The sequence below is a fragment of the Gymnoscopelus microlampas genome (assembly GCF_963454915.1).
Source record: "Gymnoscopelus microlampas genome assembly, chromosome: 2".
In the NCBI taxonomy this organism is placed as follows: Eukaryota; Metazoa; Chordata; class Actinopteri; order Myctophiformes; family Myctophidae; genus Gymnoscopelus; species Gymnoscopelus microlampas.
In genome coordinates this window covers 51,768,616-51,888,158 of record NC_139939.1, presented here as the reverse complement: position 1 = coordinate 51,888,158, position 119,543 = coordinate 51,768,616, and the positions used below count along the sequence as shown (strand labels likewise).

At 41.0% G+C, this 119,543-nt stretch overlaps 1 protein-coding gene across 4 annotated transcripts; it reads right to left on the bottom strand.

Moving 5' to 3' along the window:
• Positions 1-31,330: 31,330 nt before the first annotated feature.
• On the bottom strand, positions 31,331-116,039 carry usp34 (ubiquitin specific peptidase 34). 4 transcript variants are annotated; one of them, XM_084072764.1, is made up of 79 exons: positions 115,661-116,039; positions 107,455-107,545; positions 99,276-99,861; positions 97,533-97,583; positions 93,359-93,508; positions 92,388-92,455; positions 88,813-89,005; positions 87,535-87,596; positions 86,928-87,009; positions 86,724-86,816; positions 85,801-85,926; positions 85,041-85,170; positions 84,226-84,347; positions 82,990-83,316; positions 81,906-82,366; positions 80,327-80,541; positions 78,949-79,067; positions 77,766-77,893; positions 77,182-77,271; positions 76,293-76,388; positions 75,640-75,722; positions 74,642-74,796; positions 73,866-73,979; positions 73,386-73,485; positions 71,306-71,468; positions 70,557-70,683; positions 68,871-69,021; positions 67,215-67,333; positions 66,258-66,473; positions 64,789-64,914; positions 63,285-63,407; positions 62,563-62,646; positions 62,261-62,347; positions 61,454-61,654; positions 61,120-61,202; positions 60,914-60,954; positions 60,627-60,751; positions 60,308-60,460; positions 59,380-59,484; positions 59,207-59,262; positions 58,360-58,664; positions 57,977-58,140; positions 57,326-57,391; positions 56,926-57,072; positions 56,122-56,178; positions 55,368-55,445; positions 54,841-54,935; positions 53,883-54,055; positions 52,614-52,764; positions 52,324-52,402; positions 52,139-52,192; positions 51,934-52,029; positions 51,370-51,434; positions 51,201-51,276; positions 50,947-50,994; positions 50,772-50,837; positions 50,542-50,622; positions 49,529-49,614; positions 48,016-48,184; positions 47,642-47,716; positions 46,890-47,041; positions 46,221-46,374; positions 45,421-45,465; positions 45,142-45,246; positions 44,147-44,294; positions 43,410-43,714; positions 42,178-42,507; positions 41,106-41,263; positions 40,649-40,727; positions 40,329-40,455; positions 39,960-40,067; positions 39,569-39,673; positions 38,831-38,955; positions 38,020-38,143; positions 37,371-37,450; positions 36,723-36,863; positions 35,752-35,898; positions 34,763-34,919; positions 31,331-33,240 (listed from the first exon to the last, which is right to left on the bottom strand). In XM_084072764.1, exons 1-79 carry the CDS (start codon positions 115,701-115,703, stop codon positions 32,315-32,317), a joined length of 11,292 nt encoding a protein of 3,763 aa, XP_083928890.1. In that variant the 5' UTR covers positions 115,704-116,039; the 3' UTR covers positions 31,331-32,314. The 4 variants fall into 4 exon arrangements, with proteins under 4 accessions (XP_083928890.1, XP_083928892.1, XP_083928891.1 ...); XM_084072766.1 differs by having other exon boundaries at positions 67,215-67,318; XM_084072765.1 differs by having other exon boundaries at positions 82,996-83,316.
• Between the last annotated feature and the right edge of the window lie 3,504 nt (positions 116,040-119,543).

Here is a 119,543-nt window from a genome sequence, read left to right as displayed (position 1 = left end):
TCTATGGACTAGTCACCCCATGGAGACTTGACTTGGATATATTTTTGTTTTTGTCTCATTCCTAAGACAATAATTTGATGACCAGCGGACCGGTAGGCAGCGGTTCCGGTAGGAGACACAAAGGAGACTATTTGTGTCTCCTACCGGAACCGCTGCCGGTCATCAAATTATTGGCTTAGAGAATGAGACAAAAACTAAACAAATATCCATGAATGAAAGTCTCTATGGGGTGAACTGATCGATAGAAATCCCTGGGGGTGAACTATCCCTTTAAAGCCTCAATCTGTGATTTCTTCAACCGGTCGGCTGTAGAACAGCAGCAACGCGATCATGATAATTCATTACAGTTTCAGTCATGAGATTTTATTTATCTTTATTCCATGTTTGCGCTGCCTTTTGAGCTTGTAGATCTGCTACTTTTGATGCTTTTATGCAGTGGCGTGCACAGACATTTTGAGGGGCAGGTGCTCAAGTAAATTATCCTTTTTTTTTGTTGACTTGGTCTGCTCTTTTTCCCCTCTACACCTATACCTCTTTGCCAAAAATAGCCGATCTACAAGCTCACAACGCCTCGCAGCGCGAGGCGTTGTGGGCTTGTAGATCTGCTATTTTTGGCTAAAGTTCTCCTCAGAAAAGGGATGCTAGGTTTCGAGTGGTTATGGTAAAAAGAAAAATCATATCACATAAAGAATTGGCGGACCCCCTGTAGTAACTCTGAGGACCCCCTAGGGGCCCCGGACCCCTTGTTGAAGACCCCTGCTGTAAACTGGGGGAAAAAAACTTATTTTTTCTTCAAAAGGGCACTTCTGGTCAAGAGGGCAAAGGGCAGGTGCTCTAGCACCACCTAGAGTCTATCTGTGCACGTCCCTGCTTTTATGTGACGCTGTAGTATGATCAAGTAGGGAGTTAATTTATGAAGAAAACACAAGGTTAGAATATGGCGATTACCCTGACGGCACCGAACGTAACATGTTTGTAGCTATTGTGTGTATCATACTTACATTATACAATGTAGATTATTTTATTATTATTGTCAGTTGTGTTGCAGTATTAAAGGAGTAGTTCACCCAAAAAATGACTTGGTTTCTATCAATTGCACACCCCATGAAGCCTTGAATTCATGGATTTTATTTTGTTTTTTTTCGTATTTCTAAGCCAATAATTTGATTACCGGTGGAAAGATGCTAAAGTATCCGGTAGGAGACACAAAGTAGACTCTTTGTGTCTCCTACCGGAAATACACCCGGTCATCAAATTATTAGGAATGCGACAAAAAACAAAACAAATCCATGAATTCAAGGCTTCATGGGGTGTGTAATTGATGGAAAATACGATTTTTTTTTCGGGGTGAACTACTCCTTAAGTCTCTATCTCTATCATCACATACATGAAAAATAGTGAGTTTAAAAACAAATTAATATAGCAACACAAACTAACATATAACCCCAACAAAACTGGGAAAAAAAGAAATGTCGTTTTTGTAGATTCCTTTTTTTAAACAATCTTATTGATATTATGAATTCTACAATATATAAAATGTGGGGGAAAGAGTGTAATGTTGGTATATATATGTGTGTCTTACAGGTTAATCATGTGACCTCCTGCAGAGTGGACTAAATCTACTTCATACAGCGAGTTTAAAACCCTGAGTCATGACTCCTAGCTATGACTCAGGGTTTGACTCGGTGTATGAGTTCTACAGTGAAGGTCCTGGACGGATGGAGTCATCAGGAGATAGCTGGTAATAGAGTGTCTGTAACTCGGACAAAGGGTTCAGGAAGATGGAACCTCGACGGAGTCTACGCAGCAACGAGCCCTGAGAGCTGAAACGTATAACGGTGCCAACGAACGCTCTCCATTGAGATACAAGGCGTACGGTGCTCGGGACGTGGTGCCATACAACCTACGCGGCTCTATTAATACCAGCTATCTTCAACCGAGCGGTGGAAGGCCCCACACGGTACGTACCTGGATCACACCTGGCCAGTATAAACTAGGGCTGTGTCACCATTAGAAAAGTTGATGATTAATTGTCACATTGCGATTTAACGATTTAATTGTGTTTGACGTTGAACATTGGTACATTATAAATACAAATTTGATCTATTTTTGGCTTCTAGGGCTTCGTAAACAACATTTGCACCAGACAGATATGACAAATAATATACATAATTTAATTACTTTTATACTTTCAAAAAATAAATTAATAGTGGAATTAGCCGAGTGGAAATGGCCGATCTACAAGCTCAAAACGTGTGGCGATGGGACACATTTTGAGCTCGTAGATCCACTATTTTTGGAAAATGTTTGAAAATATATGAACATTTTTAACATGGTAATAATCATGACGATTATGCAAAATAATTTTTTAATTCTGATATCGAAAAATAATTGCAATTAGGCATTTACGTAATAATTGTGACGGGTCTAGTATAAACCCTAGGGTTTATACTCATGGTAACTGATGACTGATAAGCTGTGGGGGTTATCAGACCACACTTTGAGAATCACTGGTCAAACGGCTGAGAGGTGAACCAAGACTGTCTGTGGTTGTTTTCAAGCCAAATTCCAAACCTCGAAATTCTGCCTCCAGTGTTATGGAGAAATTGGTGACCTGACAAAAGATGTGTCCATCTTGTGGACTTCACATAATGTCAAACACACACAGTAAATCACTGCTGTTTATGAACAGTTGCTCGGTTAATAAACAAAACCGTGGTTATTTAGATTTGGACATTGATCTTTATGTGAAGTCCAACGAGATGGTCGCATGTTTTCTGAAGGTCACCAATTTCACTAACACCACCATTGTAGGAGGGGGGGGGGGCACAAACTGGGAGTTTGCCATATTGGAAATAAATTGGGCTCGCTTCCCTTCACAGGTGTTACCAATGATGCTAATGAAGGCTCTGTTCCAAACGGCCCACGGGTGTTTAAAGGGATATTTCACTTTCAAAAAAACCTTTGGTCATTTTATTGTCTACTCAGGCTTTTGTGAGCCCCCAGACCGTTTTTAAGTTGCTTGATTCAGTATTTAGACATTTGATATTCATTTTATCAGACACGCCCCCTTCCTATCTAACATGCTAAAAATGGAGTTTGAAGTTAATATGGGTTTGTATAGGAAGGGGGCGTGTCTGATAAAATGAATATCAAATGTCTAAATACTGAATCAAGCAACTTAAAAACGGTCTGGGGGCTCACACAAGCCTGAGTAGACGATAAAATGACCCAAAGTTTTTTTGAAAATGAAATATCCCTTTAACTCAGAGTGTACAAATGGAAACAAATTACGGGTCCATTTGGTTCCATCTGTACACTCTTAATTAGTATCATTTGTAACACCTGTGAAGGAAAGTACGGAAGAGGCCCAATCCTTGGTCAAATGCATTTTCATTTGGGGTCCTTGATATGAAAACATTTGAGAGCCACTGTTTAGTTGTTTCTAAAACTGGATTAAATGGTAAGCATTGTGCATTTACTTGAAAATGGTGTTTGATACAGTAATAGTGGGCACGTATTTGTTAAATTGGCTATTTTTGTTTCTCAAATGTTAAACAAATTAAGAATTTGCTAAATGGTCTTAAGTGATGTAAAGTATACATGATGTGAACATGTGTACTGTACATCATTATCAGACCTAAACGTACCCTTCAACGTATTGTTTTATGCCCACAGTGGCTGTAGGCGACAGGTTTTGTGGCAATTGTAGATATATTATTATCTATATATACAATTTGAATCCTGCGCCATGTCGGTTGTCAGTATGTATGTACGTTGTATGTGGCCAGTGTGACGTAATCTGACATCACGCCAGTGTGACGTAATCTGACATCACGATGAGACGGTCGTCCCTCTATATATATACAATTTGAATCCTGCGCCATGTCTGTTGTCAGTATGTACGTTGTAACGTTGTATGTAGCCAGTGTGACGTAATCTGACATCACGATGAGACGGTCGTCCCGAATATGGACACAACGCCAGTGTGACGTAATCTCACGACAGCATGACATCACGCATGACATCACATCCTACCTATAAATTCTAGGATGCCGTCAGATCGCACCAGTTCGACAGCTTCCATAGTGGGTTTTGGTCATTGGAGAGGTGATGCACGTCACCTCTTTCTGAAGTGGGTACTTTCAAAGCCTGCCGTGGATTTAGGAGAGCACAAAACTCTCTCTCACACTGTGAGGTGCCTGTAAGGTGGCACTGCAAAGTGAACGACGCGTCACGCTAGACGTTCGGGCCGCGTAGCGGCCCGAACTTCTAGTGTCTCTATAAGCCTAACCCACATCGGGTCACGTGACGTCTATTTACGTCCTGGTTTCCATTAGGAGGGGATCAGTCTATTTTCTCCATTGACTTACATGCATTCTGCTCATCAGACACAAGCCAACTAACGTCTTATTTCGAAAGGTAAAGTTATTCTAATACTGTGTGCTGTATTATTATCTTGTTTTCTTGATGATGTTGTTGTTCTTTTACATCTTACCATTTGGAAATTGACTTTAATAGATAGATTGAGAATGCTAGCAATGTTACCTGCCTGTGTAGAACACATAGGCTTATTTTAGCATTTCCTTTTTATACCAATATATATACTCACCATACAGTGGTGTAAAGTAACCAAGTACATTTACTCAAGTACTGTACTTATGTACGATTTCTTAGGTATTTTTTTACTTTACTGGAGTATTTCCAGTACTTTTACTTCTACTCCACTGCATCTCAGAGGCAAATATTGTACTTTTCACTCAACTATTGCATTGTGAGCTTGTAGATCTGCTATTTTCTTAAGTTTTTTTTATACATTTGAAAACTGGGACATTCTACATAGGCTATGTACATAATGGAAATTGTAAATACTCCAGTAAAGTAAAACTTGAGTAAATGTACTTGGTTACTTTACACCACTGTATGGTGATGTGTTATACACAGGCAGGTAACATTGCTAGCATTCGCAATCTATCTATTAAAGTCAATTTCCAAATGGTAAGATGTAAAAGAACAATAACATCATCAAGAAAACTAGATAATACAGCACACAGTATTAGAATAACTTTACCTTTCGAAACAAGACGTTAGTTGGCTTGTGTCTGATGAGCAGAATGCATGTAAGTCAATGGAGAAAATGGACTGATCCCCTCCTAATGGAAACCGGGACGTAAACAGACGTCACGTGACCCGAATGTGAGGAAAATAAATGCCCAATTACACATTGAAGTGCCCACTTTTCCCAGGTGCCCACTCTTCCGGTTACATAATCGCAAATTATTTGAGGTAATTGCAATTATTTTGCATAAAATCGTCATAGTTTCCAGTTCATAAAATGGAGGAAATGGCCGATCTACAAGCTCACACCGTGCCGTGATCGCGACACGTTGTGAGCTTGTAGATCGCTTTTTTTTTACATTAGAAAGTCAAGTCAGGTAATATGGCATTCATTTAAGTTATTTGTCATATCTGCCCTGTTTACGAAGTTTAAAAGCCAGCCATAAATATATTTTTTATGTTCAATGCCAAAGAAACACAATTAAATCATTAATTGCAATTATTTGTGACAATTAATGAAGTAAAATGTCATAATGGTGACACAGCCTGTCAGTGACTAGGTTATGACATGTCACTATGGCTTCCAAAATGTCACCCTGTAGGGCCGGCACAACTCAACCTTTTGTTTTCTTTTTCTTGTGTCTTTACAGAACATGAAGTTGACAAGAAGAAGACGTCTGTAGATGGCAGGAAGGTAGGAACCTTCTGATTTCTGCTGCTGCTTGTTAAGGGGGCTACATGCTACATGCTACCATACCATGTATGTCGTCATTCGCGTCGTCTATTGTATAGTTTCACGTAATTTGCGTTGCCACAAATGACAAATGTCTGTCCACATCACATTTATGTGATTTATTTATCGTTTCACGTAATTGTTCGGCTAAAGCTTTGGTCACGTCGGTCCACATCACATACGACCATATGTGGTCGTAACTTCTCCTCTTTTCCTCTATTCTTTGCTTTAATAAAGCAATAACAAAATGATTTGTTTTTATTCACTTTTGTGTCTGAGTTATTTGATCGATTTTTTATTTTTGTCTTTCTTTCTTTTCACAAACACATTTCTTTCTTCTTGCCTGTCTATTGCACTAGTTCTTCACTAGTAGTTTGTGTGTACAAATGTATGTTATGTGGAGGTATGTGATTTATGTCTGGTATCATTATGGTAGCATGTAGCCCCATTAACACTGTGTTTACATCCATCTGTGCTGTAGGTCTGTGCAAACTAATAGAGAAAGCAAATGATGGCCGATGTGTCATTTGCATCTTTCTTAGTGTTTTTTTTTTTTCATTTGCTGCTGTGTGAGTCGTGGCTGCTGTTGAAGGTAAGTGCTAGTAGTGACACGGTCTATCATTGGTTGTCGGGCAGAAACCTTGTATCTCCATATTTAAACATTATTTTTTGTAAATACATTTCTTTACTTGGTCATACTACAGTGTCACACACTAAAGCAGTACAAACAGCCGATCTACAAGCTCACAAAGCAAAGATCATGATAATTACATTGGATCCATTGGAACACAGTTTATTTTTTGTGTCCATTTTAAAAAGTAACAGTTTTGGACATGAAAGGTTTCTACCTGACCTCCATACTTTAACTTTCCCTCTTTTCTCTTCTCTATTATTTGCTTTAATAAAGTTATTACTTTTTTTCCCCCTAGTGTGTCTTTGTGTGGTTTTTGTGTGTACAAATGGAACCAAATGGACCCGTCACTGGTCCATTTGGCTCCATTTGTAGTACTGACAGTATACGTATACTAGGCTGGTTATGTAATGACAGGGTACAGTATATGTAGGCTCACGCTAAGCTGTATAATATAGTGACAGGGTACAGTATATGTATACTAGGTTGTATAATATAGTGACAGGGTATAGTATATGTGGCTCTTGGTCACATAGCAAACTCACATAGTTAAACCTATTTGCGCTTTATCTATTTTTGATAAAGTTAAAAATATAGCTTTTTTTTTTGCCCTGTCATAGTATCAAGTAAACCTTTTTTAGTTTTAACCGTAAAATGTGCACTATCAGCGTCGTTTGCATAGCGCCGCTTGTGTTGCGTCATTTAACGGGTGGCGGGCCAGTGGTTTGCGTCATTTGCGTTCAATGCCCGTCATTCGTGAAGAATAAGTAAGAAGGGACTGGACCAGTGTCTTTTTATTATTGGGTCACGGCCAGCGTTTTGATTTGATTTGCGTCGCGTCTCAGGATTTCACGTCACATCCGTGCAGGTAAGTCATCACGTCAGCCCACATCACATAAGTCCGTAGTGTAGTGTAGTATGTGATGTGGATTGATGTGATGTATGTGTTGTCATTTCACAACACATGCGGGTAAAAATTACATTTGATTTCACGTCGCTTCCGTCATATGCAGGTAAGTCTTCATCACGTCAGCCCACATCACATATGACCGTACAGGGGGGCCGTATGTGATGTGCATTGATCTGATGTATGTGTTGTGTTGTGTCATTTCACAACATATGCGGGTAAAACATCATCACGTTAGTCCACGTCACATATGAACATATGTGGAGGTATGTGATGCATGTCGTCCTTTACGTCGTGTGTCGTTTCGTGTAATTTGATTGGCGTTGTACCGTTTCAGGTTATTTGCGAGTAAAGCTTCATCACGTCAATCCACATCACATAATAATAATAATAATAATAATTATAACATCACATTACTGGTCGTATGTGATGTGGATTTATGTGATTTTGTGAATATTTCACGACATTTGCGGATAGCTCGTCATTCACATCGGTCGGCAATTTTTTCTATTAGGCGAGGTACACACCGTTGTTTACAGTAGGTCAGAACAGGAAGAGATGTAGGGCCATCATTCATATCATATGCATTTAATGACTTTGGTTATTCCTGTTGCTTGTGTTATATGTTGTGTATTAATGTTGTTCATAGTGTTGTATGTTGTCTACTAATGTTATTCATAGTGTTGTATGTTGTGTACTAATGTCATTCATGCTGTTGCTGTATTGCTGACAAATATTGGCACAATTGATTTTGCGTTGCGTCATTTGCGTTAAAGCTTAATCACGCCAATCCACATCACATATGACCAGTATGTGATGTGATGGTGTTTGACGGATGTCGGCATGTGCATCACGTATAGTTACTCGTTATTTGTGCCGTCATTTGCGAGTAAAGCTTCATCACGTCAATCCACATCACATAATAATAATAATAATAATATAAACGATACATACAACCATATGACTAGTATGTGATGTGGACTTCGTTTCACGTTGTTTGCGTACAATGCTCGTCATTTGGCAGGAGAATAATGAAGAAAATGGACTGATGCTGGACTGAGATGCAGAGAACATGAAGCAAAGAATGCTGCTGCCATTGCGTCATATGCGCCTCGTATAATTTATGTCAATCGTGCACAAATTATGTAAATTATACGAGTATATCTATCTCTGTCTCTCTCTCTATCCCTCATCTCTCTATCTCTCCCCCTGGTAAGTATGTTGGTGAATGTAATGCACATTACAAAGTGCTTTGGTTAAAGGTACTATAGATAAATGCACTATTTAAATTGTAAACTTTGAATTGAACTCATAGGCATCAGCTAGCAGCCACTGTGACACTGTGTAAGAGGCAGTTCAGTCACTGTAGACTGTATTACTTATGGAAAATAAAATAAACATTAGTCATAACTGTGTGATTGCATTCTAAACATTACAGTCATAACTGATGTCATTCAAAATGTGTAAGCTCTATATTTAACAGCTACCAGGCATTGTGCCACTGCAGAGGTTCCCAAACCTTTTAGCTCAGGACCCAAACTAGTGAAGATAATAGATTTGCAAGCTCACAACGAGCATGTAAATCTATTTTCACAACCTCTTTTTTTTTTGTTTCTAATTTATTGCTTAGTTTTGTTGTTTTCACGAAATAGCACATGTTCTATTTTGCTTGCTTCTTATATGTGCTTTTAATTCATTTAAATTTTACTATTTGACCCCAGGAAAAATAGTCACTGTTTGAATCTGGATCTGAAATTATCAATAAACAAGCAATGGCAAAAACACACTGGAATGTAAACATTTCAGTGTAAAGATTTTCATAACGTTTTAGCTTGAGACCCAAAAGAAAAATGTGATGTCTCCCTGGGACCTAGTGAGAATAGCAGATCTACAAGCTTGGCTTGTAGATCTGCTATTTTCATTACTCTTATTTTAAATGGAATTTCTTTGATTTTTGTTTTTAAATGTATCGGGTTCTTTTGAAACATAAGAACGTTTTACTACTCTAAATATTTTATTTCATTCATGTAAAACAAATGTAGGATACTAAAAGGAAAGAGGAATATTTACTGACTGATCTCAAAAACAAATTAAAACTGGCAGAAATAAAGACTCACTCCATAAAAACCTTAAGGAAAACTCCTTAGACAGAGACTAAGAACATATATATATATATATATTTTTTTTTCTATGTTCATAAAGTGCTCCAAGTGCTCAAAGTGAAAAGTGCAGCAACACACATGTAGGTCGTAGGGCCATCGTCAGTGCTATATCATCAGATGTAATCATTTGCAATTAAAGCTTCATCACGTCAGTCCACATCACATAATGACCGTAATGTAGTGTAGTGTAGTATGTGATGTGGATTTCTGTGTTGTCATTTGTGGGTAAAGCTTCATTATTCATGCCGGTCAATAGGCGAGGCACTGACGATGGTCCTTTGACCCAAACGTTTGCTGCTGCACTTTTCACTTTTAGCACTTGGAGCTCTTTATGAGCATGAACAAATAAAACACTAATATATTTTTTTAGTCTCTGTCTAAGGTGTTTTTCTTAAGGTTTTTGTGGAGTGAGTCTTTTCTTCAACCGGTTTTCCTTTTGTATAAACATGGCTTCACATTTATGGTCTGTAAATGATTAAATTATTACAAATTTCTAAATGTTTTTGTTTGGAAGAGTCAATATTGTATTTCACACTTGTAAGTTCTGTGGATATTTTTGCTTTGTTTTTTTTGATAAAAATATGATCTATTGTTTACCCGATAATTAAATGCATTATCAGGTTGTCATTTAAAAAAAAAAGTAAAACAAAAAATCCACAGAGCTTTAAAAAGTGTTGAATAAAATAACCCTTTAAACCCTTTAAAAACAATCTTAATTGTGAAACTTAACTACATTTTGCTCATGTACAGAGCGTTAATCGATAGGGTTATGTTTTGATGTTGTAGATCTTTGAAATGTGTAAATCAGTGCTTCTCAACCTTATTCTGGAAGTGGACAGATGGGTGGGCCTTTTCAGAGCATGCTTTAATGACCAATCAATCCATTGGAACCAACTTATTTAATTAGTATCACTTTTTTATATTAAATCTTTGTTTTTGACAATGACTTGGGTGGAGAATCACTGGTTTAAATTTCAATTAAATGTAAGTTTTAGTTTTTTTTGCTTTTTTTATTATTTACTTTATGAAATTTGTTTGCGCTTGTGAGCTTGTAGATCTTCACTCTTGGAGATTTTCACTCTATTTTCTTTTCTTTATGGAATTTCTTATTTAGCATTTTCTTAAAATACATTCTTTTGAATGTTTTTGATTATTTTCGTGACATTGATCTTGTAGATCGGCTATTTTCACTTTTCATGTTTTTGGGACAGCAACAATATTCCAATATGTCGTATCTGCTCCGTGCAGAACCAACGGATATCATTTTCAAATGTATTTAATAAATTACAATGTTCAATGAACTGTAATCCACGGCCAATTACCTTATGGAAGCTTTGATTGATTGAATACTTTATTAACAGGTTCGGGGGGGGGTTTATTTACTCATGACCCAAGAAAATGTGTCCACAATTGAGTCCCGACCCATAACTTGGGAAACAGCGGACCAGGGTCCATTTGTTGCCTTAGATCAAATTAAAACTGGCAGAAATAAAGACTCACTCCATAAAAACCTTAAGGAAAACTCCTTAGACAGAGACTAAGAACATATATTTTTATTTTATTTTTTCTATGTTCATAAAGTGCTCCAAGTGCTCAAAGTGAAAAGTGCAGCAACACACATTTAGGTCATAGGACCATCGTCAGTGCTATATCATCAGATCTAATCATTTGCGGTTAAAGCTTCATTAAGTCAGTCCACATCACATATGACCATAGTGTATGTCTGGTGTAGTGTAGTGTAGTATGTGATGTGGATTTATGTCTTGTATCATTTTGCGTAATTTGATTTGCGTCTCGTCTTATCATTTCACGTCACTTATAATTCATTTGCAGGTAAGTCTTCATCACGTCAGTCCACATCACATATGACCATAGGCGCTGTATGTGATGTGGATTTATGTGTTGTCATTTGCGGGTAAAGCTTCATTATTCGCAGCGGTCAGTAGGCGATGCACTGACGATGGTCCTTTGACCCAAACATTTGCTGCTGCGCTTTCACTTTTAGCACTTGGAGCTCTTTATGAGCATGAAAAATTAAAACACTAATATATTTACTTAGTCTTTGTCTAAGGAGTTTTCCATAAGGTTTTTGTGGAGTGAGTCTTTTCTTCAACCGGTTTTTATTTTTTATAAAGATGTTAACATGGCTACCCATTTATGGTCTGTAAATGATTACATTATTACAATTTTCAAAAATATAAAATTGGTTGGAGGAGTCAAGATTTTATTTCACACAGTTTTGTGGACATTTTTGTTTTTTGATAACAAATATGATCTATATGTCGTTTACCCGATTAAAAGCATTATCAGGTTTTTATTAAAACAATGTCCACAGAGCTTTAAAAAAGTGTTAAATAAAATAAAGTTCCTCTAAAAATGACAATCTTAATTGTGAAACTTAATTACATGTTGCTCATGTACTTAATCCATAGGGTTAGGTTTTCATCTGCCGTAGTTGTAGATCTTTAATTAAATGTTCATTTACAGAGTGTTAATCCATAGGGTTTTGTTTTCATCTGCTGTAGTTGTAGATCTTTGAAATGTGTAAATCAGTGGTTCTCAACCTTATTCTGGATCTGACCACTTAACATGGCAGCCGTGTTAAGTGGACAGATGGGTGGGCCTTTTCAGAGCATGCTTTAAAGACCAATCAATCCATTGGTACTAACTTAGTATAAATGATTTGTTTAGTATAACTTTTTTATATTACATCTTAATGTGTTTGCCAAATATTTAGGAGGAGAACCACTGGTTTAAATTTCAACTAAATGTATGTTAAACTAATTATTCCCCTACTTTATGGAATTGCTTTTCTTTTTTTAATTTACTTCATGAAATTAGTTTGAGCTTGTAAGATCTACAAGCTCAAACTAATTTCATAAAGTAAATTAAAAAAACGTGATTTATTTTCTTTTCTTTATGGAATTTCTTATTTAGCATTTTCTTAAATTACATTATTTTGAATGTTTTTCTTTATTTTGTGACATTGATCTTGTAGATCGGCTATTTTCACTTTTTATAATGTTTTTTTGGACATCAACAATATTCCAATATGTCATATCTGCTCCATTCAGAACAAACCAATGTCATTTTCAAATGTATTTAATACATTACAATGTTCAATGAACCGTAATCCACAGGCCAATCACCTGCTGGAAGCTTTGATTGAATACTTAATTTAACAGGTTGGGGGGGGGGGGGGGTTATTTACTCATGACCCAAGAAAATGTGTCCACGACCCATTATTGAGTCCCGACCCATAACTTGGGAGACAGTGGACAAGGGTCCATTTGGTTCCATGTGTTTCCTTAAATATATGAGGTTCCTTTGAAAAATAATGTTTTATTTCTGTACATTTCTTTATTTTTTTTTATTTTAGGAAACTAAAAGGAAAAAGAGGAATATTTACTGACTGTAGCTGGTCTCAAAAACAAAGCAAAACTGGCAGAAAAAAAGACTCCCTCCACAAACTCCTTAGACGGAGACAAAGCTATTTTTATTTTATTCGTTTCATGATCATAAAGTGCTCCAAGGGATCAAAGTGAAAAGTGCAGCAGCAAACATTTAGGTCATAGGACCATCGTCAGTGCTATATCATCAGATCTAATCATTTGCGGTTAAAGCTTCATTACGTCAGTCCACATCACATATGACCATAGTGTATGTCTGGTGTAGTGTAGTGTAGTATGTGATGTGGATTTATTTTGTTTAATTTTGCGTAATTTGATTTGCGTCTCGTCTTATCATTTCACGTCACTTCAGTCATGTGCAGGTAAGTCTTCATCATGTCAGTCCACATCACATATGACCATAGGCGCTGTATGTGATGTGGATTTATGTGTTGTCATTTGCGGGTAAAGCTTCATTATTCACGGCGGTCAGTAGGCGATGCACTGACGATGGTCCTTTGACCCAAAAGTTTGCTGCTGCACTTTTCACTTAGCTCTTGAAGCACTTTATGAGCATGAACAAATAAAATGCAAATATATTTTCTTAGTCTCTGTCTAAGGAGTTTTCCTAAAAGTTTGTGTGGAGTGAAAACATGGCTACCTATTTATGGCCTGTTCATGAATTTTCCATGGCCAGTCATTTGGGATCAATAAAAGTAGGAAAAAAGGCTGTTATTCTAGTCCGGACTTGTCCTTTAACATGGCAGTATTGTTAAGTGGATAAACTAAATTGGTAAATGGATGAACTGTGACGGGATAGATGAGGGAGGTTTTTTTGTGCAAATATTAATTTGAATATCTGTTAGTTTATTGTATCTTATCTGTATTTTGTTTTAGTTTTTCTCCTTTTTTTATTGTTGTAATGTTAATTATTGACATGTATTTTGGATTATTGTTTTCCTGTTTTCTTCTTGGTCGTCATGACTTCATAGGCTTGTCAAAATTACATAATAGCATTAGTCTTTGATGGATAATATCATTGGAAATTATGTAATATTTGCACAAAAAATATTTCAGTTGTAATGTATGTTTTGTTTTAACTTCCATTTACTGTATTTAAATGTGATGTTTTTTTTTTTTGTATTTATTTGTTTATGTATTGCTTTCTTCTTCTTTTTTTTATAAAGGCGCTATATCACTAAACATTACCGTATCTGATCTCAATAGGCTCATTATCTGTAACTGTACAGCTGTGCTGCTTCAGGAATTCTGTGACCAACAGCGTAGCTCATCATTGTTGTAATGAAGAGACTCATCTTCAGACTCCACCTCATCCTGTAGCACTTAGATGCATTTTGAGCTTGTAGATCTGCTATTTTCAAATGGCCAAAGTTTAAATAGGGTTAATGTTTGTATGTTTTGTAGTAATAATCAAAATCTACAAAGTAACTAAAGGTTTCAAATAATTGTAGTGGAGTAAAAGTACAATATTTGCCTCTGAGGTGTGGTGGAGTATAAGTAAAAGTACTGAACATTGGAAATACTCCAGTAAAGTAAAAAATACCTTAGATGCTGGGTTCATTTGTTGACCCGGCATCCTATAGTTTCTATGTACAGATTATTAATTTATTATACCGTTTAGACTGATGCTAGGTTCTTGGTTTACCTGTGATCCTAGTTTACTGAGACACTACACGGTCTCTGTTTTCTATGTATGTGTTTACCTTGTTTATTGTGAGTCACTCTGGACAAAGAGTATAGATGAATATCTACATTGAAAATTGTGAAGTGACTTTACTGTTGAAATGTAAATGAGTGAATGTTACCATGTGATTTTTAAATAACAACATAAAAACAAAGGCTCTGGTGTGGTTCTCCTGGTTTACCGGGATGGGGTTCAATTCCCCGCAGTGCCCTACTCATAGTGTTGTATTTACCATTTTATATGGTTTGTTTTATTTATGTTCATAGTGTTGTATTTACCCTTTATGGTTTTATGTTTTATTTTTTATGTTCATTGTGTTGTATTTACCCTTACATGGTTTGTTTAATTCTTTGTTCATAGTGTTGTATTTCCCCTTATGTGGTTTATTTTATCTTTATGTTCATAATGTTGTATTTACCCTTACATGGTTTGTTTTATTCTTTATGTTCATTGTGTAGGGTTGGGATCCTTCATTATCATTATAATTGTTGATGACCATATGGACCATTACAGGTCTAACTCTTTAGTGTACAAATGGAACCAAATGGACCCGTTATGGTGGTCCTTGAAATGTAAAAGTTTGAGGACCACTGGTATTGTAATGGTTTATCAGACGTGAAGTCCACACACCAGCTCTGACAGTGTGATGGATACGGTTCCAAACACAGCTACAAGCTCTTAGCCTGTCTCAAAGTGGGGTCCTTGGGGGGATTTCAGGGGGTTCCCAGCTAAAGTAGTTAAGGTAGCATCATAAACATTTTAACCACTCTATCCATTTATATGTTTATCGTGCCGCGCTGTGAGCTTTGACATCTGCTATTTTTTGAACATTTTCGAAGGCCCGCTCTTGTCCCCAGACGGCCAGGACGCGCTCGCCTCTTTCGCCGTTTCCACGCTATGATCCCTGCCGAGACAAAGGGAAGATCTCCCACCTCCCAGCTGGGTGGAGGGTGTTCTGCAAAAAAGTCCGGAATTCTGTGTACGATCGCTGTGCTGATGTCCAGAAGTGCTTGTCTGTCATAACTCCTTAGACACCCGACGGTGTAGGAAAAAAAGGAAAGGCTTAAAAATACTAAAAAGGAAAAACGCTGCCACGCTGAGGAGTGTGTACGGAAGCAGCCTTCCCCCTCCATTGGCGCTCCCATATAATGATGTCACATGTGTACTTTTTATAGAATGTCATATCAGAAGACAGAGCCTTCCAGTCAGAGCTCCTATGTCTTGAAGGACCCATGTCCGTGTTGATATGATTTATAATAACCACTAGATTGCATCATTACTACCATCTATGCCTTTTACCCTGCCAGCATACCATGCTATATATAGGCCACGCCTACAAACATTTTCAGAACTAGTATATACAAGAGACATGATGAGTGCTGCCAACTGCCAGTCTTAAATAAATGAACTTGAATGAATCAATGTTAAATCATTGATAGATAAAAACATTACATGGTACCAGGAGTGGTCACGAGTCGTCAAGATGGAAAGTGTGAAGCCGCCAGACGCTGTGAATTGGACTGGTAATGTTGACTACGAGTGGCACACCTTCAAACAGCGTTTCATGCTGTACCTGATGGCTTTAGGACTGGATACAAAGGCGGATACACGGAGGATTGCACTGCTTCTGACCGTCGCGGGACAACAAGCCGTGGAAGTATACAACACATTTGTGTTCGCCGACGCGGAAGACAAAGACAAGTTTGACGAGGTTGTCAAGAAGTTTGATGAACACTGTTCACCAAAGAAGAATGAAACCTTTGAATGGTATGTTTTGCTCGAGAATGCAACAGCCAGCTGAAAGTTTTGATGTGTTTCTAACGGACTTAAAGCTAAAAGCTAGAACATGCAACTTTGGAGTTGTGCAGGATTCTATGATCCGTGATCAGCTTGTGTTTGGCATACAAGATTCAAAACTGAGAGAGAGGTTGCTAAGAGAGACAGAGCCAACCCTTGTATCGGCTGTGAAAATAAGCCACGCCAGTGAAATAGCCATGCAGCATGCGAAAACATTCGCTGGAGACGCTAAAGATGGCGCAGCAATCGCCATGGTGTCACAGAAGACGTACAAAGTTCCGAGGCAGTTCAATCAGCGAATTAAATCAGAGACTTTTAATTGCAAAAGATATGGTGGGCGTCATGCACCAGAACAATGCCCAGCATTCGGAAAAATGTGTCACAAATGCCAATGACAGAATCACTTTTCCAAACAGTGCTTTTCCAAGGGAAAACCAGGCAGAGGGGAACGTGTACACACAGTGGAGGAAAATGACCTGTGTGATTCCTTCTTTGTGGGCATGGTGATACAGGATGTGGACAACATGTCTGAAGAGACCAAACAGACAAGTGTGAATCGAGTGGAGCAGGACAAGTGGACCGTGCCATTGCACATAAATGGAGCTGTTATTGCTTTCAAACTGGATACAGGAGCAAAGGCTAACATGATAAATGAACTTCACATCAGGGACATGAAAGTGAAGCCACATATTCGTCCAAATCCAATTCCACTCGAGGCCTACAATGGACAACCCATCTCCACAAGAGGAATGTGCAGACTGAAGGTGAGAGTTAAAGGCAAAGAGCATCACCTCATGTTTGTAATATTGTAGTTCCAGATGGACATGACTCACTGTTGGGAGATGAAGCATGTGATGTGAACTATTGGGTCTAGTGAAGAGGATGTATAGCATCAAAACAAATGCACAGAAAAACGTAGAGACAATAGTGGATCAATATACAGATGTATTCCGAGGGTTTGGTGTCTTACCATACACCTACAAGATCCAACTAAAAGATGATGCACAGCCAGTCATTCATGCTCCCAGGCGGGTTCCAGCACCGCTCAGAGAAAGGTCAGACATTAAAAGAGAACATTATCAGATTCCAACAAGAGAAGAAATAACAAGTGAAATGGCCGGTGCAAAGTACTTCAGTAAATTGGATGCTGCACAGGGCTTTTGGCAGATCAAACTGCATGACGACAGCACAAAGTACTGTACATTCAATACACCTTTCGATCGCTACTCATTCCAGAGAATGCCTTTTGGAATATGCTCTGCACCTGAAGTGTTCCACAGAACAATGGAGCACATATTGGAAGGTGTAGAAGGAGCACAGGTGTACGTGGATGATGTAGTGGTGTGGGGATCCACACTGGAACAGCACAATGAGAGACTCATCAAAGTGTTGCAAAACATCAAAAGGCATGGACTAAAACTGAACAGAGCAAAATGTCAGTTTGGTGAGGGAGAAATCACCTTTCTGGGAGACAAGCTTTCGAGTGCAGGTATCGAGCCTGATATCCGCAAGGTGAAAGCTATACTGGAGATGCCGAGGCCTGAAGATAAGCAAGGTGTGTTGAGAGTGCTGGGAATTATCAATTTCATTGGAAAACTCATACCAACTTTATCAACAAAAACAGTGCACCTCAGACAGCTGTTATAACACAAGTGTGACTTTAAGTGGACTGACAGTCATGAAGAGGAGTGGAAAACACTGAAAACCATTCTCACAACAGAACCAGTGCTGACGTTTTTCGACCCATCCAAGAGGATAAAGATTTCCACTGACTCGTCCAAAAATGGAATAGGAGCAGTGCTACTACAAGCTGATGGAGAAGATTGGAGACCTGTTGCCTACGCGTCAAGAACAATGACAATAACTGAATGTCGCTATGCACAAATCGAAAAAGAGTGCTTAGGACTAGTGTATGGATTTGAAAAGTTCCACAGTTATGTTTATGGCCTACCAAAGTTTGTGGCAGAGACAGACCACAAGCCATTAATATCCATCATAAAGAAAAACCTCAGTGAGATGTCACCACGCATTCAAAGACTAATGATGAAGCTCGAGCTGATATACACACCAGGTACACACATAGTTATGGCTGATGCTCTGTCCAGGGCAACGACACTGAGTGACACACCAGTGAGCTCTACAGAGATTGATGTCCAAATACATGTGAACATGATTGCAAAAGCATTACCTGTGTCAGACAGAAAATCTAAGAAGATTGCAGCAGAAACTGAAAAGGACCCAGTACTACAGAGGGTCATGAGAAATCTGGAAGAGAACTGGCCAAAAGGTGAATGTCAACAAGACTACAACATCAGAGCAGAGCTGAGTGTGATAAATGGACTTTTACTCAGAAAGAACAGAATTGTCATTCCTCAGACACTGAGACAAGAAATGTTGAAGAGACTTCATGAGGGGCACCTCGGAATGGAAAAATGCAAAAGAAGAGCCAGAACAGCAGTTTATTGGCCAGGAATCAACACAGACATTGACAAGATGGTCTCGAGCTGTGAAACGTGTCTGAAACACCAGAAAAAGCAGCAAAAAGAGCCCATGATAACAGACCTACCTAATGTGCCTTGGCAGAAAGTGGGAACTGACTTGTTCCACTTGGATGGAAAAAATGATCTACTAGTCAAAGATTATTTTTCAAATTATCCAGAGATTGCACTGCTTTCCAGCATGACAGCTACTTGTGTAGCTGTCATGCGCTATGGGCAGCAAGATGGCCCCCCAACTGTCAAATATATACATGGGCTTATTCGAAAACAGCTTCATACTGAACCCACTGAATCCATTCCATCAGCAAATAAGGTTTTTAAAACGCTTTCTGGACCATCTGTTCCTAATCTTTACAGGGACCAGAGATGAACTCTCAAGCTTCCATGACTACCTAAATAGCTGCAATGAAAACCTCCGATTCACTATGGATGCAGACCCGAATGAGATTAACTTCTTGGATATTAAGGTAACCAAAGTGGATAATATAATCACCACAAACCTATACCGTAAACCTACCGATCGTAACACCATCCTTCGCTGTGACTCCTATCACCCTACAGCTCTAAAAAGGAGCCTGCCCATCAGCCAATATAATAGAGTCCGTAGGATCTGCAGCACGGAGGAGTCGTTTCAACAACAAAGTCAACTGATGGAGGAGAAGTTCAAGCAGAGAGGATATCCTGACTAATGGATACAAGATGCCAGACAAAAGGTGGTTAAAAACTAAGGCCCGGACTAAATCAATTCAAAAAAGACCCAGATGCTTTATGACCTATTCACCGGTGGGTAAAGAAATAGAAAAGATATTAAAAACACACTGGCACATTATGCAGACTGACAATGCTTTTAAGTCAGCGTATGAAGGACCACCACAAATAGTGTACAAAAGAGCCCCCAATATTCGATCTTGGTTGGTAAAATCTGAACACAGCCCCCCGGGACAACGTACATTTCTTGACAACCTTCCCAAAGGAAATTTGAAATGTGGGTCCTGTGCACAGTGCAGTTTTACTACAAGGTGTAAGTCTTTTAAGCATCCACATACGGGCAAGGAGATCAAAATCAGGGGAACTATAACCTGTTCTACCAATAATGTCATCTATCTATTAACCTGCCCCTGCGGCCTCGCATATGTTGGCCAAACCAGCAGAGCATTAAAAACACACATCAGTGAACACAGATCCAATATCCGACTAAAAAAACCCAAAAGTCTGGTAGCCCAACATTTCAGTAAGATGGGACATAATGTAGCACAACTCTGATATATCGGTATAGAGCATGTTCTTCTACCACGCAGAGGAGGTGATATGCATAACCTCCTGGACAGAAGAGAAGCATATTGGATCTACCAGTTAAGGACCCTACAGCCAGACGGCTTGAATGAAGATTACGAGCTGTCAGCCTTCCTCTGATTTCCCATTTTAACACCCTGCATGTCCTTCCTTTTAGTACCCACCAGGCTGTACCCTCGTAACCCCCCATGGACTCCAAATCACCATGTGGAATGGTTGATTCACCACTCACTCCCTTCTACATCTAAAGTACTTATGGTCTAATGTATGTATTCTCCTTGTAACAGTCCTTTGAGTCTTTTTGATGTTATTACTATTACTATTATTGTTGAAAAACATAGTCAAGAATTCAGCGGTGCTATTAAATTTGAAAACATGATTTCAGCTCTCTCCAGCACCCCTACATGTTTTAATTACAAGATCTAAAATATTAAATTAAAATTTGTAAAACACTTTAAAAAACATTGCAAAAAAATGTAAAACTTTAAAAAAAAAAACGATCAAAAAAATAGATATTGAAAGGTGATGGCTCCCTATTTCTCTGAAATATGTATTTTTCTATATTTTTCCTGTTTCTAGTAATGTGATTCACTGCTGGTGTATGTAATGTTCTACCTTGTCACATGACATAGCTCCACTGACTTAAAAGGAAGCTGATGACTAATTGTTACCACCTGATGATGGCCAAATGATGGCCGAAACGTTGTGTCGTGGATCCATGTGCTTGTTTTAATTAATAAATAAGTGCACTGATGGAGCAAATGGCTGTGTGCGGTCCCCCTTATTCTCTACAGTAAATTTACTTGAACCAGGGAAGGATGTGCGCAACACTACAGCATTTTTAGCTACTTGTGTGATTACACATATGAAATCTATCTTCGCGAGACATGGAATTTGTCAGACTTTGCAAAGTGACAACGGGCCATGTTACAACTGTAAGGAGTTCCAGAACTTTGCAGAAGAATACGATTTCCAGCATGTAACCTAAAGTCCCCTGAATGCCCAGTCCAATGGTAAAGCAGAAAAAGGTGTGCACATAGTAAAAAAAAACTGCTCAAGAAAGCACAAGAGAGTGGTTCTGATCCATATCTAGCTCTACTGAGTTACAGAGCATCACCACTAGAACATGGAATGTCTCCTGCTGAGCTTCTGATGGGACGCAGGCTACGAACCACGCTTCCTTACACTGCAAAACAAAAGAAGTATAACATCATGAGACAGAAACAGAAGTGTCTGCAAAACAGATAGAAAGCAAACTATGACAAAGTGTCAAAAAGTTTAGTGCCACTGTCACAAAATGACACAGTGAGACTTGAAGATTCAAACTACTGGAACAAGAAAGCCACAGTTCTTGAGGAAGTGGGTCCGAGATCCTACACCGTCAGAACAGAAGATGGTCAAGTCCTGAGAAGGAATAGGCGGAGTTTGTTAAAAACAACAGAGACACTTAAAGAACAGTCAAATGATGATGATGAAGTTTGTACAACAGCAGCACCATCGCCAGCTGAGGATACAAGCTTGCCACTTCCAGCTGCACCTCCACCTTCATCACCGATACTAAGAAGGTCTACACACCAGTCTAAACCACCGGATAGACTGGTCCTCTAAAAGAACAGCACATAGCTGTATCCTTTTGCACTAAAAAAAAAAAAAAAAAAAAAAAAAAAAAAAACATTTATCACATTTGAGCACGCATTTAAAAAGAAAAAAGAAAATGTAAAAGAAAAAGAAAAATATGATGGACATTGATGTGTTATGCATGTTTATTTAAAAAAAAAGAAGAAAAAGGAAAAGATGGTATTGTAACAGTTAAAAAAAAAAAAGTAACAAGTTAAATCCACAGATTTGATATGTGATATTTTGTGTAAGTACGATATTATTTCACAGAGTCAAGTAGAGATGTGTAGATTTATTGTTGTGGTTTTTGCATGTCAAGGAAGGGGGATGTGTTGATATGATTTATAATAACCACTAGATGGCATCATTACTACCATCTATGCCTGCCAGCATACCATGCTATATATAGGCCAAGCCTACAAACATTTGCAGAACTAGTATATACAAGAGACATGGGTAGCACTTTACAATAATGACCCGTTATAAAGCATTTATAAACGTTTATAAGTAGTTTGTAGACTATTAACAAATCATTAACAACCTGTTTGTTGACATTTGTAAATGATTACTAAAACCTTTATAACTACGGATACATATCATTTGTAAAGTATTAGTAAGTAGTGAACTATTCATGAATAAGCCATTTATATACATCTGTAAAAGATTATTAAATCATTTGTAACGACCCATTCTAAAGCATTTATAAACGTTTATAAGCAGTTTGTAGACTATTAACAAATCATTAACAACCTGTTTATTGACATTCGTAAATGATTACTAAAACCTTTATAACTACGGTTACAAATCATCTATAAAGGTATTAGTAACTATTCATGAATAAGCCATGTATAATACATCTGTAAATGATTATTAAATCATTTGTAACTGATGTTACATAATATATACAAGCTATTGGTAGCTTGTTCATGTTTAACATATGCTTTGTTAAACATTCCTAAAGTATCTATAAATCCTTAGTACATGTTATTATGTGCCCTATAGTAAAGTGAAGACAGTTCATCATTTACAACTGTCTGTTAATGTGTTTGTTCATGTTTAACATGCTTTGTAAAACATTCCTAAAATATCTATAAATCCTTTGTACATGTTATTATGTGCCCTACAGTAAAGTGAAGACAGTTCATCATTTATGACTGTCTGTTAATGTGGACTTTCTCCTTACCTGTTGCAAACTACCTGGCTTTCATGAATGCAAACACCAAACAATAACTAGAATTATCATTCATGTTAAGCAAATGATGCGTAAGACATTCGTAAAGAGTATGTAAACCATTTGCAGTCGTTATCATGAGCCTGAGCCTAGTTGCTTCTTTTGGGCTTGTTTTCATAGACCTGTCCGCTTGTTTCTTTTGCAAAATCTGGCAACACACTGATTACCTGCATTACACCTGCAGTAGCCTACTAGGGAGGAAGTGAACAGTGATGCAGTTGCAGACTGGACAGAAATATGTCTAATTCATGTTTTATGTGTTTTAACTGTCTTGTTGCAGGTGATCGAGGTAACATAAAATGGCTAATCTTACACACATGAAGTAGCATTATGACTAGGGGGTATTTTGATGGTGGCTGTTTGTATCCACAATGTTTGTTTTGATGTGTAGGCTAGTAATGTCCTCCATGCTTAGCAGTTTAGCTTAGCAGCTAAAGCTAACTTGCACTGGGAGGTGGTGACTGCAGAGGCTCCAAGCTGCTACTCTGTGATTCTGTTGTGATTAATTTCTTTGTTTAAATGTCAGTGTGTGTGCTGTGGCCAAGAGTTGCTACATTTTATATCTTAATAAATTGTTGTATACTTGTATACTATATAACGTTACTTTTGCCACTTTTTGATGTCACATGTTTTACTAATCACTGTTAAACATGAAATAATAATGCATAGTCTTCACTTTACAACAAGGCCCATGATAACGTTAGCAAATGGTCAACACACTCTTTACGAATGTCTTACGAATCATATATTAAACATGAAAGATAATTTTAGTAATTGTTTGGCATCTGCATTCATGAAAGCCGGGTAGTTTGCAACAGGTAAGGAGAAAGTCACATTAACAGACAGTTGTAAATGATGAACTGTCTTCACGTTACTATAGGGCACATAATAACATGTACTAAGGATTTATAGATATTTTACTCTACTCAGAGTCATAAGTTTACAAAATGTACTAAAGTACAGTGAACGTCTGTGCGGTTTGTCTTCATCACTGAAAATAACGTACATGTAAACTGATATAAAACTGCTGTCATGTGCAGTTGGGGTGAAGAAACACAACCATTTCACTCCTAATAATACCTATTTGATTTGACATCCTGACTTGCTGCTGTAGCTGAGGCTTGAACCTGTTACCTGCGGCTCACTAGTCAGTGACTCTATCCATTCACCTACAGCTGTTTCCTTAGAATCTGTGGTTCTGAAACGTTTTGTTGTCAACCCCCCAAATTGACATGTATTTGGGCAGTGGACCCCAATGTGAAAAGATGTAGTGTCAGGGCCCCCCATGAAAAAGATTTATATTTATGCTGTAACAAAAAAAATTTAAGTTATTTGTCTTGTTTGTTGTTCAAGTCAAAGCACCAGGAAGGCTGTACTTGTCAGCCATCTGTTAGCTCAATGGGTTGAGACGCAGTATTCATGATCCAGAGGCCATGAGTTCAAATCCCATTGATGTCTTTCCTATGATTCTTTCCTTTGCAGACTGGCTTCCAGAAGATCAACTGAAAACTACCAGGAAGGCTATATTTGTCATCCAACTGTTAGCTCAATGGGTTGAGACGCAGTATACATGATCCAGAGGCCATGAGTTCAAATCCCATTGATGTCTTTCCTATGATTCTTTCCTTTGCAGACTGGCTTCCAGAAGATCAACTGAAAACTACCAGGAAGGCTGTACTTGTCAGCCATCTGTTAGCTCAATGGGTTGAGATGCAGTATTCATGATCCAGAGGCCATGAGTTCAAATCCCATTGATGTCTTTCCTATGATTCTTTCCTTTGCAGACTGGCTTCCAGAAGATCAACTGAAAGCTACCAGGAAGGCTGTACTTGTCAGCCATCTGTTAACTCAATGGGTTGAGACGCAGTATACATGATCCAGAGGCCATGAGTTCAAGTCCCATTGATGTCTTTCCTATGATTCTTTCCTTTGCAGACTGGCTTCCAGAAGATCAACTGAAAACTACCAGGAAGGCTGTACTTGTCAGCCATCTGTTAGCTCAATGGGTTGAGACGCAGTATTCATGATCCAGAGGCCATGAGTTCAAATCCCATTGATGTCTTTCCTATGATTATTTCCTTTGCAGACTGGCTTCCAGAAGATCAACTGAAAACTACCAGGAAGGCTATACTTGTCAGCCATCTGTTAACTCAATGGGTTGAGACGCAGTATACATGATCCAGAGGCCATGAGTTCAAATCCCACTGGTGTCTTTACTGTGATGCTTCCCTTTGCAGACTAACTTCTAGAAAAACAAGTTAAAACCACCAGAAAACCTGTAACTCTCAGCCAACATTATAGCTCAACTGGTAGAGCGTCTGTCCAATAACATGACTTGACTTGACTTGAGTGGGTTCGATTCCCACTTGAGTCAAGTGTCCCCGGTAACTTGGGGCAACGGATAAATTGACTGATATCCTTAGTGATGCTTCCCTTTGCAGACTAACTTCTAGAAAAACAAGTTAAAACCACCAGGAAACCTGTAACTCTCAGCCTACAGCATAGCTCAACTGGTAGAGCGTCTGTCCAATAACATGACTTGACTTGAGTGGGTTCGATTCCCACTCGAGTCAAGTGTCCCCGGTAACTTGGGGCAGGGTTAGGGTTACTCCTACAAGTTATTCTACGGATATCAGTCAATTTATCCGTTGCCCCAAGTTACCTGGGACACTTGACTCGAGTGGGAATCGAACCCACTCAAGTCAAGTCATGTTATTGGACAGACGCTCTACCAGTCGAGCTATGCTGTTGGCTGAGAGTTACAGGTTTCCTGGTGGTTTTAACTTGTTTTCTAGAAGTTAGTCTGCAAAGGGAAGCATCACTAAGGATATCAGTCAATTTATCCGTTGCCCCAAGATACCGGGGACACTTGACTCGAGTGGGAATCGAACCCACTCAACTCAAGTCAAGTCAAGTCATGTTATTGGACAGACGCTCTACCAGTTGAGCTATGCTGTAGGCTGAGAGTTACAGGTTTCCTGGTGGTTTTAACTTGTTTTTCTAGAAGTTAGTCTGCAAAGGGAAGCATCACAGTAAAGACACCAGTGGGATTTGAACTCATGGCCTCTGGATCATGTATACTGCGTCTCAACCCATTGAGCTAACAGATAGCTGACAAGTACAGCCTTCCTGGTAGTTTTCAGTTGATCTTCTGGAAGCCAGTCTGCAAAGGAAAGAATCGTAGGAAAGACATCAATGGGATTTGAACTCATGGCCTCTGGATCATGAATACTGCGTCTCAACCCATTGAGCTAACAGATGGCTGACAAGTACAGCCTTCCTGGTAGTTTTCAGTTGATCTTCTGGAAGCCAGTCTGCAAAGGAAAGAATCATAGGAAAGACATCAATGGGATTTGAACTCATGGTCTCTGGATCATGTATACTGCGTCTCAACCCATTGAGCTAACAGTTGGATGACAAATATAGCCTTCCTGGTAGTTTTCAGTTGATCTTCTGGAAGCCAGTCTGCAAAGGAAAGAATCATAGGAAAGACATCAATGGGATTTGAACTCATGGTCTCTGGATCATGTATACTGCGTCTCAACCCATTGAGCTAACAGTTGGATGACAAATATAGCCTTCCTGGTAGTTTTCAGTTGATCTTCTGGAAGCCAGTCTGCAAAGGAAAGAATCATAGGAAAGACATCAATGGGATTTGAACTCATGGCCTCTGGATCATGAATACTGCGTCTCAACCCATTGAGCTAACAGATGGCTGACAAGTACAGCCTTCCTGGTGCTTTGACTTGAACAACAAACAAGACAAATAACTTTAAAAAAATGTGTTACAGCATAAATATAAATCTTTTTCATGGGGGGGCTGACACTACATCTTTTCACATTGGGGTCCACAGTAAGGTGTCAACAGTAAGGTGGAATTTTTGAACTGTGAATGGAGTTTCTAGGTGAAAGTGTTTTTTTGAGGTCCCAAATTCTTCCATTGACCTCCATTATAAATCTCTGAACTTTTAAAGGAGTACAATTCTAAAACTATTAAACATTTCAAAGATTCCTTTTCAGGCAAACATGTCCACAGTAAGATGAACATTTTAAAGTATGAATGGGGTTCCTGGCAGTAAGTAAGTAGGATTAGTAGCCTGTACTCGTTTCCCTTTGCCGCATCCACAATGTATGGGGCGCTTAAAGTTGATTGGTAGTGACTTTTTTGTGACTTTTTTTTTGGTCCCTAACATTCATCGAGCTCTGGACTTAGAATTTTTTTTTCCGTTTCGGTAGTGACACTACCGAAACGAAAAAAAAAATGTTCCCCCAAAAACCTGTTAGGAGTATGTTTCAGGCAATTTAAAGTTGATTGGTAGTGACTTTTTTGTGACTTTTTTTTGGTCCCTAACATTCATCGAGCTCTGGACTTAGATTTCTTTTTTCCGTTTCGGTAGTGACACTACCGAAACGAAAAAAAAAATGTTCCCCCTAAAAACCTGTTAGGAGTACGTTTCAGGCAATTTAAAGTTGATTGGTAGTGACTTTTTTTTTTGTCCCTAACATTCATCGAGCTCTGGACTTAGACATTTTTTTTCCGTTTCGGTAGTGACACTACCGAAACGAAAAAAAAAAATGTTCCCCCAAAAACCTGTTAGGAGTACGTTTCAGGCAATTTAAAGTTGATTGGTAGTGACTTTTTTGTGATTTTTTTTTTGGTCCCTAACATTCATCGAGCTCTGGACTTAGAAAATTGTTTTCCGTTTCGGTAGTGACACTACCGAAACGAAAAAAAAATTGTTCCCCCAAAAACCTGTTAGGAGTACGTTTCAGGCAATTTAAAGTTGATTGGTAGTGACTTTTTTGTGACTTTTTTTTTGGTCCCTAACATTCATCGAGCTTTGGACTTAGACATTTTTTTTCCGTTTCGGTAGTGACACTACCGAAACGAAAAAAAAATTGTTCCCCCAAAAACCTGTTAGGAGTACGTTTCAGGCAATTTAAAGTTGATTGGTAGTGACTTTTTTGTGACTTTTTTTTTGGTCCCTAACATTCATCGAGCTTTGGACTTAGACATTTTTTTTCCGTTTCGGTAGTGACACTACCGAAACGAAAAAAAAATGGTTCCCCCAAAAACCTGTTAGGAGTACGTTTCAGGCAATTTAAAGTTGATTGGTAGTGACTTTTTTGTGACTTTTTTTTTGGTCCCTAACATTCATCGAGCTAACGTACTCCTAACAGGTTTTTGGGGGAACTTTTTTTTTTCTCGTTTCGGTAGTGACACCATTGTGTCACTACCGAAACGGAAAACAAATTACTAAGTCCAGAGCTCGATGAATGTTAGGGACCAAAAAAAAAGTCACTACCAATCAACTTTAAATTGCCTGAAACGTACTCCTAACAGGTTTTTGGGGGAACTTTTTTTTTTCTCGTTTCGGTAGTGACACCATTGTGTCACTACCGAAACGGAAAACAAATTACTAAGTCCAGAGCTCGATGAATGTTAGGGACCAAAAAAAAAGTCACTACCAATCAACTTTAAATTGCCTGAAACGTACTCCTAACAGGTTTTTGGGGGAACTTTTTTTTTTCTCGTTTCGGTAGTGACACCATTGTGTCACTACCGAAACGGAAAACAAATTACTAAGTCCAGAGCTCGATGAATGTTAGGGACCAAAAAAAGTCACTACCAATCAACTTTAAATTGCCTGAAACGTACTCCTAACAGGTTTTTGGGGGAACAATTTTTTTTTCGTTTCGGTAGTGACACCATTGTGTCACTACCGAAACGGAAAAAAAATGACTAAGTCCAGAGCTCGATGAATGTTAGGGAAAAAAAAAAAGTCACTACCAATCAACTGTAAATTGCTTGAAACGTACTCCTAACAGGTTTTCGGGGGGACGATTTTGGCCTCCACACTTAGTGATTTTTTCGGATTTAACTTTCGTTTCGGTTTCGTTTCGGTAGTGACCCAATGGTGAAAAAATAAATTTACTAGGTCCAGAGCTCGATGAATGTTAGGGACCAAAAAAAGTGTCACTACAAAGTACTACCAATCAACTCTAAATTGCCTGAAACGTACTCCTAACAGGTTTTCGGGGGGACGATTTTGGCCTCCACACTTCGTGATTTTTTCGGATTTAACTTTCGTTTCGGTTTCGTTTCGGTAGTGACCCAATGGTGAAAAAATAAATTTACTAGGTCCAGAGCTCGATGAATGTTAGGGACCAAAAAAAGTGTCACTACAAAGTACTACCAATCAACTCTAAATTGCCTGAAACGTACTCCTAACAGGTTTTTGGGGGGACGATTTTACAAATCATTTCAAAGTAAAACATCTCAAGGATGCATGCCCACTGTAAGGTGGAATTTTTGAACTGTGAATGGAGTTTCTAGGTGAAAGTATTTTTTTGAGGTCCCAAAATCTTCCATTGACCTCCATTATAAATCTCTGAACTTTTAAAGGAGTACAATTCTAAAACTATTAAACATTTCAAAGATTTCTTTTCAGGCAAACATGTCCACAGTAAGATGAACATTTTAAAGTATGATTGAGGTTACTAGGCGTAAGTATGTAGTTGTAAGCCTGCCTTTAAATGTCCATTGGCCGCATTGACAATGCATTGGGCACTTAAAGTTAAATATCTCCAAAACCACAAATGATTTCAAAGAAAAGAATCTCAAGCATGCATGTCCACAGTAAGGTGGAATTTTTGAACTGTGAATGGAGTTTCTAGGTGAAAGTGTTTTTTTGAGGGCCCAAAATCGCCCATCGACCTCCATTATAAATCTCTGAACTTTTAAAGGAGTACAATTCTAAAACTATTAAACATTTCAAAGATTCCTTTTCAGGCAAACATGTCCACAGTAAGATGAACCTTTTAAAGTATGATTGAGGTTACTAGGCGTAAGTATGTAGTTGTAAGCCTGCATTTAAATGTCCATTGGCCGCATTGACAATGCATTGGGCGCTTAAAGTTAAATATCTCCAAAACTACAAATGATTTCAAAGAAAAAAATCTCAAGCATGCATGTCCACAGTAAGGTGGATTGTTTTAACTGTGAATGGAGTTTCTGGCTGGTGTTTGCACTTTCTCCATTTTTTACCTGTTCATTCATCTACATAAATGTTCGGATTTCAAATATAAAGTTTTTGACCATGGCGAGGGTGGGAGTTGAAAGTGTGACTTTTGTTTGTAAGGCAGCTAATTCATTGTCCCCCAGCTTTAGCTCATTCAGAAGAGCTCTTGACTTCAGACTACAAGATCATGGGATCAAATCACAGCACAGACACATCAACATCTGAGCAATCTGCCTCCCACAGGCCTGCTATCTTTTTTTGACTTTATCATAAAGGTTGCTGGACAATATATAGAGGATGAAATGCATAATGTATTAAATAATATAAAGGTCATATTTATTTAATTCTCCTTTCGTGTAATAGGCCCCCGATCTCTATAAACAGGTATAATGGTGGGATTGAAGTCGGTTGGTCACATGGACACAGAGTGACAGAGATTTTGTGCATTCATACTTATATAAGATATTGGACTGTGCTATGGGCAGCAACATACAAACCAATGTTTTGACAGCTTACTGTTAGAACTGTTATTTGGTCATTAGAGGACTATAGTGAGTGTGCCATATTTATCCTGGTTTGCAAACAAGACCTCAGAAATTCTAAATTGTGAAATGGTACATGTACAACTGTCAATTCTGAATTCTTCAAATGTTGAGAGACACAAGGTCCTAACAAATGTTATTCTCACACATTTCAGAAATAATACTTTAAAGCTCTGACACAAAATCACTCAAAGTACAGTACCAATTAAAAGCGATGAAGGCACTAACAATAATGGAGCTGATTTGGGAATAGACAGTAAGGAATCCCTGGAATATAGGTTAGACCCAAGTGGCAAAAATATTTGTGTTTTGGTCATTGTGAAGATAACAATAAAATCCAATTACCACATTGAGGTCTCTAACATGACTCAATTAACAGCCAGAATTTGTGTATTCATTATAGTCATATTCAACACGCCTGTGTACACAGTATGTCCAATCCAATCATTTCAGGAAGTGCAACATTTCGGATCACATAGTGCTTTTCCCTGATTATGAAATGTGTTTATAAAATAATTCCTGCTTAGTTTCACAAGAATGTCTCATTTTGCAGAATAATAATGTTTAAGTCCATTTTTGGATCAACTCCTATATTTTAAGCTGTACTGGTGTTAACACCAGGGTAAAGATCATTACTTCATCATAGTACAGTATGCTCTTTAGGAACTATGACAGCTGTATAAATGTGTTGGGTGAGAAAGAAAGAAAACAAATCTCATGTCTCAAAATAGATTTCTGTTCATAATTATTCATATTAAAGTTTTTATTAATTTATCCTCTATTAAAATAAAATCAGGAAAAAACCAAACAAACAGCAAAAGAAGCAAGAATGACAATAGATTATGGAATGTATTTCAGTAAATAAAATAAAGCTCCAACTGTTACATCAAGTGTGCTTTATTTCAGCCACAGTCAAATAAAGCACCATTTTTATATATTCATATATATATATAAAGTTATTTATATATATATATAATTTTTCATATACACCTTCAGGCAATGACTAGAGAGGATTCTTTACAGAATCAAGTTTCTTGTGGTTCTTTTAATGTACAGGTAAACTTAGTTTGGATATTTAACCACAGAAAAAAGCCAAGGCAACTTTCGCCTCTTTTTCATTAAAGTACAAAACTGGCACAGGGGACACAATTTTATACACAGTAAAAATGCAATAAAATTAAATTACATAAACAGACTAAAATTTCTGTAAACCTTTCCCCGTTACAGCAAACCTCAAACGAATAAAATCACTTTCTAAAGAAACTCAGTAAATCAGTAAAAAAAAAGGAAAAACTAAAAAAACAAACAAAAAAAAGATTTTTTTTTTGCCCTTTGAAAGAAATGTGCTATAGCTTGTACAACTTGATATTTTTCTTCTTGTTTTGTCAAACGAATGGCAGGCTGTGCAACTTGTTGTCCAGGGATGTTTCTTTGAGCATAACAACACCGGGGGGGGGAAGGAAGATGGCGGCAATTGAAAGCCACAGGCGGGGGGTTTGAAATCACGGACAGACCGCAGCACAGAGCGAACCAATTTAAATACGTCATGAGCATAAGGCCAGCGCAACACATACAGCAAAAAAGAAGAAACCCAAACAAGAACACAGGGAAAGGAAGTCCTCAACCAAGACCATGATTCAGCTTAAAAAAAGAAAGAAAAAAAAACTGGAAAAAAAAAAGAAAATAAAGATTTTTCTCAAAGATCTGAAAGCGCTGTGAGTTGATGATGTCACGAGGAGGCGGGGCAGGGCCCTTTGCCGGTCAGTTTAGTAACTATGGCGATGGTGGCTTCCACCGTCCTGTACAGCATGTCCAGCATGTCTGGGGGCGGGCCGGCGTGCTGCGCCATGACAACGGCCGGGGGGGAGTGGCCGCCCGCGGTGCTGCAACCCGCGGCCTCTGGCCCCTCCCCCGCCACCAGTCCCAGGGCTGATGACGGGAACATGGCGTCCTCCCCCACTAGGGGCGTAGCGGCGGCGGCGGAGCTGCTCCCGCCGGCATTAGAAGAAGAAGAACCCATCATCTCCTTCTGCTCCTTGGCCTCCTCCGAGGCAGCGGACGAGGCCTCGCCGCCGCCGCACCTCCTCTTCCTCCTGTCCTCCTCCTCGTCCTCGTTGCCGCCCCCCGACATGATGTGCCGAGGAGGCGGCGGCTCGGGGTCCTCCCCGCGGACGTACGTCTCCCCGACTTCCTGCATGGAGGAGGAGGAGGAGGAGGACGAGGAGGACGAGGTGGAGGACGAAGACGACGCCTCCATCTTCTCCTCCTTGGCGGCGGCGGTGGTGGGGGAGGAAGACCCCGCCTCCATGTTGGGGGGAGCGGGGCCTGCGGAGGTGGTGGGGGCGGGGTCGGGAGGAGAGGGCGGGTCCTGCTCGGTGCCGGGGTCGATCAGGGACGAGGAGTCGCGCGTCTCCGTGTCCGAGGTGCTGGCGGGCGTGAGCGCCTCCTGGTTGTGGTCCGCCGGCCCCGCCTTCAGCTCCCCCCCCCCGCATGGCGGGAGGAGGGCAGAGGAGGAGGAGGCGGAGGTGGAGGGCATGGAGGCCACGCAGGCCGACCCCCCGCCGCCCATCATGGCGGAGCTGGTGCCCTCGCCGGCTCGGTCGTCGTCGCTGCTCACCCGCCGACGCTTCACCGGGGTCGCTCCCTCCTCCTCGGCTGAGGAACAAAGACAATGAAACGGCGATTAACGGGGGTCCTAACGCATGATGTCAACAGGGCAGGGGTGGTGGGCAACCCTTTTCATATCAAGGACCGTTTTTTATTCGGCATTTGAGCCACGGAACCACAGTTTGATGAGATTTAGACTCTTTTGTTATCATTTGATAAGATTTTGTCAAAATAACAATTCTTCTACATTCTCTAATTGTGTAGACTTCTGAGGCCTGAGGCAGATTCTAAAAACGGCTTCTAAATCCTGACTTAAGGTTTCTGAAAAACTTAAAATATTTATTCAAAAGTTACAACAAATGTATGTTGCTATATTCTGTACACAGCAACAGGAACCCCAAAAGGGGTTCCCGTCCTGAAAGGTATAGTTACAAATACTGTAGGGGTTCCCGCCCAAAATCGGTTAAATTAAGGCATCAAAAATAAATCAGTAAATTATAATTTAACTTTTAAGAGCGTAAAATGAAACCAAATGGACCCTTACGAGTCCATTTGGTTTCATTTTACACACCGAGTGCCGCGCTATGAGCTTGTAGATCTGCTATTTTTGAAAAATCTTGAAAATTTGAAACAAACAATTGTAACTCATTTTTTTTGCATTTCCCCAAAAAAATATATGATTTTGATAACATTTTTAGAATCGGCCTCAGGTCTTAATAGTCCATGAGCCAGAGTCCCACAATTGACAAATGATTACCGAAAGAGTGGGCAAAACCAAACCTATATCAAATTGTTCATAGGGTCAGTACGAGTAAATAAATATATGATAACCTCTCCACAGGAGCAGCTTTTTCATGGTTATCACACATTTTGTGATTTTCCCCATACGTACATGACAGGTGAAAAAATGACAACATTTAAAAAAGAGTTATCATAATGAAACTTCCTGAGTTGATCACTTACATGAAGACAATGATTTTTCGTATTACAAGTTTTCTGAAATTGTATATTTGAATATGCAAATTAGGCATTAGGAAAATATGCCCACATTTGCATAACTTTCCAGAGTCAACATTGGAACATTGGACAAAGCCAGAGTCAACATACTTATTTCATTTTGTTAAGATGTCGGAGTCAAAGGTTTTTAACGAGGGAATATTCAATATCTGGCTCAATTTTGGGGCTCTGGCTCATGGACTAAATGCATAATTTGCATATTTAAATATACAGTTTCAGAAAACGTGTAATACGAAAAATCATTGTCTTCATGTAAGTAATCAACTCAGGAAGTTTCATTATGATAACTCTTTTATAAATGTTGTCATTTTTTTTCACCTGTCATGTACGTATGGGGAAAATCACAAAATGTGTGATAACCATGAAAAAGCTGCTCCTGTGGAGAGGTTATCATATATTTATTTACTCATACTGACCCTATGAACAATTTTATATAGGTTTGGTTTTGCCCACTCTTTCGGTAATGAAATCTTGTCTGGCTCACGGACTATAAGGCTTACGTTGATTTACTGATTGACGGAATAGTTCAAAATCCCATTTCAGCTGGCCTTACCTTTGGCCTTGTTGTCTTTGGCCTCCAGCTCCAAGGCGGTGCGCTGCTGGACGCAGGCGCGACACCGGACCAGCAGCTCGTGGAGGGTGGGGCCGAGGGCGGGGTCTAAAGCCTGCGGAGGATGCACCGAGAGCAGCAGCACCAACGCACGCAGGTCCTGAGGAAGAGGAGGTAGTTGGGGGACAAATAGGAAAAAAGGTGGAGGATGGAAAGAACAGAGAGATATGATGATCACGAAAATCTAAACACTTCCTCTGGAAAAGGCATCTAATTGTGTTTCACTGTTTTCACAAGTTTGTTATATGTAGTAAAGTTTAAGATTAAAGTTTATTGGATATGTGGAGGTTGTTTGGCAATAAAAAAGAACTTGAGTTGGCTTGAGATCATCTAAACTGTGACCTTGTTTAACACATGACACCCGTCAGCTTCTTCAGGTGAGGAATTCACAGTTTGGAAGAAATAATTAAAAAAACTTGAGAGATAGTGTTTAAACAAGGTTGTCTGTGTGTGTGTGTGTGTGTGGGTTGGGCCTGTCACAATTAATACATAATCATCTAATCGCAATTATTTAAGATAATAGAAATTCTTTTTGCATAATCGTCATAATCGTTTCCATGTTGAAATGAAATTTCATGCATGTTGAAATTTTGTCACACATTTTCAAATATAAAAAAAGCTGAAAAAGCAGATCTACAAGCTTACAACGCGTCACGTTGTAAGCTTGTAGATCTGCTATTTCTGTTTTTTTACATGCATGAAATTATGAAATATGTCAATAATTTCTTATGCATATTCTTATGCATATTTCAGTTATTTGTCACATCTGCCTTGTGCAATTTTTGATTACAAAGCCTAAAAGGCTCCATATGTTCCAATGTTCAATGCCAAACACTGATTAAATCAATTAAATCCTTAATCGCAATTATTTGAGTGACAATTAATCGTCAACTTAAATTTGTAATGGTGACAGTCCTAGTGTAGGTACGTACAGCATTGAGCAGGCTACTGGTTTTGCTGAGCTCCAGGCGGTGGGCTGCCAGCTCAGGCTGCAGACTGTGTTGTTCACTCAGCAGGTTGGTCACCAGCACGTTGACCAGGCTGCTGCAGCTGGGCCCCGACAGGACCTGACCCTGGACCTGGGTGGACAAAAACACACACATCAAATTATGCACATTTCATGGATACGTTCTCTTTCCAGCATCTCAATGCATCCCATTTGATGAATCAAATTGAACTATTCACAGTCTTCCACTCTTACACCCACTTGCACATACTGTACACTAGGGCTGCAGGGAAAAAAAACTATTAGAATACGAATCGCGATTCTCATGTTGGACGATTCAGAATCGATTAAAAAAAATCAAATAATAATAATATATTATTTTTTTCCCAGTATTTTTGTATAATGACATTTTTGAGAAGTGGCGAGTTCTGGGCTGAATCGGGGAAAAAAAATGACTTTTAATCTGAAAAAAACATTTTTTTAATCGAGAATCGTTTTGAATCGGGGAAAAAAAAATCGATTTCGAAATCTGAAAAAAATGTTTTTGAATCGATAATCGTGACACCAAGAATCGGAATCGAATCCTGAGATAGCAGACGATTCACAGCCCTACTGTACACCCTCATCTACTAATATTATTTTTTTCATTCATACTGGGTATCCTTTGTTGTATTCATGTTGCTTAATAATTTATGTTTGCTTTTAATTTTTCTGATTACTTTCCCATTTGTATTATAATTGTGTTGTTAAATGAGGTGAGATTAACTTACTTTATAAACCCCACAGGGTTTTCTAAATCTCACCTGCACAACCCAATATCATGCTGTTGTTTTTAAATGTGCAAATACAAAATCTGTGACAATTATTTTTGAAGATTCAGCGCCGGTTACAAGCTGTTCATGCTAAGATAGTTGAGCATGTTGTTATATTGCTATTTGAAGTTCTACTGTATGTCACCTTGTGCAGGAAGCAGGTGAGGAAGGAGTAGGCCATGTTGTTGTTGAGAAAGGTCCTTTCGTCCATCAGAATGCACTTGATGTACTCTCCAAACGCCGGGTCTTCACACAGCAGCTTCACACAGGTCTTGGCCAGAGCAGACTAAAAGAACAACAACGAGGATGTCAGCAAGCTCTCTATGAGGCTCGCTGTCTATCTATAAAAGGGTCTGTCCGTGTGTGTGTGTGTGTGTGTGTTTGCTAATCTCCCAAACCCTGTGGCAGATCAGCGCCAAATTGAATTTCAACACTGCCTGTAGGCTAAAGAAATACAAATATGTTTTATATCTTGAGTTCCACATGATCGCAATTTTAACCTGAATCCCATTGTTTCATTGGGAGGAACATGTGATGCCATGTTTTCATAGGCTGGTGGAGTTTGTCCAGTGCCTAGAGAGGATTCAGGTTAAAACATACTTTAAAAAAGGCAAATCTAAGTATGTCGTATTCTGTATTCAGTCAGTAATGGTATGCAATCAGAGCAAGAACACCAACACTGCTGGCCTGAAGAAGAATTTCAACTGTATTTTTCTTTAGAACACAAATATTGTCCTCACAGTACTTAAAAAAATCTGGGAAAGAGAGAAGAGAGAAAGAGAGAGCGACTTACCTGTGATTGACAGAGTTCAGTCCAAAGTTTGGGGAACAGGGCCAAGTGAAGAGGCAGTCCTTCATATGCTATCAAGACACCTGGAAAACAAAGTGCAATGATTTAACAACAGAGCTGGGAAGGGTACACAAATGCTTAGACTGACAGTGAACCACATGTGACTTGATTTATTTTTTGTCTCTTACGATGTCAGTCGTGTCAACTTTTTTACAATCGCACACCTTCGTTGTCAGCCCGTATTGTAGCCTAGTAAGTTTAACCCATGAAGACCTGAGGCCAATTATAAATTCTACTAAATTCTATAACAGTTTACTGGAAACCTTGTGTTGCTCAAACGTTTTCATGTCAAGGACCCTCAAAAATGATATGCATTTGGCCGCAGACCCCCCTATTTTTGAAAAATAGCGGATCTAAAGCTCATAGCGTGGCACTACTACACACACTATGAGCTTGTATATCTGCTATTTTTGAATAGCCAAATTATAAAATGGTTAAAGTGGTTACATAGATGCTTTCCCTGTCTTAACGGGTTTTTTCATGCTAGAAGTGAAATATGCAGCATCCAGTTAGCTGAACTGGCATTGACAGGGTGTCTTCAACAACATTTAGCATCAAGCAATCATTCTCTCTCATATTCAAACACACATACTTAGTTTGACCAGGGTCTCTGTGAACTTCTCACAGTTGATGGCAACTCGACACAGCAGGTGGATGAACTGGTGGTAAGACAGGAAGTAATCCAGCAGCATCCGGTCGTACACCTCATCTTTCCCCTGACATACACACATTATAATAAGATCAAGATACAGGATCATTATAAGATCATGCCGATGTCACGCTCCAAAAACAGCACAACGCTTGTGAGCTTGCAGATTGTCTACTTTTGGTGCGACACACGACACACAACAAAGAATAAATCATGCATAACATACACATCACTGGGAGGCAGGGAATGCAAGTTGTTCTATTCACTTTTGTTTGATCCCGGCTAATGTCTAATGTTCATTCGATGCTTGAATTTCCTTCTGGGGAACAATAAATGTTCCTTAATAAAACAATATTCAACATAAGAAAATAGCGCAAACAAATGTATAGAATAAAATCATTAAATATAATGTATTAAGAAAATAAACTGCCCTCTCCTGATAAAATATACTGTTTGTAACCAAATGATACATACATTCAATAAATCATGCAATATGCACAGAAGATCATATTTTTAGTAGTCGTCCAGTTCATTCTGGTCCGTTTCATGCTCTCAATTGCCATCTGCTGGTAAAACAAGATATCGCCAATGTGACATATCTTGTTCCACAGGGTGACTGTCCAATATGGGACTGCCTCTTTCTTTGGTGTTTCGCCTTGATTGCGTCTGTACGTTTTTGAACACCAACCTCAGCGGTGGGGTCTCTGTGCCAGCGGGAACACTCAGTAATGAATAAAGTAAAAACCACTCTGACCTTGCTGGTCTCCACCATGGAAGGCAGGAGACACATGTTGAGCTCCGGGCGGGGGGGTCGGATGTTGTTTTTGCCTCCCATCAGCTTGATGTTTTCTCTGCATGGCAGGTAGGGACCAAACGACACTGGGAAGAGCACATACACACACACGTAAGTATTACTATACTTATGAGGACATCAACATTTTAGAACAGCGATATTATGAATGCCATTACATTTTGTTTTTGTTGCCAATTCTAACCCAAAGCAGAAAATAGTCAATCTACAAGCTCACAACTCGACGTGTTGCAATCTTGTAGATTGACCAATTTCGGTGTATGACACATTCCCAAAACAGAGGCAAATTTTATACCATAAAATATATATATATATATTTAACCTCTTTCAACCTGGCATCCCTATTTTGGATCGATTACACACCCCATGGAGACTTGAATTCATGGAGATTGTTTTCTTTTGCCGCATTCCTAAGCCAATAATTTGATGACCAGCGGCGGCTTAGTACACTCAAAGTTGACACTTTGAGTCTTCTACTACCGGAGACGTTAGCATGTTTCCGCCGGTCATCGGTGAACTATCCGCTTAAGTTTCAAAAATATAATACAGGTGTGCCTTATAATTGTGACTTGCCCAGTGGTGTGCCCTGGGCACCAACAGTTTGTAAAGCACTGGGGCAGAGAGTAGAGGAGACTCACAGGGGATGTTAACAATTTGTAAAGCACTGGGTAGGAGACTCACTGGGGATGTTGCTGTGGTGGTAGGTGCAGTGGTTGTGTTGCAGGAAGGGCACCAGCGTGTGCAGGAAGTCATGAGGACTCAGCAGCACCAACTCCTTCAGAACATCTAGGAGGAGGAAAAACAATGAAGCTGTCCGTTTCAATATTTTCATTAGACACGTGACAGAGGCTGTCACGTGTCAATTGGCTTTCCGAAAAGAATAGACCTACTAAGCATTGTATCACGACATATTGTTAGCGTGTAGATCTGTTCTTTTTGGCAAGCAAGACGCTTGCGCAATGAGTATAATCAGATTTTTTGTTTAGCTGTGTGTGATCCTTCTACCTTATTACTGAAAATAATAATAAGGACCACACACTACAAGAAACCTGGTGAAGTTTGTGTATGTTACCTAAGCAGGCATTGCGGAGTTCAGGGGGGCTGTAGGAGTTGAGGAGGGTCAGCAGCTTGTGGGCAAAGTCGATTCTCTCCTGCCACTGTATGAGAGCCTGTTTCACATCTGGAGGACAGGAGACAACACAGGTTAACTAGGGGTGAAAAATAGCATAGCATTGGCTATTTTCGGCAAAGAGATTTGGTGCAGAGGGAAAAAGGAGGGGGGCCACGTACAGACCCATATGTGTTTTGTCAGTAACAATTGTCACATATCTGATCCCATGCAAGAGGCCAATGCGTGTCAATGAATCGCCCACGAGTCCTTTAGCGGGACATTGAACGTCAGATTAAGTTAATGTCAGCTAAAATGTCAAAGAACAGTGACCTTTGCGCTGCAGGTACGGCCGCGTGGCTTTGAGGACAGACAGGAAGATGGACAGCAGCTCCACCAGGTCCCCTGTGACGTGACAGGCTGTGGCCTCGTGGTACATCATGTGTAGTGTGTTGAAAGACTGGAGGGAGGGAGGGGGGGAGGACGGCCAGTTTGGGAGAGAGAAAAATACAGAGAGAGAGGAGATGGAGACATTCAATTTCAGTATAATACTTTGGTAGGTAAGTTTATTACTACTTTCTTCATGTTGTCCATATTTTCACATAGGACATCAGTTGATAAATGTATTGAGGTGAGGCAGTGTTGTACAATACCTCAGTCATGAGGATGAGACCTCTGTTGAAGACCACCAGAAGTCTGTCCTCATCATTCTCCAACAGGACACGGAAGGCACTACAGAGACAACACAACTGTTAGTGTGTGTGTGTGTGTGTGTGTGTGTGTGTGTGTGTGTGCAACTTAAAATAACAGTTAAGATCGTTATAACTCTCAATTATTAGAATAATAGACCCCTTAACAAACGACGTCACACTGATAAGAACCAGTATGCGCGCAACCAGTATGCACGCAATGAAACCCATTCTGTCAGGTCTCGCTAGGACGCGCCTCACTAGCCAACACATAAGAGGGGGTCAAACAACAGGTTGAGAATTGATTGCATGAAACAATCACCTGTGCATCCAGTCTCAATGTTGGTAAACAAATAATTGGTCTATAAAGATGATAGAAATAGTAGTGGAAATTAGGGGCGTGTGGGTGCATGTCCGGTACCTGATAAGTGTGGTCCAACAGGAGCGCCCGTCCAGACAGCGGAGGTAACAGCTGATGGTTGTCTTCTTGAACTGCTTCACATCCTCCAGTTCCTCCTCTCTCATGTCGGCCCTCTGGGCCACGAACAGCTGCATCAGGTTGAACAGCTCCTCCACCGCCTGAACACACACACGCATCTTTGAATATATTTTTTAAAGCAAACCCTTTTTACTCAAATCGTTGCTTCTGGGGGTCCCTGGAACGAAACATTTTGAATTACTTGACACATATCTTCTCTTCTTGGGGGGGGTCCCTGGCACAAAACCTTTTCAGATGGGCGTGCACGGGCCAAATGCATATCAGATTGGGGGGTCCTTGGCACGAAAAAATTGAGAACTACTGATTTACAAGGCATTTGTAGAATTGGCCTCAGGTCTTAACTCGTTCATTGCCGTTGTGGTGTTTTCAGTGTTTATCCATAATCCAACAGATGGCGCTGTTCACAAACCAGCGATGACCATCTTAGTCCAGAGGCAACGAGGCAGCAAAACCATGTGATCACAAAAAAAAACAGCACGTGATCGACGGGTCGATCGCTGTCAAGAAAAATATTCTATGATTTTTCAAAGGTGAGTGAAAACACATTGTCTAGTTGCACTGTGGCAACTAGACAAAGTTTTTTAATGGCACTGAATGAGTTAACGCAGGGGTTCCCAAAGTAGGGGTCGCGACCCCACTTGGGGTCGCGGGAGACTGACGTGGGGTCGCGAAATTATTTTGGGTCATTAAAAAAAAAAAAAAAAATTTTTTTTTTTTTTTTTACTTTTTATTCAACAGAATGGATGAAATACCATCTAAAATGATCACAAATGGTACATTTTACCATTTTAACACATTACAAATGCGCACCGAACGTGAAAGTTTATGTGCATAAATGACCTCCAGGTTTAGGTGGGGTCGCGAGTCAATTGCCGCCTTATTTTTGGGTCGCGGGCTGAAAAGTTTGGGAACCCATGAGTTAACGGGTAAAAAAGAAAAAAAAGAAACAGAAAAAACTGCCATAAAGTGCCAGCTTTAACGTGGTGGAACTCACCCCGGGGTACTGGCTGGCGTGCGGCGTCAGGTTCTTGAAGGCCCACTGGATGTTCTGGTGCTGGGCCAGCTGGCGGGTGAAGGCGGGCGACTGCTCGCAGCACATGCGCAGGATGCCGTAGTAGGCGGGCAGCATGCCGCGGTTGAACAGCACCACCTCCTGGTCGTCGTGGTCGGCCAGGATGTAGTTGAAGGCGATGTTCTTGGTGACCACGGGGTTCTGCACCACCAGACGCACGTTCTCCGGACACTCCACGCACACGTTGTACCAGAAGGACAGCAGCGCCTGCTTGTTGTGGTTGGTGGCGATGGCCGGCTCCGACAGCTTGGGCTGTGTGTGTGTGTGTGTGTGTGTGTGTGTGTGTGTGTGTGTGGGGGGGGGAACAGAGAGAGAAAATGTTTACATTTGAAAACTTGTGAAACGGGACATTCTGCATAAGGAGTGCTTTCTTTCTACTTTTGGTACTTTAAAAAGGGATAGTTCACCCAAAACATTCCTTTTTTTCTATCGATTACTCACCCCATAGAGACTTGAATTCATGGATATTGTTTTGTTTTTGTCGCATTCCTAAGCCAATCATTTGATGACCAGCCAACTGGATGACCGGCAGCGGTTCCGGTCATCAAATTATTGGCTTAGGAATGCGACAAAAACTAAAAAGTATCCATGAATTCAAGTCTCCATGGGGTGACTAATCGAGAAAAAATGACAAAAGTACATTTTGATACCAACTTTTTACTCAACTTTTTGAATTGAATATTGAATTCTGGACTTTTACTTGCAATGGAGTATTTCTACATTGCAGTATTGATACTTTTACTTAAGTAAAACATTTGAGTACTTTTTCCACCACTGCTTCTTACCCTGTGGTTTTAAACACGGTGTTGTAAACTTTATTTTTTTCCTGATCTGTAAATGTTCAGCTGTGCACTGCTGTGATTGTTTGACCATACGTGCTGGACTGGTGCATTTTACTGTGTATTCTTTGCTATTGTGTTTTGTTGTATGACTTGATGACAGAGACCCCTTGGGGTGATTTTATAAATGGATAAAAACCAAACTGAAACTAACTGACAGATAATTAGAAACATTTATCGGAACTTCAGAGAGGCCAGCCAGTGATGAAAAAGTGTCGAGAGGTGTCAAGAAGTGGCGACTACGTACAGGTCTGTTTGTAGACAGGCTGGCTTTTCAAGCCATCCTGTAAAAAAAAAGAGAGACTAGATCCTCACCTGGAAGAGGTTCCAGAGGTCCATGAAGTATCCAGAGAACATGAGCTTCTCCGTCTTGGAGATGAGACAGTAGGTCATGAAGCTGAAGTACTGCACCAGCTTGGTGGTGCCGTGCACGCTGGCGTCCACGTAGAGCTTGGCGCGCGCCAGCAGGCCCAGCAGCAGGTTGTACACCTGGTGGAGGACCACCGTGGTGTCCGGGGACAGCGGCAGCTCCCGCGTGGGGATGTGGAGCGAGCGCGTGGAGCGGAACATCTGGCGGAAGGAGTTGCTGGGGATGAGGGAGACCAGGAGGTACGCCGCCGCTGGAGAGAGGAGGGAGGAGAGAGACAAGGGGATTCAACGCACGCACCACCACACACTGTGATGGTTAGCTGTAGCCCTGACCTTGATTATTCGAATAGTCGACTAATCGATCGAGGGAGTCTGATTCGACTGCCGCTCTCTTAGTCGATATACAAGCTCATAGCGCGCTGAGCTTGTAGATCTACTATTTTTGAAAAATCGTGAAAATGTGTGCAAATCTTTGAATATACAGACTTTTAAAGCAAACATTTGTAACTCAAATCTTTGCTTTTGGTGGGGTCGGTCCCTTGAACAAAATATTTTCAGATGGGGGTCCGCGGCCAAATACAAACACAATTTTGGGTGCCCTTGACATGAAAAAGATTGAGCACCACTGATATTATAGCGACATGTATTTATTTTTTTTAAACGTAGGATTTAGAATTTCTTACATGTGCGGACGCGGGGGTAATTGTGTGCCAGCAGGAAGCGTTCCACCCAGTTCTCCATGTTCTGCAGCACCCAGCTGTGTGCCAGCTTGTTCCTGGGCGTCTGCACCGCCAGCCAGTCCAGACACTGGGATGGGTTGTACTCAATCACCTGGTATGAAGAAGAAAAACAACATCGTTTGCTGTCGGCCAGAAACCTCTTATCTCCCATATTCTAACTTTTTGTGTTTTTTTCCCCTGTAAATTAACGCCCTACCTGATCATACTACAGCGTCATACAAAAGGCATTTTCTTTTGCCGTTTTAAATCCTGAAAAGTTTCATTTTTGGACATATGAGGTTTCCAACTGACTGAGACTAAATAAACATATACCGGTACATTTGCATTCATGACCATTAACTCATTCACTGAAAAAGCGACTTTTTTCCAAAGGCCCAGACTGGACTTTTACGACTTTTCCCGGTGTTTCCACTAGATGGCGCTCTTCGCTAACACATGAGTGACCATTTCATCCCCAGACGCACACAGAACCAGGAGATCACGTGATCCCAAGGTTTACTGCTTCATTCAAGTGTTTTACTATGTATTTTTGGCGAGTCATGCCATTTTCAACGGCCTATAAATGGTAAATAAATGGTAAATGGTGCATTTATATAGCGCTTTTCATTCACCCATTCACACACACATTCATACACCAATGGCGGAGGAAACCATGGAAGGCACCAACCTGCTCATCAGGAGCAATTAGGGGTTCAGCGTCTCGCTCAAGGACACTTCGACACTAACTCTGGGGGAGCCCCAGAGTACCATCTACTCCCGATTGTGAACCAGGCCACTTCAGGCCATTCAGTCTCTGAACATAGAATAGTAAGCCTACAATACATACATGTTTTGTGGCAAAAAAAAGAAAAGAAAAAAAAAGGTCTATTTGCAAATTTACTGACCTTCGCATCGTGACCTTGATGCAAAATAAATGCTTAATGTGTTAAGTGCCATACCTCCCAGATCCTCTGCAGGATGTAGGAGGCGAAGGAAGGCATGCCTGGAGGTCCACCGGCAAACTCCATCAGCATGGTCAGCAGCTTGAAGAACGGATTGGCAGCCTGGCGGCAAAACAACACAACACACAACGATGAAGAACAAGTAGATCATAAAGCAGGTCATTAATTGTCAGTACAGTACTTGAGTAAATGTACTTAGTTACTTTACACCACTGGTGTTTGATCACTAAAAGGCTCACTGGTTTCCTGAAGCTTGTTTTTATAACCATGGCTTACCTCAGGAGTGAGCTTTGCAATTGAAGTGAAGAGCATGGACACAATCTGGAATGGAAAGAAGTACATGAGTTAACCGCAAATATCACCATCCAAGCCAAGCGTCCCAATTCTGGGCAGGTCATAACAGGTGTAAACATTCTGCAAAATTAGCTAATCTACAAGCTCACTACACAGCTTCTAGATCGACTCATATTCGACGAAGAGATTTGATGTACAGAGACAAAAAGGAGAGGACCAAGGAGAGGACCAAGTACAGGTCCCCCCCACCACGGGGGGATGTGTGTGTGTGTGTGTGTGTGTGTGTGTGTGTGTGTGTGTGTGTGTGTGTGTGTGCGCGCGCACACACACACACACACACACAGTTAAAAATATGTAATTTTTTACAAGAAATTGCCTTTGATGTCGTTGATAGTAACACAAGTGTGTGTGAGTGTGAGTGTGAGCGTGTGTGTGCGTGTGCGTGCGTGTGTGTGCGTGCGTGTGTGTGCGCGCTTGTAACACCATCCACGTGGAGGCAAAACTCAAGAATAGTAAAACAAGACAAATGTGACTCATGGGGGCATTTTTCAGGCCCTCTTGAGGGTAATGGTCATTTTAATGGCTACGGCAATTTCTTTGAGCTATGGTTACAATTAGCACAAGCTTCAGTTTGGGGATAGGATTAGGCCTTTGAGTTGAAAATAAAATAAAACAAATTACGATAAATTGCTTTTGATGTCGTGGATAGTAAGACGTGTGTGTGTGTGTGTGTGTGTGTGTGTGTGTGTGTGTGTGTGTGTGTGTAGACACAGTAAACCTACATGCTCGGCCAGGCGGTTGTTGTAGCGGCAGAGGCTGAAGATGAGGTTGCAGGTCTGTCTGATGTTGATGCCGTCCCTGATGTGTTGGAAGAGGAAGGGGAAGCCTTTACCTCCGGTCAGAGCCGCCATGTCACTCTGAGACAGAGTCAAATGTCTGGGGAAGACGGTGAGAGAAAAGAGTGGAGGTTGGGTGACCCGGACAAACAGATGATGGGAGAGAAAGACGAGAAGACTGTATGGTGTAGCTATATTTCTTCATAGGAGCAAAGGTAAAAGACAATTCACAAAGTTTAAAACTTAGAGAAGATAAGCTATTTTCACTATTTCACCAGAGCCTTCTATTGGAGAGTTGCGTCAATGAGGGGGCAGAAACAGCACCAGTCACATGGTTCTAAGTAAACTAAGTAAACTAAGTAATCAAAATAGTGACAAAAGCTCATAGACTCCAGTGCATTCCGTAAACTTCCGGTTCAGGGCTTTGTCGCTATTTGGCTCCTCGGCTCCTTCATTGGCCCGATGAAGGGAACGAAATTAATTTGTAGAATCGGCCTCAGGTCTTACTGGGTTAAATAAGTAAATCATATTTCTATCCGGTTGCCAGAGACATATTTTTCTTAACAGGTGTAAATGTAACAGTAGGTTATCCATGCAGATTGCAGAGACTTGTACCTCTCTGAGCGGGACTGCTCCACCAGCAGGGCGATGAGGGCGATCATCTTCTCCAGAGCAGCGGGACGATACTTCTCCTCTGCAAGGGACAGGATGTCCTCTTCCTCGTCCTCCTCCTCTCCTTCCTCCTCAGATAGAACCTCCACCTGCGGCTGAAGGGGAGGAGGACACGCTTACGGTCACATGGAATAAAAACTGTGACAATTCAACCCATATACTTGTGTCGTTGTTATTTGTTAGAAATCTTTCACTAGATTTTAGGGCCGGGTTCACACCCTGGGTGTGACGTGACAAAAACGCATCTGAATAATTTCTTTCTGGCAGAGCAGCTGTAGATGAGACCGTACAGCGAGTTGCTCATATAATCACAATGTCCTCATTCCGCCTGGACACCAGTGTTGAGATCTTTCAGAGAGGATGGGTTTGCCCTCACTCAATAAATAAACAATCTAATGGAATCTAATGATATTCCTGAAATTCCATGACTGGTGGGAACGCACAGGCTTAAGGTCAATACATGCTCCTTCCGACGTTGGACAAAACTGCCTTTTCCGACGGGCTTTCCGAACTAGTTCGGCGGGCCAGGACATCTGGGGGTGAAGGAGTTCTGAGAGAAAGTTCTGAGGCCGGCCATCAGAGGGAGCATGTAATAAGAGACCAAGGCATAACAACTTCCAGCATATTTTGTGTGCAAAGCCATATTTATGCTTGCGTGTTTTTCAAAAATGTCATACATTAGGCTTGGAACTTACATTTTCTGGACCCTTTGTTCCCATGTAGAAGTGCACCATGATTGAGATGGCTTGTAGAGACAGTAGGAACTGACTCTGTGGAACATTAAAAAAAACACATTTAGACATAAAGTGAGTTAAAGTCTAATATGTTTATAATAATTTATCACCAATGGTGTCTTTGTAGAAACATCTACACATTGAATTGAATCATGGCATAGTTAATGAACCTTTTAACCTCTGAGAATGTGAACTTTCAACTCCAAATTAAGACTAGTAAGAAAGACTTAATTTTCACGCAATACCAAAGTACATCATATCTTCATCATATGATGTATTTATTTGTCCATTTTAACATTTTTTAATTTTGTCGCACTTGAGGAGCACCAACCCACCTCCTCTTCCCCCATCTTGGCGAACTCGTAAAGGAAGGCAAAGTACTCGGTGAGGTGTTTGCTGTGGGGCTTGACTCCATGCTCCATGATGGACAGCAGAGTTTTGACAAAGCGTGTCACACAGGAGCGGCTGCCAATGTCCTCCACCGGTCCGTCCATGTCATCAGAGCTGGAAAAACACAGGGACAGGAAGGAGAGAGAGAGAGTGACTAGGAAGAATAGTCAGGACCGGAAAAATTTAAATACCGTAACCCTGTAGGCCTTTTTGAGGAAAAGTCGACATATAGAAAGTTCAATGTGTTCCAAATAATAATTCACTGTATTCCGGTGGAATAAGGGTCTCCGTTTCTTTATAATTCCTCTCATAATTCGGTTTGAACTGTCAGTATGTGTCCTAACAAAGAGGATAAATTGAAGTGTCTGCTGAGGTGACTAAATCCCAGTAATATTTGATTATTTCACCCTTTCTCCCTTGTGACCCCGAAGCAGTGGTGGTAAAAGTACTCACATGTTTTACTTAAGGAAAAGTACCAATACTGCAATGTAGAAATACTCAGTTAACAAGTAAAAGTCTAGAATTCAAAATTGACTTGAGTAAAAGTACAAATGTATTGGCATCAAAATATATGTGGTTGGTGGGGTGGGTGGGAGAGGGTGAGCAAGGTATCAGTTTATGAGTACTTTGTTAGGTCGTATCTCGCGTCATCGCTGCATATGAAGCAGGACGCCCAGTCAACCTGAATAACATCATGACACATGAACTGTTTGTTGTTCCTCTGTCTTTGGCAGAAGTTAACGGGCAGCTTTGTTCAGGTTCAAAGGCAATTTTATGTCCTGTTTGCACCAAGCCAACAAGACTATAGCTGTAGGTGGCTTCGTTGTTGGAGCATGAAACTTTCTCAAGTGTCCAAAATGCTAGGCCACTGGGTGAGACATGGTCCCTCTGACTGTATCACTGTCTGCCAACTATTATCACAGACATGACAACGTTCAGTCATGCTGCACACCTCTAGTGGCATGGTCATTATGTCAGTTAACATTTAACCACTTCAGCTAGCAGATCTACAAGCTCACAATGCATCGCGATGTGATGCTTTTGTTGTTGTTTTTAGCGGCGCTAGCCGCTCTATACCTTTAGGTATAGAGCGGTAGCCCTCTATACCTGGCTTTTGCGTCAACGTTCTGATTGGTCAGACACGTCAACAAAGTGATTGGTCAAGCTTCACGTGACACGTGGCTATAAACACATTATAAACACTTATTGATGACAAAATGTATCAAAGGCGCCGCTACCTTCACACAGGTGTGATTTTTTCTATGTGAGTCAATAATGCATTAACAAAAATGACTCGCTCTTCAGTGGTTAAAATAAGTACTAAGATGTACCACAGGTCTGGTGCATAAAATGTACAGGATTACAAAATGTCATAGTTTCCACTGAAGTAGAAATAGGTAACTAAGCTTAACTTCTATATAAGAATGTATTCTATATAAGCAACACGTCCATCCTTACCCGTCCTCCATGCCGGGCTGCAGGTAGAGGTGAGCATGTACAGGTCTGAGTCTCTGGATGACGTGGATACATAGCCTCTGGAACATCTGCAGGAATACGAGCACAGGGACAGTGGTGTAAAAGATCTGTACTCTTTCTTTATACAGATGTGCCACTTCAAAACTTCACACGTTACTGTTCTTTCCCTGAAAGTGCCCTGAAAATGCATTTTTTCCTCCCTGTTTTGCCCTTAAAAAAGCACTGTTTTGCCCCTGAAAAGAAGTTGTCACTACACACCCCCGTTTTTCCCTTCAACAGACATCCATATACATGAGAACAAAAGAATGTGTGTTGAAGAAGGTGTCAGACTCATTATGAGGCGAAAGGTGATTTGAAGAGGTCCTTGACCAGTTACTCAAATTAATTAGCATCATAAAAGCAGTGATCATCAAAATAATTCAGCATTTTAAATGCCCTTCTTTGTCCCTCTTATTGCCCTGGGAATCCCCTGAAAATGTACTGTCTTGGCGATGGCAGGACATTTGAAGTTTTGAAATGGCACATCTGTATATGTACATTTCTATCATTATATTTTAAAAAAAATGAATAAACCACACACATTACATATTCTGCTATTATTATTAGAAAAGGAAGACACTCCCAGCTCCGTCATTAACATCCATACAGAAAACCAGAAAAAGCATAGGACTAATAGTAACATTACAGTGAAAATATGTAAAGTAAAACTGAAACGCACATTTCAGGAAATGAAACTCAAAATTACAATTGGTCAGTTGTTTGGTTCCATCATTACATTTGTCTCATTTTAAATACCATACACATACAACAGTCTTTGAGAATGACTTGCCTGTCTTTTTTTTTTTTACATTTGTTTATTGGATTTTGACAGAAGCATTTCTTGCATACATATCAACAACATTGCGTTGCCTCATATATAGCCCAATCAAGAAGAAAGTTACATAACAACATGTTTTTCCCCCCCAAATGAAAACACAAAGGACTAGGTGACTTGCCTGTCTGACGATCTGATTTGGACACTTGATCAGAATCTGCATGGGCCACCAATTGTCATCTGCCATACGATCTAAAAACCACTGGAAAAGGCAAAATATCCAAGGATGATGTTTAACAGGACAGTAGTTAATTGTGGACCACCAAACTACTGGACATTTGAAGCATTAAGAACACATTTATTACAAGGATGAACACAGTTACGGATGTTTTTTCTAAGCTGTTGCCTAACCTCGCAAGCCGCTTGGCTGTTATTGAACTGTTTGGTGAGGAGTTCAATCCACTGCAGCATAGTGGGCTGTGGACAAAACAACAACTCATTAGTAGGTCCATGTAATGAATAAAAGCAGTTCTGAAAAAATAAAAAAATAAAACCTATAGCAAATGAAAAACGGTTTGTTCATTACCTTCTCCTTGGAGTGAATGAAAGTCTCAAGGACAAACGATGTGCTGAGCTGTGATCGGAATGAAGACAATAAAAGCAGTGTTATTTTTTTTCCCTCTCAGATTGACGTTTCCTGATGTAAAGTGTGCACAGACAAAATCTGTAAAGCTGCAAAACTCCACATACAACACCCTATATATATATATATTAATTTGGGGGTCCTTGACATGAACGTTTTAGAACCACTGGGCTAGATTAGTGGTCCAGGACACTAACCTTAGCAGTCATAAGTGAGATGGCTTTGGGATCTGGTAAAGTGCTGGGAATGCTGCTGCAAAGCTGCCACATGAACCTGTAACACAACCACATCATAACCATCAAAGAACGAAATAAATATATCTACATATATACAACAGATAGTTATTATATAAGAGTCCTTGCTTACCCAAAGTATGTGTGCTCAAAAATGTTCTTGTCCTGGAGGAATTGCATGTTGTCATGCCAAATCCACTGAAGAGAGAGATAAGGGCAGGTCACAAACAATGAATAATTTCATGTCATAATTCAGCTTGTTTTGACATAAAAATTCTGAGGTATGGAGAACAGAGAAAATAAACATAGTTAGCATAGGTGAGATAATCCCTAGCAGAGCTGATGAAATCATGTCACCTCAGAACAAATAACAATAACCACAAAATCAATTCACGTCATTATTTTAGTTCATAGTGCACGAAGTGAAATGGGTTGAGACAAGCTTTCAAATGCGATCAGTCTCATGCTTCTACGATGATTAGTTCAGATGTACACGTGTTATTGACCTTCTTGACCTCTGACTGACAAATTGCACCATATGTCAGATATTGAGTTAGAGAGCTAATATACAGAATGACGTTTAATGGCCTTGAGTTATGATTTGTTGGCGATACAGTGTCATTGTGGACAGCCAACCTCATTCCAATAGCTTCACGAATGCTCAACTAATAAGAGGGAAAAATGAAGCCAAAGTTACCTCAAGTAGATCAGGAGAAACATCAAAACTAAAGTCTTTGCCATTCTCCTCTTCCAGCTCCACTCTCTTATAGAAGAGCATGTAGGCACTGTGTGTCTGGACAGAATAAGGTCAAGTTCATGTCTATCGTTTAATAAAACAATGTCATGTACAGTATATTTCATTCAGAGAATTTAAAAAAAGACGGTATTAAAACCCTGCTCACCTTCTCAAAAGAGAAATCCATGAACTTATCGGTGACAGAGTCGTACGTTTTAGTCTGAAAGATAAAAAACACACACAAGTGAAATCTGATGCAATCCGATGAAATCCAACCCAATGTCATACTAACAGTATATGTTTAACTGTGCAGTTTTTCTTTTTTTTATTCCCTCTGGTGTTAGCTCTTACCGTCATCTCTCCACCAAAACATTCAGATGCGAGCTGGGCTGAGTCAAAGGGTTTCACTTCAGCGTCATTGAACAGATACCTGCAGTTAGGAGGGGGTTAGGGAAATAAAAATACACTATTACGCTGTCTATTAGTTTCACCATTGATTCAGTACCATAAATAAACTACAATTTAGATATTGCTGCAGTCAACTTGTAGAGAATTAAGTAAGCATTAAGAGTTAAATGAGGTCACTCTCCTAAAGCTGGAGGTTAATGATGTTGATTACTGCAATGCACTCTGGTGCTCACCACTTGTTGTTCTTGTAGGCATGTGGGTTGACAATATTTCTGATAAAGCTGTAGTAGTGGCCGCCATCGGCCGTGCCCGTGTGCACCGTCACTCCAATGAGGTCGTACTCGTAGCTCTCCGTGACCTTGGCCTCCCCCTCCTCCCGGAATCCTGTAAATATAAAAACAATTGTTTTGTTCAAATGCAGGGATTACTATGGAATTTCTATTGCCTGCCTTTATACAAATTAATTAACAACTTGAACTCTAGTTTCCCTATCCTGGACATGACAGTGGACAAACATTCGTGGAAAATAGGCAAACATCCATCCAAAATAGCCGATCTACAAGATCACTATACGTTGGGGTTGGCAAAGAGATTTTGGTGTAAAAGGAGAAAATGAGGGGGCCAAGGATAGATCCCTGGGAGACACCCGTCAATGAAGTACATAGGTTTTAATTGGTTAATAGTCAACCACCAAACCAGGGCACTCTGGAGACACCTGGAATGGACAGTAGCAATACACTGCAGTCGGCAGAAACCAGCTAACTAACCCCCCCCCCCCCCCCCATCTATGTGTTAATTAAAAAAGAAAATCACACCCTGTGTGAAGGAAGCGGTGCCTTTGATGAGCCCCGTATTGATGTTGTCATCAATATTTGTTTATGGGACAGACACACACCCGGACAGACACCCGGACACACAGACAAAGTCAGATATAGAGCGGTTGGCACCGCAAAAAAAAATATTGAACCAATGAAAAGTATTATAAAGCACTTCTGACAAAACCAGCTAACTCCATTGGATCCTCAAACTTTCTGCTAAACCAGCTAACTCCATCAAAGGGGGGTGGAGTTAGCTGGTTTTGCTGACTCCAGGCTCCACCCCCTTTTGACCTCCAACCTCATTGAGAGCTTGGGGGTCCATTTAGCTGTTCTTATCAATGATGAACAGAACCTCCTAACTCCACTTTTTGTTTTGTTTTTGTCATTTCCTGAAAAATGAATATCTTGGAGTTAGATTGTTTCTACCCGACAGCAGAGAATAACCAATTGAAACAATCCCACAGCACGCAAAAAAATGTTGCATTTCATAGCTCTCCAGACTGCAAGAGGTGGTGTGAAACGTAGTAGAAGTATGTTTCACACCAGGCAGTCTGGAACTCTTCATAGAACCATGGTTACATTCACAACCAGCGTTTCACAGGATCACATAGATGAATATGATATTATTGCTTTGTTCTCCCACTAGGTAGGGCTTCGCTGTTGTGTGTAAATGTATGTCCGTACCCTCCTTGCGCTCTCCTTTGCCCATGAGGAAGTCCTCTGTGTAGGGCGTCATGTCGAGGCGCAGGGGAAAGGAGAAGTGCGTGTTGACCTTCTCCTTCATCATGGTCACCATGTTGAAGGTGTAACGCATGGTGTTGAAGCTCAGGATCCGAGGAAGCTTCTTGAAACATGCCCTGAAATTAACACAACATTCAACGTGCGATCAACAAAATCTGATCCATTAAATTTCCAGCCACACAAAAAGTCCAGCAGAACAACTTTAGAACAGTTCTGGACGAAAATGTGGCCTAGCTGCAAGAAAATACTGTAAAATTATAAGGATGAAGTTAACATATGAAAGGATGAAAGGAATTTCATTAATAAACCAGAGGACAGCCCATGTTAATCTGCACTAGGCATGCGTGGGTGGTTGGTACTGTATGACAGTGGTTCTCAAACTTTTTCATGTCAAGGACCCCAAAATTAATGTGTATTTGGCCACAGACGGACCCCCCATCTGAAAAGATGTTATGCCAAGGACCCCATACAAAATGTGTGGTGGTAAAAATGTCAACAAAAAAATATATTTTTAAATAAAATAAAAAAATCAATAAAAAAACATTTTTTAAATAGCTGATGTATATAGGGCCCTGGGGTGGTCCCCGGACCCCACTTTGAGACCCCCTGCATTAGACTACCATAACTCTGAGAGTGTACAAATGGAACCAAATGGACCCGTAAGGGTCCCTAACTATCCATTTATCTGGGGGACCCCCTGGAACTCCCTCAAGGACCCCTGAGGGTCCCTTGACCGCATTTTGAGAACCACCGCTGTAAGAGGATACTAGTGGTTGCTATAGGCCATTACTTGGCTAATACTAGCGCGTTAAAAAGGCTAGTGATAGTCCTACATCTGAGACTTAGCATTAAAATAGGAAAAAGGTGTGTAAGCAAATCTGTAAATATGTGGTCTACTCACCGTTTCTCAGCTCGGACCTTCTTGCCACACTGGGAGCAGGTGTACATATTGTCTCCCTCCAAAGTGTCCTTGATGGTTACCTCGTCCAGAGATTCCTGAGGGGATACAGGTAAGGAATACGATGAAGTCTTTGGAGGGGGGGGATCTCAACAAAGCATCACTTACTTTCTAGAAGCACGTCGCTTATATGTATAAAAATACAAGCTATAAACATTAGGGGTGGAAAATAAAATCAATTCATAGATTAATTGCGATGAGGATATGGACAATTATGAATCGATCCACAAATGTAAAAAAAAAATGATTTTAATAAAATGTTATTTTAAAAAAATAGGCTATTAGAAAATAACCGATCTACGAGCTCACAACGCGCCGCATCGCAACGTGTTATTATGAGCTTGTAGATCTGCTATTCTTGTACTTTTATTCAAGTACATTTTTTTATTCCAGACTTTTACTTTTGTACTTTGTACTTTTGCTTAAGTAAAAATTTCCGAGTACTTTATCCACCACTACAAATCACTCACATAGATGTTCTTCATGTCAGCCACCTGACATCTGACCGTGTAGAACTCCTCAGCTGTCTGACTCACGTGGTCACAGTCCTGGAGGAGAAGCAGAGTTATTATAACAGACCTGGCAACACACACTGACACACAACAACACTGCACTCCTCCAACACTGAGCTGTATCTTACCAGTGGTGTAAAGTAACTACGTACATTTACTCAGGTACTGTAGCACAATTTTGAGGTATTTTTTACTTTACTGGGGTATTTCCTATTTTCCGTACTTTTATTTCTACTCCACTACATCTCAAAGGCAAACATTGTACTTTCACTCCAATACAATTATTTGAAAACTTTAGTTACTAGTTACTTTGTAGATTTTAATTATTATCAAAAAAAACATTAACTACTTCAGCCCTATATACACATTATGTTGTTAATAAATGTTAAAATGGAGAAAGGTCTAATTCCAATGGGCTGTTAACCCTGTTTCCACAGATATACCAGGACTCCAAACACTGCAGAGGTAAGGAGACCAACGATGCCAATGAGGAATTTATCTAGCACCGACTTATGAACATACCAGATGATGAAGCAACTGGCTGCAGATACCATGCAGTGCATTTAAGTACATTTTGATACCAAAACTTTTCTACTTTTATTCAAGTACATTTTGAATTCCAGACTTTTACTTGTAACAGAGTATTTCAGCATTGCAGTATTTATACCTTTAAGAATAAAATGTGAGTACTTTTTCCACCACTGATTCTTACCAGAGAGACAACGTTGTTGGTGATGACGCCTCCAAAGAGAGTCTTCACTGTATTTTTCTAACGGGGGAGAAAAAGCAGAATATTAGGATATATATTTTCCTTTTATATAAAATAAAATAGCTGCTTTCATTGTGCAATTGTGAGGAAGCCCCAAGTGTTGATGTGACAATATCTTATTCTATACCAACACAGAACTTATTTCTATGGAATCTTTCCATCAGGGTTTGGATACATTTAAATAAGAAAACAACCAAAACCTTATGATATTCAAAAGTTTTGTTTAAGATAATCACCACAAATCAACACGTTTTATGATTTTTGAACCACAAACACAACTACATAAAATAAGCCTAAAAGAATTTCACATTCTGTTGTATAACAAATTATACCATTATTTTAACTGCAGACCTCATTTTTCTGCATACATCATAAGCCCTCTGGTGAATAAAGCATTGGAAATCTGGTAAGGGAACCGATAGCTCAAAAAAGCTAACTCACTTCTGGGTTTTAGGGCAATTCATTACAAACGGTAACACTTATTGAGTAATGTTTTACAAATGACTGATGCATTTGAACTCCATTTGAAAAGAGTGTGTGTGTGTGTGTGTGTGTGTGTGTGTGTGTGAGAGTGTGAGAGTGTGAGAGTGTGAGGGTGTGTGTGTGTGTGTGTGTGTGTGTGTGTGTGTGTGTGTGTGTGTGTGTGTGTGTGTGTGTGTGTGTGTGTGTGTGTGTGTGTGTGTGTGTGTGTGTGTGTGTGTGTGTGTGTGTGTGTGTGTGTGTGTGTGTGCGCATGTGTGCGTGTACCAGGTCCTGTGACATCTCTTCTATCTTGGTGATGAGGTCGGTGAAGAACTCGGTCATGTCTTTCTGTTCTCCTGTGTTGAGAGGCTGTTTGTCCATGGTGTAGGTTTTACAGAAGGGACGGGGGTTATAGGCCTTCCTCTCGCTCTCCTAAACATACAAAGGGAGGCATGAATGCTTGGTGGTTGAAGGGTTCAAATACACGTTAATATGTACAGCTCAAATTACTTTTACAAATAAACCAGGAGTTGAATAGTTGCATATTGATAATTCTGTGATGCCATTAATCATAATTCTACGGCAGCCGTTGTGCAATTATAGTCACAGGGTAGAAGACGTTGTGGCAAAATGGCCACCTTGGGATTGAATATGAATATGTACATTTTTGCATTCTTCCACATACCATCAGATAGGTGAACATCTTTTGGAGCTCCAACAGAGTGGTCTTATGTTTGATCTCCTCAGCATACTGCAAATATAAAGACATTACATGAGAATACATGCTGTGTAGTTTTAATAATCTGGTCAAGCTGCTAACATGAACAGATTATTACATTACAGTACAGTTTTCCTCTCCGTCTGATGAGAGTTGAACCCACACAGACTCCTCCTGGTCAGTGTCAATCTACATCTCTCTGTTCCTGAGAGATGACCCAATATGTCATTTTAACTTTCATGAAAACCAGCCCGTTTTTGTTTACAGACGGACAGACACACTGACAGATAGACAGGAGAGGTTACCATGTCTGTCCATTAGCGATGCGCGGGGCGACCCGTGGGTCAACCCACGGAAGAAAAAATAAACAAGAAAACACACCTCTCTCTCTCTCTCCCCGGAAAGCAATTGAATGGACTTGCTTGTGTATTTAGTTTTTTCTTGGGTGGGTTGTGGGACGGGCTGGGTCGATGATTTATATTCATTTTTGTGGGACGGGTTGGGGCGGCTTGGGCTCCCGTGCGGGGCGGGTTACGAAAAAACCTGACCCGCTCATCACTACCGTCCATGCATTTCTGCAGGCAGGGTAAACATAAATACTAGCGGGCAGTGGCTGACCTTTGCTGTGAAGACGGCCTGGCGGGCCTCAGGGATCATGTAAAGCTGTTGGATGGTGGAGGCCAGGTAGCAGGTGGCGCCCAGGTTGGTCAGCCCCACGAAGCGACACTCGGCTCGGACGTCGTCGTGGGGCCAGTAGTCCCACTTGTATGGGGCATGAGAGGCTGATGGACAGCAACACAGAAGGTAACATAGATTCAGTGGTGGAAGAAGTACTCAGTGTGACAAAGTGACGCGTTGTAAGCTTGTAGATCTGCTATTTCTGCATTTTTTTTAATATTTAGAAAATATGTGAAAATTTTTCAACATGGAAACGATTATGACGATTATGCAAAAAAGAATTGTGATGATCTCAAATAATTGCAATGACAGGCCGGCCTAACCTTGCATATGCTGTGACATGACCCAGTTGTGGAGCAGACGATAGTTCTCCACGGAGCCCTTCACGGTCTCCACCAGCAGGTCGTAGGCGGCGGCCCGGGCGGCGTGAGACTTGCACTTGGGCTGCGCGCGGTCGGCGAGGCTCGGCAGCAGGAAGAGCAGGTTGTGCACGTCCCGCAGGAACTCCTGGCCCTCGCGGGAGAACTTGAAGGGGGGCTTGTGTTTGAGGACGCTGGTGGCCAGGCGGAGGAGACCCGTCAGGCCGTCGTCCTCGATCGTTCCGTCCTGCTGGTCCAGGATCTCGCGGCTAGAGGAGAGAGGAGAGGAAAGGTCAAGGGTCCAGTGGTGGAAAAAGTACTCACACTAAAAGTACCAAAAGTAGAAAGTACTCATTATGCAGAAGGCCTCATTTCACAAGTTCTCAAATGTATACAATAATAATAATGTTTATTGTCCCCAAGGGGAAAATTGTCTTCACAAGGTCTGTTCACAAAAAAACAACATGACAACAAAAACAACATATCACAAGACAAAGACATGAGGTCCCCACTGTACACGGAAAACCCTCCTATGGACGGGGCAGTTGGTTTAATGCCGGGATGGCTGAGGGGACAAAACTCCTGCTAAAACAAACCTTTTTCCACTTTAAGGTTCTGTATCTCCGACCCGATGGCATGAGGTCAAAGTAGCGATGCAGGGGATGATCAGTGTCATATGTATGTCAATGTATAAAAGTCCTTTGAAAATAGCAGATCTACAAGCTCACAACGCGTCGCTTTGTGACGCGTTGTGAGCTTGTAGATCGGCTCATTCTGCCGATACCCAGAAGAAAAAAAAAGTTATTCTTACCTCCTTATACAGTCTGCGAGGTGTCTGGCCAAAGCATCTAGGTCCAACAGGGTGGTCTACAGAGAATGAATTAGTGTCAGAGAGAGAGAGAGCAGCTCTGTAATAACATTTGACCATTGTAAATGAATACCCATCACCAGCATTATGCTACTATTAAAATCTGAGGGTCCCACCTGGCTGGCATCTTTAACATGGATGTTGTCTATTAGTTTACACAGCAACCAGAAGTACTCCTTACACCCAGTCCTTAACATCGGCTCCTCTTCAAAATCCTCCACCTGTGTAGGCACACGCACACACACACACACACACACACACAAGCTACTGTATTAACCTAATCAGTTTCCTGGCCGACAGTAAAAAATTAACAGCCACCGACCAAATGTTGGCAGCCTATTTTACCTGTCACTTTGGCCAGTATGCAAACTACTGATACCTGGAGACCCCAATGATGGGATGTTGGGACATTTGTAGAAAGTATGTCTCTCAGCATTAGTCCCAATGTGAATAAATGTGTTCACTGAAGCCATGTTAAAACTTTTTGCCAGATCACTGACCTCAAAAGTCCAACTTGCAGGTAAAAAAATACTTTTCATAAAGATACTGGTCAGTAAAGTTCACATATTGTATCATTAATTGATCAAAATGGCCTGCAAGTGGGACTTTAAACATTACCGGCACAGAGGGTAGCTTGCTGGCCCAGTAAAGTTCACATATTGTATCATTAATTGATCAAAATAGCCTGCAAGTGGGACTTTAAACATTACCGGCACAGAGGGTAGCTTGCTGGCCATTCTCAGAATTGTCGACGTTGAGTTTGTGTTACGAGTTAAAAGTGAAGAATCTTTGGAGAAGTGAGCCCGTTTTTGTCTGGCATTTGTTAAATTGGGACGGCAATGGCTCAAGACATGGAGCAGTAGGACTCAGAAGGTTCCCACTCCTCCTGGCATCACATCGAAATGTCCTTGAGCAAGATGAGTAGGATGGTGTTTGAACGGACCACACATTGTAAATGCATTTAATTGAGCTGCCTGTATAATAAGACCTTGTTAGAGTGTGTGTGTGTGTGTGTGTGAGTGAGTGTAAGTGTGTGTGTCCTACCCGCAGTGGTTTGAGGGCCTGTGCGTCAGGCAGGAACTTGAGTAGTGTGGAGGCAGCCAGGAGCAGGAAGGAACGGTTGATGGACTCTCCTCCCTCCAGGCCCGACAGGGAGAGCTTGTAGAGGCCGTTACAGGCCTCATGTCTCACTGCAGGCTGTCATACACATAGACACACATGGGTGGGACGTTACCAACTGAACTGGGATGGTCTTTTAACTCCTAACCGTTTCTAAACAGCAATGGTAATGTTCTAGTTTGCGATGGCCGACTAAACCAGGTTAAGATGCTACATCTCAAGCCACCTGTCCCCTGGTTCTCACCTCAGGCACCAGCAGGGTGAGTTTTTTCAGCCAGTCGTGGAGGTGGTCGCTGTCAGCCAGACTGGACTTGACCATGGAACAGCAGTGGGCCCAGCTCACCAACAGCCACATGGAGTAGTGGGTCACTGTTATGATAGATTACACTTCATATGAATGGTGACTGGTCACAGAGTGACTGACAACAAAACGATGACGGAGGAGACTTGAAACTTGAGAACAGGCAGATAAAATATTTAGTTTTTTCAAGTCTGTCAAAACCCTTGACAATTGAAACAAATAATTCTTACCTTCATGACGAGATCTGTGGTCTGATTGAGCCTTCAGAACTCTGTAGGACAGACAGACAGAACAGGTTGGCTGTATATAGAAAAGTATCTAACGTCACAGTATAGAATAAATACATAATAAAACGTTGATCATACATAGTGTATAATAAATAGTTGGTCATACATAGTGTAAGTCAACACCACACACAGGATCATGCTTCTCTTACCTGTGTGCTAGGTTATCATAGGTGTAAGCCACGTTGATCAACCGCTGGATCAGGTTGGTGCCTTGGACCAAACTGAGGAAAACCTAGGAATTAAACGACAAGAGGTTTGAAATCAACTGTAGATTTAGTCGACTAAAATCTTATGGTATTTAGTCGACTAAAACTAGACTAAAATATTTCAGATGACTAAAATATGACTAAAACCAACAGACATTTTATTCAAAAGAATCAAAATGTCAAAATGTGCTGACAAAATGAACAAGCTAATTCCTCTCAGATGACGCCTCCCCTCCTCAGCACCAAATTGACTCCCATGAGTCCCCATCCCTTTTACCTCAGTGAGACGGGGGATGTGGAGGCCCTTGCCGTGTTCCCCCGCAGCCTTGCGGGACTTGCTGGGCCAGGCGCGCTTGCGCTGGCTGTCGGTCAGGCCGGACCAGGAGAAGACGTCGTGGTAGGCCAGGTCCAGGTCCGCCGGGTCCACCGCAAACTGACAGATGAGCTTCAGCAGACAGGCCAGACAGTCCAGCAGCCACTGAGAGGGCAGACATCACCACCACATCATAAATATGATTCATTCACAGTTAGGCTTGGCAGGTAACACGCTATCATTTAGATTTCCCTATCCCTACAGTCAGAACAGAACAGGATTGGTCTGTGTGTGTCTGTCCCCTCAAAAGAAGACCAATCACAGCTCAATGAACGTCAGCCTGCAGTGCTTGATGAAGTGAATGTGAAACTTAAAGGGGTATACCACACATTTACAACACTAAACTATGTCATTAATATACCTTAGAGCTGGAAATGAGAAAAAAGCCCTCCCCTCTTTCTGTGTTGCTTAGAACGGAAGAATCGATTTTGGGGTCATGTGATCAGTGACGTATGGCCGATATAAAATTAAGACTTGTTAGAGCATCTTCAGCCAATTGAGTTATATTATCTACAAGTATCGTCTTGTGAAACGGAATATATAACCATCTACTAAGAATTACATCGATCGATTATCAATTCCTTCGCACAGTGCCAGAACAAAGCACCAAAAATTGGGCTATTTTTTAAAAAGCGTTCGAAAATAGTTTAAGATATAATGACATGAGCAAAACTGTGATGGCAGGTGGAAAAGTGGTTAACAATCTCTCACCACTGTCCAGGACTCCTGGTCCTTGGGTTCCAGGATGCCGGAGTTGAAGATCTCCAACAGTAACTGAAGCCCTCCAGACGACACAAACTAGACAAAACAACAAAAACAGTTCATGGATGCTACAATGACACAGAGTGAAAGATATCATCCAAACATTGAATAGCTAAAGTACTGTCTTGGTTATACTGAACAATAAAAGCCATTCATCTGATCGCATTATTTTTGATGCCAGCAAAAGTCCTTGAAAGCGAATGCGCTTCAGGATTAATCTATTTTATTTATGATTTGGTTGTCGGTCATACCTTGCAGCTCCACGTGTTCTTGCTGTTCTCGATCTGATCCTCGCTGGAGTCATCAGAGTCTGGGTATAGGTCACTGTAACTCCCCTGGACAGACACAAACAATTCATACTTCACTGCTGTGTGTACAGTTTGCCCTTGAAGTGGACAACCCTAAACCACACCCAACCCAAACGGACCAACAGACAGTGGTGGGAAAACTACTCAAATATTTTACTATACAGTACTATACAATACTTTTTCACAGTATCAATACTGCAATGAAGAAATACTCTAGTATATATATATTTTTTAAATAGCAGATCTACAAGCTCACTCAATCTACAAAGTAACTAGTAACTTAAGTTTTCAAATAATTGTAGTGGAGCAAAAGTGTAATATTTGCCTCAGATGTAGTGGAGTAGAAGTAAAAGTACAAACAATTAGAAATACTCCAGTAAAGTAAAAATTCCTCAACCTTGTACTTTAGTACAGTACTTGAGTGAAGGCACTTAGTTACTTTACACCACTGCTTCACTGTGTGTACAGTATGCCCTTGCTGTGGACAACCCTAAACCCCCCCAACCCAAACTGACCAACAGAGTAAATGTTCATGTTTATTAGAGTGTGTACTGTGTAGTAGAGGTTACTATGCCCTGTGGAGTCGACAAAACAAACATTAACAACCAGCTATAATAAAAATGTGTGAAGAAGAATCCTAATTGATTGATGGGTCTCTCTCTCACCGTGGACTCTCGGTGGATACGCCGGTTGGGTTTCCCCAGTGCCTCTATGATCTCCAGGGCGTACAGCAGCTTGTGAGGACTCTTTATCCTCAGCAGGTCCTTCCAACACAGACCCTCACCGCTCTAAGACACAGCAGATGAATAACAGAGGTTCATCTAAGTGGTCTGTCATCCGCCGATAGAGCCACGGCTACACTTTAATAAATAACGTGCATCTCAGTGTTGAGTTCTTCGACTAAAACTATGACGAAAAATGTTCGTCTACAACCTTTTTTCACTGACAAAAAACAAATAAAAACTAAGCTATGATGACTAAAACTAAATATATTGACAATTTCGTCAACAATTAAAAACTAGACTAAAATGTTAGTGAGGGATTAGTGGAGAAGAGATCTAGTAGAACTAAAAGACAAGTCATTTTGTGTGTGTCAGGACAGCAGAGTCACTGCCCATCTTTCGCCGCAGGCTGAAAACCCACCTCTTCAGAAAACACTAACCTTCCTCTTCGCCTTGCCTACTTGTTAACTAGTTGTACAAACTCTTGTTTTATTGTTTTATTGGATCTTGTTTATTTGATACACTTCTTTGTTTTAGCTCTTGCTCATTTGATTTTCCTACTTTGTCTCATCGGTTTATGAAAGTAGGTAGCTGATATATTGCACTTTTACTTTAGTGCTAGGTATACTCTTGGTTGCTTGTTTTAGAAGAGAATGCACTTAATGCTTCTGGTGATTAGTAGTTTCGTTCCCCACCTACAGTATGTTGAATGCACTTATTGTAAGTCGCTTTGGATAAAAGCGTCTGCTAAATGACTAATGTAATGTAACGTAATTTTATGTTTGGCTGCGCTCGGGTGTTGCGCTCTGAAAATAGCAGATCCACAAGCTCACAACGCGTCACGCTGCGACACGTTGTGAGCTTGTAGATCGGCTATTTTCAGCGTGCAACCAAGTGTAAAATCAGACATTATGATGCCCATCAAGGCACCACCAAAATACATTTTAGTCGACTATAATCTTATGATATTTAGTCGACTAAAACTAGATTAACAGTAAAACATTTCAGATGACTAGATGACTAAAACGAAATGGAATTTGATTCAAAAGACTATGACTAAAACTGAAAAAAAAGTGCTGTTCAAATCAACACTACTGCATCTGCTATGCGGAGAGTGCATCGATCTTGATGGTGCAATAGCTTGATTGATGATTTTTTGTGGTAGGGACACAAAAAGGTAGATAAACAGCAGTTGCATAGCAATACTTAAATGCCACACTTTACTATGTGGGTGAAACATAAATGTCGATGCTGCAGTTCAATTCCTTGTGTACTGTATATCTTGGTGAGTAGAGCAGAGCACGGCACCAACGCTGCCATAATTGGCAGCTTAAATCCAAGTGCAGAAAATACATGCATTCATGCTACTGTCGTTTACAATAACAGTCGTTCTCAGTGAAGCTATTGACCGGGTCAATTGATGGTTGCAGAGGACAAGGTGACTGACCGTGTCATCGGAGATGTTCTGGAAAGCCTGCAGCATGTTGGGACAGGTCGGCAGGATCATGAGCAGCTCCCAGACCCGACGAGACAGGTTCTCTGCATGGAGGTGCAGCTCCTCGCACCGTGCACTCTGCGTGGACAAGACATGCACACCACACACACACACACACACACTCAACATAAAATGATCTGGCAATTTTGTAAAGCTGCAGCCTTTCGTGTGGAAAACTAATTTAACTGCATGAGAGGACAAGTCTGACAAGCAGCGCAATATACAGAGACTGATGTGAGAATGATGGAGGAATAGGAGAGAAATGAGATGAAGCTGGCATTGTGTAATTGTGTCGAGTTCTTTTTGGTGGGAGAGCAGGAACCACCTTTCGTAGAAGAGCTCATCAAGCAGATGGAGGCTTTCTGCAGACCTTAAAGGAGCATTCCGCCCGACGTTTTTCTTACCTTTTATATGATATCCTAGGACGAGTGGTAAAGTAGAAAAAAAATCATAACTCAATCCAGAGTCGACCGCAGCTAAAAACCCGAGCCTATGGGACTTGCGCTAGATCGCGTATTTTAATAGCTTTTTTTGTTTATCTTTTTTTGTGAGATCTAACGTCCTTATGGACAGAAAACCCTCCACAATTTTGTCCCAAATGTGTCGCCGTAGTGTTGACAAAGTGACGTGGATCATAGACATATAAAGGTAGACGCCTCCTCTGGCTCTGAAGCGTCTGTATGGCGGACGCGCTTCCGCTTCTGGGGGGGGCAGCTGGAAATGTCCGCGTGCGTCACAGAAGGGGGCGTTCAGTAGGCCAATCAGAGGCAGGTGGGGGCGGGACAACTACATGCTGACAAGTCCTGGAAAAGACGCGCTGTGGTTGGCCAGTAGTCAACACGCTGTGATTGGCCAGTGCCCGTTCCCCCCGGAAATATGGCAGCCACCATACCAAACAGGTCGCTCCAACGAACTGCAGAGGCCAATGAGGTATCTAGGTTTCTATATCTATGACGTGGATGACGTCACGGGTGAAATCTCGTCTTGCGAGACTTCCGGACTGGAGAGGCGCATCCAACATAAACACTGTGGAGTGTTTTCTGTCCATAAGAACGTTAGATCTCACCAAAAAAAAAGATCTAGCACAAGTACCATAGGTTCTGGTTTTTAGCTGCGGTCGACTCGAGATGGAGTTATGATTTTTTTCTACTGTACCACTCATCGTAGGATATCATAATATAAAATATATATATATCATATATAAAAGCTAAACGTCGGGAGGAATTCTCCTTTAATACTCCTGCGGACAAGAAACCTTGATGGCCTCATTCACCATTTCTACCTATCCAGACAAGTCAAGCACCACACCCACACACACACACACACACACACACACACACACACACACACACACACACACACACACCCACACACACACACACACACACACACACACACACGTGCGCGCACTGTACACCCACCTCAGGGCTCTCCAGGGCTCTCTCTGCGTTGGGGACGGGAGGTTTGAAGCAGGCCAGCATCTCCAGCAGGTCGAACAGGGTGGTGAGGTGTGGCTCCTGGAGGAGCAGGAGCATGGGGATGTGCTCCTTCTGGGGGGGAGGGAGGCACGAGGCTGGCAGCTGGACGCCTTCCCCCTTCCGTTCCCTCCGCGGAGCACCCAGAGACACAAACACCATCTGGGGGAAGAGAGCCAGGAGGAGACAAGATAGGAGGTTCAGTTGGGTTAAGAAACCAAACTTTGATTCAGATAGTGTGTTTTTCAGGTCAGAGGAAGATGAAAAGTTAATGTTACATAAAAGTAAACAATAATTAATCACAGCAATAAAGATACAGTAGTATTAACACTCTGACCGCCGGGCCCGTAGCCTATGGGCCGATAAATCCAACCGTAAAGCGCCGATCCCGTAGCCTACGGGCTGTGGTGCTTTTTCCTTTTTTTCGAAAAAAAAAACTTTTTTCAATTTTCGACACGGACCATTTCATTGTAACACCATCGGAAACAGAATTATTCGGGATTCCGGTTTTGCTGATCCCGTCGGCCCTCGTTCTAATGACGAAACTGAAACCCCATTTTCTCCTTGTAGTTTTTTCCCCTCGGTGATCACTGTTTAACATAAACCGTTCTAACTACAACATGGATGCCCCGTTTGACACGTGGTCTTCACTGCTCGAACCAGGCAGATGTCCGCGATGTATACAAACAGTGCACAGCTCAATCTTACGGATTTTAGCAAGGTCTATGGCGACGTGAAAAAAACAAAAAACAACAATTAAACGTTGGCACTGGTGAGTACATTATGAGATTAACCTCTGGCGGTCAATGTGTTAATGGCAGAAAATCAAGTCGTCAATAAAAGGATGAGTTGGGGAGAAGATAATTGAAGGGAATATCCATTTAGAAAAACAAGAGTGGTCACCTGCATGTCTTTGAACCCCAGCTCATGCAGGGTCTTCTCATCGTAGTCCGTTGTCAGCTCATGGCCAGAGGAGATCATTCTGACTGGTCCCATCAAACCACCGGCTGAAAAGACATCATCTTATCAATCAACAAGGTTAGCAACACTGGTGAATGGATCAAATATTTTTGGTTAACTTTTTTCCCCATATGCATTATTTTTGTTAATCAACCCGAGTGACTACTGTTCGAAGTTTCAATCCTAACACGTGTGAAAGTTGCGCAGTGGCCACTATTATATTAATGGTGTGCAGCAATACTGCTGAAACTGTACTGCCCAAATCTTCAGACTTTGACATGAACAGTCCCTGGAAACGCCAATGTGTATGGTGTAGTTGGGATATATCAACAGACATGTTCCAATTAGCATACTTGCATAAATTAATAAATTATTAACAATTAAATGTGATCATTGGAGGTAGGACATTCCAGACCCTCAATGTGTATATATTTTTGTCTTTCTCTGTCTGTCTTTGGTTGGCATGAGATGTGCTCTACTCCAATAATATCAAGTGTCAATAAGTATAAGAGTGCTTCTAGCCAAACGTAAAACAAGTCAAACTATTGACTTGTTTGCAAGTACTCACTTGATTGCAGTCTTTAATGTAGCTTTTTTCCCCAGCCTTTTTTAACCCATTCAATCCGGGAATGCATGTGTGTCATTTTAGATTTCTTTGGCTATTCAAAAATAGAAGATATACAAGCTCATAGTACGGCATCGAGTGCCGCGCTATGAGCTTGTAGATCTGCTATTTTGTAAAAAAAAAAAGAGAAATCTTGAAAATGTTTGCAAAACTTTGAATATATATATAGACATTTTTTACTCAAATCTTTGCTTCTAGGGGTCCCTGGAACAAAATATTTTAAGAACGGAGGGTCCACGGCCAAATATATATCATTTTGGGTGGTATTTGACATGAAAAGGTTTGAGAACCATTGATATATAGCATGGGTTTTCAACTGGTGGTCCGTGGACCACTGGTGGTCCGTGAAGGTATTGCATGTGGTCCCTGACCATGCATTTAGTAATGTAGGAAAGTGAAGATTTGTATTATATTTAATTTCATCGACCACTAGTTGAGAAACAGTGATGTATGATGACGCATCAATGTTGTCCGTTACTTGGAAGTTGGATGTCAAGAACTTCCACAGAAATGGGAGTTAGAATTTCAAGGGAAACTGTACCGGTTTACCTGGTTGAGTCATCATTAGTAGGAAATGTGCCCATATCAATCGCATATGTGCTTGCTCATACATACAGTATGTTGCAATGAATCAGTCAACATGAGTTTAATATGGAAGGTTAAGAGAAGAGAACAGCATATCTCAGTTAAATAATGACTGTTAAGGGCTAGATTTAATTCACCTCGAATTAACAAATTCAATTAAGGCAGTCATTATTTAATTTCAAGCTTTTTCCCCCACACCACGCCCATATCCCCCCTCCCAACACAACAGTGGTCCCCAGGTTGATTCTCAGTCAGGGTGGTGGTCCCTGGTTCATAATCAGTTGAAAACCCATGATATATAGCAACAGAAGTAAAAAAAAAAAACAGATACATAAAAGAAAAACTGTTAGGATTTAGAAGACATTTGTAGAAAAGGACTAAGGAGTTACCTGGGAAGTCTGCAGGCTGCCGACTGCTCTGTCCAAACTCCTGGAGCTGGGCCTGCTGGCTCATCTGTTCCTTCTGCAGGTTCTCGTACCAGTGGGTGACCTCGGCACGCAGGTCTGCCACCTGGTCACTGGGGTACATCTCGATGGTCATCTACAAAAAAACAATGAAAAGCGATAATGCATGTGTGTGGAAAAAGGCAGGTGAGAGAGCAGGTTCCTCCAATATGAATTTGGCATTGTGTAGGATTTCTGGATTTGAGTTTTTTTTTTTATATATATATAGATAAAGATCTAGATCAGGGGTCTTCAACAGGGGGTCCGGGACCCCTAGGGGGTCCTCAGAGTTACTACAGGGGGTCCGCCAAATCTTTGTGTGATATGATTATTTTTTTTACCTCAACCACTTGAACCCTAACATCCCTTTTCTGAGGAGAACTTTATCCAAAAATAGCAGATCTACAAGCTCACAACGCCTCGAGCTGCGAGGCGTTGTGAGCTTGTAGAGCTGCTATTTTTGGCAAAGAGGTATAGGTGTAGAGGGAAAAAAGAGCAGACCAAGTAAAAAAAAAGTTTAATCTGAAACACAATTTTATATAATATAGAGGGGGGGGGGGTTCCTGCTACATCTCTCTCTCAGCTAGGGGGTCCTTGGCCTGAAAACGTTGAAAACCCCTGATCTAGATCTATATATAAAGTAACAGGGGATGTGGCACAAAAAAGGAAATGCATCCCCGTTTCATAACCACAACAACATTAATTATTTTAAATGATTTGTTGATATACTAACTACTCAATCTATGTATTTCATAAAAAACTAAAGCAATTTATCGACGCTATCTGTTCTGCTTGTGCTAGACCATACATCCCCACTAGTGAAGGAAGCCAGGAGCTCCACTCATCTAGCTGGTCGTAGTGGCTGTGCTGCAGTGTCAGGAATTTGTTATGATCGTGCTCATTTTTTATTCATGGCAACAGCAGAATGAGATACTGGTTTCCACATCACGTTAATTTACAAACTGCCAATAAATATTTGATCTGGGAATATCAGCAAGCTTTCGGTTTTTGCCTATATAACTAAATGAACATGGCATGGCCTTGTTGTTTGCTCAGACGATGCTGGCCACAGAACGGTGCAGTCTGCACGATGCGGCACTTGGCAAATATGGAATGTATTAATGATCTAAGTCTAGAGTTCCCAAACGGGCCTGAAAAATAAGGCCCGGCACTAACTGGGTCGGCCCGAACGATTACCATAATTTTAGGCCAGAAAACGTGTCAGAAAAAGTGTCATAAAATGCTTAATGTCCTCAAATCATCAAAGAAGCTTTGAACTGAGCAGATTGGACCTTCCGTTCCAGAAATAATGGCCAAAACATCTTGAAAACATCTTATAACACAGGCTAGGAAGGTTGGACGGCAACAAACTAGATACCCAAGTAAAGTTCACTTTGAGCTGCATCCAACGCATCCACTGCCATTTTCGTCAGCCTTACCATTCGGCCCCTAGGGGCAGTTAAAAAATCCTTTTTGGGGGTAATAGAACCTGAAAACGTTGGGTTGGGTACGTGCAGAATTTGAGAACTCCTACCTAAGTCCTCATTCATATTTTGATCATTTTAATAGCTCTGGACTGGAATCTGATTCTGTGACAGAAACAGACGGCCCACATTCCATCACGGCTGTTACCTTATCGGGAAGACCGGCGGGCTGGCAGACGATCCTGAGGGGCAGAGACTGCTTGTCACTGAGAGCCTTCAGGTGGCTGCTGATGCCCGTGCCCTCGATCTGCCACTGGCGCAGGTGGTACGCAAACCTGGCACACAGGAGAGCGGGTGAACGGGAGAAGAGGAAAGAGTTTATCACACCCTTAATTCATTTCAAGACCGGGAATACATCCGTGTCATTTTAGGATTTCTTTGGCTATTCAAAAATAGCAGATACACACACACACGTGTGTGTGTTTTAAATGAAATTGTTTTACTCCGATCTGTGCTTCTGGGAGGGAGGGTGAGGCAACATATTTTGAGTTGGGGGTCCTTGACATGGAAAAGTTGGGATTTGTATTTGGCCGCGTACCCCATCTCAAAATGTTTTGTTCCAGGGACCCCCCAGAAGCAAAGATTTTAAATACAAATGTTGACTTTTAAAAAATATCCAAAGATTTGCACACATTTTTAAAAATGTTTAAAAAAAAAAAAGTGATAGAGCTTGTAGATCTGCTATTTTGAAATAGCCAAAGAAATCAAAAGATGACATATGCATTCCCCGATTGAATGGGTTAATCTTCCATGTCTTTAGTATGATAGTTTTGTGCAGTCACAACATACACATCCCCACGTCGCTGTGTTTGTGTGTATGTGTGTGTGTGTGTGTGTGTGTGTGTGTGTGTGTGTGTGTGTGTGTGTGTGTGTGTGTGTGTGTGTGTGTGTGTATACCTTCGTCGGAAGGCCTCCAGGTGAGTTTTGAGCATGAGCAGTCCCCTCTCGATGCTGATGAGGCTTGTGTGAGAGTCCTTCTCAAGGTTGGCTGAGGCCATCAGGAGACTCTCCATGCACTTCCTGATGAACTCCTGTTCCTTCTCCAGACCAGTCTTACCAGCTATAGGAGCAGAAGTTAACAATATATATTTGAACTCTTAGTTCTATGATTCGTCGCAGGCTTCACCACCCTGCAGTGGTTCTCTATGTGTAACCGCTCATCTTCATGACTCCATGAAGATGAAAAGCTAGCCATAGAGCCCAGTTAGAGGGCAAAGTCTAAAGTGACTTACATACACGTTAGAGATGCGCGGATGGGCTTTTTCATCACCAGAATCCCTGTGTACACGTTCATTATCCATCCGCCATCCAACCGCATTGATTATATCATCCTATTTATAGATCCGTGCCCGCACTATTAACCGCACCGCATATACACATGGGATACTATATGGATACGTTCTTGTACATAAACCACTGTAGCGATCTCCTCTGTAGTGACTGTATACAGTACATCCATATCCATGTAACAAGCCCTCCGTCACTTTCTCACATTGCAACTTTTCATAAGACATTCACTTGAGTCCACTAGTCGTCGTCAGCAGGGTTAAGAACTTCACTAAATCACTCCTACGCCAAACTTTTATTCCCCCCTTCTTTTTTTTATTTTGTTTTAAATCCTTAGTTAAGTTTCTCTCACTTTAGCTGCCTTTGGTCCACCGTGTTGTTGTTTGGACATTAAAGGACCCCATGCCATGAGTTTGTTAGTATTTTCCGCTATACCAAATCTCTTTGCCGAAAATAGCCGCAATGTGCCACTTTGTAATTCGTTGTGAGCTTGTAGATCTGCTAATATTCATCCCAGAATAGGGACGCTAGGGTTCACGTAGTTAAAGGGAGAGAGATTTACAGTAATTCAAGCTAAGGGCGCTGTTGCTGTGCTTAGTAGCGCTGCACAATTTCGAAGGTATAAATGATGTTAGGTTTTCACATTATGTAATTGGCAATTCATTCAAACATCTTCTTTGGTAAGCTGCTACGCCCTGCCCCTAGTCTCCTCACCATTACACAGAGGTTAACAATCACTTTAACACCGTACATCCCCACCTCTCCATCCACTAGGCTCACACAAGCGGAATAAAAATCACAGAAGCCATTAAATACTATTTGGCCCAGATACAGCAAAGATAAGCACAATGTGTAACAAAGGTGAAAAGATTATAATAAAATAATCATCATCAATTATTATGATTGATAATGATTACAATAGTGATTACAATATTCATCAAATTAATTGGGATTAACATTTTAGTCATAATTGTGTAGCCCTACTGCTTGCTAACATGTTCCTAGGGGAGCAAGGGATATTAAAACACCCACCAGATGGTGAATGTCAAATTTGATTTACTAGAGGTAAAACTGTGTCAGAACAGGGCAGGTTGTAAAATCGCAACTCTTGGTTCATGAATATTTAATTACATGTACAGTAAGCGTTGTTCCTGTGTTTTCACAGTGGAGCTGGGCTGTCACCATTACAAATTTAAGTTGACGATGAATTGTCACTCAAATAATTGCAATTAACGATTTTAATTGTGTTTCTGTCGTTGAAAATTAATGGAACGTTATGAATACATATTACATTTCTGTTTGGCTTTTAGCCACAAGAGTTGCACAGGGCAGATATGACAAATAACACATTTATTTACTTTATACTTAAAAATAAACATTAATTGTGGAAATAGCCAATCTATAAGTTCAAAAAATGTTCCAGCGGCGCGTTTTGAGCTTGTAGATCTGCTATTTCCACAATTTTGGACATTTTTGGAAAATATATGACTTTTTTTAACATGGAATTGATTATGACGATTAAAATTGTGATTATATAAAATAATTGCGATTAGACGATTACGTAATAATTGTGACAGGCCTAAGTAGAGCCACAGCCCAACAGATTATGCCCAAAGCACCTGAGGAATGGATTCATAGCAAACATTTTCTCTGCAAGTAATCTGCAATTACTGCTGGAGCGTATACTGACCATTAATGTAGTAGGAGTTAATGTACTGGATGGCTGCGCGGCTGATGTCAGCTGACTGGGCCCTCAGGGCGATACCCCACAGCTGGTCCATCCCGCACAGCTGGGGACAGACAGAGAGACAGACAGAGAGACAAGACAGACAGACAACCAGGGTGCTTAGATTATAAGCGCTCACGGGGATAACAGAGGAACAGCCAATAGTGCTGAGAGAAGTCTGTCAAAAGTATAGTAACTAACAGTGGTGGAAAAAGTACTCAAATGTTTTACTTAAGTAAAAGTATCAATACTGCAATATAGAAATACTCTGTTACAAGTAAAAGTCTGGAATTCAAAATGTACTTGAGTAAAAGTACAAAAGTATTGGCATCAAAATGCACTTAAAGTACCAAAAGTAAAAGTACAAATTGTGCAGAATGTCCCATTTCAAGTTTTCAAAATGTATACAAATATTTTAAGAATAGCAGATCGAATGTTTGGTACCTCACAGTTGGAGGCGCTGTCAAGGGTGCTGGTTGCCAGGCGTGCCAGGTTACAGAGATGCTGGAAGAGGTTGAGGCCCGTCATGCTGATGGTTTCTGGCTTCAATTGGGGCATCTGAACACAAGCACACACACACACAAGTTTCAGTATCACAGTAACAGTTTGGGCTTTGTGTGGAACTGGAACTTTGGTGAGGAGTTTATATGATTAGTGGGTTTTTCTGTCTCGCTCCTACACAAAGTGCCTGCAGGGTTTTAAGCACACAATGTGCTAATCAAATTCTACTGTTCCTGTGATTATTCTGTGCTATATAACTTATGATGCATACATTATGTATTTGTCAATGCGCAACTGTGTTTTGGAGTGGGTGAAAAAGTGTTATAGTTAACCCTTTAAGACCTGAGGCCGATTCTACAAAATGTCTTCTAAATCCTAACTGTTTTTTTGAAAAAACTTCTCAAACTTTTTCATGTCAAGGACCCCAAAATGATATGTATTTGGCCATGGACCCCCATCTCAAAATATTTTGTTTCAGGGACCCCCAGAAGCAAAGATTTGAGTTACAAATGTTTGCTTTAAAAATATATATATTAAAAGATGTGCACAAATCTTCATGATTTTTCTAAAATAGCAGATCTACAAGCCCGTAGTGCGGCACTCTGTGCCACTCTATGAGCTTGTATATCTGCTATTTTTGAATAGGCAAAGTGTAAAATAATGCTTTTTAGCTCAAATCTAAAAATGACACAGATGCTTCTCCCCGTCCATGTGCTGACCTTTTCCAGAAAGAGGTGCTTGTACGTCTCCATGCCCATGGCGTGCTGGTCCTTGCTGCGGACCTGATTGAGGAACCAGTGGAGGGCATCGTCGTAACATTCAGCGTCCTCCACCAGACAGTGCCACAAGATGTCCACCTGTTCCAGACTCAGCCCTGAGAGACACACAGCAGAGCACGGGAGACACCATCAACACAGGGAGCACACAGTCACTTTAGTTGTGCTCTTGATTTATTCATTATATAATTATTTTAACTGATTATGATCTAATTCCCTACATTATACTTGATAATGACCGTTCATTAACACCACATTAACCTGTCCATATTGTGGGAAAATGTTCTTTGAAATATATTTTTAATTGTCTATAATGATGCGATGCGACCTGTTGTGAATTCTAGATCTGCTATTTTTGCTATTTGTCATATGATGAAGTATATTGGTCCTAAGCGGTTAACACATGACTGTCATTTCCACTTTACAGTGTTCACAATGCGTTTGGCGTCTATAAGTTTTAAAGGTTCTTTTTTGGCGTTCCATTGACATCAGGGTTGGCTCTAGTGTTAACTGTGATTTTCGTAGGTTCAAATGCAGTTTGACAGGTGAGAAATATGATGAGTTCTAGTGTTACAACTTTGGCCGGAATGAATCAAAACCAGCTGAATGCAGCGTCATCCTTTTGTGTGACACTGAATGGGTCCCAGTGTTCACCGGCCTGGCTCACTAAGTAAGCAGTGTCCCACAGTCATTGTTCTAGGTTAAAGTTTCTCAGGTTGCTTTCTCTCTTTCAACACCGTTATCTGACCATGCACCGTTGAACAGGAAGAGATGAACAAAGAATTCTTTACAAAAAAGAAAAATGTTAATTAATCTCCGAGTTAATCTTTGACTAAAATCTCTACACAACACAGGGAGAAGCTAACCATTATTCTTTGGGAAAAAATCCCTTAACCATACGTTTTGTGGTTTTAGTTTTTGTGGGTGGATGTGAATCTTACTGAAGTGATCAGGGGAGCCCAAGGTGGAGAAGACACAGGTGAGGAACTGCAGACGGACTTGGACCTCCGCGCTGTGGCCGTACCTGAAACGGTGGACAAGAAGAACACACAGACATTCAACGACTCTGTACTGTAGTTAGGAAAATACAGCTTTTTACCTACCGCCATTCAGGAGAGGCGGGCATTCAACAACACATGCAGAAGACGTGGGAAATTGACAAGGGCACAGCAATAACTTGCAGAAATTAAATGTAGATTTGTGTGCAGTCACTAAACACCGAAAAGTGCATAATGTTTTTACAGAGGAGGCGCATGATGTAAATGTCCTAAACAGGGGATTTTCATTCAGGGATTTGGCAGGAAGAAAAACTAGAAAGGAATAATTTCCATCAAACTCTTTGAAATGATCAATGGATAGAAACAATCTTATAGGCTGTGTTATGCATTTATGTATTTAGAGAGTAATTTAAGAGTGTAAAAATACAGGAATCTTAGGGTAAACAGGGGGAAAAACATGCAACACTCCAGTCTCAATCGAAACATTGCAAATATTTGTTATCTGGTCAGCCAACGACGTCAACAGTTTCAAAAACAAGACACTGACAAAGCGTGTGTGTGTGTGTTTATCTGAATAATACAAAGGGCAGACTCACAGTGCAAACTTGTGCCTCTGCTCCCTGACCTCCTGGATGTAGTGGAGCAGGTTCTCAAAGAACAACTTCATCATGTGAAGCTCCTTCTCTGCCCACCTGAGACAAAACCACACAAACACAAACAATGTTCAGTCAATACAAACATCAACCGACACTCTTGCACGAGAAACATCATCACAGGGAAATGTTTAAGTTTATTATATGTCATTCATTTTTATTTCTTTAAACTTAACCTTCATGTATAACCAGGACAAGAAAACTAAAGGTTACGAACGTACCCCCTGTTATTTGAATAATACGAGCGGGAGGTCTCACTATGGAAGAGCGCCCCCTGGCATGATCACAGAAGCATTTATACACTTATCACGACCGGGAGCGCTCTCCCATAGCGAGACATCGAAGCGAAGTATTATGAATAAATAACTGTGTTCATGAAACAAGAAATCTACAGACAAAGAGTGTCAAACCAGCGTAGAAAGAGGTTTATATATACTATGTAGATGAGTGATGTATCTGCATTTATCATATACTGACAGTGCATGACATGTCACACCAGATGAAGACTTTACTTTATACTTTTTTCGAGTGTTGTTAATTGACTGTAGTAAAAGACAAACCATGAATTATTGTGCTTCAAAGAAATCCTATTTTCATAAGATGTAGAACTTTCACACATCACAACACTTTGGGACTGGCTGTATTGAATAAATGAATAGCTGAAATATAAATATACATTACAAACTACAAGGCTTTAATAATGCCTTTTCCAAATCTGGGTAACGAGGATGAACTTGTCTCCTTTTTCTGCACAAAGCTAAGAATACATGCGAGTGCCAACAGTATTCAAATAACCGGGGTTACGTTCGTAAGCCATAGATTTGTCACTTACATGGTGATCCAGTGGGTGTCATAACTGGAGCCAAACTGTTGAAAAGTGCCGAAAAGCTTGGGCAGAAGACGTAACGAGACGACCACAGACCTGACAGGTGACATACAACAGGTGAATTGTTAAAAAAATGTTTTACAGTTTGTGAGATACATTTTTCCCATGTCTAAATTCCATTTTTACCCAGAGTGTGATTTATCTACAGCATTGGTTCTCAAAGTGGGGTCCAGGGGTCCTTGGGGGGGATACCAGGGGGTCTCTGTTTTGTCATAAATTAATCGCCTATTTTATCATTTGTTTTTTATTTATATTTTTGACAGTATCACACAAAAGTAGTAAAAATAGCCAATCCCCAAGCTCACAACACGTCATGTTTTTAATGACATGCCCAAAATAGGGAAGCCAGGTTGAAAGTCGGTCTGTGGGCTCTATAAATTATAACAAATGAAAAGCATTAACAAGCTTTATAACTACATTGGATCCATTGGAACACTTATTTCATTTCCTGATAAAGTAACTATTTTGGACATACAAGGTTTCTGCCAGATAGCGACAACGTTATGTCCCCTGTGACCAAACAGACTTACCGGTGATGGGCCAGGTTGTCAAGGCAACCCTCGATGAAGCGCATGCGGATCTGTCTGTCGGTGAACCAGCAGACCAGGGAACACAGCAGCTTCTCCGCTTCATTTATCAAACCCTCAGACAGGTGGATCTGAGGAACACAAAGTCAAAGTTACATTAAAACCTTCCATCATAACTTCATCACAAGGACTAAAAGCTACAGGTCCGTTTACGAACTAATGGCTTCAGTGATTCGCCTGTGATTTGTAGTAACATTTACGTTTTAGGGGATTTATATGGCACCAGTATCCAGGGTAAGGCCTATTTATCGCTCGACAAACATGTATTTTCAAATGAAAAATATGTAAGTGAAATGGTCCTATGATGAAGCATGAAATTGCCTTGACTTACAGAATTAATTTCTGGATCACCCAAAATACGAGGTACCAACGTGGTGTTTGAGGGTCTTTTGCTTTTAGGTTCCATCCCCCTGTATTGATTTTGGCTCTGTAGTGCAAAATACCATTTCTATTCTGATAAACATGGGCTCCATAATACCTCTCACTGTTTTTCAAAGTCCAGGGACTTGGGGAATGAGATGAATTTCCCATTCATTAGTGGTATGAACTGATTTGCTGTGGTCACCCTGGCAGATCCCAGTGGCTAAAGGGGAAACGCTGAGCTATGCATAAAACCATAATATAGATCAGTGGTTCTCAACCTGTGGGTCGGGACTCCCAGTGGAGTCCCCACATGATTTCTTTTTTGGGGGGGTGGGTCCTCAGATGACAGTAAAGTGACAATTTAAGGACTTTTAAGACCTTTTTAATACCTTAAAAAATGTAATGAAATGAAAAAAATACTGTTACTGCATCAGAAGTAATACTAGTCAAACATGGGCCAAATTGTCAAATAATATAAGAAAGAGGCAACATTTTTTAGAATATAGATATAGCCGATATACAAGCTCACTTATCTGTGGAACCCAGTCAAACAAATTTAATGCCTACAATAGACGTGCTTGTCAGGGTGGGGGGTGATTATTTTGGGAGGTCCCAATTCAAATATGATTATTTTGGGAGATCCCCAGTTCAAATATGATTATTTTGGGGGGTCCCCAGTTCAAATATGATTATTTTGGGGGGGTCTCGGCCTGAAAAGGTTGAGAACCACTGGTATACAGTAGATAATAAAAGGGAGTTGTACCGCGTCCTCGTCTTGTACCAGGTCCCACAGCAGAGTATTGCCCTTCTTACAGACATTATCCAGGTTGATGTCTGTGACAGCGTGGCTGCTGGAGTACTGGTGCTTATGGACGGCTGGTCCTGCAGGAGAGGAACGTACACAGCGGTTGGTTGGTGGTCAGAATATGAGAGAGAGAGAGAGAGAGAGACACTGGATTAGCTCTCTGACGGAGCACATTCCCTCCATGTGTGCCCAGATCAACTTCAAAGACCATCTCTCTGCAGGTGGTCTTTGGAGAAGGTCAGAGATGTGAACAGGTCCAGGAAAATATGAGAAAAAGGGAATTGGTAAAAAAGAAATTCAATTATACGTATATCAATGGAAAAATGTGCAACCGTGAGAAAAGCTGAAAAGGAGGATTTGGTATATCCAGTGTCCTGGATACTAGGGTTGTCCGATATTGGCTTTTTTACCGATAACCGATATACCGATATTGTCCAACTCTTAATTACCGATACCGATATCAACCGATACCGATATATGCGGGGATTATTGTGATTAGGGTAAGCTCAAATTTCATATCACACACACCATATACAGTAAGAACTCCTGTAACTTATTTATAAAGCAAAAAAAAATAAAATAAAAAAAAAAAAAAATTTTTTTTTCAAAAACCGATACCGATATTTTCCCGATATCAATTTTTATGCTAATATCGGCCGATAATATCGGGAGGCCGATAATATCGGACATCCCTACTGGATACCAAATAAAAAATGGTCAACTGTTAACTTAGCTAGCATGTACAGTAGTTATATAAGTGACAAAAAAACAAAGCTGTGAGAAATTATCCTGTGGGCTTCTCTGTCCAGAGTCCGACCCAGTCCATAGTTTGCCAACATTACGCTTAAAGGGATAGTTCACCCCCAAAATAACTTATTTTCTATCTATCTAGTCACCCCATGGAGACTTGAATTCATGGGGTAATTATTTTGTTTTTGTCACATTCCTAAGCCAATAATTTGATGACCGGCAGCGGTTCCGGTAGGAGACACAAAGAGTCTCCTTTGTGTCTCCTACCGGAACCGCTGCCAACCGGTCCACTGGTCATCAAATTATTGCCTTAGGAATGCGACAAAAACAAAATTCCATCCATGAATTCAAGTCTCCATGGATTGACTAATCGATAGGGAAAAAAAATGTTTTTGGGTGAACTATCCCTTTAACTGGTTGAGGATAGCCAACACAATTTGCCTATGCTAACTACAAAAGGTAACATTAACCAACCAACAGTCGACTGGGAGTGTCCAAAGGTTTTGCCTAGTCTGCCTAGCAACATGAGTGTGTTCGGATGCAGACAGGTAGTATATTGAGCTGCAAAAGTGTTTTAATTGCAAACCTTGCACCAGGTGTTCGTGGTAGATGGATGCTAGATTGGGGAGGTGCTGCTGTAGATGGGAGCTGAGCTCGGCGTGGGAGTTGATCTGGACCAGCTCCTCCTCGCAGCCCGACTCCTCGCCGTCAAAGTCGGCCATGTTCTTCTCGGACTTGGCGCTGACCTGGGAGCTGCTGCAGCTCACGTCGTCGGCGCTCAGCATGTCCTCCACCATGTGACTGGAGAGATGAAAATAACATTACGTAATTGTAGTGGTGGAAAAAGTACTCAAATGTTTTACTTAACTCATTCAATGGCAAGCTTATTTATGGAATAGTGGAGTGCCACAGTCAAAAGTTATTGTAAAAAAAAAAGTGCTCAGGAGCCGAGATGCAGCCTTTTCAAGTTAGAAGATAAACAAAGAGTGAATGGAGCAGCAAATCTTCGAATCATCATATCTTGGGTTCTGAACATGTTTTTCCAAAAAAAAAAAGGACGTCTTGTGGCGCACGGGGCGTCAGGCCACGTGACGTCTTTGACGTCACGTGGCACTGGATGAGTTAAGTAAAAGTATCAATACTGCAATGTAGAAGTACTCTGCTACAAGTAAGTCCGGAATTCAAAATTAACTTGAGTAAAAGTGCAAAAGTATTGGTATCAAAATGTGCTTAAAGTACCAAAAGTAAAAGTACTAAAATGTTTGAAAATAGCAGATCTTCAAGCTCACAACGCGTCGCATCGCGACGCGTTGTGAGCTTGTAGATCTGCTATTTTCAAATAGCCTAGGTGTAAAATAGGGTTAATGTATATTTTATAATGTAATAACTTATATCTGCAAAGCAACTAAAGTTTTCAAATAATTGTAGCGGAGTAAAAGTACAATGTTTGCCTCTGAGATGTAGTGGAGTAGAAGTTAAAGTATAGACAATTGGAAATACACCAGTAAAGTAAAAGTCCCTCAAAATTGTACTTAAGTAGGTGTATAGTTACTTTACACCACTGCATAATTGCAGTATGCATTAAGATTCAAGTGGCTACTGAAAACATCAATCATTCAGGGCATACATGGGCAACTGGCGGCCCCGGGGCCACATGCGGCCCCCACCCTCACTTAATGCGTCCCACAGGTTAATATCGGCATACTGATATATTATTGATGTCAGCTGTTACAATTCCAAACATGCAAACATGATCCGCTTTAATTACTTCAGTATAAATTAGTAGCTTAATGATGAGTATTAACATTCTATTGTCTTTTTTATGTCCAATGTATTTGTATTTAAGTTCATTAAGTTCATAAGTATAACTAATTGCATTTGAAATTAAATAAAAATGTAACCTTCCAATTAAAAAATAGCCGATCTACAAGCTCAAGCTCTACTGTTTTAAGCTTGTACATCGGCTATTTTTGCTACTTTTGTGACGTAGAATGGCGAAATACAGCATTAATTTACGAAAAAAGTTAAAATACAGAGATAAGAGATGTCTGCCAGTATATGCAATGTGGCCCTCTGGAGTGAGTGTGTAAATATAGTGGCCCTCTCCATCATCAAAGTTGCCTTAACCCCTGATTCAGGGAGATGGTGAGCCATCCATTCCTTACCCATCGTGGTGATGATGGTGATGATGATGATGGTGGTGGTGATGCTGCGGACCGATGAAACGGCGGCAGTTGAAGAGTTCCGTGCCGATCGCGTCCCCCAGGAAGTCTCCGGGTCGGGGCAGACAAGGAGGCTCCTGGGGCCCTTGTTGGACATTCATAGGTGAAGGGCCCACCATCTCCGGCGGCTGCTGCTGCTGCTGCTGCTGAGGCTCTCTCTCTGGCGGCCCCTCGGGCCGGAGGGCCGACGACGAAGCGGCGCAGGCGTCCAGCATCCTCATGCGGCTCTCTAAGGACGTGGAGGCCGCCGTCACCATGGCGGCGGCTGTTTCGGGGCTGAAGGGGAGCACCTTGGGGGGTTTGGGTCCGACCCCTTCCCCGCCGGGTCCCACCTTCTGGCCCGGCCCGTCGCCCAGCGCCTCCCCGGCCTTCCTCTTCCTCACCTCCGGCTGCTCTCGGGGCTCCTTGAATAGAATTTTTTTTTTAATTAATTGAAAAGTTTATTTCAAATAATGCAATTTTAAAAACAATAACAAATGAAAGCAAATCATTCACAATAACAGTTAAATTAAAAAATGCATATGCAAAAGGAGTGAGAAGAAGCATAACCTATTGCTCCCACCCCTTCTCCATCAATAATAAATATCACAGCAAGCTTCCGTGCTGGTCCATTTCTACCTACAGTAAATACTTACTACCTACAGTAAATTTGTGATATTTATACATATATTACATACCCTACACATACACTTACTATAAACATAGATACATACTGTACAAACATACATACAAAACATACAAACATGTACGTACATACAGCCATGCATATGCACACCATACATACATTTATACCAATACAAGTACATACAATACAACTACACATGCAATACAATTTCTACAATAAAAGAAAGAAAGAAAAGAAACCTAGAAAAAAAAAACCTAAAAGAACAGTACCCCTACACCTAGTGGTATCCAGCACCTTCTTCATCCCTGTACCTCATGAGTATCATGTCTTTATGCTTCTTTTTAAACTCTTTCATGTTGGCACATCTTTTAACTCCACCGTAAAATCATTCCATAGACTCACCCCAACCTTCTGTTGCTGCTGCTGCTGCTGGCTAGTCTCCGCGGCCGCCGGACGGTTCCCTTCCTCGTCCTCCTCTTCCTCGTCGTCGTCCTCTTCCTCCTCGTCCTCCTCGTCGTCTTCCTCCTCCTCCTCTTCCTCCTTCAGGGCCTCGCTGTCGGCCATGTCGTCGGAGTGCATCTCGCTGCCGGGGCTGCCCGCGGACTGGGAGGCGCGGCTGGAGGCGGCCTCGTTGCTGGAGGCCTCGCTGCGGCCGCTGCTGCTGCCCGGTCCGCTGCTGCCCTCCTCCACGCTGTTGGCCGTCTCGTCCGAGCTGCCCTGCATCGACTCCTGAGAAGGGGGACACGACGCAAAACCACAGTCAGCACTACTTCATATAAAAGAAGAAATGGATGGCTTTAAAGCACAGCTATTTCTTCACTCTTGCTTTTAGTTGATTTTTTAATCTCTGTTGTTATTCATGTCCTCTCTGTTTTGCCTGATTCACTGCCTTTTTTGCTGATGATGTTTTATTCTTTTGCTTTTATTTTTTTGCTTTATTGTCAAATTAGTACTTTTTCTGTAATTGTATTATTGCTTTGTAAAGCACTTTGAGATGCATTTCATGTCATGAAAGGTTCTATACAAATAAAGTGTATTATTATATAAACTGAACAGAAGCATCCTTATTCTGCAGGTTGAGTATTCAGCAAAAAATAGCACATCTAAAAGCTTGAGTTTGTAGACTAATTATTTTCGGTGAAGAGATTTGATGTAGAGGGAAATACTAGATCTAGTATAGAGCCCTGGGGAACAGTTTAAGTAGTTAAGTTACATTTACATTTAAGGCATGAGCCGTGTGTGCGTGCGTGCGTGAGTTAGTGAGTGTATAGACCAATTCTTTGTTTACAAACATTGAGACATTGAGTTTAATGTAATTCCCAAGAGATCCCCAAAACCGTTGTTTTGGGGAGTGCTTTGGTTTCAGTTCATTAATCATCCTCGTGTGTGTTGGCTGGTGAGGCGCTCCCTAGAGAGACATACTTCATCGGTGTTGCACGCCGAGAATAGCTGACATACAAGCTCACAACCAGTCGCGGATGTGAACGTTTGATGGGATGCATTTTTTACTTGTGAGTGCTGTGACCACTTTTACATTGCATCTTATGAGCGGTAAGGGGTTATTTTGGTGCCTGCCTGCGCGTGCACATACTGGTTCTTATCAGTATGACGTTATCTAATAAGGGATCTATAGTATACCTCTGTGTCAGACAGCCTCTGCTGGCTTCGTTTGCTGCCACTCATCATCTGGTCATCCATCTCCATGTCACTGCCTCCGCTGTGCTGAGTGTCACTGCTGTCTGGACTGGCTGCTGGCGAGCCTGACACACAACAAAGACACAGATTGACCATTACCACACATAGCACCATGTTTAACCACTGTTATGGGTATTTTGGGTATGTCATTATAAGCAAATAGTGAAAATAGCTGATCTAAAAAGATCACAACACATTGTGAGCTTGTCGATCGGCTATTTTCTAAGGTACAAAATAGGGCGGTAATAAAGTGGTTATAATCTACGCTGGCTGGGGTTAAGAGACACATTACCAACAAAGAACAGAAAAGACATGTCAGTTTATGTAATGGATTTGTGGTGGGTTGTTCCGATAGTGGAGCAAGCCATTACGGATTACTATGTATTGTTTATCAATTACATTTCCGTTCTGGCTCTGTTTTTATTCAATGTACAACAGTAGTGTTTACCGTTAGGAAAGAGCTCATTTTCTACTGGTGATGTTGAGCTAACGTCTAAAGCTGCTTATTCTTTACAAATAGAGGGAAAATCTGACCACAGGACGTCTGTCAAATTATGGCAAATTACGATTAACGCTGGTTAAATTAGAGAACTCTTCCAGATCCTCCTAACTGGCTGGTAAAGCAGTGAAAACTGACTGGTGTATTTGGAGATGCAGGAGCCGCTGTGGCCCGCAGACAGACAAGTTCAGTTTCCTGGCCTGTCACCCAAGGAAGAGCCAAACGGTGAGTCAGACTACAGTGACAGAAGGAGACAGACCTTTCTTGTTGCCCATGGGAATGTTGGTGTTGAGCAAGGAGGCAAAGGAGCTCTGTTTGGAGAGCTGGGCCTTGGCTGCCAGGGCGTTGTTCCACAGAGCCTTGATCAACATGGACGCCAGGTACAGTGTCTGTGAGGTGCGGGAGAAAATAGACGGATTACACAAATTCAAGAGCTGATTTTGACTCATTTTGCATATACTTGGCAGGAAGTGGTTTGTTTTGAGTTCTCAGCTTGGTCTTTATTGAGAGAGATCCTTTCGAATTCAAAGGGTCTCTCTCCACACACACGCACACGTCCTTGACTAACAAAAAGATCTGACTAGGATATCAACTGAAACATGGCCCTAAATATCCAAATATTCTGATACTTGTTTGCCAGGTTTCAACTCAAACATTATTTCAAAATTCAGATGCATCAATTTCTCTATTTTATTCATTGCACAGCCATGTCACATGTGCACGTGGATCATCTTGTGGCTGTTTCAACTAGTATCAAGTACAGAGCCAACGATTGAAGTATTGACATGAGGGTTTAAGTGAAAGTTCACACATCACTGTTGAAATCTATGAAAAGGTTTAATCTGCAACACAATTTTATACAATATGTAGAGGGGGTCCCTGCTTCATCTTTCGCTCAGCTAGGGGGTCCTTGGTCTGAAAACGTTGAAGACCCCTGGTGTAGAATATCTGAAGCTTGAAGAAAGGTATTCAGGACGGACAACCCTAGTAAGATGTTTGCATGCATGCTATGAGATCACCTGCTCAGTGTGAGCGCTGGGGTGCAGTCCTGACACCAGGTTGAGAACATGACGCAGGGGCACCGGATCCAGGTTTTTGATCAAAGAAGGGAACAGGTCATGGATGTAGCGGCTGCAGTGTTTTAGCTACGACGAGGCAAAAACAAAAACGTATGAAATAATTATTTCCTTGTATTCCTAATAATACCAGTCATTTTCAGCTGTCAGTATAAAACTATGAAAGTTACGAATGAATCCCGAGTGACCGCCAGAGGCGGTGCTTTAAAGCACTGACAGAGTGGCTCTGGTCGGGCAGCAGAGATTAAACAGAGTTGCGAATGCAACTACGGTTCTATGAATCCCCGAATGACCAGCCAGAGCCCTGTCAGTGCTTTAAAGCATCGCCTCTGGCGGTCAGCAGGGGATGAAATAGAACAGTGGTTCTCAACCAGTGGTCCGTGGACCACCAGTGGTCCTTGAGGGGGTTCCAGGGTGTCCCCAGCAAAAGGTGTTAATAATTATTTTTCACCCCTTTATCCATATTGTTTACGTTGGCTATTCAAAAATAGCAGATATACAAGCTCACAGCGCGCCACTTCGTGCCGCGCTGCGAGCTTGTAGATCTGCTATTTTTTAACATTTTAGAAAAATCTTGAAAGTGTTTGAAGAATTTTGCATTTTTTTAACACAAATCTTCTCTTCTGGGGGTCCCCGGCACAAAACCTTTTCAGATTGGGCTCCGCGACCAGATATATACAGTATATGAATTTAGGGGTCCTTGGCATGAAAAAGGTTGAAAACCACTGAAATGGAACATCAGTTTTAATGTGAAGTGAGAAGTTCAGCCGGATCAGACTGGACCCTGCGCTTTCAATGGATCCTGTTGGATTCAGATGGGTTTTTCGACAGAAATACCCCTGTTCAGTGTCGGCATGTTTGTTCACCTGCGCTGCGGCCCAGATGCAGTCCACATGCTGGGTACTGAGCCTGCCTTCTGCAGCAAGGAAGTTCAGGATCACTTGGCACTGTTTAATGATCTGGAAAAACACACAGGGGCCAACATCAACAACAATGCGTTAACGGCAAATAGATGCAGTCAGTTCGGAAAAAAAACACATACAACCATGTCACTGTAAGCATAAACTCACCTCAATGTGCAAATTTGGTCCGAATATGTGCTCCACTACGTTGTTATTAATTAGCCAGTCGGCTAGTTCCTTAGCTATCGACCTGGAGGGATAGATCATAAATCACTTAACGTACTCAAGCACCACGAATGTTAAAGGGCTCGTCTTGGTGGCAAGGGATAACATGAAGGGATAGTGCAAGATAAGTTGTGTAGGACACATCTCTTTAAGTACAAATTCTTATTTTATGGCTGTTTGAGCAGCATTGTACGGTATTTAGCCATTTTCACCCTTGCATATCTTTTGGGGATATGTCATTATAGGTGAAATTCTTCTTTAAAAAAAGATTTTAAAAAGTTCAACATTTTAAACAATAGCAGATCTACAAACTTGCAAATTGGCTCTTTTCTCTATTCATCATGCAACATAGTATATACAACTTAAGTTGTTAAACAGCACAGATTCACTATGCAGTTAAAGGGATAAGTCTAATTTTCTTCCTCAGGCACTTCACATTGAAGGTGAAAACCCTGTGAAGCCACAGCTTGTGTGCATGCACCATTGATGTGTCGTGTACGTGTTAAGTGTTACTTTGCACAAAATCAACATGTGGTGTGCAGCAACTTACGTCTCTGTGTCGGACACCAGAGACTCATTATTGCAGACGTCATTGAAGGTGTGGAGCTGGTTCTGAGGGAACACAGGGTACAGGCCATTAATAACCAGGTGAATAATTCACCACACAACATACACAGGTTTAACTTTCAAAGCATTTAACCCATTAAGATCGGGAACGCATCGGTGTCATTTTAAGATTTCTTTTGGCTATTAAAAAATAGCAGATATACAAGGTCGAAGCGTTGCACCGAGTGCCTCGCTACGAGCTTGTAGATCTGCTATTTTTTTTAAATAGTGAAAGTTTGTGCAATTTGTCCGATTCTACAAATGTCTAAATCCTAACAGTTTTGAAAAAAAACTTGTGTTTCTATATCAGTGGTTCTCAAACTTTTTTATGTCAAGGACCCCCAAAATGATATGTATTTGGGCGGGGAATCCCATCTCAAAATATGTTGTTCCAGGGACCCCCCAGAATTACAAATGTTGGCTTTAAAAATATATATATTCAAAGATTTGCACAGATTTTCAAGATTTAAAAAAAAAATAGCCAAAGAAATCTTAAAATGACACAGATGCGCTCCCGGTCTCGGACAGTGTTAAACAACCCAGGTGTGGTACATTGCATTTACTGTATATTTTATAATAAGAAAAGCATTTTCATAATACTTGGCGTGACTTAAAATATGTGCCACAGTAGATCAAGCTTATTTCATGCACTGTTACCATTCACAAGCAAACCAACAGTAAGAATTGTAAGAGCTGGCTTGAGGGTCTATTGAACTTTTTGGTGGTTGTTTGAATCTCTCACAGTAAAAAACAAAGTCATGTAAATCCTTTTTCCAAGGAGTAAATTGCTGCTCCATATGACACATTTCACTGTGGGATTGTGTGTGTGGAATTGTCAGGTCTGCTTCTAACATTAACGAGCACATTGACGAGGCCAAAGTCTGGCCAGCGTCATGCTGAGAACAGAGGGTTCCCAAACCTTTTGAGCCCGAACGAGAAATCTCCCCGGAATCCAAATTTACAAAATACATTATGAATTAACCACTGAGGGAAAAAAACAGATCTACAAACTCACAACATGTCGCAACGTGTCGCAATGCATTGATTTTTTTGGGGAGGATGAAAATATTTTAGTTTTTTTAGGGAAAAGAACAGGATAATGTACTCACGACTCATGAAAATGGATCCACAGCCCAAAATGGGTCATGAATCCATGTTTGAGGGAAACAATGCGGCAGGACAAGGAGTGAACCTGTGTGCATGCGAGTGGATGTAAACTCACAGTGATCTGGCTCAGGCCGGCCAGCCTCATAGTGAGCGTGGGGGACATGAAGTATTTGAAGGCCAGGTCCAGGCTCTCCTTGTCGAAGCACAGTGCGCTGTCCAGCGGTTCCTTCACTGTGCTCCACATCAGGTCTGCCATGTTCCGCGCCGCGCTTTGCCGCAGCTCTTGGTCTGACAGCTTGCACAGGTACCTGGGGGAAAAACAGGCGGTGCAGGACGAAATCACACACAAGGACAGAAATAGAAACTAGCAGACATAAAGCAGGTTAACTCATCTGTCTGTAGGTATGTACCATGGTAGAGCGGTCACACAGAGGCAATACAGTACTTGATTTAGTGGCCAATATACTGTAAGGTGCTTTACAGTACCAGGTGTGAATAGATTGCCAGATCATTCAACAGAAAATCCACAAGGGGTTTGTGTTCTACCCACTGAGTTATATACTATACACAGAAACACAAGAACAAGATGCAAGTAGAAGAGAAAATAATTATTACTGAAGCTAGCACAAAACATTTGGAGGAGGATTCAACTGAAACTAGTGATTAAACAACAACTCAGGCATGAGTTCTCGGGTTGGTGACACTATAACGTGGTGTCAGTATCAGAAATATATTCTGTACTAAAAATCTGATACCAAGGGGCCATGCGGGACATGCCAGAAATCAAACAAAAGCACAATTCTCTGCTCAATTCTGCATGAACCCTCTGATATCGTCACGGTCGGGCAGAAACCTTGCACGTCTAAAATCGTTAACTTTTCATGAAATAGAAAAAAAGAACCTGTGTTCCAATTAAGGCTGTGAGAATTGGCCAAAAATCACTTTCGAATAAAGCCATTCGATTTCCGAATGTATATTATTTTTCATATAAAATATTGTATGCAAAAAACTTTATTCAAAAGAAAATATGGAGATACAAGGTTTTTGCATGTCAACAATTAATTTCTACTGTAGGCACTCCAAAGAAGTCCGAGCCAAAAGATTTGAGGCATTGGTTTACAGCATGTTATATGATCAAGACGTAAACTCTGCTGAATCATGCAGTATTCAGTGTGAGGTAAAATGGCTGCTTGGGGTTTTCAGATCATTTCTGATGACTTGGGAGACTATAGCCTCCACTGAGGGCTTTGATGTTTTGCTGATCAAAAGGGATTTAGCAGAGCTTTTGAAACGCAGAGCACTAAAAAAGACCCGAGTTAGATTGAACTGGGATTTTCATAATTATTTCCTCTCAAGATTTGAGAAGATTGTACATAGAGGCTTCACTGATTCTGAATAATAAGAAACAAAATGGTATGAGTTGCGATTAACAGCTTTATCATAACCTCATACTCTTGAGGGGGGCAGCGCGGCTTCCGAAACGTTGGCTCCTGTTCTTATCTCTCTCGTCCGCCGATAAAGCAATGTTTTAGCTATGAAGCTACGAGTGTGCGCGGCTACTTTGATCTCCTCTCAATCCCTGAAAAGTGTCAGAAAAGTGTGATACATACACGAGGGGGTTTGAACGCTAGGGGTTTGAACGCTCCACCGTGCCTCAGGCTTGGCCAGGCGTTCGGAACGGTTCCACACAATAGGCTCTATGCACAGCAGCCATATTGTAAAGAAATTGGGCCTCTTCTTACTTCCTTAACAGGTGTTATCGTGATACTAATTAAGGCTCTGTTCCATTCTGGTCTCAAAGTGTGGTCCAGGGACCCTCATGGTTCCTTGAGGGGGTTCCAAATGGCCCCTTTCGGGTGTGTAACCCTGAGAGTGTACAAATGGAACCAAATGGACCCGTAAGAGTCCATTTGGTTCCATTTGTACACTCTCAGAGTTATGGGAGTCCTTGAAATAGAAAAGTTTGAGAACCACTGTGCTACACTAAATGGAACAGAGCCTTCATTAGTATCATTGGTAACACCTGTGAAGGCCCAATTTCCTTCCAATATGGCTGCTGTGCATATAGCCTAATGGCCGTGTGCGTGGGTTGGGAAGCCGGGCAGGAGGACGATCTCTTTCTCTGCACTAGCGACTCTTACAGGTTGATCAGGGTGCCCGTTTAGCGGTGTGTGTAAACTAGGTAGGATAGCGGGTTCCTCCGCATCTCGGTGAAAGGAAGAGAGATGTGGTTCGGTCTACGCCGTTGGTTCTAAAAAGTAGGGTCGGGGGACTCCCAGGGGTCCTTGAGGAAGTTCCAAGGGGTCCCCAGCTAAATGATAGATAGTTAGGAACCAAATTCACCCTTATGGGTCCGTAACTCTGAGAGTGTACAAATGGAACCAAATGGACCCTAATGGGTCCATTTGGTTCCATTCGTACACTCTCAGAGTTAAATTAACATTGATTTTACAATATAATTGGGGTCCCAGTTGTCAAACTGGGGGTCCTTTGAAATAAAATGGTTGAGAATCACTGCTAGAGCCGTAAAAATCCTCTCTTATTGGGGGGGGGGGTCACTGGAATATCTTTTCAAATGGGGGTCCGCAGGCTAATAAGTGTCAATTTGGGGGTCCTTGACATGAAAAAGTTTGAGAACCACTGGTCTACACCCCCCCGCATGGCCAACTGTAGGAGTTAGCAGTGATGGGGACTACATGTAGGGGGGAGACTAGGCCTCACCAACGAAATTGTGAGAAAAAATATATATAACTATTATGAATTATGATTATTATAAGTCAATAGTAACTATGTCTCTTCTGTGCTGTCCATTAGATAATCACATGCAGAAAACAGAGAAAAGAGATCAAAACAAAGCATAAGGAGATCATAAGCAGTGAGAGAAACATCAAACAGAAGTGTCTGTTCACCAGATCACATGACCACCAGTACTGAGAGCTGTCTGGCTATGCCAAGGTCATGTGAGGAGAAGCTGACTGGAGAGCCCTGGTGACAGTTGCCATGGTGAGGGAAGCTCTTCCTAGCAACAAACTGTGTGGTACTTTGGTATGAGGGAGTGAGCTATGCTGTTGGGAGAGCACTCAGCTGAGGTTTCTTACCATCAACACACACACACACACACACACACACACACACACACACACACAAGACGACAAGTCTAGTTCCCTCACTGTCATCCACCAGTATACCATGTGATTTATAACACACAGGCAACAAATATGAAATTAAAAAGTTCTGCGTGCTGTGAGCTAAGCTTCCCCGTTTGGGCCGTAACTTGTTATTTCGAGATGTAATATTCTGGGTAGGCTAACCGTTTACCCCTTTTCGACTTGGATCCCAAAGTATGGCGATTCTGTGCTGCTCTGTAGACAACTTATTTAACAAGATGGCAGCCATTCAGTCAAATAATACACAGTAAATATCTGACAAGCCCCGGGGCTATTTTTGACTGCGACAGTGAGTCTCTTTCCTCTGCTCTGCTTTTTATTGCCTTCCACTGACTGAAGAAAATAACAATAGCTGAACAGAGAGAGATTTGGGAGCCGATGTAGCAACGCTGCAAAGACCTTAAAATACATGTTACTAATTTTATCTCGTAAGAGGATTGTTTTCAAAACGGGGGAAATCCCTTTTCGTCCGTATTCTGCAGAGAACGTTGACTTGTAAAAAAGCTAGTTGGGGTCAACTTACCGTATTACGTAAGTACGAAAGGGTATTATGTGCTGCATGACGGCGGGAATGTGCAACCATATTCGGATCTATGAACAGAAACAAAAAGAAAAAGATAACACATTGACATGAGGTCAGAATCAGAAATAAGTGCAGTAAAAACAGATCTGTCAATAAAACAATCCATCAGTGTACAGGCCTACTAGAAACCGAGCAACTCACATTTCACCTATGTTATTTGCTTGTTTACAGATGACAAGTAGGTGACTTTGATGTCTGGTTTGATGTCTACATACTATTCAAGTTACTTAGTTAGCACTTTTTTTCACTCCATTTACTCAACCAGTTATCCTGACGTTGGCAGCATTCTACCCAGACAGGAGGAAAGTCTATGATGTCATAATGACAATGTGTATTCAGCAGCCTTCTGACCAGAGAGGACACATCCAAGGACTCCTCTAGGCACGCATCACATACTTTCACTGTGAGTAGGCACACATCACTCTTTTTCTTTCAGTAGGCACGGCTGGCACGCATCACACTTTTTGTCTTTATGTATGCATTCATCACTCTTGTGCTTTGAGTAGAGCCCCCCCCAAAAAAAAAAAATCTGCATGAGTCACTTAAAGCGGCACCATGTAACTTTTTTTTAATTAATAAAATGTAATTTTGTCCAATATGTATGGTAGAGTATGTTAATACAATATAACCTATACAATTGGGGTGGTTGTATTTGGTCTCTCTGCTCTTCTATTGAGACATTTAGATCCTGTGTCTAGGTGAGACATGACCTTTGACACAATCCTGTTTCTGGTTTGACACAAATTACTTCGACGAATAACTTCAGCACTTGCCCAGGAGATCCAGGGTTCAAATCCGGGGCAGAAGAAGAGGAAAGTACATCTATTTTCGACTAAAAACAGGCAAATGTCAAAAGTTTTGCCATGCCTGAATATCATGGCACTGCATCTTTTAAGCATGCTGAGACTCACATTGGAGACAATGGTGATGAAGGCGTGGGCGATGGGGAAGGGCAGACTCTCTGGGTTTCCAGACTCGAAGCAGTCCTTCATCAGCGTCAGGCCGTGCTTCCCACAGAACAGGCACACGTAGCGCAGTAAGTGCAGAGGAACCTCCACGTCCTGAAAAAAGAAAAGCGCACATGAGGCTGTCAGTGGACTGACTGCATCCTATGACAATTGTAATTGAGATCCAACCTCTCCTGGGGTCAAAGGGTCGTTTTGTTCAGCAATGTGTCTAGTGAGGAATCTTGGTTCATGTTTCTTTGGCTCCACCTTGAATAATGGGCGAGGAAACCCCTGGCTGTTACATGGGAGCTATTGTTGTTGTGCCACGGCACCCGCTGACTGAGCACTGTGGGGAGGCTGTTTCATGGTTGTACCTTGAATGGGCAATTGTGAGGAAATCTCACAGCAGACCATAGATAGACATATTTTAGAGACACAAACTGCACAAACACATTCCACAGGAAATAACATGTGACCAACGCTACATAAGGACTGTCAAACACCCCCCCACCCCCCCCCCCCCCCTCCTACCATCTAACTTTTATACTTTTCCCTTCCAACTATTCTCTTCCATCTCACTCACAGATATTTAATGACTGGAGTCAAATGAAGTTCACAGTGCAAGCCAAGGGAACACTTGCATCATTTAAAACAGCCCAATTATTATGGCATATAGTTTTATGACAAAACAAGGACTTAAACCTTAAACTTCATTGACCGAGGTTCCCCAGCAGTCTATCCTCCTTTTTCCCCCCTCTACACTAAGTCGTTTCTCTGACAATAGCCAATCTATAGAAGCTCAGAAGGCGTCACATTGCGACACGTTGTGGTGCTTGCAGATCATCAAATGTTGGGAATTGGAACGCTAGAGTTCATGTGGTTAAAATGATAAATTTAAAGGAGTAGTTCAACCCAAAAAGTTTTCTATAAGTTACACACCCCATGAAGCATTGAATTCATGGAGATTTTTTTGTTTTTGTCGCATTCCTAAGCCAATAATTTGATCACCGGAGGAATGATGTATCCGCTAATGTATCCGGTAGGACACTCTTCCTACCTGTGATCGCTGGTCATCAAATTATTGGCTTAGGAATGCCGTGCAACAAAAACAACAAAAAAATCCATGAATTCAATGCTTCATGGGGTGTGTAATTGATAGAAAATTTGTATTTTTTTGGGTGAACTACTCCTTTAAAAACAGATCAAACTGAAATGCCATATATTAATTTTGAGGCAAACTGAATGCTGCATGATGTTCAATACATTTGAAAAGACAACATTTTTTTAATTAACACCCTTGAGACGTCATCTCAGTAACTTTTTTCTAGCCATCATGTTTTGTGAGTTTACTTCAGGGTTTCAATTGACAGGGATGTAATTTTGCTCCAACCTCATCAATTCTTTTCTAGACTGGATGTCAAGCGGCCCATCCTCAGCCCTGTGCCAAAGCCACAGCCCTGCTGGGCTTAATAAAAACTTTATTATAGTGGAAAGGTACAAGGGAGAGCCATCAAATTAGCCTGGGACGCATTACGGTTTCTCTCGGGGACAATGACTTCAGCTGCAGGAAATCAGACAGAATTTAATAAAAGCAAGGGGGCTTGGCACACAATAAAGGAAAATAACTATTCTTCTTTTTTTCTCATCCAAGGTCATGTTAAAGCTACTTGCTTATCACAACTTCCTTCTTGTCCTTCACGTTCAGTATGCACACAATCCACGCACAAAAGAAATCAAATTAAGGGTTAACAGTAACAGGCACTCCAGTACAAACTCAAACCACGTAAGCCCTATAGAATTTGTTGTACAATGAATAACAAAAATACAAGCTCAACGTGTCACTTAAAATATGGAACATTTTGGAAAGTTTTTGTACATTTTCCCCTATGACATAGGCCTGTCACAATTAACACATTGAGTGCCAAAAACGGTCCCGGCCGTTTTTCATAATCCAACCATTAAGTGCCAAAAACTAACTAAAACAAACCTGTTTTTGAAAAAGTAAAAGATCGTTAAAAACGCTGGCACTGGCTGTTAAAAAACCTCTGGCACTCAATGTGTTACATAATCGTCTAATCGCAATTATTTGAGATAGTCGCAATTATTTTTGCACAATTATTTTTGCATAATCGTTTCCATGTTGAAAATGTATCACGCATTTTCAAATATTAAAAATGCAGAAATAGCAGATCTACAAGCTTACAGTATTTCTGCTATTTTTACATGTATAAAATTATTCAATATGTCAACAATTTTTGTATATTTCATATTATTTGTCATATTATGCGCTGTGAAATGTTGTATTACGAATGTTCCAATGTTCAATAACAAACATACTATTAAAATCGTTAATCGCAATTATTTGAGTGACAATTAATCTTCAACCTAAATTTGTAATCGTGACAGCCCTATGACATAACCAAAATAAGGACATCAGGGTTAATGTGGTTAATATATGTACATAGATATATACATAAAGTACATATACACCACAGGCGTATAGTTCACAAACAGCATAAGCAGCAGAAGTACAGGAGTTACACTCACTCGTAAAACACACACCCATAAGATGACAAGGCAACGCACGGCCAAGCAGTCACTCTGCGCTGGGAAAACTACATCATACAAAACAAATTCTGACTCGATAGTTGTCCACTAAGCCTATTACAGCAACCTGAAACCTCATGTCAAAGGACATTTATATTTGGACCTGGGCCCTGAGGCATCAAATTTCTATGAATAGGCAGGACTGATGTAGAGAGACCATTAGTTTGGTCACACTGCAATTCATCAGCTTTTACCTCCTAAAAGTCACATTTCCCAGTGGTTAACCACTTTAAAACCTGCCATACATATTTTGGGGCATGTCAATATTAGGTGCCAATTTTGCAAAACCTTCCAAAAAATATCAAAAGAATAAAATAGCAGATCTACAAGCTCACAATGCAATGCGTTGTAGCTCGTAGATCCTCTATTTTTCGCTATTTGTCATATGACAAAGTATATAGATATGGCTAAAGTGGGTTGAGAAAATATTGTTCTTTTAAGACTGACTAAGAACAATTTGAGGAAGTTTTATGTCATGTTTTGAAGTTCATGAACCTTGCTTCACCCCTGTAAAGGGATGTGTCAAACTTCCTATGGTCAATGAATGCCAGATCAGCAATCTTGTCAAACATATGCTATGATACTTGCTATGTGTGCTGGACTCTGCTAAACTCATTCATCCTCCATGAAAACGCATTTTGTCAAGGCTCTCACAATAGCCAAAGTTATTTTTTTTTATGTTACAAAACTAGTGCAATGCCCCCAAAAAAGCGAGTGCGATGCCCATCGGAACGCGTGCCCTTTCGGTTATGCCAGTGGTTCCCAACCTGTGGTTGATGTTGGGGGTCCCCAGATGACAGTGAAGTGACAATTTAAGACCTTTTTAATAACTAAATTAAAATTAAGAAGAAAAAAAAAGACCATTACTGCATCAAAAGTCGTCATAAAAATGTACTATAAAAACAAACACCAAAAACCAAACATTGGTCAAATCGAAAAGTGTGAAAATCTACAAGCTCACAAGCTCAGCTTGTAGATCTGCTATTTTCACAATATTTACAAGTACAGTATAACCGAGTCAAACTAAATGCAATGTATCAACTCCTGTAACATTCCAAGTGCTTATCAGGGCCGGGGGTCCCCAGTTCAAATATGATTATTTTAGGGGGTCACGGCCTGAAAAAGTTGAAAACCACTGGGTTATGCAATACCCGTCAGAGTACTTTGTGCAGTACCCATTATGATAGTACATGGAGGCCAGTCTATGTCAGCACTATGACGTCACATTGATGGACATCAAGGATCTCCATATATGGGGATTTATAGATCTTTTTGGGAGAACCGCTGATCCACACCAGGCACAGCACTCTCTTGTTTTTAGAATGAATGTTATAAATGAACAAGTTCTAATGACCGAGCCTACAAAAAAAGTCAGGGCTGGCCAATTTTACTCCAGAAGAAGAACAGCTGTTAGGCTACTGAGGTTGTCCATGCAGCATCCCAAACAGAAAGAACCCAAAGTGAGAATCACTCTGAATTTGGGGGTTTAACAGCAAAGTATACAGTAAAAAGGAGGAGGTGGAATGCTTACGTTCATGTCGCAGAAGGATCCGAGGATGTTGCTTTCATGAGCAGATATGTCCTGGAAACACACAGGAAGCAAAACATGAGACGACACATTTCAAGTAAACAATGGTGGCAACTTTGTGACACCCTGATAAATCCTCACTTGCCCACATATTTCATATTATGCCATCTAATACATTCAAATGATAAGTAACACTAATCAAATACACGTGTCGGTAACACTTTCTGATACGAAGCCCATGTCTAAAATGCATTATATAAACACTTAGTATACTGCATTATAATCTGCGCATAACACTGTAATTACACATATATAAGCACTCGTAAGTACTTATGCTTTATGTTACGGCCCCAGCCTTGGGGAACTGAGGCGCCACATGAAAGTACGGAACCCCTCTTGAAAACCTCCCAAGGAACCACCAGCAAGCAAGGGTTCAGCCATACAATGGGCTTTAACAATAATCATAATTCTATGATCATTTCTAGACTCATTTGGCTGTCAATGACATAGCTGATGACTTGCAGCAGCCGTCACCCGCTAAAACGGTGGACAACAAAACCATGCTTCATTCAAAGACAAAAAAATAACATGACAAAACGCTGGCTAATGAGTTCCACATTTCAACAGCTACTCTTGCCATGTAGCCATCCACTACATTTCAGAAAAGAATGTCCGGCTCAATTTTGGGGACTGTCTGACATTATGAAAAAAATGAATACAGGAATTTCAGGGAGGCCGCAAAGGCCATGGCCCTCAAACAAATTGCATGCCCTGAGGCCACAGTGGCCTTAATGCCCCAGCTGACTGCACCACTTTCTCCTCTGTCTCTTTCTTGTCAATATGTAGACACCAGTGTCTCTTTCTTGTCATGTAGACACCAGTGTCTCTTTCTTGTCATGTAGACACCAGTGTCTCTTTCTTGTCATGTAGACACCAGTGTCTCTTTCTTGTCATGTAGACACCAGTGTCTCTTTCTTGTCATGTAGACACCAGTGTCTCTTTCTTGTCATGTAGACACCAGTGTCTTTTGTTGAGTCCCCATCTTTAAACCAATCCAGTAACTTTGATTGGTGCAGGGCTGAGCACAGATCAGATTGTAAATACCATAATGTATTTATTTCACTGCAGATAGTCTACATCAGGGGTCTTCCAACGTTTTCAGGCCAAGGACCCCCTAGCTGAGAGAGAGATGAAGCAGGGACCCCCTCTATATTGTATAAAAGTGCTTTTCAGATAAACTTTTGCTGCTCTGTTTTTTCCTCTACGCCCATTACTCTTTGCCAAAAATAGCCGATCTACAAGCTCAATGTAGATCGGCTATTTTTGGCTAAAGTTCTCCTCAGAAAAGGGATGCTAGGCTTCAAGTGGCTAATGTAAAAAAAAAAATCCTATCACACAAAGATTTGGCGGACCCCCTGTAGTAACTCTGAGGGCCCCCTGTTGAAGACCCCTGGTCTACATTTAAAATCATCCTTAACCCTTAAATTCAATGAAATCTTTCAAAGGACTAAAATCTTGTTTTATTTGATGTGTGTCACTTTAGATTTCTTTGGCTATTCAAAAATAGCAGATATACAAGCTCATAGCGCGGCACTCGAGCTTGTAGATCTGCTACTTTTGAAAAATCTTTTTTTTTTCAAAAAACTGTTAGGATTTAGAAAACATTTTAAGAATCGGACTCAGGCCTTAATGGGTTAAAGAATCACTGGTATAACGTGTACAGGCCCACATATATAACATCTTTACCTCTATAGTGGGGTGTGTGTTGTGTTTATAGGCCGTATAGAGAGGAAACTGGATCTGGAAGATCTTAGCAGCGCACAGCAAAAGCTTCTCCCTCTCCTCCGTGCTCCAGGAGCTGAAGGGGTCCTGGAGGAGGCTGTCCACGCCGCTGCCGCTAGCGACGGCCGCGGCGGCGTCCTCGCCCTCCGACCCACTTCCGCTGTCACCGGGCCTGCCTCCGAGAGCCTCCATTGGCTTGCTCCCCGCCCCGCCCTGAACCTTCTGGTTCTGGTTCAGGTCGGGGGCGTCGGCGTCCTCCTCGGCAGAGTCCCTCTCCACGTTGACGGGCTCGTCCTCCCCGGGCGAGGAAGGCTGGGGGAGCGGCCCGGTTATATTAGCCCCGCCGCCGCCGCTCGCGTTCCATTCCGAGTCCCCGGCCCCGCCTTCGATCCGAGCCCCGCCTCCTCCCGAGGCATGGGCGTGGTCGTGGATGGTGCAGAGGCGGTCCCTCAGCGTGCTGACCTGCGCGATGACCAGGTTGATGAGGGCGTACACCAGCTGGTTGAACACCTCCAGGTGCTTGTATTCCTTGAAGCAGCAGAGACATTGCCTGGAGGAGGACAGGGTGGAGGAGAGGTGGAAATGAGAACAGGTTGAGATTTCTTTTTACATGGAAGCCTATGTTTACCGTTCAAACCGTCAATCAACCCGATACACTTACTGTAACACCTCAGGTCACAGCTCAAGTTCTGTCCTTTTAACACATTGCCTGCCAAGAACCTTTATAAACGTTTTTTGAGAATTTAGCAATTGCAAAACAATTATTATTATTTATTTCTTTAATCTAAAATGATTCTTTATTTTTGGGGTTTTTCCGTTCGTCACAAAGAACCAGGAGATAACATTTTCCAAAAAGTTGCTGCTCCATTCACTTCAATGTTAAAAAATGCTAAAATTTACATTTTTCCTATGTTTAAGCTGTAAACATGCTGGCAGTCTGTGAGTACTAAAAAAACTGTCAGTTTAATAGTTAAAATGATCACTTTAGGGTTAGTGGAATGAAAGGACACTGGATTAACGGGAACTCTGATCAAAGGGAACAAAGGAATGGTATGGTGCAGTCAAGTTTTCTGAAATGTTGCATCCACCCATGATATCTTAACTGTATCAAAAGCATCGCATAGATGTAGCAGTGTGATGAAGTGTAAACTAAACCTCAGACTTCTGAGCGTCTGCATACCTGCAACAGTGAGCAGAGTACAGTGATACTCTGCTCACTGTAACTACTCTGATTCTGCCATAATGGACAGAGAGGTTCAATATTGTTTGATTCAGATCAAGAAGGCCCCCCCACGAGGAAAGCACATGGGAGCTACTTGAAAGGGATTCTGCAGGATCGGGGATTATCGTCACACCCAGGCCTGTTGGATCAGATCCTGCAGCTGAAGGAGACACACTGTTCACAGATATGCCATCAGGAGGACAACATAAAAAGCAGGAAATCAGCTGCAAATTAAATTTTGTTACGTTTTTTTTGTCTGATGCAACTTATGGCCGAGGTGTGAAAACGATCGAAGCCATTAGCGGAAAAAAGGAACCAACTAGGGTCAAACCAAAGAGAGCTTTTTTAAAATCATATCAATTAACTTTGTTTTTTAAAGATGTATTTTGGGTCTTTTATGCCTTTATGGATAGGACAGGAAATGGGGAGAGAGAAGGGGAGTGACATCAGTGAGTGGCAGCAAAGGCCGTCGGGATCGGGACTCGACCCCGCGACGCCCTGTCTGGCTACATTGAGCCTAGGTGCCTGGACTGCTACAGGGGGCGGGGCGGCAGTGGCTCACGGGTATAGTGGCCGGTAGAGCGCCCCCCAGTTCGATCCCGGGCTCCCCCAGAGTTAGTGTCGAAGTGTCCTTGAGCAAGACACTGAACCCCTAACTCCCGATGAGCAGGTTGGTGCCTTGCATGGTTTCCTCCGCCATCGGTGTGTGAATGGGTGAATGTAATGCACAATGTAAAGCGCTTTGGATAAAATCGCTATATAAATGCACCATAGGGCATAGCAGTTGCGGCCACTTCCTGGTTCCACTTCAAAATACTCAATGCATTTTTCCCATTGACATTTCCAAAAATATTTATATCAATTCGTATCGTATCGTATCGTAATTAATTTAAGCCTAGAATCAAGCCATCCAGGGTCCTGGTGAATCATGACCATTAAAAAAAAATCTGTGATTTATTTTATTTTATATTTAATTATATGATATACTATATTTAATAAATACCCTTTGTTTTGCCTTTTTCAAAAAAGGTTTTTCACAGAATCAAACGTTTTATGGTCATGATTCACCAGGACCCTGGATGGCTTGATTCTAGGCTTAAAATAATTGATATAAATATTTTTGGAAATGTCAATGGGAAAAATGCATCGAGTATTTTGCAGTGGAACCAGGAAGTGGCCGCAACTGCTATGCCCTATTTACACCAGCGGTACAGGCCCATATCAATCAACTTTAACTGGGGCTGGGCAATGTATGGGACTAGATATCGTCTGGAACTTTGGATAACATAATATGTCTAACAGCTAAATTACAGTAAAGTGATGTAATTTTCTGAACTCATCGGACTCTTCAAGCTGATCTGTTGTTTGCCTTTACTCGCTTAAGTTATTATATAGACTTCACTGATCTTGTCAAAGCAGCAATAGTCATTACCACAATCCTGTTACAATCAAAGCAGTCATTTGTTCAAAAATATGATATTTGATTTTGTCTGTATTTCCCAGCCCTAGCCCAAACATGTTCTTGCTTCCTCAGTGAACCACAAAGCATGTATTGTCTATATTGCATCATCTTGCTCTATCCACAAAACAAAACGCTTCAGTTTTCAGTATAACTCAGGGTTTAACTTTCGCCCAGGAAAAAACTTGCCGCATGTTTCATACCTCAATATTTTTGCATAATATCTCAATAGCAGCGATACGATATACAATATGACTCGGTTGAATGTTGAATATGAATCGGTTCACATTTATTATTTGATATTTTACATGTAGCAACAGTGAAAACTGACCGTTCAAAAACAGCATGTTTTACAAGTTATTCTGAATTCTGCCGAACAAAAGTCAAACGCTCACTTTCCAACGACATGACAAAGGCTCGTAACTGAAGTCCACAAACCGTAAATCAAACACTTTCATACCACTTGATGAATGTGCTGAGCTTTGCAAAGCAAAAATCAGTGATCGTTCAATAAACAAACTTCAGTATTGCTGTTCTGAATCTGAATCTCACTTAACCCATTCAATCCGGGAACGCATCGGTGTCATTTTATTTTCTTTGGCTATTCAAAAATAGCAGATCTACAAGCTCATAGCGCGGCACCGAGTCACGGCGCTGTGCTATTTTTTGAAAAACCGTGAAAATTTGTGCAAATCTTTGAATATACAATTTTCAAAGCCAACATTTGTAACTCAAATCTTTGCTTCTGGGAGGTCCCTGCCACTGGAACAAAACATTTTGAGATGGGGAGAGATGGAGATGGGGGTCCGAGGTCCGCGGCCAAATCCTAAGTATGTTGCTATATCAGTGGCGCTCCAACTTTTCCATGTCAGACAAGGACCACCCAAAATGACATGTATTTGGCCGCGGACCGCATCTCAAAATATGTTGTACCAGGGACCCCTCGAAGCACAGATCGGAGAATTTCTTTTTGCTTAAACACACACACACACACACACACACACACACACACACACACACACACACACACACACACACACACACACACACACACACACACACACACACACACACACACACACACACACACACACACACAAGGATTTGCAAAAAAAATTACACAATTTTCTACAAGCTCATATGAGCTTGTAGATCTGATATTTTGGAATAGCCAAAGATGCATCTCGGTCCTGACGTAAACAATAACGCTTTCATGCGGAAGGTTTTGATAATCTGCTTGCTGCATTGGAGGCTTTTGGGACAGCCAGCCCCTCGTAATTCATTATCATGAGAGGTGAGCGAGCAGGTCCCATCTGTCACAGTTGAGCTCCTGTCTCACACACACACACACACACACACACACACACACACACACACACACAGGGCCATATTTCTTCATTTTTTACTATTTTTAAAAACATTTCTTGTTTCCTAGTTAGGAATTGGAAACTTGGTCAAGTTGGTAAACTTCAATCCAATCCTCCAACTTATTTTATAAGCTTAATGGTCTTAATGGGGGGGGGGAAACGTCTAAGTTCTTGTCTACTATATAATCCAAAGACAGCAGACATGACAAACGAGGGCCAGCAGTAACACAGTGTAACTTCTTGTCACACTCTACAAAGTATGTGTACTCGTCTTTCTACTCTTTTTTTCAATCACTTTATGTGGGATAACAATATCCAATTACATGGTACGAAAATGGAGCCATTATCTATCACATTAACCCATTAAGACCTGAGGCTGATTCTTACTAATGTCTTCTAAATCCTAACAGTTTTCTGAAAAACATATGTTTCTATATCAGTGGTTCTCAAACTTTTTCATGTCCAGGACCCGCAAAATGATATACATTTGGCTGCCGACCCCCACCTTAAGATATTTTGTTCCAGGGACCCCCCAGAAGCAAAGATTTGAGTTAAAAAAGTTCGCTTTAAACAATATATATATTCAAAGATTTGCACAAATTTTCTCGATTTTTCAAAAATAGCAGATCTACAAGCTCGTATCGCGGCACTCGGTGCCGCGTTATGAGCTTGTATATCTGCTATTTTTGAATAGCCAAAGTGTAAAATAATGCTTTTTAGCTCAAATCAAGAAGTGACACAGATGCGTTCCAGGTCTTAATGGCTTAAAAGACACAAGCGCACAACCAAGGACTGCTTCTAAATAACTTTATGGCTATGTCAGCACTTTTGCATGAGAAATCACACTGCATTAAGGTCAACGTCTCCTCAAGGCTCCTTCGCCTACACACACACACACACACACATACACACACACACACAATACATGTTGGATACATTAACATAGATCAAAAACAACCTACCAAGCTAAAATAAAAAGGGGCTCGGTCATTACTTATTACGTATTGCCCTCCAATAACCTAGTCTACTCTCTCTGAAGAAACAGTGTTCTGTTCTGCTTCAGGGCAGCGTATTACTTTTTCATCCAATACTAGATAGATCACCAGCCAAACAGAGAAGTTTTATTAGTAATGGAACTCGTCAAACTGTTGATTGATGCTGTGAACATGCCTACGTGAAAAATGGAGCAGAGCAGATACAACAAGGTACATGGCGAGAGCCAAAATATACCCAGTGGTGTTAAGTAACTAAGTACATGTACTCAAGTACTATAAGTACAATTTTGAGGTATTTTTACTTTAATGGAGTATTTCCAATTTTCAGTACTTTTACTTCTACTCCACTACATCTCAGAGGCAGATATTGTACTTTTAATTCCACTACAATTATTTGAAATTTTTAGTTACCGGTTACTTTGTAGATTATTATTACAAAACATTCATTAACCACTTCAGCCCTATATACCTTCCGGCCATTTGAAAATAGCCGATCTACAAGCTCACAATGCGTCGCGCTGCGACACATTGTGAGCTTGTAGATCTGCTATTTTCAAAACATTTTATACATTTGAAAACCGGGGAAATTGAACATTCTGCATAATGAGTACTTTCTACTTTCGGTACTTCCAAGTACATTTTGATGCCAATACAGTACTTTCACTCATAAATGTTGAATTCCGGACTTTTACTTGTAACAGAGTACTTCATTGCAGTATTGCAGTATTGATACTTTTACTTAAGTAAAAAATGTGAGTACTTTTTCCACCACTGAATATACCAACCTTTGGTTGGTGCTTGGTGTAACCTTGCTTCCTGCTCTCTACATACAACAATAAGAACCATGCTCCGTCAAGCGAGACACGGTCATATTACGGCATGAGTCCCATGTGTATCTGGGACTTTATATTGCCAGTCTATAACTTCGGTCATCTAGGACGTATGACTCCATAATTGGGCAAGCTTCCAGCCCGATCTGACCTCCATTATCAAATTAACTTTAATTATTTCAAGAAATGTAAAACATATGTGAAAGAAATATGCCATCGGTCTAGCAGTTTTACGAGATTAGCCCTGGACCGACAGATAAAACAGACAGACCCATTTATGGACAGCCAGCCTCCTAGTAAGCCATGCCGTAAATGATTATAGTGGTTTTAAGATAGGAAGGTTGATCCTGATGGGTGCAATTCACACACACACACAAAAAAAACACCTCTTCAATATGGCTTCCCCCAGTTAACTTCACTTTCTCATCATTCCACTGTTTTTCTTTTACCAGGTTGCTTGCAGCCTGGTCTAGGAAGAGACTGATGAACTACTAAACACTTTCTTCTAGCGACCTTTTCATCATTGGCTGTCCTTCAATCCTTTAAGCCAATGGGGAGACTTCTCCGAGACTTCCCCATACTCTGAACGACGGGCGTCCTCCCATGCTATGGGATCATAGCCCAGAACAAGTGTGGTCGTCGCCACCAAAAAACGATTACACACACACACAGCACCGCCTCCAACAGCGATTTGTTACTCCGCGAGCGAAAGGTTACAGGACCACGGGTCCATTTGGTTCTGTGCGGGGGCGCTGGAGAGAGCAACCTGGTATTAATATGACTGCGTCATCATGTCTTGTTTTAATTGCTTTTATTCCTTAGTCCAGGGGTCTTCAACGTTTTCAGGCCAAGGACCCCCTAGCTGAGAGAGAGATGAAGCAGGGACCCCCTCTATAGTATAACATTGTGTTTCAGATTAAACTTTTTTTGTTTACTTGGTCTGCTCTTTTTTTCCCTCTACACCTATACCTCTTTGCCAGAAATAGCCGATCTACAAGCTCACGTGAGCTTGTAGATCGGCTATTTTTGGCTAAAGTTCTCCTCAGAAAAGAGATGCTAGGGTTCAAGTGGTTGAGGTAAAAAAAAAAAATCACATCACCCAAAGATTTGGCGGACCCCCTGTAGTAACTCTGAGGACCCCCTGTTGAAGACCCCTGCCTTAGTCTTAGAATTTTCTTAGGTGTTTTTCCCCATTTTTCTCTGTTGTGTTCTCTTGCCCCCCATGTAAAGAGTCTTTGGATACTTGGGGCTGAAGCTGAACAATCATTATCGCCATTGAGATATTTGGCACAAATATTGAGGTTTTGTCCATATTGTACAGCCCCGGTGTGTGCTGTGCAGGCACATGGACCCCCCTCCAGCAGCACCTAGACTACGTTTTTATTCCCCTGCGGGAAACCCTGTAAAAGGGAATTCCCCCTAGGCTAGGGATATTAGCCTTCTGGTATTCAGGCAGAGCTACTTACACAACAATGGCTTTGCCGGCAATTAGGAAACCGAGGAGCAGACTACTGATAATAACCGTCCCAAGATTACACTGGGCTATTCATACAGCTTATGTAATGAAACGGGTTGTCGATGAAAAGTGAATCGTTGAGTTGTCAGTGAGGAATGAATTCAGCATTCATTTTGTAATCCGAAGAAGTTGCTTTGCTGTAATTTCCGCTTTGGTTCCATGTAGTAGTACCCCGCTTCTGTTCCATTCCATTATGGTTCTCTACTTCACATTGGTGTGCTTCTAAATTCTGAAAAGCTTATGTTACTATATCAGTGGTGCTCAAACTTTTTCATGTCAAGGACCCCCAAAATTATATGCATTTGGTCATATAATATTTCTCTCAAAATATTTGGTTCCAGAAACAAAGATTTGGGTTACCAATGTTTGCTTTAAAAAATATATATATTCAAAGATTTGCAAAAAAAGACTAAATTCATAGCTCATAGCACGGAACTCTGGGCCGCACTATGAGCTTGTATATCTGCTATTTTTGAATAGCCAATGTATAAAATAATGGTTTAAGTGGTTACACAGATGTGTTCCCGGTCTTAATGAGTTAAAAAGGAGAACCAAGTCATTTTTTAGAGACAAAAAAAGAGAGAGTGTGTGTGTGTACACGTACATAGTTATTTTGAAATGACAAAATATCATGCCACTCTAGCAGTGGCACTACACTGTTGCTGCTGTACAGTGTGCCGGTGCACCAGTTCTGCTAAACACATCAGAAACGGTGCGAGAAACAATGTGAACACATGGAAGGGAAGCCACTGACCTCTGTGTCCATGAGCTGATGTAGCTGAATACTCGTAAAGCATGCTCCTTCTTCAGCTGTAGACCTCCTTCACTGCCTTCTGCATCCGATACTGAGGAGAGAGCAGACACAGTTGTTAAGTCACCAAGAACTACCAGCAAGGTATCTGGTCCTATGAACTTGGAATGCAGCTTAACGAGGGTATGTCATGATCTGCACCGCAAATACATCTTTGGTGTATAATAGTAATACAATGTTGAGTGAGTGTTGACCCATTGTGAATGTCAGAGATTATTCATTTGGGCCAATACCACTTGCACGGGCCTGGTCGTTATAAAAGGATATAAGGAAGGAAGCCTACATGCACAGTCTGTGCACAAAAGGCCCTGGACGGTATGAACCACAAAAATAAAATGCAACAAATTAAATACAACGAGGGAGCAATCAAAACGGCAATGTCATTTCAATAAATTGCCTACAATGAGCATGGTGACACTTTAGATTAAAAGCCATACAGATGGTACACACACACACACACACACACACACACACACACACACACACACACACACACACACACACACACACACACACACACACACACACACACACACACACACACACACACACACACACACACACACACACACACACACACACACACACACACACACACCTCAACCTAGTCCAAATAGAAAAGGCCTAAGTGGAATACACACACACACACACACACCTCAACCTAGTCCAAATAGAAAAGGCCTAAGTGGAATATCAATATTGCTTCCATTCTATGATGACATAAGGGAACAGAAACAGTAGTGCCAAGCTGTATTCCAAAATTAAATGTCATGGTCTCAGGTCAAGATGAATATATAAAAATATGGGGGCGGGAGGGAGGAAGGGCACCTGCACACACTGTACACATGTGCTTCAACAACACTTTGAAGTGCCAGTACACTGGCTTAAACTTTTCACCCAGACTCTAGGCATTTCTTGGATCAGACCTTTTCCAACTGCCAACCTGTACGAGGAGTAACTATGCATTTAACTCAGTCTTCAGAGAGCAAGTTAAAAATACACTTAATTCATTGTGTGTTCACAGTCACACTGACCAGACACAGCACATTTCTGCCTCACGTTACATTACATGAGCAAATCCACGTCCATTCACCTCTTTGCATCTGGTGTGAACACACCATTTGGCATTTAGCTGTATAAATTCCTATTTCATTTTCTACATCACAACAAGCAGTCAAAAGTAATGAGTTCAGGATTTTCATGGCAAAAACAATTCCACTTCAACTTAAGTGATAGAAGAGAAATAATTATGAGAAATTATGAAAATAATGCCTAAAGTTTTCATTGAAAAATGCCATTTATCCAATTTTCATGTAGAAATGTCCCTTCAAAAAGTGTCCCCTAAGCTATCAATGTGGCCTGTGGGGTGACCGTCAAATGTATCAGCCTGGGCCAGAATTAGGGCAGTTGGCTGTGGATGCTGATAGTTTCCCTCCCTGCATGCATCCTTCAGCCCTGTTCTGTTCGCTGTTTTGGCTGTGCTATACATAGTAGCTCTCTGTATGGCGAGTGAATAGCTACAGCAGGAGAGAATTGTCAGGCTTTCTGAGGAGATAAATCACTGCCATGCCACTAGGGGTGCAACGGTTCAGTTAGCCTGTGGTTTGGTTCACCTCAAACCTTGTTTTTTTTTGGGGTCACGGTTTTGGTTCAGGTTTCAGTACAGTAAAGAAAAAGAAAAAAAAATGAAATTGAAAATATTTCCAAGATTCTCCCTTTATTTTACTTACTAGCAATAAAAATTTGTTTTTCTATTTAGACACATTCCAGTATTTTCTGCCTTTTATTATTTTCAAGGAAAAACGTACCTTATGACTTTAATATGCGGTTCATAAAGAAGTCTTGAACCGTGCAGGGAGCCGCTGCACTCCTACATGCCACTAATGACTCAAAAACCTTGTCTGCAGCATGTGGGAGGCTGTATGTTTGTTACATCTATTGTCTGCAAACTGGGGCAGTGACCTTTGCATTCCTTATTACAGGCTGTTGTTGTATTGTAAAGGCCCTTGCACACAGTCCTTTAAAAAATAAATCTAAGTAGTAATTAATACTTAATAGAATAATCACTAAGAAAATAATCGATAGTTGTAGCCAGAATCTTGCACACCTCCGAAATTGCAGTCCGATGAGTGAAATGGCATAATTTTTTTCCAATTGATCACAGTTCGATTCCTGTGCCTTTTTCCCAGATGCTTTAACAACCAATAAAATAAAATGCATCAGATGTTGTGCAAGGGCCTTAATGCTGCTGATTAATAAAAGATTTATTATGATCTTTCCACTGTTGCCCTGGTTCCAAGCTAATCTGCCAAATAACAACAGCAAAACAGGCTATAATATGCAAATGCATGTCTCAATAATGTAGGTACATTGTGCTATTTAAAAAAAATCATATTTGTTTCTCAAAGTCAATAGTAGGACACTTTGAGGTTTGGCCTTTAGGGAAATGTATTGTGACAGGATCAATAATATCATGGTTTCAAATTTGTTCCGTTTCAAAACTCTCAGCTACTCATGTCTGTGAAAGTTAAATTTGCCACTGAAAAAACCTTCATACCAAAGTCATGACTGTTGCTGGTCATCTTTCATCCATCTCAAGCTACATTCTGGCCTACTTACAGTACAATGTTTGTACAGAGAAATTAATTTCCATTAAAATCTCTGTTTCACACAGACATCTTCAGCCTTTCTGCTGTTATTTTTTACTCCAACAACGTACGTGTGTGTGTGTGTGTGTGTGTGTGTGTGTGTGTGTGTGTGTGTGTGTGTGTGTGTGTGTGTGTGTGTGTGTGTGTGTGTGTGTGTGTGTGTGTGTGTGTGTGTGTGTGTGTGTGTGTGTGTGTGTGTGTGTGTGTGTGTGTGTGTGTGTGTGTGTGTGTGTGTGTGTGCGCATTTTAAAAGAGTGGCTCGCTTTTAACCATGCAAATGCCAGTCTCCCTATTCTGGGCACTTCATATTAGGCTAACATTCAGCGAAAACAGGCAAACATTCTACGAAAATAGCAAATCTACAGACTTGCAGTCGCAATAGCTATTTACGGCAAAGACATTTGGTGTAGAGGGGAAAAAGGAGGGCGCTGGCCAACTTATGGACCAATTTAGTATGAGTATATAAGGGTTTAAGTCGTTAAATAACAAGTAGGCTACATCAAAAGGTAGCTTTATGAGCAGCAGCATAATAGTTCAGGAGTATGAAAAGTGTGTAGGAGGAGATGAGATGATTGCTCTTATGTGCTACTAGTCACGTGTGTGTGATGAACAAGTGTGTTGAGTTGTGTTCTCTTCCTATCAGACAAAGTGATTTTTCTGGCCTCCAATAGGAGAGCCTGCCAGTCTATGACAACTGGAGTAATGCCAACCTCTCTGAGACAAAGAGTCAACAAAAAGAGTCTTGTCCCCTAGGCAACCAGCTGCAACCAAGACACAAATGCAGTTCTTAAGTTCACCAGGACACCTTTCCTACACTGATGCGAGTGAGTGTGAGTGTGAGTGTGAGTGTGAGTGTGAGTGTGAGTGTGTGTGTGTGTGTGTGTGTGTGTGTGTGTGTGTGTGTGTGTGTGTGTGTGTGTGTGTGTGTGTGTGTGTCTAAGATTGAGAGACAAAGACAAGGAAGATGAAGGGGAAAGAGAGGGCAAAAGAGGGAGACAGCAGCAAAAGAAAGATGCCCACGATCAAAAATAGAGAGAGCCTCCACCCAAACTGATCAACTATAAACACCAATATGTCAGACCTCAACTCACTTGAAAACTCAATACATTTCCCACACAAACTAAGGAATTTGCTGGCATATTGCATTTATCTCTCTCTACCACACAGAGAGAGAGAAACACAGCACATACAGTGCAATAGCAAATCAGAGTTCAAGGGTTACCAAGAGAAAGCCCACATGGGCCTGTCAGTCACTCTCCCAAGAGCTGGAGAGGTTTGTCACTGCTGACAGGTCTGTCACACACTATCATAAACTTTCCAACAACAGCCCAAGATGATTTTCATCATCGTTCTATCCCAGCGTAATAGAGATGGTTAATTACAACAACAAAAAAACACACAGAAACACACAGCGGAGTCAGATGAACTGGCAGGCTTCACAAAGGCCTGTTGTAACAACTGAGTGACAGCCAGATCATAATGTAGCTAAACACCACATGAGTCTAAATTGTACAATTTCAACCACTCCAATATCGCCTCCAACGTTAAGTATTAACAGATATATTTCCATTTCCAATGCTTACAATAGACATGAAAATGGAACAATATGGGAATGCCACACTACAACCCGAAAGGAGTGTGGATTTTGTGTGTGAACATTACCCTTCTCTCCCAGCCGACTAGGTATCCAATTTCCTCCAAACTTGCCAAAGAAATAGTTAATAGGTGTGGCTTTTGAACAGCCTACTTTTGATACCTTACGTTTTCTTCCAAACAGTTTACATTAATGTTCGATTTTTGCACCATATTTTTTGGTCACTGGGACACCCAGAGCCCTTGAGATAGAAAGAGTTGTGCCATCTCCGTTCACTCCATCGGCCCACACACACCTGGTTTTCTGACCACTCATTGACTCAACTCTTCCATCTCATTGCCTCTGGAATTGTATACATTTCTTTTTTTTCTCTCTCCAACGGGCTTTGATATAATTACATTTGTCTCAAACATTTTGTAATTTCTGCCGACAGACAGTGGACAAAGTGTATTGCCATTTCTCTCCATCAATGAATTGCCATTTGGTCGCGTTTGTCGTAGCTTAATATATTTCTGTGTAATTATGACACAGATGACAGGCTACAGTAGAATGTTTATTTTCAGGTTTGGAACAGCAATGACAGACAATACACACACATCTGCAGACAGCCTTTCTTCAAAACAGTACATGGTACGCTGCAGACAGATTGTGGAAATAAAACAATATCACGAGTGCATTGAGTGTTTTGTGAAAAGAATGATAATTCCCATCACTAATGCCTTTAGTCTGTTTGCTCATGGGCATCTTCTCAGCACAACCTTCTCCACGGGGAAGAGAACCAGCAGCACGTTTATTAACCCATTAAAACCGGGAAAGCATCTGTGTCATTTTAGATTTTAGCTATAATTTTTCAGAAAACTCTTGGAACAGTGATTCTCAAATATAGCAGATATGTACACAGCTTGTACATCTGTCTTTTTTTTTTTTTGGGAATAATCTTGATTTCTTTTACACAAATCCTCTTCTGGGGGTTCCGGGCACAAAACATTTTCAGATGGGGGTCCGCGACCAAATACATATCAATTTGGGGGTCCTTGACACGGAAAAGTTAAGAGTACTACTTATTTAGAAGGCATTTAATTGTAGAATCGGCCTCAGGTCTTAAATTATGGGTTAAGGACCCGCTTCTCTGCTGACTACATCAATACAATATATACATGATGTAGATCAGTGGTTTACAGACTGTGTATATACAGGGTATCTGCACATTTCTAAAGTTACAATTTAATTACTTAGAAGTTATAATACCTTTTTAATACCAAATTGTCAAATATTATGTAAGAAAGAGGCAAACATTGGTGAAAATAGCCGATCTACAATCTGCTATTTTCACAAAATGTATCTGTGGAACCGAGTCAAACTAAATGTAATGCCTACAGTCCCCAGTTCAAATATGATTATTATGGGGGGGTCGCGGCCTGAAAAGTTTGGGAACCCTTCATGTAGATTACACTCAAAGGGTGATGGGACAGTTTCACATAGGAAGGGACCAAATGACTTTTTTTCCCCTAGTACTTCATAATTGTGATGGGAACATGTATCCCAGAGCAGACATGTTTCTATAATGCACAATTTGTCAAAAGAACACAACAGTCAACTTCCCTTAGAAGTATGCCTCAGTCATTCCATGGTAATAATGAGGCAACAACTCCTTTAATGTCTCTATGGATATTTCTATACATCCAATTTGAAGAGCTTTGACTGGAACTTGAGACAGAAGTTCATGACAGACAAAGGGAATGGATCATACGTAATACAGAGAATGTCAAACACAAATTATCATATTGACATTTGGATAATAATGGCATAAAATGGGGAATGACAGTGTAATAATAATATAAAAGATTTGTTCATTCCCTGGCATGGATTTGGTTATAGGCAACAAGGCCTTGTTAGCAAGCCTGTATTACAAATTAAAAAAACAGGTAGCAGGTTGCTATGGTACATGAGCAATACAAAACTATCTAGTAGCTGAAGAGCAAATGTTAGCTCTAACAGACTGATGGGGATGTGCTTTTGTGTATTTAATAGCCACAATATTGCAAGCAATGCAAATAATTCCACAAGATACCTATACTGCACAAACCAATCTATTAGCCATCGTGTTATGATGTGTGTGTGTGTGTGTGTGTGTGTGTGTGTGTGTGTGTGTGTGTGTGTGTGTGTGTGTGTGTGTGTGTGTGTGTGTGTGTGTGTGTGTGTGTGTGTGTGTCGTTTGCAGCTGTGATCATGCTAGCTTCAACTACCAGGGCTGCTGCTCAACCAAAAGATTATAATCCAACTGCGACCATTTTATAGAACACTGATATTTTAACTGCAATTCGTGTCATTGCAATGAAGTTATTCTTGACCCCCCCTCCCCCCACCCCCTCCGAACTTAAAAGTTTAAAGAAAAGTGGTTTCGTAAAAGAAAAGTGGTTTCGTAATAAAGTAAAAGTGCGCAGGATTTACTGAGTTTTGAGTATGATGAAAGGTTTCACCAACCTTGTACACTGACTGACTTGATTAATGACACCACTAAAGCACTACAATAACTTATTATAAAACCCCCATCAGCCCACATGCTGCTGTGATTCAGGAAACAGCAGTTCTTCATAATATTGTGATGTAATTTTGTTTTCCTAAAAAGTGCGCAGGATTTACTGAGTTTGAGTATGATGAAAGGTTTCACCAACCTTGTACTTGATTATTATGAAACCAATAAAGCACTAAAATAACTTATAACATTAAGCCCCCCCCCGTCCATATGCAACACCAGCTCTTCTTAATATTGTGATGCATTATTACTTTTCCCTGATGTTTTATGTCCAGCCCTATATAAAGGGCTGATGTTTTATGTTCTATGTAGGGGGCTGATGTTCAGCCCAATGTATGGGGCTGAACATAAAACATCAGGGGAAAACAAAACATATATAGATCACTGAGCTAAAGATGTGGTCAAATGTGTTTGGGTAACATATACACCGGTGTGTGTTGACTAACAGCTAAATGTTTGCAAATATATAGTACATCCATGTGATCGCACAAGAAACAAAGGATGGTGTAGCTATAGCCAGTTGTAAGGTGAAGTGGACGGACAGCTGCAGCCACCAGCCATACAGCCGGCCCGGTGCACTGACTGACTGACTGCACACTGAGAACCTGACAAACAAATCAAACAAAAAGTCACAGCAGCAGAGCACCAGGCTCAGGCTACAGCTAACTAAAACTAGCCTCTTGCATGGACTGTATAACTGAGGGAAGTTAGCAGGCTAGCCTGCTAACTTCCCTCAGTTATACAGTCCATGCAAAGGCAGGCAAGACAGAGGCAATGCAGCCACGTTCTAATAATTCACACATCCCGAGAAGAGAAGAGTACAATGGCTTGACTGGACTCACACACACACGCAAACAAACAGCCTGACAACAACACCATCACACCATCAACATACACCGCTAACGGTTGTTTGTGATCTGGTTGTTCCCACTATGGTCCACCGGCATGGACTGGAGGAGGATTCTGACAGAAAGGCAGGAGGACCAAGGCCAGGCCTCCTCTATCTAAAACGGACTGACTGGCATTGTGCTGCTGCTGGAAATCATGACATCTGCATTCACTTCCAACAGACCCCAATAGCAATAACACACATACCCACACACACCGACATGCCAGCGGATGATGGAGATTTAAAACCCGCCAACGATACGCAAAACAAACAAATCCAAGCACCAACACTCATAAAAGTTATAATATTTTAAGCTAGCACAAGCTAACATGCTATGAAGCTTTTTTACACTAGTGTCCATCCAGTCCCACTCACTGCTGTGTTAGCACAGCAAGCAAGCTTTAGCTTAGCATCGGTCTCTCTCTCTCTACTTCCACATAAATAAAAAGGCTGTGTTTTTTGGGGGGTGTTGTTTTACTTACTTTCATTTAAAACCTCCACCAGCTCGGCGCAGTTTTCACACATTGTTCATGAAGAAGGATGAGAAACTTTGAGTTGGATCGACCTCCTCCTCAAACCATTGCAAAAATGTGAAATGGTTGACACACTGTTACAACTGGGCTGAGCAGCAGCTGGTTGTTTTGGGGTGAAAAGGCCCAGGAGGAACCCAGTGATTATTGCTGTTAATTCCACCTTAAAGCGAAGAAGCAGGTGAAATCACACATGCATCTGGTACTTGATTAGCATCCAACTGGACCTGGTGGACACTCAGCGGAGAGGCACTAAAAAAAGAGACTAGATTCGAGTTCAGTCCCCAATCTGAGCGTTACTTGAGAGAGTAGATACGGCAGCCATGTTGAAAGTGGGGAGGGGAGGGGTGTAGGGGGGGTGGGGGGGGCAGGGCATAGCATGTTGATGGTTCGGGAGTTTTCGTCCCTGTCTCCTTCGTCTGGTTCGTCTTTCTCCGGCTGAGTCGGTGTTGCCAGATTGTGTGTGTGACGGAAATAAGCAACTAGGTCTAGGAAAACAAGCCCAAGAAGAAGCATTTTTTAGGCCACATGACATGAGCACTTTTAAACATTTATGCATCGGCTATTTGAAAATAGTGTTGTAGATCGCTTGTAGATCTGCTGTTTTTAAAACAAATCTTGAAATAAAATGTGGAACATTTTGGGGGGAAAAAATAAACATTCTAACAACACAAATGCTCCCCTGGTGACACAAAACATTTATGAAAAATATTTGAGAAACACTCTTTTATATAACAATGATTTAAAAAATGGAAGCATGCCTAAATAAGCAAGTACACTTACTCTAGAAACAAGCCCGAAAAAACTGCAACCCGCAACTAACCAATATTTACAAGGAACTTTACAGAAAAAGAAGCCCAATATTGCTTATAATAAGCCGACATGGCAACGCTGCCGCCAGTCTCGCGGTCGGTCACGCTCTGGATAGTCTCGCGAAGCCCAGCGATCGTGTTGCCAGATTTCACGAGAGAAACAAGCAACTAGGACACCAGGTCTATGAAAATTAGCCCAAAAGAAGCAACTATTGATTGCTTGATTGAATTAACAGTTTGCAAAAAAAGCACAGAAAGTACAGTTCTATACAAAGGGATGCTAAAAGGATTACACCCAAGAAAGCACTATGACTTGTTTCCATGGGGGTCCTGTGTACATCTATTTAATGACAGACAAATATACAACACTATGCAAGAACATCATATAGCCTACACGAGTAGAAATAAAAAATATATATATATGTACAGTAAACAGAGGGGGGGGGGGGGCATATACACAATTCTGGTGATAGGCTTGAATTCTTTACAGGGGCCAGTTCCGAATTGCAGCCAGGTCTGAAGTGCTCTTTTAGAGCGCTTTTGAAGGAGAGTGAAGGATTCACACTTTTTCATGACTGTTGGTTGGCAGGGCATTCCACATTTTGGTGGCATAACAGCAGAACGTATTTAACCCCTTGTTTGAGCCAAATCTGGGTTGAACATGGTTAGTGGAGCTCCCTCTGGTGTTGTGATTGTGAACGCCTTTGACGTTTTTGAAGTAGTTTGACAGGTACATACATGGGTGACTACTAGGCCCTAGGAAGATAAATAAATTGATGAAAACGGGCGTCAGTCAAACTTTATTGTCTAATGTTGTTTTAGACCTGTGGTTCTCAAACGTTTTCTTTCAAAGACCCCTAAATGAATATGTATTTGGCCGCGGACCCCCATTTGAAAATATTTTGTGCCAGGGAGGGGGACCCCCATGCAACATTTGTGTTATTGAAATCTTTTTTTAAAATACCGTATTCCAGATATTTTCAGGATTTTTTGAAAATAGCAGATCTACAAGCTCCCAACGTGCCACAATAGATTTGCTATTTTCAACCCACACTACTTCCAATATTTACAAGCGACTTTACAGGAAAAACAAGCCCAAAGTCACTTATAATAAGCAGACATGGCAACACTGGTAGCCAGACCTCCGTCAGCAAGCAACAGCATCAACAGCGAGCACAGCCAATGAGAAGAGAGCTGAGGACGTCACCAGAGCCCGCCTACTGGATCCGGTCATTTACGCGTGCACGCACGCACACGCACGCACACACACACATACACACACACACACACACACACACACACACACACACACACACACACACACACACACACACACACACACACACACACACACACACATATATATATACATATATACATATATATATTTTATATATATATAAATATATAAATATATATATATATATATATATATATATATATATATATATATATATATATATATATATATATATATATATATATATATATATATATATATATATAATTTTATATTTTAGCATTTTTTGAAAAAAAATGTTTACACTTTATTAAGACAAAATCGTATTATATTTACAATAGGCCTACATATATGACACACAAAGACACACTTCAAAACAACATGGACAGACAGACAGAAAGACTGACTGATCCCACAAGGGAAATTTTGGTGTCATAACAAACAGCAGCACAGCAGTTGCCATGAAACAGGAAAAATACAGCAGAGATAGTTAGAGTAGAGAGATACAGCTAAGATTCAAGGGTAAAATAAATAAGAATAAACAAATAATAATGTGAAAAGTATTTTGATTGATTGATTGAATACTTTATTAGACAGACATGCAAACAGCATGGGGTACAGTCATACATATGGGCTAAAAGGACAGAACACAAAAAAGTCCTGGGGACTTGTTCCCATTGTGGTCCTATGTATTCAATTCATCAACATACATAGCATACAAAATAACACCAAAATACAATATCATCAACAAATACAAAACACTATATGTACAGAGTAGAAAAGGGGGGGACGGGTGTAGGCAGTGAATACCATCACCTTTCTATGGGAGAGGTTAGTTTACCTCTCCTTGTGGCCTCATGAAAGATGGATTTTTAGGCCCGTTTTGAAGGAAGCCAGTGATCCAAATCTTTTAAGGGATGGTGTCAGGGCATTCCACACTTTGGTGGCAGTGCAGTATTACTATAATAATAATACGTATTATTATAATTTATAGTATAGTATAGTATATCTCTGTTATTTTTAGCAGTACACAATACCCTTTAAGTTAGTTTTATTTATATTCTAATGTTTCTATTCTAACATTTCCACATTTTTTAGTTTTTACTTCAATTTTAGTTAACTCTAATAACCTTGTGTGGCAGTAACTCTTTGATTAATTTTCATGCTACCTCAGAAATGTAAACCCTTATTATACTTCTCTGTTAATGAGTATATTACATTACTCACGGGAGAATCTGAAGAAGATGAACACTCTGTTAGTCTCCATTATTAAAATTAAATGTTTATGTATCGAGTGAAAAAATGTTGTCTGTGTACGGGTGAGAGACCAATTTGTCTCTTTTCTATCCCTCCCCATCTCATGCAGATCGTCACTCACAGGCACACACGTCTGAGGTTAGGAGTCTTTCCTGAGACTATGCTGACATGGTCAGCCACCTTTTAGATTTAGCCATTTATTTCATCCTACATGCCATTACTGTTCAGTACAACTTATAGGCCTACACTTTCCTCTTGCAAAGGACTCACAAAGCGACTGTAGACCATGAGCGAAATCCTGACACAAATTTAAGTGTAAGTTTGAGGGCCCTTTATTTCACACATGGACCGTTATAAATGAACCAAACTGAGTCCTCTTCCAAGTAGACCAAGAAGTGAGGACAAAAGAAAAGGGACTCCAGTTCTTTTTGTTCACACTGTTGTCAGTTCACCTGAAAGAGGACACTGTTCTCTCTGTGGTCCACTTGTGCTCTGATGGGGCCTCACTGTTCACAGTCTTCACACT

What these genes read in the sequence shown, in the direction of transcription:
- usp34 (XM_084072764.1), bottom strand. Translation starts at nt 115,703, where the DNA reads ATGTGTGAAAACTGCGCCGAGCTGGTGGAGGTTTTAAATGAAA. An exon ending in TCACCCTGCTGGTGCCTGAG is followed by an intron (nt 60,461 to 60,626) that starts GTGAGAACCAGG and finishes TGTGTATGACAG; the next exon opens with CCTGCAGTGAGACATGAGGC. An exon ending in AGGCCGTCTTCACAGCAAAG is followed by an intron (nt 57,392 to 57,976) that starts GTCAGCCACTGC and finishes TTATATTTGCAG; the next exon opens with TATGCTGAGGAGATCAAACA.